At 37.3% G+C, this 107938-nt stretch overlaps 1 protein-coding gene, 1 long non-coding RNA gene and 1 other non-coding gene across 9 annotated transcripts; all 3 read left to right on the top strand.

Moving 5' to 3' along the window:
* Positions 1-3820: 3820 nt before the first annotated feature.
* GKAP1 (G kinase anchoring protein 1) lies at positions 3821-75422 on the top strand. 7 transcript variants are annotated; one of them, XM_072836739.1, is made up of 13 exons: positions 4676-4787; positions 5193-5264; positions 17712-17964; positions 19198-19341; positions 28773-28850; positions 32589-32712; positions 34808-34830; positions 53061-53214; positions 65243-65340; positions 68819-68882; positions 72212-72282; positions 72813-72890; positions 75096-75422. In XM_072836739.1, exons 3-13 carry the CDS (start codon positions 17755-17757, stop codon positions 75141-75143), a joined length of 1092 nt encoding a protein of 363 aa, XP_072692840.1. In that variant the 5' UTR covers positions 4676-4787; positions 5193-5264; positions 17712-17754; the 3' UTR covers positions 75144-75422. The 7 variants fall into 7 exon arrangements, with proteins under 7 accessions (XP_072692869.1, XP_072692891.1, XP_072692851.1 ...); XM_072836759.1 differs by having other exon boundaries at positions 4706-4787; positions 5193-5326; XM_072836768.1 differs by lacking the exons at positions 4676-4787; positions 5193-5264 and adding an exon at positions 3821-4101.
* Positions 20270-25301, top strand: LOC140638819 (uncharacterized). The gene is made up of 3 exons (XR_012035773.1): positions 20270-20741; positions 22785-22825; positions 25151-25301. It is a non-coding gene; the product is annotated as an uncharacterized lncRNA (long non-coding RNA).
* Positions 41747-41819, top strand: TRNAR-CCU (transfer RNA arginine (anticodon CCU)). Its single transcript has one exon. It is a non-coding gene; the product is annotated as a tRNA-Arg (tRNA).
* Positions 75423-107938: the final 32516 nt, after the last annotated feature.

Consider the following 107938-nt stretch of genomic DNA (forward strand, 5'->3'; position numbering starts at 1 on the left):
ATTTTATTTTATTATTATGATTTTTTAGTGGGCTCCATACTGGGTGTGCTGGGCATGGAGCCCAATATGGGGCTCAGACTCACAACCATAAGATCAAGACCTGAGATGAGATTAAGAGTTGGATGCTCAACTGATGGAGCCACCCAGATGCCCCTCATTTTAGTTATTTTTTATTTTTAAAAGATTTTATTTTTAAGTAATCTCTACAACCAACATGGGGCTCAAACTTACAACCTGAGTTCAAGAGTTGCATGTTCTACTGACTGAGCTAGCCAAGGTGTCCCTGCTTCACTGTCATTTTAATGAGGTATCTAGAGTAAGTGGAGAAACCAGTGTGTTCAATGCACTACATTTAACCAGAAGTCTCCTTACCAATAGCTCTTAACATGTATAGATGTAATAAACATATTTTCTAATATTTTCTAGGTAGAAAAAGCTAAAATATTATTATAGGCAAGTCCATAAGAGTTATAGTACAAGAATAGAATAACTTTTATTGAGTGCTTATATGGGCTAAGCAGTCTTTTAAATGCTTATTTTATTGAATATATTACATATCTTATCCTCAAAATAACCCCATTAGATGGGTATTGTGATTCAACCCCCAGCAATGTGACTCCGGAGTCCCTATGGTTGTTAACGTGGTATGTCATTTTCTAAGCTACAGGCAATCTCTTCATTTCCAATTTGCCAGGTCTCTAGTCAATCCCTACTTATTAAGTTACACCTAAGGTTTTTCATGTATATTTTGAACATTTATAGCCCATTATATTCGATGTAGCATAGCTAGCATCACAGTTGATGTATCTATTTGAGGATACATGTTGGAGGTAGAACAGAGTAGTTTATGACAAATTTTAAAGCATAGTCATTTAAACTGGAAAGCCTGGCATGTGTTTGTTTTGTAATACAGACAGATGGGCATTTCCTCTTAAAGAAAGCAGTTACCATCTGTAATCTGAGAGGTCAAAGAGAAGCAATTACAAATCCCACATTAGTAACACAAAACTTAAAAAGCGCCTGTTTAAGTGAAACATGATCTCTACAAGAGTCTAACACACTGGCCTTAAACACCCTAGTTCAGAGAATTCAACCCCTCATTCTTTGAAGATGTTAGTACCAGGCTCATTATCACTCTTTCCAAGGCTGTTCACTACTCCAACATTATTAATAGTCCTTTGATAATTCTTCATGAGATAAATACACATATATATATTTCAAATATTCTCAATTCCCTGACCAGCTCTCTTTAAACGATCTTGTACCCTCTGCTTTCTCAGTAACCCACTCCCATGATCATTTCAAGGTGTAGACCTTGGCATTACTAACTACAGCCCCACCTCTCATTTTAATTTCAAGCTTCCAACTTTCAGATTATTCTCTATAGTACCAAAAATCCAACTATTCTTCAACTTGATCAGAAATACCAATCTATCTATTCACCCTACCATTTTTGCACTGTTCCCCATCTTTCCCATAGCCTTACCTCTTACGTCTTCTGAAATTATGGTGCCTCCTTTGCTTCTACCCTCAGCCACTTTGCCTGTCACTCCTCATCCTATTTGCCTGGCCAAATCTCAGTCCTGGTTAATCCCAAACTGCCTATTCAGTGTTTGCATGTAAGCAATGGAATATGGCTAGAGGAAAAATATGGGCCCTAGCCATGTTGACTGGTCTGACTATAAGTTCATGACCACTCTCTCAGGTAGGCCCTTAATAGTACCTGAAAACCCTACTATGCTTCCCTAGTCAATCTGTCTCCCACAGTCAAACTGCTTTTTCACCTTGCCTTCTCTCTCCCCTCTCTCCCAAGCTCCTCTTCAGTTATTGACTACATTAGCTAGAGTAGGCTAAACAGACCCCAAAACGTTAAAGCTCTAACTTGAGAAATTTATATCTTGCTCACATAATAATTGACAGTGGGTTTTCCAGGTCAGTGGGCAGCTCTCCATTCGAGCACCTTCCTTCATGTGGTTCTGTCAACCCCAGGGGCTTGTAGTCATCTGCATAATTCAGCTGGCAGAAAGGAAAAATGCATGGAGACACTCTGGCCTGGCAGGTGTAGACATCATTTCTGCTCACATTCCATTAGCGATAACTTAATACTTGACTATACTAATTGGGAGAAAAGCTGAGAGAAACAGTCTGTGTGCCCAGGAAGAAGGGGAGAAGAGATTGCAATGGACAATTAGCAGTCTGCCAAAATGATCTTGCTCCTTAGTTCACTCAGAAAATAGAAGCAACTAGGAAAGAATTTCTATCAAATCCACAAGCCTACTTCCATATGTCCCATATATGTGGGGGTGGGGTGGGGTTGGAAGGGGTAGATTATATTTCTAGGCTCTTCCCATCACAAAGTAGTTTCCAAGCTTTCAATTAGAACAACATGGTCATATGATCATACCACCCAATTACAAATTCAAACACATTTTCTTTCTTTGTGCTCTTTAAGCTTGGTGATATTAGTATCAATAAACACTACTTCTTGTCTCCGCTTTTGTGAAACTCCAATTTATTTACCTTGCTTTGGTGATTTTGCATTAGCCTGGTTCTCCTCTCACTTCCTTTTCCCTCTTTCCTTGCTGGTTTCTCTCATGTAGGTGAGATTCCTTCTTTATTTGCTGGCTTCTCTTAACTAGGTCAGAGTTTCTCAAACTGTGATGTAATACAAATCACTTAGGGTTCTTGTTAAATTGAGGATGCTGATTTAGCATGTTTGAGGGCAAGGGCACAGCGATTCTACCTTTCTAACCTCCTGGTGATGCCAGTGCTGCTGGGCCATTGGCCACACTTTTGAGTAGCAAAGTTCTAAGAAGATGTTCTCCAAGATTCTGCCCTTTGTTTTCTTCTTTTCCCTCACAGTGATATCACCACTGGGCAGCTAACTTACGAATGTCTTTTCTAGTTCACCCCTCTTTCCTATATTTCAAAGTTTTTATTTCTAACTTAATATCCACATCTATTTGGCTGACCCAACAATCTTTCAAATTCTTAAAATATCCAAATCTAAACTGATGTCTCAAGCAGTTCCTACTTGTTTCTTCTATAATTACCTACACACTTAGAACCTCCATTTTTTTTGCATCCACCTTTCTATATGTTCTCATGTTATCCCTTCTTCCTGTAAAACCAATTAATCAATCCCCAGATTTTGTAGATTCTGCTTCCACATCACCTTCCTGCCCCTATCTTTAGTCCAGACTCATCCTTACCTTTCACCTGGCCTATCTGGTGGTTTTCCCACCTCTGATTTTCGTATCCATTGATAGAGAGGTTTTTTTTTTTTTTCCTTCCCCAAAAAGACTTTTAAACCACGAAAACTCAAAGTACCGAGTTAAATACAAATTCTCCCACTTGGCATAGGGCCCCATTCCCCTTTGTCTGTGCCACTTCTCAACTTGCTCTGGAATTTAACCATGTACTTTTTCCTGACCGTGACTTTCATTGATTGATCTTCATATATGTTCTCATGCTATCCCTTCTGGCTGTAAAAATCCTCCCTTTCTCCTTCAGAGTTCATCCCAAATGCCTCCTCCCTCCAGGCTGCCTTTCTTTCCTGATCCCCCAGACAGATAGAAGCAGTTTTTTGACCTTCAATACTCTTTGTGTTTTTCAGACGACACCTATCATGGTTTGTCTTTTATTAGAACTGCTTTATCTTTATTTTGTTCGTCACTCTCTTAAGGTAAGGGTAACATCCTTATCGTCCGTAACCCTGCAGACGTTACTATGGGAGCTTATGGGTCCACCATCAGTTAAAGTGATTTGGGGAGATGCTGGGATCAACGGGAAGCGGTAGGGATCTGAAGTCAGTTGCAGCTGGGTTCCGGCTCTGACACTTACCAGCTGTGAGGCTTGGGCGAGCTACTTGGCTGGTACAGGAGAATCCTACTACCTGACGGAGCACCAAGGGGCAGAACGCTGAAGTGCTGTGTAACTCTCCAGAGAACTGACTGAGCCCTGTTGGTTATTTTCCTTACGGGGAGCCGATGCAGGCTTGCTGCTGAAATCCCGATTTGCAGGACCAGCCGTACTTCACGAATGGGCGGTCCCCCGGCCGTCTTCCTCCCGGTCACCCCCAGACTGCTCTCCGCCACGCAGGTGAGGCCGCCGAGCCGTGGCGGAACGGCCTGGAGCCCCGTTCTCTCGGGAGGCCTCCTCCTTGCGCCCGCCCAGGGAAAGCCCTTCCCTTCCCGGTAACCCCGAGGACCGCGGCGCCGCCGCCTACGCGAGCCGTTTGGACCCTGCCCGGCCCCCGTAGCTCCCCTTCTCCGGCAGGTGGTTCCGAGCCTCTCCCCCGGCCCGGGGCGCTCACGTCACCGGCGAACCTCTCCCCACGCGCCAGCGCCGCAACCAACCGGGGAAATAAACAAACCCCGGCGCGCGGCGGCGGCGGGCGCGCCCGGCCCCGCCCCCGGCCCGCCCCGCGGCTCTCACGCCGCCCCCTCCGCCGGGACTTCCCTCCCGCCCTCGCTCGCAGCCGCGCTCTCCCCGCCCCTCCCCGCAGCTGCCGCCGCGCTCCCCGCCGCGGGCCGCTCCGCCCGCCCCGCCCGCCCAGCCCGCCCAGCCCGGCGCCCGCTCGCGGGGCCCGTTAGTGCCCGGCGCCCGCCCGCTGGCCCGCGGCGCGAGCCCCGCCGCGCGAGCCCGCCCCCGCCCCCGCCCCCGCCCCCGCCCCTTGACCCAGCCTAGTCCCAACGCCCAGCGCGGCCGCCCCGGAGCCGCGGGAGCGGCGGCGGCGGCGGGGGGAGGAGGGACAGGAGGGCCGAGCCGGCGGCCGGGGAGGCCCGGTGAGTACGCGGAGGGCGGGCCCGCCTCGTGGGGGGCAGCGCCGGCGCCCCCGGGGCGGGGGTGGCGCCTCGGCCGCGCCGCTGCGTGCGCCTCGGGCGAGGCGGTCGGGGACTCGGCCGGAGCCGCCGGGCACAGGGCGCGGGAGGGCCGCTCCTCGGGAAGGGCCGCGGCGCCGCGCTCGGGGCGGCCGGCGGGGACCCGCGCCTCCTCAGGCCCCGGCGCCCGGGCCGTGGCCGAGCCGCCCGGGACCTCGCGGGGCGCGGGCCGGGGGCTGCGGGGCGGCGGGGCCGCGAGTGACAGGTGCCGCCGCCCCCTCCCCGGCGGGCCCCGCGCCCGCTCGCCCGCAGCCGGGCGCTCGGAAATTTCTGGAGCCGCGACCCGACCCGCTGTTTTCTCCCTTCCAGGTTTGGAAGCCGCTTCTGTGCCCGAGTTAGGTCTCGCCCAGCCCCATTTCTTTCTCAGCGTACTTTGTGCGAGTAAGTTTTGGAGCATCGGTTGACAGCCTATGGGTGAAATTTGGCTTTCATTCATGAACGAGGTAGAGCGGCTTACTTTTTGAATAAAGTGCTCCTCCTCCCCGCTAGCAGTTGGAAAGTAGACGAGCAGGGCTTTGGATTTTGTTTCTTGCCGTTATTCTTTGGAACAGCAGTCTTTCAGAATTTTGGTCGCATCTCCCGTTCTTAGGGTGCTTAGTTGATACTGAGCAGGAATGACAAAAATGGCTCATTAAATGGTCTTTTCTCTCCAGCTTTTAGATTTTTCATTCTCACCTTAGATTTTACCGTTGAGTGGGTGCTGTGGCTTTCACCCAAGGCGCTGATAAAAGATCATCTCTCCTTTAATAAGAAGCCAGTGAAATTTCGTCTAAATCGTTCAGGGTTGCCTATTCCTTCGAGTGGTAACAGTGCTTGTGATTGTCACCTGAATCATCAGCTTAATGAATTTGGCTTGCACCTGTAAGAGTAGCAGAGAAAGTTTATGGGAAATTGAAAAATTAGAAATACTTAATCAGTGGAAATAGTGATTTTGTTTCTCAACAGGTTTGAAACTATACTTGGTATTAGTCAAATCCTAATTAATGAGAGATAGAATCTTTTTTTTTTTTTTAAAGATTTTATTAATTCATGAGAGGCAGAGACACAGGCAGAGGGTTCAGAAGCAGGCTCCCTGCGGGGAGCCCCATGCGGGACTCTCCATCCAGGCACCCCAGGATCACGACCTGAGCGGAAGGCAGATAGATGCTCAACCACTGAGCCACCTACGCATCCCTCCCTCAGAGATATTCTTAATTGTCACGAATGGTTACAACAAACTTACTTGTAAGATACCAATCTAGCAGCTTCATTCTGTGGACTAAGCAAGATCTGGGAAGTTGACCAGAAGAACATTGGGGCAAATGAAAATACAGGTGTTTTATCCATGGGCGATTCCTTTAGCTCCTCACTCAGTACCTGCTAGTACATTTTGCTTAGATTTTTCAGTCCCCAGAAATTAGGTGCAGATTGCATTAGGGAAGCAGTACCTAACTATGAAGAAAAAAATTTAGGACATACCCATTAAATGTATGTGGTTTGGGGATCCCTGGGTGGCACAGCGGTTTGGTGCCTGCCTTTGGCCCAGGGAGCGATCCTGGAGATCCAGGATCGAATCCCACGTCGGGCTCCCGGTGCATGGAGCCTGCTTCTCTCTCTCTCTCTCTCTCTCTCTGTGGCTATCATAAAAAACATTAAAAAAATCTATTTTCCTTTAAAAAAATAAATGTATGTGGTTTGTTCACAGCAAGTGTGTTGAGAACAAGGTTTTGGTAAGCACTTGGCAGGTGCTGGTTGTGAACTTTTTAAGAAGCCAAAATGAGGGATCCCTGGGTGGCGCAGCGGTTTGGCGCCTGCCTTTGGCCCGGGGCACGATCCTGGAGACCCGGGATCGAATCCCACGTCGGGCTCCCGGTGCATGGAGCCTGCTTCTCCCTCTGCCTGTGTCTCTGCCTCTCTGTCTCTCTCTGTGTGACTATCATGAATAAATAAATAAAATCTTTAAAAAAAAAAAAAGCCAAAATGAAAGATATTGTTTAGTTGTGTTACTTGAGTAACAGAACATGAAATATTTGTTAAAATTTCACCAGGTACTAAATAACTGATACTCAGTGTCATTTCATTTAATGTTCAGTCGTCCTTTTATATTTATTTTATTTTTTATTTTTTTGAGGTTTTATTTATTCATGAGAGACAGAGAGAGAGAAAGGCAGAGACACAGGCAGATGCAGAAGCAGGCTCCATGCAGGGAGCCCAATGTGGGACGACTTGATCCCGGGACTCCAGGATTATGCCTTGAGCCAAAGGCAGACACTTAACCGCTGGGCCACCTAGGTGTCCCCAATCTGTCTTTTTAAATCTAAGTTACATTTCAAGGAGACCACACTAATTATACCTATGTTGTATTAATTTCTTATTTTGTTTAGGCTAAACTGGTTGATGATGTTAATGGAAGATGACTATCATTTTATTAAAGGAATGTATCTAGTTGTTCTTGACTGAGGTATGGACACTGCTACCATTTTTCTTGACCCTTAAGAGGTCATAGTCTGGAAGGATGAGGTCATAGTGGCAGTGGTCCTCAGAACCTTGGTAGGAGAGCCCAAGAGTACCAGCCATTTAGAAGTCTTGCTGTTTACTGCTTAGGCTGTTCACTTTTAGAGTTTACTTAAGTACCTGATATACCTTAATTCTTTTTAATCAACACTTTAAAACCAGTTATGTTTCTTGAGCAAATCTGTTTCCTCAACAAAGTTAGTTGTGATGGTCACTTAGTAGAATGGCACTTCTAATGAAACAAATTGGAACTGCTAATAATCATTGTTAATTCACATTTGCATTATGGGAGTTAGGGATTATCTATAATACACTTTGCATTTTCTTTTGCTGTGCATTCTACTTTACAGCATATATTTCAATGCATAGATAGCTGTGTACTTGGGGAATATATTTTTTAAAAATTCAATAAATTTATCTTTTCTGTGCCCAATCCTGTGGTTCTGTTAGAGATTGACTTTCAGGATGTTGAAATCATGGTTGTAGGTGGCTAGGCACAAGAGTAAAGAGATGATTTTAATAGAATCCACTTAATACAATAAAATACAATAAAATAAATACGATAAATAAAATAAATAAATAAATAAATACAATAAAATAAAGAATTATTACAGAGAAAGGAAAGATTAATTTGAAGGGGAGGTCACAGAAAGCTTCCTGGGGATGCTCGCCCTTGAGCAGGATTTTGAAGACAATGAATAGAAGTTTTAAATGAATGAGAGGGAGGGCATTTTAGGCAAAGACAACAGAAGATATGAACAAGTAAAACTAAATATGTGTTTAGGAAATTTTAAGTAGTTTATTTTGCTATAGTATAACATCTGAGGAAGGACAGGGCTATAGGAAGCCCTAACATACACTATAATATTTAATAAGTCAAATAAATAATTGGCTTTTTGAGTGTTGAATATGTGTTAAAATGGGTTTCACTATAATTTGATATTGCTGCGATCTCAAGCATAGAGGAATTAATGGTGGTAGTCACTAACAAATTCTAGAATATTGTACTTCTATGTTATGAACCATCTACATATTTACATTTGTAAACTTATGTGTTTCTTATGCATTTTGACCTGCAAAACAGGTTGTTTTTACATTTTTTAAAAATTTTAAATTTTTTTAGAGAAAGAACACAAGTGGTGGTGGGGGGGGAGCAGACGAAGAGGGAGAGAGAAAATCTCCAGCATACTCCCCACTGTACATGGAGCCTGACACTGGGCTCCATCCACGACCCTGAGATCATGACCTTAACTGAAACCAGGAGTTGGATGCTTAACTGACTGAGCCGCACAGGAGCCCCTGAAACAGTTGTTTTTAAATTATCTTGAAAATTTTCTTTTGTCTTCAACTATTTAAATTAGCTTATAAGCTATTTTAAAAATTTTGTTATTTTTAAGAGATTTTATTTATTTCCTTGAGAGAGCGAGTGAGCATACAAGCAAGGTGAGCGGCAGAGGGAGAGCAGGCTCTCCTCTGAGCAGGGAGCCTGATGCGGGGCTCCATCCTAGGACCTGACCTGACCTGAGCTGAGCTGAGGGGAGACGGTTAACCAACTCAGCCACCCAGGCACCCTGCTATTTTTATTTTTTGATTGAGGTGAAATTGGTATATAACATATTAGTTTCAGGTGTGTAACATAATTTTATATTTTCCTTTACTAAAAAGTGATCATCATACCGAGTCTAGTTAATTTGTCACCATACAATTGATCCCTTTTACTGTTTTCACCTATCCTTCAACCCCTTTCCCTTCTGATAATTGCCAGTCTGTTCTCTGTATCTATGAGTTTTATTTATTCATTTGTTTCGCTTTTTAGATTTCACATAATGGTGTTTATCTTCGTTTTTTTGTGGATTATTTCACTTAGCATAATACCCTCAAGGTCCATCCATGTTGTCACAAACCTTGTCACATGGCAAGGTTTCCTTTTATGTGGCTGAGTAGTATTCCGTTATGTATATATATCACATTTTCTTAATTTATTCAAACATCAGTGGACACTTAGATTGTTTCCTTATCTTGGCTATTATAAATAATGCTGCAGTGAACATAGGGGTGCAAATTAGTGTTTTTGTTTTCTTTGGATAAATACCGATCAGTGGAATTGCTAGATTGTGTAGTAGTTGTACTTTTAATTTTTTGAGGACCTCCATATGTTTTTTTATAGTGGCTACCTCAATTTACATTACCACCAGCAGTGCAAAAGGATTCCCTTTATCGCACAACCTCTCCAACACTTGTTATTTCTTGTCATTTTTGATAGTGAGCATTCTGACAGGTGTGAGATAACATTTTTTAAAAGATGTTATTTATTTAGGGGCGCTGGAGTGGCTCAGTGGGTTAGGCTTCTGCCTTCAGCTCAGGTCATGAGTTCAGAGTCCTGGGATCGAGCCTCACGTTGGGCTCCCGGCTCAGCGGGAAGCCTGCTTCTCCCTCTCCACCCCTGCTTGTGTCCCCTCTCACTATCTCTCCCTCTCTCTCTCTTTGTGCCTCAAGTGAATAAATAAAATCTTTTTTTTTTTTTTATGATAGAGAGAGAGAGAGAGGCAGAGACACAGGAGGAGGGAGAAGCAGGCTCCATGCCAGGAGCCCGACATGGGACTCGATCCCAGGACTCCAGGATCGCGCCCTGGGCCAAAGGCAGGCGCTAAACCGCTAAGCCACCCAGGGATCCCCAGTAAAGTCTCTCTCTCTTTTTTTTTTAAGATTTTATTTATTTATTCATGAGAGACAGAGAGAGACAGAGACATAGGCAGAGGGAGGAGAGAGAGAGAGAGAGGCAGAGACATAGGCAGAGGGAGAAGCAGGCTCCCCCATGGGAGACTGATGCAGAACTCCATCCCAGAAACCTGGGATCACAACCTGAGCCAAAGGCAGATGCTCAACCACTGAGCCACCCAGGTGCCCCTGGATATCATCTTATTATGGTTTTGATTTGCATTTCCCTGATGATTTGTGATGTTGAGCACCTTTTCATGTGCCTGTTGCCATCTGTACGTCTTTGGAAAAGTGTCATTCAGATCCTCTAACCATTTTTTAATTGGAATTTTTTTTGTCACTGAATTATATGAGTTCTTTATATATTTTGGATAGTAGCTGCTTATCAGATATATGATTTGCAGATCTCTTCTTCTAATCAGTAGGTTACCTTTTTGTTTGATGATGATTTCCTTTACTGTGCAAAAGCTTGTTAATTTGATGTAGTCCCGTTTATTTTTGCTTTTGTTGCCCTTGTCTTTAGAAAGAGATCCAAAACTACCACCAAGAATGATGTCAAGTAGCTTACCGCCTGTGTTTTCTTATAAGAGTTTAATCATTTTTGGTCTCACATTTAGATGTTTATTTTGTTAATTTTTGTGTATAGTATAGCATGGTGGTCCAGTTTCATTGTTTTGCATATGGCTGGCCAGTTTTCCCAGCACTATTTGTTGAAGGGAATGTCCTTTACCCATTGTATATCTTTTTCTCCTTTGTTGCAAGTTATTTAACTATGTGTGGGTTTTCTGGGCTCTATTCTATTCTGTTGGTTTATGTGTCTGTTTTTATCTCAGTCCATACTGTTTTGATTATTATAGCTTTGCAATATGGTTTGAAATCAGAAACATGATACCTCCAGCTTTGTACTTTCTCAAGATGCTTTGACTATTCACTGTCTTCTGTGGGTCTGTACAAATTTTAGTTATTTGTTCTAGTTCTGTGAAAAATGACATTGTAATTTTTTTTAAAATTTTTATTTATTTATTCATGATAGACACAGAGAGAGAGAGGCAGAGACACAGGCAGAGAGAGAAGCAGGCTCCATGCACCGGGAGCCCGACGTGGGATTCGATCCCGGGTCTCCAGGATCGCGCCCTGGGTCAAAGGCAGGCGCTAAACCGCTGCGCCACCCAGGGATCCCGTCATTGTAATTTTGTATAGGGATTGCATTGAATCTGTGGATTGCTTTGGGTAGTATCGACATTTTAACAATATTAATTTTTCCAGTCCATGATGCAAAGTATCTTTCCATTTATTTGTGTCTTCCTTGATTTCTTTAATCATTGCGTTATAGTTGTCAGTATACAGGTCTTTTCAACTGCTTGGTTAAGTTTATTCCTAGATATTCTTTTTGATGCAATTATAAATGGAATTGTTTTCTTAATTTCTTTTTCTGATAGCCTTTAAGTTTTTTTTTTTTTTTAAGATTTTATTTTTCAGTAATCTCTACACCCAACATGGAGCTCAAACCTAAAACCCAAGATCAAGGGTCGCACATTTCACCGACTAAGCCAGCCAGGCACCTTACCTCTAAGTTATTTTTAAAAGGATACTCAAGAGGAAGTGGGGAAATGTACAGAGTAATCATTATATTTCTGGACTAAAATCCTGATTTGTATAGTATCTTAATAATATGTAAATTTTATTTATAGCTCTAACCACCACATTCATAGACTGCCCAATGCTGATAGCTTACAAGGTGTCAGCTATGTAGTTTTTGCTTTGTGTCCATATCACTTAAGCTCATATAAACTTCTGAGCATTTGAGTATTTGGATTTTAAAGATCATGTGAGACAGAAAAGGAAAATAGTAGGGCGGGGGAGAGAAGAGCACTTTTGAACCTACTTACCTTAATATCTCTTAGCTATGACTAGAGATGGAGATGCAGAAGTTTAGGACACAAGACCAAAGGAATAGTGTTCTGGAGGAATATTAGCCCTAACCATTCTTGAAATTAGGGTCTTTAAAAAGCCTGATGTTTTCCATGGTCTGCCTATTTATCTAACCTTTTCAAGGTTTATAAAAGAAAAGTTTCAGATAAATCCCTGGATTATATAACATGACTATCTTTTTGCAAATTCTGAAAAATTTGTTAATGAAGGTTATATTCTCTTAAAAGCATGCCAATGAGCAGTCTTTGACAGTTGTTCTCTCTCTTTGTCTTCTGCATCACTAACAGGAAGGACCAGAGCATCTCTAGGGCAATCTAACCAGTAGCTGCCAGTAGAGGTTTTGACACAGGGCAAAAAAATCAATATTGTATTGAGTACATTATGTTTACCTTTTTGAATTTAGGTATAGATAACCTTTTTGACTTTCCAAAATGAAATTTTTTTTCTTATAGAAGAAAAATGATCATTATAGAATATTTGGGGAAAGAGTGAAAAACTCCAGAAAAGGAAATAAGTATAATGCATAGTCCCGTGAATTTCCTTCTTTTTGGTATGTATGGGAATAATACACATACTTACAAATTTGGGATTATTTTTATATTTTTATTTCCTTTTTTCATTTAAAATTTACCCTCCCTCCCACTCCACTTCTGAAATACTGGTTAGTATACCTTTTGACATGCTGCATAGATTTTTTTTCCTGGCTATTGAGGTAGGTGATGTGTTAGTTATTACATTTTTTAAAAAGATTTATTTATTTTATAGAGTGTCTGCACATCTGCATGCAAGTTGGGGGAGGGGCAAGAGAGAATCTTTCAAGCAGATTCCACACTAAGCATGGAGCTCTGTGTGCGACTCCATCCCAGGACCCATGAAATCACGACCTGAGCCAAAACCAAGAGTGTTGGACGCTTAAGCAACTGAGTTGCCCAGAAGCCCTCCCCCCTTTTATAAAGTACAGCATGTAGCACAGATGCTGGAACCCTTCCAGTTGTCCCATTTCCTTACCCCTCCAACTACTAGGTATGGTGCAAGTGGTAGCTGCTATTCTGTTCTGTTTCAGACCCCTGCCCCTGAACAAATAAGGGATCATTATAGGTGAGCTTTTCCCTCTTCCTGTCTACTCTTTCTTGAGTTAAAGTATTTTAACACAGGTTGCTGAGATGTATCCTCCGTAGCTGCCTCAGAAAAATTTTATGTCTTTTCACTGTTTGTCAGTTAACGCTATTTGTTCTAATGCTTTCTTTTCACATTATCATTCTCTTTTATTATTTTCATTCAGGAATTGTTTATTATCTATCTGCTTTGTGCCCATTGTTTAAGACATAGTCCCTTCTGTGATTCTTGGGTTTCAGATAGATTGGTGTTTCCCTCTGCAGTTTGTTAGGTGTAATCTTCAGGTGTTTCACTCTCTTCAGTGGCTGACTGCTTGACCACTACTTCTCAGGGCCTAAAAACTTTTTTTCATTTCGTAGATTAAAGTCTTAACTTTGAGAAGGGCTAGATGTTGATTTAACTCTCAAACACTTTTTGCGACGGAGTCAGATATGCTTAGCCAAATTTTTAAATAACTTGTGCCAGTTCACCTGTGCCGCTAGGACCCCAAGACATACTTCAGTTAGTAATCATAGTATAAGAACACCAGCATGTTTATATTTGAGTGTTTCTGCTGTTCTGGCAACTGTTCTAAGCACTTCACATAAAGTATTTAATCTTTACAATAACACAGTGAGCTATGCACTCTTGTCCCTATTTCACAGATGAGGAAACTGAGAGATCCGGTGAATTGCTCAAGAGCTTTCAACAGGTAGCAGGTTGACCAGATTTTGACTAGGCATTCTTGTTCCAGGTCAGCACTCATAGGCTAGTGCTCTTCTGCCATTTGACTTCTGCATTACAAACATAAAAGACCAGAGCATCTTGTTGCCTTCAAACGGAGAAGAGACTTACAGCGCTTATGTAGAGCTGGGTGGAAAAAATGTGTTACATTTTCTTTGTTGTATATGATTAGGATAAATAAAACAATATAAAGTATTAGGAAAGATATGAAATGCTGAATTTGTGTGAAACTTCAAAATCTTTTCAGGGTTTCTAATGAGAAAATTGTGCTTGCTTCCCTGAACAGAAGTTTTTAAATTACACGTTTGTTCATGAAATAAGAATATACAATTCTCAATCCAGACTTTTATTTTATTTTTATTTTTTAAAAAGATTTTATTTATTTGTTAATGAGAGATACAGAAAGAGAGGCAGAGACACAAGCAGAGAGAGAGAGAGAGAGAGAGAGAGAGAGAGAGAGAAACAGGTTCCATGCAGGGAGCCTGATGTGGGACTCGATCCTGGGTCTCCAGGATCACGCCCTGGGCTGAAGGCAGGCGCCAAACCGCTGAGTCACCCAGGCGTCCTCCTCCATCTAGACTTTTAGATGATGCTTTCTTCAGATTGAGTTCCCACTGAAATTTTGTTTGGATGAATAGATAATAAAAACAAACCATTTTTGTTGTACAACTATTCAATAATTTATAACAATTGGAATTATTTTTAAAGAATCTCATAGCTCTTCTCATAGAAAAAGAATTTCTTGTGATAAAATGAACTCCAAGATGACATAAAATGACAAAGCTCTTATTTTCAGACAGCATATGTATTGTTTGAGCAGTCACCTTAGAGCTAGACTTTACGCCATTAAAAAGGCATAACACTGGCATGTGGGAAGAAATATCTGCTCCCTGTGAATATAGAGCTATCAGCTCATTACTTGGAACCTTGCTCACAAGGAGACTTTGTGCTTTCCCACTCCTAGTAGCAGCTGCTGCTCCCTGTATTGCATGTGTTGCATTTGGAGTACCTAAAGCAAACTCTTGCAGTAGTTCCCTGGGCCTGCCTACCCTAAGGGGCAGTAGTGCATTGTACACTGATCTGATGAAGTAGATTTTCAGGCCTTACATACTTCCCAGTTGACAAATAACCACAGAGCAGCATTTGTGGGTACTGTCTGTCCTCTGCAAAGCACCAGATGAGGCTGCTTGCATCTGGTAGTGACCTGCCCAGCATCTCAGAATTCTCCTGGGTTTTCTTAGGTGCCCTGAGAACTCAGAGACACTTTATTTGAGGACACATTGGTAAGGAAGCTTTGCCCTATGCCACAGAAAGAAAATTTCTGTGAGCTTTGTGGAGATGTGTTGGACATTTGTGAACATTTAACTCATGCAGAACCATCTAAATGTGGAATTCATGGTTTTGATATCAGTCCTAGAATGGAAAATAAATTTATTTGTGTAAGATATCAATCATGCTAAGGCTAGGTTATACTGTAACAACAAGCTGAAAATCTCCACAGCTTAAAGCAGTAAAGTTGCTTTTTTGCTCAAGCTACATATCCATTAACAGGTTAGTGAGAGACTTTATTCATTGTTATTTCAGACCCAACAGACCTGACCCCCTCTCAACATAGGCTTGAATAGAAGCAGGAACCATGTTCTGGCTTTTAAAGCCTTTTAAATCTTATGTTTTACTGGCCAGAATAAGTCACATGGTCATGCCTCTGTTCAGTAGGAGAGTGGTGCATGATTCTCCTTCAGGGAGGGGCAATGAGTATTTGTGAATGGCTAACCCATGCAATTTATAGTCCCAACAGTTAAAATTAAATGTAATAATAATTGTTGAATGACTGTGTAGGATCACTGTATCTCAAGTACTCAGAGCAACTAAAACTTAAAGGATTTTTAACATGACATGTTGAAGTTGGAGCAGAATTAATGCTTTCCAAAAATGTTTTTGAATCTTGAACTTCTTTTTCATTTTGTAATATATTCTCCCTTGTAGTAACTTAACAAAGCCTTAATTCTCATGCTTACAGCAGAAATTTAAGCCTAAAAATGTGTCGTAATTTATCAGTTAGATGTCATTCTTTTTTGTCATGGTATTTTATCTTGATTTGCGTTTGTGTTTTTTTTTTTTTTTAAGATTTAATTATTTGTGAGAGAAAGAGAGCACAAACCAGTGGGAGAGGCAGAGGAAGAAGCAGGGGGCCTGACTGAGGCTGAGCAGGAGCAGGGAACCTGACTCAGGGCACCATCCCAGGCCCTTAGGATCATGACCTGAGCTGAAGGCAGATGCTTAACTGACCAAGCCACCCAGGCACTCCTGATTTGCATATTTTTGAGTGTAGGAGCAATATATCTTAATGTGGTATTTGTAATAAAAATACTTTTATTTAATAACTTCTAGATGGCATCTCAAAATATCAGCTCTTATTTTGATTTTTCTTTATTTTTAACAAAAAATTCAAAGATTTCCAAATAATTTTCTGGGTTTTTAGATTAAGATGGAAGATTTAACACATGCTTCTCATTTTTGTTCCCTCCTAAAACATACAAACTGTATTGTGTGGTTAGCTTTCAAAATGGACCTCAATGATTTTCACTTCTGGTATTTGTACTTTTGCATAATCCCATATCACATTGAATAGACGAGATTGGTGGCAATAGGATATTGTGGAAGTGACAGTGGCTAGTTCAGATATGAGTACTGTGGCTCAAGATAGATATGTTAAAACTATAAAGAAAAGCAAATGACTTACAGAAAAATCAGAATAATCCTTATATATCACCATGGGGAGTTGGGATGCTATTGGGGAGAGGCACAGGGGGGTTAAAGTTCTCTTAATCTTAGTGCTGAGTACTTGGAGTGTTCATTTATTTACAAAAATTTTTTTACTCAATTGTGTATCTGATACATTTAAAAATAAAAATCAGCAAATTTCTGAGTTTCACAATCTGTTTATTTATTTATTTATTTGTTTGTTTATTTATTTTTTTGTGAATTGAAAGAGTACGAGTCTTCTAGTAGTGACAGAGCTTCTTATTTTGACCTTGGTCAGCAAGGCTCAGCAAACCTAGATTCAGGTTGTGACTCTGCCACTAACTTGCAGAATGACCTGAGGCAAGTCACTTACCCAATTCAAGTGCCAGTTGCCTCCTCTGTAAAACTAAATGATTCATGAGTTGGGTTAGATACTACTGTAGGACCCTTAATATCACAAGTCTACAAGGCATCTCGGTGCACTGAGACTAGTGAAGCAGAAGATAATGTGGAAGGTGATTTTGAAAGGTTGCCTTTGGTTGAAGAAATTTAAGTTCTCTATTTTGCTGTCAGTTCTGTGACTTAGTAGCAATCTCCAGAATCAAACTGGAGGCAGTATTTTGTGTATGAAAAGTGTCTTCCTTTTCTACCTCTTTTTTTCTGTCTTGAAAGTTGGAGATTAACATGGACTTATGTGTGGTGGAAGATGTTCCCACTACTCCATATTGATTCAAGATGTTCTTTGTAAATATGTATATATTATGGCAGTATATTTAAAAGAGAGAAGAAAATAATTTTTGAAAACCACATAGGGAAAAATGAATACATTTTATTGGTGTCAATCATGCAGTAGTTGTCCATGAAATCTCAATCTACTTTTTTCTTTTTTAAAGTACACAATTTTATATTGCTTACTCAAGTTAAAAAAGAATGTTATTGCATTCTATAGAACTGTGGGTATGAATCCCAATATGACTAAAACCAATGTCAGGAGAAGAGAGAAAGAGAGAGTGTGTGTGTGTGTATAAGATTGTTCTAGAATCTAGAACAGATTTTACTGATTATGTTTACTCATCTACCCCCTCTTCTCCCTCCCTACAGGAATTATTCTTGACAGACATATTTTAAAATAGCAATCTTTACAATGGCCTCGGCAGTACTTAGTTCTGTTCCCACTACTGCTTCTCGTTTTGCCCTATTGCAAGTAGATAGTGGCAGTGGTTCTGATTCTGAGCCAGGAAAAGGCAAAGGTCGGAATACTGGAAAGTCTCAAACAAACAAATCAACTACAAATGAGAAAAAGAGAGAAAAAAGAAGAAAAAAGAAGGAACAGCAACAGAGTGAAGCAAATGAGGTAACAGTTATGACTATTTGTGTCTACTCTCCCACTGGACTGTAAGCAGGAGTCCAAACCAAGGAGTCCACAAGGGCCAGGCTCTTCTTAGCTCCTTGTGGCTGTCAGTCCTCAGTATTCCTTGGCTTGTGGCTGTGTCACTTCAGTCTTTGTCTCTGCTCTTACTTGGCATTCTTTGTGTATCTCTGTCTTCACCTCTTCTTGGGGACAACAGTCGTATTGGATTAGATTAGGATCCCCTCTCATTCAGTGTTACCCTATCTCACAAGCTATCTTGATTATATCTGTGAGATTTTATTTTCCAAGTAAGGTCACATTCACAGATACCCGAGGGTTTCAGGCCTATGACATATGTATTGGGGGTTTACAGTTCAATCCATAATAACCTCTATTTTTCTTTCTTGTTTCAACTACTGCATCTCAGATGATGATGATCATACTGTTGTTGGGAGGGGTTTGGCCAGTCCAATTTTAGCTCATCATGTTACTTTGTGATCTAGGCTCTGTATTTTTAAGGACTAGCAAAGTAGTTGCTAGAGTTGTAAGCCATTAAATTTTAATGTTTTTGAATCCCATTGCTTTGTTTTTTTTTTTAAATTTATTGACCTGTAAGGTCATAGATATATTTTTTAAATTTATGATGTTAATTATAAGAAAGGCACTGTTTTAAGTATTCTACATCAATTGACGCATTTATTCCTCACAACAACTCTATAAAGGCAATTAGTAATGGTAAATTGTATTATCATAAACCCTATTAATTTTTTTTCTTTTATTTGGGGGCATTTGACACACAATGCTACATTAATTTCAGGTGTACAACAAAGTGATTTGACAAGTTTATCCATTATACTATGCTTCACCACAAGTCCTACAATGTCATATTAGTTTCAGATGTACAACATAGTCAAAAGCATACTTATCCTGTTTTCTGCTCCTATAAATTTCTTCATTTAAGTGAATCAGAATCATTAAAATGATGGTATAATAGAATACAGTCCATTTTCACCTATTAAATTGTTAGAAACTCACCAACATTATCTATATACTGGTGAAATTAACATTTTACAGAGATTAAGAAAAACACAGATAGTGACTCTGTGAGTTGGAATAATGAATGGTATAGTATTTAGAAATAGAAAAATACTACTGATTATTTAACTTAACAAAAAAACTGTGAGAATTCCAGTATTAGTAAACTGAATATAATGTTTTTGTTCATTTGTCTCATAGCTCAGGAATCTTGCTTTTAAGAAAATTCCCCAGAAATCCTCCCATGCCATTTGTAATGCTCAACATGAGCTTTCATTACCAAACCCAGTGCAGAAGGATTCACGAGAAGAAAATTGGCAAGAGTGGAGGCAAAGAGATGAGCAGGTACAGTTAAGTAAATCAAATTATTTTGCTTTGTATTTCTATGAGTTTATGGATTTTTTTAAATGGCAGTGCATCTGAGTCCATGACACCACTATTTGTGGTGCATTTTCTATTAGATTAACTCACACATCTTTGTGCTTTTATTTTTATTTTTTATCTTTGTGCTTTAAATAAGAGATTCTATTTTTCATCTACTAGGAAAAGATTGATATACTTGTTATTTTGTTAGCTTTGGCAATTCAAAGCAGTTATTTTGTGAGTTTTCAATTCATCTGTCTTTTTACAAGTGAGGGAGAGATAGGAAAGGTAGAATAACAGGATTAAATTATATTTCAAGTTAAAAAAATCAATATTTGTAGGGTTAGATGTCTCTTGTTAAAAATACTCAGACACTGTTTTTGCTTTGAAAAGAAAGACTTTGAAGGGAAATAATTCCTTTTCAACTTTGATGTAAAACAGTTTATGACATCTGTTAGTTTCTTTAACCTATTTATGTGATACATTGTGCCTCTGTTAAATAAATATTAATAACCAAATCATATAGATAATTTTTAAGACCAATCACTTTTTTTGGTGTATGTGCTATTCAGGAAAATAACATCCTAAGCCTGGAATGTACTATTCAGGAAAATAGCATACTAAGCCTGGAATGTACTCTAGGAGATGCTGTATGTATGAGAAATGAATAGTTACTTATTTGCTTACCTGTTAAACTGGCAGTTAATCTATTGGGAAGAGGTATTATTTTAGCAGGTCTTTGGCTTAGTAGAGTGCCATACCATGCTTTGGTTACCAGTTTTAAAAGAATTAGAGTATTCTAAACCACTCTTAACACTATATTAGTATATATAGTAATATAGTACTATATATAGTAATAATATAATAAGTATGTGTAATATATAAGTATATTATACACTTATATAATAATATAAGTATAGTATATATAGTAATATATAACTATATTAGTTATAACATTTTTGTTAGGATTTTGTAGTGCCTTAGGCCCATCATCACAAGGATAAGTTACTACACAAGAGCTGTGCACAAATGCCACTTAAAATATATCTCCAGGCAGTGGTATACTGGATAAATTATCTTGTGTTAAACCCCCTAGTTGATATTTGATTATTTCTTTTTTTCCTTCTGCAGCATTCATTATGACAGATTCTTCTGGTTTACAGATATAAATGTAATGATCTACTTGTTTAGACAGTAATAGAATTGACCAGTGTCTTCACCAGAGAGAATTTCTCCCAGTAGCCCAAAGGGCACTGGAAAATTAATGAGGAAAAACTACTCAGATTTGCACCAAAATAGATTTTGTGTAATGTGGGGAACTTGAGCACAGAAACTTGATTGCCTTTCTTCCTGTTCCCACCGATTGCTGCCAAAATGACCAGGTAATTGTGAAAAGAAAATAGTTGACTTAGCCCTGACCCTGTACAAGAATGTCATCCCAGGCTCAGGACTTTGAAGCACTTCTGCTGGATATACTATTGATGGATCACTTAGGAAAACCTGGTACTGTATTTGGCATTCTCACTTGCAGGAAAATAATCAAGGTCATGGGAAAAAGAGTAGATCCTCGGATAATCATACTGGTAACTGAAGAGGAGATAAGGACAGGCCTTGGAACAGTTGGACTGTAAACCATTTGGAATCTATTTTACTGTGTGGCACAACAAAATTTAAAAGTAGGGACCAGCTAGTGACTAAACTAGGCAGAAAGCATATAGGATGGTCGGTGTTCTCCCTGACACAGTAAAGGAACAACACACTGAGAAAGTCCAGTGTTGAGGGAGACAAGACAAAAAGATGGCTATAGAAAGCTTGCCTGGTATGTGGCTACTTATTTCCAACACAAAAGATAAATTTTGCTAAGACAAACCTTCCTACTCCTAAATCACTAAGGCGATAATGTAAGTTTACATCAACTAAGCCTCAATATAAAATCTGAGAGCTGGCATTTTACGACAACTAGATAGACAGTAAAGAAGCATCCACTCCATTTCTGTATGAGCAAACACATGGTGTCGTGTCAACTGAAAAAGTTTGTGCCCCACGAAAAGAACATTATACTTAGTGTCCAAAGTGAAAGCATATTTTGAAAAAGATTTATTACAGGAAACAGAAGGTGATTGTAGACAGCATCTGTTCTTTCCCTTAATGAAGACCCAGTGCCTAGAACATTTTGTAAGTCAAGGAGATTAGTAGTGTTATATAATAAGGTGAGGTGGTAGTCTGAGATGAAAAAGTGGTCAAGAGAAATTGAAAGAGATCTAGACAAAATACAAAATTGGAGAGGTGAAATCATAGCAGAATTTAAACTTTCATTAGACTAAAGAACAGAGTATACACTGAGGAAAATTGAGTCAGTTGTATGAAGGAAAATTTGAGATATATTTTGCCAACAAAATCAGTATGATAAACTGGAACACAATTGAAATCCAACAGAGGTATATTTAGTGTCACTACAACAAGGAGAATAGAGACAGTCATTAAAGGTAATATTGTTAAAAATTTTCCTAAGCTAGGTACTCGAATCTGAGCTTGAAAGGACTTAAGCCTTTTTTAAAGACTTTTTTGGGAAAACTTAAAAAAAATTTTTTAATACTAAGAATGAGAGATAAGGAATATTCTTGAGTGTGTGTGTGTGTGTGTGTGTGTGTGTGTGTGTATACATACATATATATGGGAAAACAGGATGAAAAATCAGGGCAGCTACTTTAAATGCCAGAATTGAAATTCTAGGACCAAGAATCCCATATCTAGGCAATACGTCATTTTTGTGAAAGTTAAAGAAATTCATTCCTAGACATGCAAGGGCTAAGGAAGCATACTGCCATTATCATTTCTGCAACTTTTTCTGAGATATGCTCCTGCTGATTAAAAGGCAAATCTAAATAGAGAGCACAACAATTGGAAAGCACCAGTGGCAAGCAATGAAGCTAGTTCACTGCAGAATTAACTCTAAATAGTGATTACAAGCGATTATTAAAGAGAACCTGACTCACATGAAGAATTTGTCTAAAGTGAAATCCCTGGTTTTGAATACAAAAATTTGGAAGGAAATAGGTTGGAAAAGCCGGTAGGTATTTTTAAAATTTTTCATATTGATAACAAAGATACATACTTCCAAGTGTGATTCTTTTTAATCTAAAGAGAACAATTTATACATGAGACTTTTCAATCTTTTAAATCAGTTGAAGAAAAAAAAATTAAACCTGGTCCATATAAGCAAAAGTTACAAAGTAAAGGAAGATGCAAGAAAGCCTTTCAAAGAAGGTATAAAAAAGGATAATAGACATTTTGTTTTATATGTAAATATAAATAGTTGATCTTACCTATTGAAGACCAATAGGGATAAACTGCCTGGATCACATTTTGATCTTAATTCTTACCTTTTTCTTACATTAAAAATTGTGACACATTGACCCTGAAAGGATGGATTCAGGCTATTCAAGCTGCTGTGTGTTTTGCTGAGGTATGCTTAAAAGCTTCTAGAAATTGTAGAGATCATCTTTAATGCACTATTAGTATCTTAAGAAATGTTTGTATCTCATTTTCCAATTCATAGACTTGTATCTGTCCCAGAATATTTCAGAGTGGAGGTAGTCTTATATTTTCTATTTCTTTGCAGAGTTGTGTAGAGTTGTTCTCCTTTATTTATGATACATTGATAGTGCTGTTTCCATGTATCTTTATGTAAGTCCATATCATGGCTTAAAAATAATTAACTGAATAGAAAATTTCTTAGGGGTTTTTAGTGACTGATGAAATTTAGGTGTATATTTCTTCCTCTTATTGATTCAAACTCCATACATTACTGGTTTTGTCCAGCTCAGAAGTGAAATATCTGCTAGCATGTGCACAATAGTAATTGTTTCTTCATATCACATCTTCCAGTCCATCGGATAAAGGTGTTTTGCCAACAGATTGTTCTGTTTCTTGTTTGTTTTTGAGTGTGACATGTGTCATTAACCTCATGGCTGGTATAATAAGTCCCTTGGCAGTTGTTTGACTTGCACCGGTTTCCCTAGAAGGAGTGCAAATTCAAATAAGTGCTCTGTAGTTCTTAGCTCTTTCTTTAGCAACAGAATTCATCACTTTTGCTATGGAAAAAGCATTATGTGGGACTTGTTCTGAAAAGACTCATACAAGTCATTGTGCTTTGAAAGTGAAACAAAAACTATGGTGTCTTCAGCCCACTGGTCTAACCATGTTTCATAGCAGGCAGCAAGGAACAAATAAATTGACTCAGTAAATAAAATTTCAAATGCTCACTATCTTAATTTTCTATTTATGATTTTCCTCTTCAGCTGCTTATGTGATATCACTCGTATCTTAAGACATACAGATTTATATTCTGTATTCACTGTATTAGAGTTCTGTTCATTTAACAATTCATGGTGTTTTTATAAGTAGCATTATTTACAGCTCTCTTTTAATCCTTCAGTAAATCATTAAACCATTTTTGTTATTTGGGAGATATAATAAAGCATACAACAAAAATGTAGACTTAAAAAATATAAACAACACTCAGAAAACATAAAGATACATTAACTGAAATGAACAGAAATTAACTGAACCTGACAATTAGTGTGTACACATACATAGACCCAATGTTTTTAAATTTTTAAAAATTTTTATTGTATTTTTTTAATTTTAATTTTAATTTTTTCTTCACCCCCCACCCCGATCCAATTTTTTAGAACACTGACAACCTTTAAAATCCTAGTGTTCAATAAAAGTATTAGAAGATTTCTGGAAAAATAATTCTATTTTCCAAATTAGTGAAAGATACAGGGTCCATACTCTGAATATCATGGAGTTAGAGGACCACAGGGCACTGCTGCTGTTGTGGCTGCAAGCATTAGATGTTCAGAATGATGTTGTGTGTTGTGATACAAAATCCTGTTCCCATGATGCCTGTGGAAAATGAGGAGTAACTCTTCATTTGGAATTTGTTTTGCTTAGATTTAAAGTGGGTAAAATCATTACTGTACTTAGACTTACAAATTAATTTTTAAAAATCTAGTTCCAGAAGATTAACTGGCCTTCCTGTTTTTCATTGGTTCTTCATACTCTTTAACTGATCGTAAACCCTTGAGCTAAAGGTTTGTTTAAATAGAAAAAAAAATGTTTTACTACTAGATGGGAGGAGTAGGAGGCAATGAAGGAAGCCAAGTGGAAGGGGGTCTGAAGTACTCCCTTTTGGGCACATGTAAGTATCTTCTTCAATCCTGTAGGCATTGTAGTCCCTACTATTTCCTCTTTGTCTTCCTTTCCTCCTTCTCCTGTAAATGATGAACAAATCTCAATTTGCAGACTTAATAGAAGTTATTTTTTAAAAATCATGATGGTTTTTGCATTCTCTTGCCCAGTACCTGTCTTTTAGGCTCACACTTCACCCCTACTCCCCAGCTCTGCCTGTACATGTACTGATGAATTAGGTCCACAACTATATTTATAGTAGTCTAATGATTAATTAATGCTGTGAGATATGTTTAGAGAATTTAGAATCATGTTTTCTTTCTCTTTCTTGTTTTAGTCTTGTGCTGCCATTTTCCCTGTTATCTATAATTAAAAATCTTATTTTTGATTCATTTTTCTTTCATATTTCATATTCAGTCAGTGTTCCAAAACTTGGTCATTCTTTTCTAAGATAGAACCTTCTTTATTTTCTATACTTTTATGTTCTGGTTCAGATTTCTATATGCTGAGATTATAGAGGTTTAGCCAAACACATTGACTCTAAGCCTTCGTTTCACTAATGTTCCGGTTTATTTCTTTAAAATTACTCTTATAGGGATCCCTGGGTGGCGCAGCGGTTTGGCGCCTGCCTTTGGCCCAGGGCGTGATCCTGGAGACCGGGGATCGAATCCCACGTCGGGTTCCCGGTGCATGGAGCCTGCATCTCCCTCTGCCTGTGTCTCTGCCTCTCTCTCTCTCTCTCTCTCTCTGTGACTATCATAAATAAATAAAAATTTAAAAAATTACTCTTATAAGTATTTCTCTTTCTTCTGCCCCAAGTCCCTAATTTTTTAGGGATTGCTGGGAATCTAATTCTACCCCACCTAAGCAAACTCACTTTCCACTATTCTCCAACACAGAGGAGAGGAATTCTGATTTACTAGATGTAAGTCTTGTACCAGGCAGGCACTGTGTTAGGCACTTTACATGTATTAATTAGTTTTAAGTCTTTAAAACTACCCTATAAGGTTGATGTTTCTACTTCCTTTTTATATATGAAGAAACTGAAATCTATAGAAGTCATGTAATTTGCCCAAGGTCCTAACATAAATGGAATTGGAATTTAAATTATCTACCTGTGTGATCTCCCAAAGCCTAGGTTTTGTCTACATCTCTCTTATATTGAATTCACACTTTATTTAGGTATCCCCTTTCTTTGATGTATCCCATAATATATCTATTTTTAATACTGTTCACTTGACTCTTTCCTCCTGAAATTCTTCTATTTCTTTTTCTACCTCTCTCAATTGTATCTACCATTTAAGGACAAACTTAAATTAACATCTTTTCTGTATGCTTCTCTGAATTTTATTTGTTGTATACGTTTTTTTCTCTCCACTTTTGTAACACTTTCAATGTCTTATTCTATTTCTTGTACTTCATTTGTGTCAGTCTTCTGTCTGCAACTGGACTAGAAAATTTTAAAAATATTTATTTGACACAGAAAGGGAGCACAACAGGGAGGCAGAAGAAGAGGAAAAGCAGGATCCCTACTGAGCAGGGAGCCCGATGCAAAACTCAGTCCCAGGACCCTGGGATTAAGACCTGAACCAGAGGCAGACACTTAATGGACTGAACTAGGCATCCTTGGAGTAGGAATTCTTAGAGGGCAAAAGCCAAATATATGCTGCTGCTTTGAAACACTACAGACAAAGCACATAGAAGGTTGTCTATTATCTTATTGGCATTGACATTTTTAGAAGATTTGTTCTAGTTTTTAAAGACTTAAATTGAAACTTAAATCATTTTTGCTTTTTTTGTGGTTCCTTGTATACTAGTTTGTGTTAATAATTAAAAGCTCTCAACTGCTGCATTTAGAGTCAAATGCAGAGGAGAGCCATATTTTTTACTTTAAAAGTTCCATTTCATTCTGTTTTTATCATATTAGAACCAACTACTTTAATATTTAAGTTCTGTGAATTAATAGGAAAAAGGATAATGACATCTAGCAAGACTCCTAACTCTCTAAACTGTTCTCCTGCCTATTAACTTATTTTTGGAATATTGGTCAGAATATGTAACATATTGGAAATAATGTTAAATGCCATTAATATGGATTAAAAACTTAGTGATAACTTGAACTGGCTTTGTTTAGAATGAACTTAAGTAGTTTTGTTACTTTTTCTGCATTGGGATGACTTCTTGACTTATAAAGAAATACTTTGTACTCAGTTTGCTTTGAGTTGAGGTGGAGAAACTAATGTAAATTATTTTTTAAAGATTTATTTATTTATTTTAAAGAGAGAGTGCAGGAGTCGGGGGAGGAGCAGAGGGAGAGAGAGACAGTCCTAAGCAAACCCTGCACTGAGTGTGGAGTCTGACATGGGCTCTGTGGGTGCCACAACCCTGAGATCATGTCCTGAGCCAAAACCGAGTCTGATGCTCAACCAACTGTGCCACCCAGACGCTCTTCATGTAAACTTTTTTGCATAATGCTAACATGAATCCAGTTCTTTTTTAATTTATAATTGTATATTATTTTTGAATATCCTTTTGTATTATATATTATTTAAAAGATTATTTTTTCTGATTATTACTAATTTGGATTAATTCTTCAATTTGTTTTAGTTACTTTATAGAAGTATGTACAGTTTACTCTGCATTTAACCATATTTTCTAGTGCTAAATACTTTTACCATTTTAATTCTAACTGCATTTTTGTCTAAGATTATTTTTTTTCTATGATAAACCTAATCTTTTACTGCCTCTTTTTATTATCTTAGTGTAGGTTTAGATGAGATGCTTTCAAAGAGATAAATTGGTTATGAATGAAAGCTTTATTAGTTCATGGTGTCCAGTGTTAACATCTTTCTAATTTTTGAGTTACCCCTTGGAAATAAAACACTCCTCTTTGGAGTTGATTTCTGTTCTAGGTCAGATTTTTTTTGTCATTAAGCAATAGAAATAATTCTAATTAACAGTGGCAAAAGTCATTTGTTGAAACAATTCACAGATTTGAATTAAGAACTAAACAAGTATGCCTTGGGGGAGATGGAAACTAACAATTCTGGAGTGCTTAGAGATGTAAACTGGTAGAACTAGTATGCTCCTTTGTGGAAGGCTGTCATGTCAGATGACCAAACCTACTTCCTTTGTGTTTGTTCCCAAAATTTAATTCCTAGGAGATCAAAAAAGAGTTGGATCCCTTGCCACCACCCTGTCATTGATGATGGTAGCTTGGATGTTTGTGTGGATTTGCTGGTGGGTGGTTTATAGGATTATATATTTGGGTATCCTGTTAGAATCATAGGACCCTGAGATGAAGTGTAGTTATTCACAGGAATAAAGGAAGGGATTCTGGACAAACACAAGAGATGGCTACCAAACTTGTACTTTTATTATCTACTCCACATAGATTGACACATGCTTGTATACAAATCCAGGAAATTTACTCCTGTCATGTTGCAACTCTCCTGTATTCAGCTGCAGACATAACTTTATCTCCAATGGTAGAAACATAAAGTCTCATCCACCTACTGTAACAATTCTGTGTGGCAATTAAGAAAAGTAATTCGTAGAGAGTAATTTGATTAGAGAGTAGTAGAAACTAGATTATAAGAAGTTAAGATGAGATTGAGTGGTGGGAAAGAGGAACAAAAAGATAGAGATCACAAATTAAAGAATCACTTTTTTTGTAGTATTAGATGACCTTAAAGGTAGGGCAACCAAATAAAAGGATAGGAGTACAAAGATGCACTATAAATAATTGTTCTGTAACATCAGAGATAGATGAGAACATTTACTCACATTATTTAAAGTTTCCATACCTGTGGATTACTTTATATTAAGGGAATGAATGGTATGTTTTTATGTCTATTGATTTATTTTTCAGGATTACATTTTTGAGTAGTAATCACTGTTATAATTTTGTGTCCTAAACTGAATACTGTCATTGACCTCTAATACAGTGTCAGTTTCCTTGTAAGATTTTTTTTTATGAAAGAAAAGAATTATGTGATATACAATATATAATTGACAGTGGATAGAGAAATAGAAACCTCAAAATTGGAAGTTTTTTGCTTTGGTATCTTCTGTAAAATACAGAGTTCCCTACTTTAGCATGGATGGATAACTTTGGAGAACCCATATTGTTTTTTTAACGTATTCGTTTTCCTTTCATGCATATATTGTCATAATATTGTATGTGGCATAATTGTGAAACTTTCCTTTTGTTTTAGTTGACATCTGAAATGTTTGAAGCAGATCTTGAGAAGGCATTGTTGCTAAGTAAATTAGAATATGAAGAACACAAAACGGTATTTACACATTTATTGATTTAGATATTTTAGAAGTTTAAATGGTCAGAAGTTAGGACCAGCCTTCCTGAATTTTGTATAAAAGTTTTCCATTAAAGCTTGTCCTAGGAATTCATCTTTGTAACAAAATATTATGAAGTTGTTTTTTTTTAATAATTTTTAAAAAGATTTATTTATTTAAGAGAAGGGGAGAGAGAGCAGAGTTGGTGGGGAGAGGAGCAGAGGGAGAGTCCCAAGCAGACGTTGCACTGAGTGTGGAGCTCAACATGGGGTTCAATCCCATGACTCTGAGACCATGACCTGAGCAGAAACCAAGAATTGGGCACTGAACCTGCTGTGCTACTCAGGCACTCCTGTTAGGTTTTTATAACAAAATTACTCCTCAGGATTTGAGAGGCAACAGACTGAACTTTGGTGATTTGAGATGTTTCCTTAAGAAATCTGTCCACCCCAGGTGAAGGGAAAAGAGAAAATGAAATTAACAGCAGATGATTAATTTTAATTAATTAGTTAATTTTTAATTTATTTTAATTTATTTTAAATAAACACAGGAAATAAGTAGATTTCCAAATTTAAGTAAGTATGAGTATGGGGCATCCATTAAGAGACCCTCTGCTAGAGATATGCACCAATTAACTAAAGTAAATGGAAGGCCATTTCTGAGGTTTTGTCCTTGTGGATTCTGAATTTTATCTAAACTGTGATATTGGGCTATGTGCTGAATTGCATTGTACAGCTTGAAACTATAGGAACATTTAAGTAAAAGGTAGTTTTGGCTTCCAGTTTCTTTCTTTCTTTTTTTTTTTAAGATTTTATTTATTTATTCATGAGAGACACAGAGAGAGAGGCAGGCATAGGCAGAGGAAGAAGCAGGCTCCCTGCAAGGAGCCTGATGGCGGGATTTGATCCTAGAACCCCGGGATCATGACCTGAGCCAAAGGTAGATGCTCAACTACTGAGTCACCCAGGCATCTCTGGCTTCCGATTCTGTATTCAAATTGGGTATTTATTATTTTCATATAATTTGGCATTTTAGTCCTTTACATGTATTGGGAAGTTTTGGGGTCTATAAAATGTATTTAGTTTGTGTTTGTAGTTGATTATAAAATACCCTAGTCATGCTTAAGGGACTTTAGACTATGTCATTGTACACTAGCTCCTTCACCTAAGATGAAGGGGAGAGAGGAATTAAAATTTAGAGCAGATATTTTTTTTGCTTTTTACTTGTAGTTCAAGGGAAAAGGATGAAAGTTGCTAATAAAGTGCACATGTACATTTTATGTGTACATTTTCCATGTCCCTATTCCTGTTACCCTGAGTAATCAAGAATTACTATAATTCTTATTGTTAGTTGCCTGTTTAAACACATAGCTAGCAATTAGAAAAATGGATACAGCTAGCTTTACTATGATTTAATCATTTAAATGGACTTTCAAGTTACACTGGAAAAGTATAAAAAATAGAATATTATCCTATAATAATGATTTATTGTTGTGATATATATATCTAGATTCTAAAGCCAAAAGAATTAGCTATATCTATTGAGGAGGCATGGAGTAAATGATACTGATAAAATATCATGCACACAAGCCAGTTTTCTTGGCATAGTCATAGCCTGCTACTCAAAAGCATTGGTTCTATCAGACAGTAATGACTTTCAGAAAAGGGAGAAACTCCTGTTGTATGTAATGGTTAGTTTGATGTGATTGCATTAATGTTGTCATTGAGTTTTAAGTCAATATTTTTTAAGTTTTTTTTTTAGTAACTAAAGTTTGGAATGACATTTTCTTTCTTTCCTTTTCTTTTCTTTCTTTTCTTTTCTCTTCTCTTCTCTTCTTTCTTTCTTTCTTTCTTTTCTTTCTTTCTTTCTTTCTTTCTTTCTTTCTTTCCTTCTTTCCTTCTTTCCTTCTTTCCTTCTTTCCTTCTTTCCTTCTTTCTTTCTTATTTTAGAGAGAGAGCAGGGGGGTAGGGTAGGTGCAGAGGGAAAGAATCTCAAGCAGACTTCCCACTGAGTATGGAGCCCCACATGGGGCTTGATCTCATGACCTTGAGATCATGACCTGAGCCAAAAATCAAGAGTTGGAGGCTTAACTGACTGAGCTACACAGGTACCTCTGGGATGGCATTTTCTATTCTGTTTTATTACTTGTTTGCCAAATATTTTTTTGAATAGCCAAAAATGTGCAAAGTGCACAATACAAAGGTAAGGATATGGTCCCAGCCCTTGAGTTTAGTGGAGGGAGACATGCATATAATTACTGTGTATAGCACTGAAAGATGAATGTTCTGTGTAGTGGGAATTCAGAAAGATGGAAGAACTTTCTTTGCCTTTGATCGGTATGGGTTTTAGAAAAGAATTCTTAAAGAGGAGATTTAATGGGTTTATTAAAAGGTGACAGTTTAGGCAAGAGAAAAAAATAGGCTTTGTCAGGAAAGGAGTGGCAAGTATATAGGATATGTGCAGGTAAAAGAGTGTAGCCTATTTGATTTGGAGTTGGTAGAGACACTTTCTGAAGGATAGGATATGGACCAGGCTAAGGAGATTGGGCTTTTATAAATCTGTTGGTGGAGAACTATTGAACTATTTTTAACTTTTAGATTTCAGGTTTTCATTTTAGAAACTCATGCTGTAGCCATGTAGAAGATGGATTGAGGGGCTAAAATTAGAGGGTGTTGCAGTGTCCAGCAGAAGAAGATAGGGAAATAACAGAAGGTCTGAAGGGAAGAGAACAGATGTAAGAGATCTTTAGCAGATAAACTCAACAAGACCTTGTGACTACTTTGTATATAAAGTCTGCAGGAGGAGCAGACAGTGGTGACACAGGTTTCTAGTCTGCGCAGTTATGTAGGTGATGGTGACATTATACAGGGTACTTACTGGAGGATCCAGTAGGGAAGGGCAGGGTGAACATATATATATAGTTTGGTGGTGCTTACTGAGCATTCCATTTGAGTTGTCTGTACATACAAAAAATCATCAGTGTATAGGTAGAACTTTAAACTTTGGGTATAAAGCAAAAGACTTCCTCAAGAATGGAATAATGGTGAGAAAAGTTTGGATATAGGAAGCCAGTGAAGGAGACTGAACAGTAGTCAGAGTGTATTGAGAAAACCAAGAGGTGTTTGAAAAAGCAATGTCTTTGGATATGGCATTGTGGGGGAGGTTGACCTTAATTTTAGCAGAAGAGAACAGGGGAAGCCAGATTTGGTGGAGGTGGTGAGAAAGGAAATTGACTAGAGATGATTGTCTTAAGTTTGGTCCTGAAATAAAGAAGAAGAGGTGGCATCTAGGAGAGGTTATAAACCACAAGGAATAGCTTTTTGTTTTTATTTTAATGTTTAAGAGGCAAGAGATTGAGCATATAAAAAGAAAGCAACTTATGCTGGGGCACCTGGGTGGCTCAGTCAGTTGTGTCCTACTTTTGATTTCAGCTCAGGTCATGCTCTCAGGGTGGTGGGATCCAGGCCTGCATCAGGCTCTGTGTTGAGAATGGAGCCTGCTTAAGGTCCTCTCTCTCCTTCTGCCCCTCCTTGTGTGTGCGCTCTTTCTCTCTCTCTCTCTCTCTCTCTCAAAAAAAAACTGTCCTTTTATACAATTTGACTAGCTTCAAGTATTGATTTTTAAAATTTGTAGTTTACCTTTAAAAAAATAAAACTTTAATATATTACCTAATGGTATGTTGATTTTTTTTTTACCAGCGTAAACCAAGTTTAATTATTGTTGGTAATTCTTCTTAGGAGTATGAAAATGCTGAAAATGCTTCAACTCAGTCAAAAGTTGTGAATAAAAAAGATAAAAGGAAGAATCATCAGGGAAAAGACAAACCTCTCACAGTATCACTCAAAGATTTTCAATCTGAAGGTAATATATGTACGAAATCTATTATGCTAGACTATTTTAAGTCTTTATATATTTTTAAGTTCCTTGCTATTTTTTAAAATAAGTAAGAATTGTTTTGTTAATGTGTTACTGAGATTATAAAAAATGTAAACCTGTTTGGAAATACACAATTTGGGGGATAGTTTAAAAGCAGTCATTAAATCTCCATAAAAATTAAATACAAATTTGTCTTTTTGTATCTGAATTTGTCCATATTATAAAACTCACTAAAAATAAAATTTGTAGTTTTTGAGTCATCTTGAAACATAATTATTGTCTTTATACATAAAGTAATTGGACTTACACCAGGCCAGGAATAGTATCATCAGATTTCATCCATTATTGGTCAGCCTCTTCAAATTATCTGGAACTACACTGTAGAAAATTAAAATACAAATTTTTAGAATGAGACTTATCACCACAAAACTTTGTAATATCATTTGTATTTTTTTTTATTGAACAGAGAAGGCAAGGAAACTACATTATCCACCAAACTTTTGAAGATAGACCATAAAGCGCACTGTTTTTGATGTGGGAAGTTGTGAAAACCCTAAGTCTGTGCTATAAAATATGGTAGCCTCTATTCATGTGTGATGTTTTAAATATAAATTAATTAAAATGAACTAAAGTTAAAATTCATTAGTTGTATTAGCCACATTTCAAATGCTCAGTACCTTCATGTGATTAGTAGCTTCCCCTTCATGTGGTTAGAAGCTACTAATGTGGCTAATACATCTAATGAATTTTTACTATAGTTCATTTTAATTAATTTATATTTAAATTAAGTTTCTGTAAAGTTATCCTTACAGAAAATTTTTTCTGGACAGTGTTGTGTTTATGCCAGTCAGAATAGTTGCTGACAAAATGAACAGCAGTTTGTTCATTGACAGTGATCTATTTGATTCATATGAATTTAGCCTTAATACTTGGGTGTTTGTTCTGTGAGGATTAATAATACTACAGCAATAATCTGAAAAAAAAAACGCAATGAAATAAAATACTCCAGCATTTTCAAAAGCAGGCCTATCTGTTAAATTAGGAATAAATTGAGAGCATTATATTGCTTTGGTTTAAGGATCAGGACAGTTTTTCCTGTAGTCTGCTTCTTTTATTAAGCTAAGTAGGATTTTGTAGCTTGAGCTGAAACTTGTGATTTTGACATATATTATACTTCTAGACCCTATTCTGATCAACAGATGCCTTAAAAAGCTGGACCAGCTTTTAAATTCTCAGTTGTAAGAATGCTATTCTATTAAATTATTGTTAGTCGCTGAGAATAGAAAATTTCTACTATGCACAATAAGCCATGTAAAATATTAGCTATCCCAATCATCTCTAATTTAAATAAGAACATTTTCTTCCTCCTCTTGGTACTTTAGTTTCAGCCTTGTGTCTGTGTGGATTTCCTTATGTCTTCTTTTTTCCTCCTTCTGTAATCCCTTTCCAGAAATGCTGTGTTGTTACTAAGTCAATGATTTGTTTAATCTGAATGTATTTTTATTGCCTTCTTTCTATTCATTTTATAAATATACATCAATTTGTAGTATTTCTTATAGTATTATCAAAGCACTATGATGTATATTTTTAAAATAAAGAAACTAGGAAAAAAAAGAAACTAGGAGTTTAAAAGACACAAATTATTATTCGTTTTTTTCCCCCACAAGGGCAGTGATCTGTACAATTTTGCAGTTATGGTATCCTGTGATTTGATTTTAGGCATATTTGTTCCCCTTTATGCTCCCCTAAAATTGTGTGAAACAGAAAACCTAAATTATTTGGAATTCAGCTGTTCAAATTTAATAATACCCTGTTGTATGAGCGGCATTGACTAGGATGTAAGACATAGTCCCTAAACTGAACAAATTAATGATTATATGTTGAAATTTAACATCTTCCACCTAGAGAGGTCAGTCTAATATCTCAGACAACCCTCAAATGACTTCTGTAACTCTTATTATAACTTTTAAATTCTTCTCAATTACTTCAAATATTTTTACATATTGGGTATTAATGATTATTAATACTAATAAAATTAATATTTTCTTCAATGAAATTTCACCCTTTTTTTCATTTTCAGATCACATTAGTAAAAAGACCGAGGTAAGTGTTATTGTAACTATCTTTATTCTAGAAAACACTTTATTATTTTAAGAATAATACTTCAGTGTTTGGCAGTAAGTCTTTTTTGAGACCTAGCCACTTAAAGGACAACTCATAGGTTTGTTCTAAATGAATTAGGTCATGTTTCTGGCTATTATAAGGATATAAAATATATTACAGTAGAATAAAATATTATTTGCATGAAGAAACTATAATATTATTTGGCTTTATTATCCTAAATTGTGTGGCTGTGCTTGCACGTGTGTGCTCACATATGCACACCCACCTACACCTAAAAGGTTACCACATGTAAGCTTAAAATTTTAGGGAAAAGTGGTATAATACTTCAGTCTTTATTAAAAATGTCTTGAAACAAAGTCTCAAGATATTTTGGAATTATGGAAATTGTGAAGTAAGCTGTGATTCTGTGGTTTATACCTATGCATCATCTACTACTCTTAATATTCACCATTAGAGGGTAGTACACCCTACACATAACTTCCTGGGGTTATTGGTCACTTTTATTTTTTTTTTAAGATCCAGTACCAGATTCTTCAAACCTTTTAAAATTGGGAGGTACTACTATAAAATATCTTCTAATTTTGAGGAAGATACTAATAAAATGTTAGGAGTTATTTTGAATTCTTTAGGTACTAACTTGAAAGTTTCACTATTTTATTGTGTATGTATTCTTGTTAGTAATTCCAGTAGTCAGTTGTTTGAATGGTCAGAGATATTCCTGGATTTCACTTTATAATACATATATAGTTTTTGTCCATTTTTTTATATTGTTTTAAGTATTTGCTTGACAAGTCAGAGAAATGAAATCATCTCTAGAAACCACATCTAAATAACTGTGACTGTATTAAAAATATAGTCTTTATGCACACAAGCACAAAATCGATTTGTTAAGGTGGATGGTGGAAATTCTTTTTATATAAAAACCACTGTCACCATTTTTTAGATTAAAAATTAAATGACGCAAATATAGTCTTGAGTATTCCTTTTATGTTTGAAAGCAGAAAACATGTACATTTGGACTGATTCCATTTTTTTAAATCCATTGACTGACTTGGAGGATAGCTTTATGCAAATGAAAAAGTAGATACAAATGGTACACGCTATTCCTAAGGGACCAGCAACTGTTAATGGTGAGAAAAATAATTTTTATAAACTATTCCATGCTTTACTTTCTTTCCTGATTTGAAAGGGGGAAAAAATTTCAGACTGATAGGGTCTCATGTATTTAATATATTCAATCTGAGTTGTATTTAAACAGGCATAGATGTGTGACTCAGCATATATTTTGGCTTTCATTATAGTTTTAGAGCTGAGTTCTGATTGTCTGCTGTTGATAAATAATTTTATATGTAATAAAATTCACTTTAAATAATTTTAATGATAAAGACATTTTCTATCTTTGTAAATACAGTCTAATTATAATTTATTTCTTACATAACTATTTTAGGAAATTGGTCAAAAGAACATGTAATTCACATTATCCTTTGACACTTGTTAAAAATATACCAAAGTTATGTTCTATTTCCATTAGAAGTGTTACTCATTTTCTTGGAACTTGAATATTTAAGTGTTGTAGTGGTTATGCCATTGCTCTAGGAATCTAGAACTTTTTGAGAGTTCAAAAATAAGCCTGAAAAAAATTCTGATTTTAAGTCTAAAATGAGATATGCTTTCTACTAAAAATATATGTATGAGTCTTCTGTTACAGATATGCTCAATAATTGACTTGTTTTTTCCATATTTAATTTGTTACTTATGCCAAGAAAAATTTTTCCCCATAGGAACTTTAAAATTTCTAACCTCTGTTGAGAACAATATACATCTCATCCATTCCTTCTTAAAGCAGGTATTTTCTGGATAAAGTTCAAAAGAGAAAAGATTTATTTTACTTCATTGCTAGGTGATGAGAAATACTTGAACTTCCTGTATGTTCCTCTAACTGCCAACTAAACTTCTTCTCGGGTTGATTTCATCATTCCCCTTTTTCTTTCTCCATCTATCTTGATTATGTTATTAATCTCATTGCTTTCTTTGTAATCTCTTTTACTCTGAAATGATTAGAAAAAAAATGACATTTGCAGTAGTAAAGAATGGGAACAATTAATTTTTCTTCCTTAAATGTCTAGGAAATGTTAGCTGCCACTCACTGCTACAACAGTCCCCTTATCCATTCTTCACTACAGTATAGTCAAGAACATCCCATAAGAATTCTAGACAAGCAGAATGAATAATAGAATGTGTGTTTGTACATACCTCTTAGAAACCTTAACTAATCATGCCTTTTAAGGAGCATTATTTGACCCTTAAAGTTTTTATTTTTTATTTTTATTTTTTTTATTTTTTTTTTAATTTTTTTAAAAATTTTTATTTATTTATGATAGTCACAGAGAGAGAGAGAGAGAGAGAGAGAGGCAGAGGGAGAAGCAGGCTCCATGCACCGGGAGCCCGACGTGGGATTCGATCCCGGGTCTCCAGGATCGCACCCTGGGCCAAAGGCAGGCGCCAAACCGCTGCGCCACCCAGAGATCCCTTAAAGTTGTTTTTAATTTTCACATGTTGCCTTTTTAAACACCGGTGCTGCAGGGTAGAGTATCACACAGCTACTACTTTCTCTTTAGCTCCACTTTCTTTTTTTATTTAGCTCCACTTTCATCTTGCCTTCACAACCCCAGTCCTTCCAGTACTATTCAATAGCTTTAAATTTTTTATTTTTATTATTTTTAAAAATTTTTAAAGATTTATTTTATTTATTTATTCATTCATTCATTCATTCGAGACAGTCAGAGACACAGGCAGAGGGAGGAAGGCTTATTGGGACAGGAATGGGAGAAAGGTTACTTTTCACAAGATACATTTTTTAAAAGTTTTTTTTAAAAGAGATCTTATTTATTCATGATAGACATAGAGAGATAGAGAGAGAGAGAGGCAGAGACACACACAGGCAGAGGGAGAAGCAGGCTCCATACCAGGAGCCCGACGTGGGACTCGATCCCAGGACTCCAGGATCACGCCCTGGGCGGAAGGCAGGCGCTAAACCGCTGAGCCACCCAGTGATCCCCCACAAGATACATTTTTGAGGTTTTCTGTTATGTTTATGTACTATGTATTTAAAAATTATATAAAGAATAAAAAGCACTGGGTGAGAGAAGGAACTGGGGGAACAAACCTGGTCTTATTTGGCTCCATACCCTATTTCCTTTTTGTTGCACAATGCTTCATGCATGTGTACCTTAGATATATGAACTTGGATGAATTCATTTTAGGTCCTAATTATATTAGCTGAAAATTAAGGTTGACTTTGTTGATTTCTAAAATTATGATAAATGCTCAGTGTGTGATTAAATATTATATGCTAAAAATTGAACCCTATAGTTAACACTACTATCAAAACACAGGAGAACAGCAACAATGGCCCATTAGATTTTATTTTATTGTTTTTTTTTATTTTTATTTTTTTAAAATTTTTATTTATTTATGATAGTCACACACAGAGAGAGAGAGAGAGAGGCAGAGAGAGAAGCAGGCTCCGTGTACCAGGAGCCCGACGTGGGATTCGATCCTGGGTCTCCAGGATCGCGCCCTGGGCCAAAGGCAGGCGCTAAACTGCTGCGCCACCCAGGGATCCCCCCATTAAATTTTAAAAGCAAATAAATTCTACCTAATTTTTAAAAATCTCACCTAAAATTTGGCTTTACCTAAGCAACTCAACCTGTTTCCTACTCCTCAATGTCTTGAACTCTTGTGACTTTGTTCCATGGCTTTCCTTATTTGTGTTTATTATATTTGTTAGCTCTCTCTTGGTATAAGTAAGAGAAACCCAACTCAATCCAACATAAGAAAGAGATGCTTATTTGGTTGGTATATCCTGGAAGGATAGGGAAAGAGTTTGGCCTTAGAGTTGACTGGATCCCTGGATAGGTTTAGGATTCTTCATTTTTCTCACAAGTCTCAATTGCTATCTATGGCTTTACCTCCTGGCAGATCACATGGTTATTGGAGGATCTTGGGGCTACATCTTTACAGGATTTCCTACAAACTGTTAATTAGCTTTTGAGTCTTGATAGGTTAAAAATCAGTTTTTCTTTGAGGAGATGAGGAAGCAAGAAAATTCCCTATGTGGTATGATACGCTTTTTATCATATCACATTAGGGGATATAGAATGTTTATTTTTATGATGATAAAATTGATCTTCTTGAAGAAATGACTATTACTAACATAAATAAGTGATCAAATCTCCCATACAGATAATTCCAAATAATTTATGCAGGTATTCCACTTCCAGAGAGGGAGTTTAACTCCTTCCACTCTTGAGTATGGAGTGTGCTTAGTGACTTGCTTCCAAAGAGTAGAGTACAGAAGCAGGAAGGGAAATTAGTTTTATACTGTAGAAATCTGGCAGACACCACCTTGACCAGGTGATTAATATTAATATTATTAGTGATAGGTTGATAGCACATAGCCTTGATATGATGTGATAAGAATGGCCTATACTTCTGCAGTTTTCCTCACAAAAATCACATAAACCCAGTAAAATCATGATTAAAAAATATCAGGCAAATCGAAATCAAGGAACATTTTACAAAATACCTGGCCTGAATGACCAGTATTCCTCAAAACTATCAAAAGCAAAGTCTGAGAAGTTGTCATGGACAGAGAAGGCTAAGGAGACATGATAAATGTAATACATCCTGAATGGAATCTTGGTATATGTGGTGCCAAAGCAAGCAGTGAATGGAATCTTGGAACAGAAAAATAACATTAGGGGAAAACTAGTGTAATCCGAATAAAGTATGGAGTCTAGGTTGGTCCTGTAGTGGTATAACGTACTATGATAATGTAACATGTTACCAACAGGGAAAGCTGGGTGAGTGATTTATGGAAACTGTACTCTTCAAAACGTTTCTGTAAATCTAAGAGTATTCTAAAATTAAAAGTTTATTTCAAAACTTCAGCAGTGGATTCAGATGTCAACCGTTATAAAATTTCCCTTCAGAGTTGCACTCAGTGCCTTTTGTAGCTGTTAATGATTATTTCCTTTATCCATTAATTTTTTTACTGTGTTCTTCATTAAATTTAAATTTTTACTTTAAGATTACATGCATATAATAATAATTGAATGGCAGAGGAGAGTTTATGAAACCAGTAGTCTCCCAGCTATTGGCCCTTCCTTTACTACTTTTTAAAAGTCTTTCTCATATTTCACAATTGACCTGCATCAGGCCATGCAAAAGAATTTAGAGTTTTTGGAACACACTAGTTTTTCATGCTACCTTGTTGACCTGCATATTCTTCTGTTCTATCTTTCTCAGTGGTATCTTGTGCATGAATAGTTGTTAGTTCCTCTGGGAGAGGGAGTGAAGTCAGAGCAACCTAAGTCACCATCTTGGTGATGTCACTCTCTTGCTATCTTTCTTTATTTGCCTAACATGTTTCAGAACTTGGCTAAAGAGTTATATTTTCCTGGTTTCATTTAGATGCACAGAATATTTTGTATATACTTCATAGCACGCAACACTATTATTGTTGTTTTGCTTCTTCTCTAGAATTTTAGTTCCTGGAGTTCTGGGACCATATGTTGATTTAGTTTTCCTGGTAGTCCTAATTTCTGTCACATAGCGGGTAATGGAAGTGGAAGTTGGTTGATGAATGAATGAATGAATATTCTGCCTTTTCACTAAAACTTCCTCTAGCCTTTTTGGATCTATTTCTCTCATGTATTTTTACAACAAAACAGAGGCACATAGATCTTATTTTTTGTCAATTCAAGCACATTGTTCAAGCCTTCTGCTTAATGCAGTATTGCATCAAGTAGAATTCTGAAACTGCATCCTTACTCAGCAAGAAAAAATTCCATGATTGATTAATTATATTTGCCATTTATAAAAGAGGAAGAAGTGGCTACATGTCTTACAGGTACTTGCCATTTCTGACGTGTATGGAAGAGTCTATTGTATCTGTTATTATGTGTTAGTTTTTGTCTTTTTCAGTAGATTTGAGTTCCATGAGAGTAGCCTATGTGTTGCATAAGAAGGGCTTAATAAATATTTCAACTTCAAGACTTGAGTCCACCAGGGTCTGTCGTAGTGGGGAGAAGAAAGTAGACTTACCCCATATATAATGTTATCTTTAATATAAGAGCACTTTTAAGAATGCTGTTATTTAGATTTTCCCTTGAAATAAGTTCAAAGCACTCAACTGTAGCAAAAGAGAAATTGCACATATAGAGCATTTGATGTTTGCATATTACTATATATTAATGTATCTTAAAACTGTAAAGCTGGGAGGTTGTTCTAAAGGTGGCTTACAGACCCTGGAAGTATGAAAGGAATTGTTGATCAAGCATTAACATTTGTCAGTTTACTCTATAAATGATGTATTCTTCATTTGGAAATAGGAAGTCAGTGGGAAGCAAGGTTTGTTTGTTTTTTTAATCAAAGTATAATTTACACACAAAAGAATGCACAGGTCATAAGTGTGCAGTTTGATGAGGTTTGACAGAAATATATGACCTACATCCCTAACAAGGTAACATTATCATTACACCAGAAAGTTCCCTTCTCCCTGAAGCCAATCCCTTTCTTATGTCCTCCCCTGCCTACCACAGGCAACCACTGTTGTGATTTCTATCATCATAGATTAAATTTGCCTCTTTATTTAAAGTAAAGCGTACAGTATGTTATTTGGTCTGGCTCTTTCCCTCCCAAATGTTGAAGGTTTGTCCATGTTCTTATGTGTATCAGTGGTTTTTTTCCTTTTCATTGTTAAATTGTATTCCATGGTATGAATATATCATAATGTGTTTATTCTGTTGATGGACATTTAGTTTGTTTCCTTTTTTTGACCATTATGAATTAGGCTGTTAGAACATTTTTAAAAAATAGTTTGTTTAGGAGCACCTGGCTGGCTTAGTTGGTAGAGCATGTGACTCCTGATCTTGGGGTCATGAGTTCAAGCCCCATGTTGGGTGTGAAGATTGCTTAATTAAAATAAAATATTTTTAAAAACCAGCTTTATTTCAGTATAATTTACATACTATAAAGTTAGCCGTTTTAAGTAGATTTTAAATTCAGCTGATTTTAGTATATATACAGAGTTGTACAGCCATTACTGTAATTAATTTTAGAACATTTCTGTCATCCCCATAAGAAACCTCATGCCCATTACCAGCTATTCCCCATACCCTTTCTGCTCTAACCCCTCTCCCCCAGCTTAGGTAACTGCTATATCATTTGTATAGATTTGCCTGTTTTGTACACTTAGTATAAATGGAATCACACACAATGTGGTTTTGAGATTTCTTACACTTAGCATGATGTTTTTAAAGTTCATTCGTGTTGTAACATCTATCAGTATTTTATTCCTTTTTATCACAAAGTATTGTATTTTATTTTAGTTACACATTAATCACTTGGACATATGGGGTGTTTTCACCTTTTTTTTTTTTAATAAAGAAAAAGCCTAATGCAGGGCTTGAACTCCCCCAACCCTGAGCTGAAATCAAGAGTCCTATGCTTAACCAACTGAGCCACCCAGGTGCCCTGGTTGTTTCCACTTTTTAAATTATGAATCATGCTACTATGAACATTCATGTACAAGTCCTTATATGTTTAATTTCTCTTAGGTAAAATCCTAAGAATAAAATTGCTGTGTCATGGGGTAGATGTTTGTTTATTTATTTTTCTTTTATTTTTTAAAGATTTGTGTATAGTTGACACACAGTGTTCTATTAGTTTCAGGTATATAACATAGTGATTTGACAAGTTTATATGTTATGCTATGTTAACTTCAAGTGTAGCTATAAAATGCTGTTACAATATCATTGGCTATATTCCTTATGCCCTACCTTTTATTACTTTGATGTATGTTTAACTGTAAGAAACTGCTGAAGAGTTTTCCAAAGTGAATATGCTCTTTTAGACTTGTTAGAGGCATAGGTATTTGTGAAGTAAGGAAAGTTGTTTTTGCATTCCTGGTAGGAAGACTGACAAAAGTTTTTTTATAATGCTAGTAACTTTAGTTCCTTTCACTATAAATGAAGAAGTAGTTTCAATAATTATTTGTATTTCTGTATGCCAGTAACAGTGTAATTAAAATCAAAATGCTTTTTATCATAATATAATAATACCTAGGAATAAATATAATAAAGATATATAAGGCCTATATTGGGAAAATTACAAAACTTTATTGCAAGAAAGTAAAGACTCAAATAGAAGAATATTCCTTGACTTATTAACACAAAGATAATCACTTTTTCTCAAATTAATCTGTAAAATCTGTACAGTCTCAGCCAAAATCACAATTTAGTTTTTTTATTAACTGAAGTAAAGTTGACCTGCAATATTATATTAGTTTCAGGTGTATAGCATAATGATTCAACATTTATATGCATTATGAAATGTTCACTACCATTAAGTATAGTTATAATCTGTCACCACACAAAGTTATTACAGTATTATTAAGAATGTTCCCTATGCCATAGTTGAAAATCCCTATGACTTATGTATTTTATAACTGAAAGCTTATACATCTTAATCTCTTCTTCTATTTAACCCACCCACCCCTAACAACCACCAGTTTGTTCACCTTATTTGTCTGTTTTGTTTTGACAATTTAATTTTTAAACTAAAAACTAAAGCACTTCTAAAAAATTAATAGGGAAATGAAAAAGACCAAAATAACCAAAACATTCTTGAAGAAAAATAATTTGTCCAATCAGATATCAAGATTTTTTATAAAATTAATAATTAATACAGTAAAGAATAGAGGCAGAATGATAGATAAAAAGAACATTAGAACAAAACAGCACAGAAACAGGCCAACTATGAATATAACCTTGATCTGCAACAGAGTGAAGTAAAATAGTACTAGGTAGAGGATGAACTCTTTTTTAAATAAATGATTTTGGGCAATTGAGTATGTTTATGGAAAAAAGATTAGATTATTTCAAATCATGCATAAAAATTCATGCACAGAGAATCAAAGGCATAAAAGTCAAAGGCTATGTTATGAAGCTTATGGGTGCTAATACAGGAATATTTTTATGACTTTAGGGTAGGAAAGACACAAAACCCACTAGCTTTAAATTTATACATTAAGGAATTATTTCCATCAAAATATATTACAAAAGTGAAAGGACGATCTTCAGAGTAGGAAAAGATTTCTTCCAAAATAGAACTCATTGATGAATCTATGAAAAAGCAAGTACTCACAAAAGGGGATATTTATATGTCTTAAAAACATGAAAAGATGTTCAACTTCATTAGCGGTCATGGAAATGCAAATTAAAACCACATATTAATCTCCAGTTTAGCAAAAATCAAAGAATCTCATGATTTGTGTGTGTGTGTGTCTGTATACATATATATATATTTTTTAAGATTTTATTTTTAAGTAATCTCTACATCAACATGGAGTTTCAGATCAAAAGTTACATGCTCTACCACTGAGCCAGCCAGGCCACCCCCAAAGCCTTCGATGATTTGAATTGTTGGTGAGGATATGAAATAATATATTACTGCTTAAGAAGAGATAACTTGTTACAAACAATTTTGTTCAACATAGTACTAGAAGTCCTAGCCAGGGCAACTAGGCAAGAAAAAGAAATAAAAGGCATCCAAATCAGAAAGGAAGAAGTAAAAGTGTCCTTGTTTGTAGGTGACATGATATTATGTATAGAAAAGGCCCAATAAAGACTCCATCAAAAAACCGTTAGAACTAATAAATGAATTTAGCGAAGTTGTCAGATACTAAATCAATATACAAAAATCTGTTGCATTTCTATACACTAATAATAACAACTTACCAGAAAATTTAAGAGAACAATCCCATTTACAGTTGCATCAAAAAAAAAAAAAACCCAGGAATAAATTTAACTAAGGAGTTGGAAGACTTGTAGACTGAAAACTATGACATTAATGAAAGAAATTGAGGAAGGCACAAATAAATGGAAAGGTATCCCATGCTCATGGATTGTAAGAATATTGTTAAAATGTCCATACTACCCAAAGCAGTCTACAGATTCAGCTCAAACTCTATCAAGATTCCAGTAGGATTTTTCACAGAACTAGAATAAACAATCCTTAATTTGTATGGAACCACAAAAGACCCTGAATTACCAAAGTAATCTTGAGAAAGAAGAACAAAACTGGAGGTATGATGCTCCCTGATTTCAAGCTGCACTACAGAGCTATAGTTAAAAGAAAAAAAGTATGGTTATTGGCATAAAAACAGACACAGAACAATGGAATAGAATAGAGAAGCTCAGAAATAAGTACACACTATACATGGTCCATGAATTTATGACAAAGGAAGCAAGAATATACAGCGAGGAAAGGACAGCCTCTTCAATAAATGGTATTGAGAAAACTGGACCACTATCTTATACTACACACAAAAATTCACTTAAAATGAATTAAAGACTCAAATATAAGACATAAATCCCTAAAACTTATCCTAGAAGAGTTAGCCAAAAAAAAAAAAAAGAAGAAGAAAAAGAAAGAAAGAAAGAAAGAAAGAAAGAAAGAAAGAAAGAAAGAAAAGAAAAGAAAAGAAAGAAAGAACCTTGCTAAGTGTGAAAACATGGTGAACCTAGTGGATGTTACGCTAAGTAAAATGAGACAGAAAGACAAATACCATATGATTTCACTTATATGTGGAACCTAAAAATATGAGCAAAAAAACTAAAAAAAAATAGGCTCAAATAGAGAACAATTTGCTGGTTTCCTGAGGGGAGAGTGGTAGAGGAAAGGGCAAAATTGAAGGAGATCAAGAAGTACAAACTTTGAGTTCTAAAATAAGTCATAGAGATGAAAAGTACAGCATAGGGAAAATAGGTAGTAATATTATAACATTGAATGGTGACACATGGTGACTTACTGTGGTGAGCACTATGTAACAGAATTGCTAAGTCACACTGTTATACAGTGAAATGAATGTATCATTGTATGTCAACTATGTTTCAATTAGAATGCTCCAGTAAGAAAACATGGGTGGTAAGCTTGACGTTGCAGTTGGCGATGATTTTTTTGGATTTGATCCCAAAAGCAGAGGCAACAAAAGCAAAAGTGAACAAGTGGGACTACATCAAACTAAAAAGCTTCTGCACTCCAAAAGAAACCATAATCAAAATGAAAAGGTAACCTACTGAATGGAAGAAAATATTTGCAAATCATATATCTAATAAGGAGTTAATATTCAAAATATGTAAAGAAGTTGTACAAGTTAATAGCAAAAAACTAAACAATTCACTAAAAAATAGGGAGAGAATATGAGCAGACATTTTTCCAAAGAAGACATATAGATTGGGGATCCCTGGGTGATTCAGCGGTTTAGCGCCTGCCTTTGGTCCAGGGCGTGATCTTGGGGTCCTGGGATCGAGTCCCACGTCGGGCTCCCTGCATGGAGCCTCCTTCTCCCTCTGCCTGTGTCTCTGCCTCTCTCTCTCTGTGTCTCTCATGAATAAATAAATAAAATATTTAAAAAAGACATATAGATGCCCAACAGGCCCATGAAAAGATGTTCAACATTACTAACCATGGGGAAAATGCAAATCAAAACCACAATGAGATTCACCTCAAACCTATTAGAAGAGCTATTATCAAAAGGACAAGAAATAACAAATGTTGGCAAGGATGTGGAGAAAAGGGAACCCTCATGCATTGTTGGTGGGAATGTCAATTGGTGCAGCACCTATGGAAAACAGCATGGAGGTTCCTCAAAAAGTTGAAAATAGAGCTACCCTATGACCCAGAAACTGCACTACTAGGTATTTATATTACTTAGCCATTAAAGAAATGAAATCTTGCCATTTGCAACAATGTGGGTGGAACTAGAGGGTGGTATACTGAGCAGAGTAAGTCAATCAGAGAAAGACAATTATATGATTTCACTCATGTGGAATTTAAGAAACAAAACAGAAGATCATAGGGAAAGGGAGGGAAAAAATAAAACAAGATGAAATCAGGAAGATAAACATGAGAGACTCTTGACTCTAGGAAACAAACTGAGGGTTGCTGGAAGGAAGGTGGATGGAGGGAGGGGTAACTGGGTGATGGGTGTTAAGGAGGGCACGTGATGTGATGAGTAATGGGCATTATATGCAACTGATGAATCACTGAACTCTACCTGTGAAACTAATTGAAACTAATAATATATTATATGTTAGTTGAATTTAAATTAAAAAAATGCATCTGTACCGTTAACATCTAAATCTACAAGGGTAGGCTTACTAGAAAAATACAAGCACCGCAGAGAACTCCTTAAGTTGAAAATGTTCATGAACCCCTTCAACCTCTTCAACTCTAAACCATATGAGGAAAAGGATGGATTCTTGGGTCCAGAGTGGGCAAGATCTGGGTCATTAGTTAGGATACCACGTTTAAAAGGTGTGGATCCTAACTGCAACAACAGTGATAGATCCATCCAAGAAACAGAACTGAAATATGAGCTGCCACTTTGAGGGGGCAAAAGAAGCAGAACCCAGAATCCCAAGATCATGACCTAAACCAAAGGCAGATGCTTAACCAACTGAGCCACCCAGATGCCCCAGCTAAGAGTCTTTGAGGTTTTCCTAAAAAAACATATCTTTTTTAAGATTTTATTTATTTATTGGTAGAGAGTGTGAGCAGGGGGAGAGACAGAAGGAGAGAGAGAATTTCAGGCAGACTCCACACTGAGTACAGAGCCTGATGTGGGGCTTGATCCCACATAATCTCAGGTCACACCCTGAGATTATGACCTGAGTGGAAACCAAGAGTCGGATGCTTAACTGATTGAGCCACTTAGGTGACCCTCTATTTTTATCTTATTTTTCCTTCCATTCTATATTCATCTGTTTTGTTTCTTAAATTCCACGATTGAAATAATATGGCATTTATCTTTCCCTGACTGACTTATTTTGCATAGCATAATACACTCTAGTTCCATCCATGATGTTGCAAATGGGAAGATTTCATTCTTTTTGATGGCTTAGTAGTATCCCATTATATATAAATACCACATCTTTATTGATTCATCAGTCGAACATTTGGGCTCTTTCCATAATTTGGCTATTGTTGATAATGCTGCTATCATTAGGGGTCCATGTACCCATTCAAATCAGCATTTTTGTATCCTTTGGATAAATACCTTGCAATTGCTAGGTTATAGGGTAATTCTATTTTTAACCTTTTAAGGAACCTACATACTGTTTTCCAGAATGGCTGTACCAGTTTGCATTCCCAGCAGTGTAAGAGAGTTCCCTATTTCTCTGCATCCTTTCCAAGATCCATTCTTTCCTGAGTTTTAATTTTAGTCATTGTGACAAGTGTGAAGTGATATTTCATGTGGTTTTGATTCGTATTTTCCTGATGATGAGTGATGTTGAGCATTTTTGCATGTGTCTCTTAGTCATGTGTATGTCTTCTTTGGCAAAATGTCTGTTCATGCCTTCTGTCCATTTCTAAATTTTTTGGGAGTAGAATTTGATGAGTTCTTTATTATGGATTCTGGGTACTAGCCCTTTATCTGATAGGTCATTTGCAAATATCTTCTCCCATTCTGAGGGTTGTCTTTTAGTTTTGTTGATTGTTTTCTTTGCTGTTCAGAAGCTTTTTTATCTTGATGATATCTCAATATTTCATTTTTGCTTTTGTTTCCCTTGCCTCTGGATATATGTCTAGTAAGAAGTTGCTGTGGCCAAGGTCAAAGAAGTCTCTACTTGTGTTCTCCTTTAGGATTTTGATGATTTTTTATCTCACATTTAGGTCTCTCATCCATTTTAAATTTATTTTTGTGGATAATGTAAGAAAGTTCAGCACTATTTCTTAAAATATTCTCTGTTCCTATCTATTTTCTCCTTCTGAGATTCCCACAATGGATATTTTGGCCTACTTCGTAGTACCCTATAGATACCTCAGGCTCTATTTCCTTTTCTTCAATTATTTTTCTTTCTATTCTTTGTTCCTACGTAATTTCCATCGTCCTATCTTTAAGCTCACTGATTTTTCCTTTTGCTTGCTCAATTCTGCCTTTAATTTGTCATTTCAGTTGTACTTTTCAGCTCTAGGATTTTTTTTTTTTGGGAGGGGGTATCTTTTTAGGTTTTCTGTCTCTATTGATATTTACATTTTGTTCACACATTGTTTTCTTGATTTTCCCCACAACTCCTTTAGTTCTTTGAGCAGTCTTTGACAATTGTTTTGAAGTCTTTGTTTCATGTAACTGCCATAGGTCTTTTTCAGGGACAATTTCTGTTGGTTAATTTTTTGCCTTTCAGTGGGTCATATTTCCCTATTTCTTGAATACATTGTGATTTTTTTGTTAAATGATAGACATTTAATAATATGGCAACTCTGGAAATCAGATTCTCCTCCTTCCTTGGAGAGTGGTGTTTTTTTAATTTTTGTTTTTTTGATTGTTTAGGCTCTCTCTGTTCCAAATATAAACATAAGGTGTAAGCTTTAGGCCTTTTCCTGAGGCTTTTTCCTTGGGCCTGTACAGTCACTTTCTAATTTTCCCCTTATAGGCATTTGTTTCTAAATGTCCTAATTTTTAATGTCTGGCTCCCAAAAGTGAAAAAGCAAAAAATGAAGGGAGGAAGAATGGGCACCAGCCCTTTAAATCTAGTAGAAGTCACTTCAGCTGGAGGGAGAGGGGCTTACAACAATTTGAGGAGGTACAACTACAATGGTTGCCTGTCTCCTTGTCTGGACTGTGATCAGAGCAGCAGTCAGTAACCAAAGCAGGTTCCTATTATTTGGAGGACAGGGTACTTTTTGTCCACCTTAGTTCCCATAAACTGTGCATGCTGCTCCACAAGCCTGCCTGCCAGCCACATGGCTGAGGTTGGGGGATGAGTAACTACTACTGTACTAAAAGCTAAAATTAACCAAAATTAACTTACCTTCCATGTCTTGCCCTGGAAGTTGCAAGCCCTTGATAGATTCCAAAATTCTAAAACAGTTACATCAGATAGATTCTGACAGTGCAGTTGTTGTCCAGGTGAGGAGACAGATTCCTTGTGCTTCTTCATCTTCTCAGGATCCTCTCTGATTGATTTTTGAGTTAGTTTTTGTGTATGCTGTGAAAAAAGAGGCCAAATTCACTTTTTGGCATGTGTGTATCCAGTTGTTCCAGCTCCACTTGTTGAAAACACTCTTGTTTCCTTAATGAAGCAACTTACTACTTTTTAAAAAGTAAACTGACTGGGGCGCCTGGGTGGCTCAGTCAGTTAAGTGTCTGCCTTTGGCTTAGGTGGTGATCCCAGGGTCCTAAAATCAAGCCCCTGCTGAGCAGGGAGCCTGATGACTCTCCCTCTCTCTTGCCCCTCTCCCCCCACTCATGTTCTTTCTCTCTTTCTCAAATAAAATCTTTGAAAAAAAAAAACTGACCATGAATGTGAAGGCTTATGTCTATATTCTATTATGTTTCAATGATCTATAAGGCTAAAATTACACAAACATCATACTGTCTTTCTCATTATATATTTGGCACATAATAGATGTTCAGTATTTGAGTTAAATTGAAATGGAATTGCTCAACTTATTAAAGAATGTGTGTTCTTACATTTGACATATTTTTGTCTTTTTTCTTTTGGGGTATGTGTATGTGGTGGGGGGAGTTGTGGGTGATTTATTTTTGCTTCTTTTCTCCCTAGTTTCTTATCAGACTGTCTTTATAAAAATTCCTTTCTTACTCTGTGAAGAAGTTTTCTGCCTCACTGATAAATACTCAAGGTCAGAGTACCTTTGGGATAGGCATGCTGGTAATGATAGTAGCCATCAAAAAACAGAACTGGAATTGCACTTTTTAGAGAAGTGAAATCCAGAGGCCAATTAGTTGCTTTCGTATCATTCCTTTCTTAGAAGTTTAGCACTGTTTTAAGCATTGTTGTATTTATTATTTAAAGTGAAATCTTACCAGAATATACTGGACATATTTTGTGAAGCAGTAGACTTATATTTGTACCACTTAGCAATAGAATAACTGATAGGCAAGTTATTTAACTTTAGTGAGGCCTTGATTACTTTGTGGCAAAATAATTCTTGCTCTCTCAATCTCCTGTGTTGTTAATAAGAATCAAAGTGATGTTTATGTAAGAGTTTTACAAAATACAATGTGCTACACAAGTATTTTTAATGTCATTTATTTATTAAGCAGTGATAACACATTTTTGTTTCTTTCAAACACTTTCTAAGATAATATATAGGGAAAGGAATTTGAACTTTTGGGTCATTTGCTTACAAATACAGTCGAAATGGGTAAAATTTGAGTGTTATAGCTCAAGAATATGGGACATATGTGAAACTAATGAGAGTGAGAGGAATATTTTCTTCAGTCTCTTTTTAAAAAATTTTTTAAATTTATTTGAGAAAGAGAGAAGCTCAAGCAGACTCCATGCTGAGTGCAGAGACTGACACAGGGCTGGATCTCACAACCCTGAGATCATGACCTAAGCTGAAACCAAGAATTGGACACTTCACTGCACCACCCAGGCGCCCCTTCAGAGGTCTCTGTCTTTATAACAGGAAGTGGAGAGGAAATACCACTTTGATTGAAGAACATGTAAAATTTCTCATTTAGTGTAATTGGTAGATTGTGATAAAATCTTGTCTCTTTATCACAAATATGTAGAATTTATGTAAAAATTATTTTTAAAATGTAATAGACAAGATGGAGCAATACATAGCTATAAGAATCAAGGCAGTGTGGCATGGCATAAGGGTAGACATACAAGTTGACAGAATAGAATTAAATCCAGAAGGAAACTCTTAAATTTGTGGTCAGTTGATTTTGTACAGGAATGCCAACACAATCTAGTGGGGAAAGGAATAATCTTCTCAACAAATAATGCTGGATATCCACATGCAGAAGAATGAGTTTGGGCCCTTTGTTCACTCCATACACACACAAAAAAAAAATTACTCAAAATGGATTATAGACCTAAATGTAAGAGCTAAAATGGTAAAGCTCTTAGAAGAAGGAATTATAGGAGTACATCTTCATAACTGAGTCGTTTCTTGCATAAGTTGGATGCTGTCAAAAGGAATTTCGTAATACAAAGGACACTATCAAGAATGTGAAAGGAAAACCTGCAGAGTGGGAGAAAATATTTCCAGATCATATATTTGACAATAGGCTTGTATCTAGACTATATAAAGAACTCTTACACTCAAAAGTAAAAAGCAATCCAGTTAAAAAGCAGGCAAAGGATCTCAGTAGACATTTTTCCAAAAAGATATACGAATGTCCAATAAGCATATGAAAAGATGCTTAGCACCACTAGCCATCAGGAAAATGCAGCTGAAAGCCATAGTATGATACCATTTCATACTCAATTGGGTGTCTGTGATCAATAAAGACAGATAATGGCAAATGTTGGTGAGAATGTGAAGAAATTAGAACTCTCATTCTGATGGGATTATAAAATGGTGCAGCTGCTTTGGAAAACTATCTGGCAATTCCTCAAAAAGTTAAACATTGAGTTACCATATGTCTCAGAAGTTCTACTCATAGATACATATATACATAAGAGAATTAAAAACATAGCCACAAAATACCTGTTCTTGAATGTAATAGTAGTAGTATTCATAATAACCCAAAAGTCGAAACCACACAAATGTCTATTAACCACAGCATGGAGAAATAAAACGTAGTTATTATTTGGTAATGAGAAATGAAGTGCTGATACATGCTATAATAATATAGGTGAACTTTGAAATCATTGTACTAAGTGAAAGAAGCCTGTCACATAAGACCACATATTATATGGTTTCATTTATATTGAATGTCCAGAAAAGGCAGGTGTATCTGGACAGTAGATTAGTGTTATGCAGGGGACAACTGAGTAGGGAGAAGTAGGGAATGACTGCTAAAAGTTCAAAGTTTGTTTGGGAGGTGATGAAACTTATTAACTTAATTATAATTATGGTTGCACAATTCTGGATATATTAAAAACCATTGAAATGTGCATTTTAAATGGGTGAATTGTATATGCTATATGGATAATTTTTTTTAAATTAAGCAGTACCCAACTCAAAGTATGAAGGAAAGGTCATCTAAGAATGCGTCTCTACTGTTTACCTCTTGGAGATAGAGAAGAATCAGATGGTTGATTGTCTCTTAGTTACCATTTTTCTTTCATTCTCCAGCCTTCTGGTGGCTGACTAGGTTTATTAAGTGCATACACTTTCGTGTTGAATGATAGTAAATCATAATTCATTTTTGACAGGAATTGAGTTCTCAGACTTTATCACATGATGGAGGATTCTTCAATAGACTGGAAGATGATGTTCATAAAATTCTTATTAGAGAAAAAAGAAGAGAACAGCTTACAGAATATAATGGAACAGATAATTGCGCAGCTCATGAACACAACCAGGCATGTAAAATAGAAAATTCTCTTAAAATCACAGTGAAATTAAAATGCAATTTTCCTTTCTTAAAAAACAGTAGAATCCAGTTATAATATGACGTTACAGTCTTAGGATATTATCTTAGTCATTATCATGCATAGATACTTACATTAACATGTATCAGGTACTCCATTTATTGAATATTTACTGAGTGTGTGCTATGTGCTAGATACTCTTAGGCACCAGTATAGGAAAGTGGGAATACCAAGGTGGGTGGGACTGTCCTTCACTTAGATACTCAGAGTAGTGGGGGTAAGAGGAGGCAAACCTATAGAGTATCATTCAGCATGATGAAGGCTTTGAGAGAGAGATGAACAATACAAATGAGGTTTTGAATAGAGAAGGTATTAGCTCCCTCCTTGGGTGAGTTGTGAAAGGTGTCTGAAGAATTGACATTTGGGATGGACACTGAATGATGAATAAACTATAAGAGAAATGGAGGGGCCCTACGGGAAGTGCAATAGCAGAGGTCCAGAGCTGCATAAGCTTTAGACTGAGTATTCAGGAAATAAAAGGTTCTGTACTGAGAAGCACAGTGTGTGTGAGGCTAGGGTAACAGGGCCAGGGAAATAGCTTGGGTTTTAGATTATGAAAGTCTTTTTATGGGGAAATAAGTTGGAATTTTAACCTGTAGACAGGAGTTGCAAACTATTGCCCTAAGAATGGCACTCACATTTTAAATATATTACTCAACAAACAAAAAAGAAAGAAAACTTCATCATATAGAGACCTATAAATGCATCTTTCTTTCTTTCTTTCTTTCTTTCTTTCTTTCTTTCTTTCTTTCTTTCTTTCTTTCTTTCTTTCTTTCTTCTTTTTATTTATTATTTATTTATTTATTTATTTATTTATTTATTTATTTATTTATTTATTTATGATAGACGCAGAGAGAAAGAGGCAGAGACACAGGCAGAGGGAGAAGCAGGCTCCATGCAGGGAGCCTGACGTGGGACTCGATCCCAGATCTCCAGGATCCTGTCCTGGGGCAAAGGCAGGCGCTAAACCGCTGAGCCACCCAGGGATCCCCTGCATTTGTTTTTCTTACACAGTTGCTAGTCTTCTGCTTTATTTATTCCTTTTATGGGAGGGTCTTAGGTATTCTTAAACTTGCGCCTATTCTTTACCTTATGTTGACCTCCAATCCATTAATAACTGTTCTCAGTCTCAAACTTGTAGTAATTTCAGTTGCGTTTCCACAAACACTTTCCTTTTACCTACTTGATTTTCTCTTCTTCCCTTGGTGCACAGTATTGGTTTTCACAGTATTGCCTACTCTCTCTAGTCTGATTTAATGTCTAGGCTGCCAGGTGTTGCTGGAAAATACATATTTTTTTAAGATAATGCTAATGTTCCATTCTGAAAATCAGTGCTTGTGTAACTTTTGCCACATCTTCATTTCAACATTAACAGTCCTTTGGTTCATCTCTCTCTCTCTGCCTGTGTAATAAACATACAGTATTATATTAGTTTCGGGTATACAATATAATGATTCAATAATTCTGTACAATTTGACTTTGACAGATTCCTACAGTGGCTATTCCAAAGTCTAAAAGCCCATTTCCCATCATCCTTTTACTCTTGTGTGGACATTATCTCTTTGTTGTTTCATTAAGATTGGTAAATTCGATCAACAAATTAAACACCTAAGTTGTGTTACATAGGACACAAAGGAAGTCAGACCCTTGAGAACTTTTTATTCTGATGCAGCAGTAAGATGGGTTTATAAATAACACTAACATAATTCCACATGAAAATCTATTTTCAACTTAATAACAGGGAATCCTTGCCTGTCCAGAACTACTTGTGAGCTTCTTCCTTTCTGGCATTGAATTAAATTTAATATTTTCCTGTCTTGCTTTGTCTGTCAAATTTTATGTATAGTCTGTGCAACCATGTTAATATTTATGGTAAGCATATATGCTTCCTCTTGGCTGTGATTCTCCCCTTTGTGATCCATATCTTCTTATTTTCTGAAACCCATCTGAGATCATTTTTGGATAGAAAGAATAATATTAGTATATTTCAGCAAATAGGTGTCTCAAACCCTTTGTAGAACAAATTTGGCCATATAAAAGTTCATTAAATGATTAAGTTATATTAGTGATCTAATAAAACCAAAGCAACAGAGCAATATAGAACAACAATCTTTGAAATCAACCAAGCCAAATAATACAAAATACAGTTTCTGTAGCTTATCAGCAGTGCTACACTGGGATTACGTGCCTCTCATGTATTTTTATTAAGAGTTGCAATTAATTAGCAGGTAAGATTTAAAGTTTTTATCAGAGCATGTTGTATATTGTACCCATTTAATATATAATTATTTTTGTACAGGGTAGGAAAAGGTGTGTCCAAAAAAGGATATACTGGTAAAGTGCCATAGTAATTTTCAGGAATGGAGATCAGAGATGTTTTAGGAAAAAATGGCTTTTGAACTGGAATGTAAAAAACAGTAGAATTTGAATATGCACAGGTGAAGGAGAAGAAACTATAATGCCAGGAATAAAAGTATGGAGGCAGGGAAGTATAAACCAGTTTAATTAAACAGAAGGATCTTTGAGGAGTGTAGTTTAGATGTGGTAAGGTGGGTCAGAAAAGATTGTGGAGGATTTAAAGACCTGGTTTACGGTTTAGTCAGTAGCCAGTAAGGAATTCTTTAGGGTTTTTGAGCAGAGAACAAAATTTTGTGTAATAATTTCACTGCAGTGCCTAGAAGAAAACTGAATGAAGTTAAAGACTAGTGTTAGGAACTAGCCAGTGCTCACTTATTAAGGGTATAGAACAACAGAAGCATGCCACTAGTGGTATAGGATAAATTCGTATAACCATTTTGGAAAACAATTTGGTATTAATTTTTATTTATTTATTTGTTTATTTTTGTGGTAAAGATGCAACATTATTTTTTCAGCTTTATTAAGGTATAATTGAGATATAAAATTGTAAGATATTTAAAATGCACATCATAAAAAGTAAATAAAAAGCACATCATGATGATTTGATATACATTAACATTGTGAAATGTTTCTTCCCATCTAGTTAATTAATGCATTTATCACCTCACATATTTATCTTTTTCTTTTTAGAACATTTAAGTTCTAGCATCTTAAAACATCAATTATACAATACAGTGTTATCAACTATAGTTACCATGTTCTATGTTAGATTCTCCGACCTTATTCAACTTAGAGTGAAAGTTTAGACCATTTTACCAGACTCTCCTTTGTTCCTCTTTCCCCCAGACCCTAGCAAACAGTATTAACTTTTCAAGTTGAAAATGATGGACAGACCATATGTTCTAGAAATTCTATACTAGGGGATCCCTGGGTGGCTCAGTGGTTTAGCGCCTGCCTTCGGCCCACGGCGTGATCCTGGAGTCCCAGGATCAAGTCCCACATCAGCTTCCCTGCATGGAGCTGCTCCTCCCTCTACCTGTGTCTGCCTCTCTCTCTCTTTCATGAATAAATAAATAAAATCTTAAAAAAAAATTCTACACTAGATTAAACCCTGGAGACATGTTCAAGAAGAATATTCAAAACTCAATTCATAATAAAATCAATAGGAGAAATGAAAACTACACTTACATGTAGCAACATGGATGAATATCAAAAACATAATATTTAATTAAAAAAGCAAGTCACCAAATAATAGTTTGATGCCATTTATATATATTTCAAAAAAACAGTAAATTTAAGGTATATATATGCAGTAAAAGACTAACAAAGGAAGAGAAGACAATACAAAATTCATAATAGGGGATATCCTCATGTGGGAAGGGAAGGGATAGGATTGGGAAAAGGCACAGGGAAGATGCCAAAATTTTGGTATTTTTCAAATTCTTTTTTTTTTTTTTTTTATTTATGATAGTCACAGAGAGAGAAAGAGAGAGAGGCAGAGACATAGGCAGAGGGAGAAGCAGGCTCCATGCACCGGGAGCCCGATGTGGGATTCCATCCCGGGTCTCCAGGATCGCGCCCTGGGCCAAAGGCAGGCGCCAAACCGCTGCGCCACCCAGGGATCCCCCCCGGTATTTTTCAAATTCTTAATCTATTGGGTTATTTTCTTTTTACCTCATGTGTGTCATTATATATTTCTATTGCATATGCAAAATTTTTCATAATTAAAAAAATTAACGATTTTCTCATAGTGTATCATTGAGTATAATAGGGAAAAGAAAAAATTGAGACCATTTAAAAAAAAATACTTCTCTCTTCCCTCTCTCCATAGTACTCCTTCCTCAAGGAAAAAAAGCTCTTCTTTTGCCAGTGTTAAAATCCTCTTTTACTGCACATTAATACACCCAGGAATTTTTAAAGGTGAAAAATAAATCAACTCTAATTCACCCATTCTTAACATGTGGTTTCATTTTTGAATATTGCTTTTCTGGGAAAATACCATGTGCATGGGTATTTAAAAATAATTGTAACAAAAAAAATAATTGTCACAATAAGGAATACAGTTTTATAGCCCCTTTTGTAAACCATGCATTATATTGTCAAATCAATACAGTGTTATTCACTTGGTCATTCATTGCCTATTATTGAATATTTAGATTGTTTAGAATTGGTCACTTGATACTCATGGAACTTCTTCCTATGTTTAATATTTTTGATAAATTATTTTCTTGAAATTCTTTTTTTTTTTATTTTGTTTTTTTAAAGCAATTTCTATCCAACTTAGGACTTGAACCCATAACCCTGACATCAAGATTTGCATGCTCCATCAACTGAGCCAGCCAGGTACCCCTCCTTGAAATAAAATTATTTATTTATTTTTATTTTTTTTAAAAGATTTTATTTATTTATTCCTGAAAGACAGAAACAGAGGCAGAGACATAGGCAGAGGGAGAAGCAGACTCCCTGCAGGGAGCCTGATGTGGGATGCAATCCCAGGACCCTGGGATCACAGTCTGAGCCAAAGGCAGACGCTCAACTGGAGCCACCCAGGTGCCCCGAAATAAAATTTTTTCAAAGATTTATTTATTTGAGAGAGAGAACAAGTGGGGGGAGGAGCAGCAGAAGAGAGAAGAGAGAATCTAAACAGACTCCCTGCTGAATGCAGAGCCTGACATGGGCCTTGATCCCAGAACCTCAAGATCATGACCTGAGCCACTATCAAGAGTCATACACTTAACTGGCTAAGCCATCCAAGTATGCCTTGAAAAAATTCTTACAGTAATTGAATCAAAGGATATAAACATCTTCATATCAACATTGTCTTTTAGAAGCAGGGTATGAGCTTACTCAATTGTCCACAACCTCACTGGCATTGGATAGATCAGCCACTCCTGATTTTGCAGACTTCGTTGTCCTTGTGTATCTTTCTCTTTTGCTCTATTCTCACCTAGTCCAAACTCCTGCGCATCATGTACTCCAAACCAAGCATTTGCCTTGACTTTCGTCATTTCGGTTTTTGGTTCTGTCATTTTATCCAGATATCCAAACTCTCAACTTCCTTTTTCACTTTTCTGTTTTTGAAGGTTTGGGAGTTTTTAATTGTTGAAATAGTTCTTAAATCTATCTTCTCTTCCATTTTCATGAGCACTTTTCTAATTGAGAACCTCATTATCTTCTAATGGTATTATTTCAGTAATTTTTAACAATTCTTTTTGCCTCCTGCCTTCTAATACTAGTACTAATTTCTCCTATACAGGGCTACCAGATGACTTTTTAAAAAGTATGACTTCCACCATGCCACCCTAATACTTTAAACTTCAGTGTCTGTTGAATCAAGTACAATACCTTGGACCTGATATGTAAAATCTTCAGGCTGTGCTTTTCAAACTGAGAGTTCCACCGCATTTAACTGGTCCATAAATTAATTTAGTAGATTTATAGATAGATAGTAGAAAAATACAGTAGATAATAGAAAAAAAAGATGTCAAGAGTATATGACCTCTACCTATTCATATTTTACGAAATTTGTTTCCATGTGTATATATATATACACATACACGACATATACAACATAAGTACATACATGTACACTGATGTGTGTGTTCTGAGTCATGATCTAAAACATTCCTTAATGTAGATGACTGTCAAATAAGTATGGTTTTTTCGCAACGGGTCTGCCGCCAGAACACAGGTGTCGTGAAAACCACCGCTAAACCTAAACCAAAATGGGAAAGGAAAAGACTCACATCAACATCGTCGTCATTGGACACGTATATTCAGGCAAGTCTACCACTACTAGACATCTGATCTACAAATGTGGTGGGATCGACAAAAGAACTATTGAAAAATTTGAGAAGGAGGCTGCTAGGATGGGAAAAGGCTCCTTCAAGTATGCCTGGCTCTTGGATAAACTGAAAGCTGAACATGAACGTGGTATCACCATTGATATCTCCCTGTGGAAATTCGAGATCAGCAAGTATTATGTGACCATCATTGATGCCCCAGGACACAGAGACTTTATCAAAAACATGATTACAGGCACATCTCAGGCTGACTGTGCTGTCCTGATTGTTGCTGCTGGTGTTGGTGAATTTGAAGCAGGTATCTCTAAGAATGGGCAGACCCGTGAGCATGCCCTTCTGGCTTACACACTGGGTGTAAAACAACGAATTGTTGGTGTTAACAAAATGGATTCCACTGAACCACCCTACATCCAGAAGAGATACGAGGAAATCGTTAAGGAAGTCAGCACCTACATTAAGAAAATTGGCTACAACCCTGACACAGTAGCATTTGTGCCAATTTCTGGTTGAAATGGTGACAATGTGCTGGAGCCGAGTGCTAACATGCCTTGGTTCAAGGGATGGAAAGTCACCCGTAAAGATGGGAATGCCAGTGGAACCACACTGCTTGAAGCTCTGGATTGCATTCTGCCACCAACTCATCCAACTGATAAGCCCTTGTGTCTGCCTCTCCAGGACGTCTACAAAATTGGTGGTATTGGTACTGTCCCAGCAGGTCGAGTGGAGACTGGTATTCTTAAGCCTGGCATGGTGGTCACCTTTGCTCCAGTCAATGTTACAACTGAAGTAAAGTGTGTTAAAATGCACCATGAAGCTTTGAGTGAGGCTCTTCCTGGGGACAACGTGGGCTTCAATGTCAAGAACGTATCAAAGATGTTTGTCGTGGTAACGTGGCTGGTGACAGCAAAAATGACCCACCAATGGAAGCAGCTGGCTTCACGGCTCAGGTGATTATCCTGAACCATCCAGGCCAAATCAGTGCTGGATATGCACCTGTGCTGGATTGTCACACAGCTCACATTGCTTGCAAGTTTGCTGAGCTGAAGGAAAAGATAGATCGTCGTTCTGGAAAAAAGCTGGAAGATGGTCCCAAGTTCTTGAAATCTGGGGATGCTGCCTTTGTTGATATGGTTCCTGGCAAACCTATGTGTGTTGAGAGCTTCTCTATCCTCCTCTGGGCCATTTTGGGTGTTGTGGGTGTCATCAAAGCAGTAGACAAGAAGGCAGCTGGAGCTGGCAAAGTCACCAAGTCTGCCCAGAACGCTCAGAAGGCTAAATTAATATTATTCCTAATACCTGCCACCCATGTCTTAATCAATGGTGGAAGGACGGTCTCAGAACTGTTTGTGTCAATTGGCCATTTAAGTTTAATAGTAAAAGACTGGTTAATGATAACAATGCATCGTAAAACCTTCAGAAGGAAAGGAGAATGTTTTGTGGACCATTTGTTTTGTTTTGTTTGTGTGTGTGGCAGTTTTAAGTTATTAGTTTTTAAAAGCAGTACTTTTTAATGGAAACAACTTGACCAAAAATCTGTCACAGAATTTTGAGACCCATTAAAACAAAAGTTTAATGAGAAAAAAAAAACAAGTATGAAAACATTGTTCTATGGTGTAGTTTCAGCCTAATTAACTTCAGCTATATTTTCCCAGATTTTCTCATAGCTAGAGCAAAGCCCTACTATCACCGAAAGCTTGGTCCTCCCTGGCTTTGCCCAAGGTTCATGTCACTTGCCATCTTCTCCCTGAAGCTTTCTCTCACTACCCCCACCCCAAACACCAAACACAGAAAATCTGGATATGATCTTTCCTTTTTTTTACCCCACAGCAATTTTTTCTTTTCCTTTTTTTTTTAAGATTTTATTTATTTGACAGAGAATAAGCAGAGGGCATGCAAATGGAGAGGGAGAGGCAGGCGCTCTGCTGAGCAGGGAGCCTGATGCAGGGCCCGATACTGGGACTCCAGGATCATGACCTGAGCCAAAGGCAGGCACTTAACCAAATGAGCCACCCAGACACTTTGCATTTTGTTTTTCTTATGGCACATTTTATGCGGCACATTTTTATTATCATTCTTAACAGACTACAGATCCTTTGTGGACATGGACTTTATCTTGTACATCCTTGTATCCTTATTTTAGTATAATATTTTCTACTTAGAAGATAATTTTAAAATTTATTAATTGAAATGTAAAACCTTATAAAAATGAATGCACATTAAAACTATGATTTTCTGTCTTTAAAAAAGTGATCTTTGTTGGTTTTTAAAAAATGATTGCTTTAGAGAGAGAGAGAGAGTGGATGAGCTGGGGGGAAGAACAGAAAGAGAGAGAGAATCTCCAGCAGACTCGCTACTGCAGGTGGAAGCCAACCCAGGGCTCAATCTCAGGACCTGGGGATCATGACCTGAGCTGAAACCAAGAGTTGGACACTTAACCAACTGAGACGAGTCATCTTTTTAAAGAAATTTTAGAAACTACTGATAAATGGATTAATGATAAGGCAAAAATTAATATTTGAGGGCTTTACTATATATTTGCCAGATACTATGTTAAGTACTTAAAATGGTTATTTCATTTAATTTGCACAATTAACTATGAAGTTGGTAGATATCCCCAGTTTGTAGATGCAGCGGGGGGAAAAAATGACCTTAATTTTATTCACCTGGAGAAAACTAGTGATAGTTTGTTTTGGTCCAACTTTTCTATGGATGTATACTTTTTTTTTTTCCTCTCTAAAAATGTAGAAACTGTTATATGGACCACACCACTTTTTACTTAAATAGAGATGGTCACCATTTTGGGTTATTAAGTAATAATTCTTATACATTAAATAATTGAATTTTTAATAACTCAATTGCTTTCAGTTATCCCACACTGAGAAAAAATATTTTATTTTTATTTATTTATTTTTTTTAAATTTTTATTTATTTATGATAGTTACAGAGAGAGAGAGAGGCAGAGACACAGGCAGAGAGAGGGAGAAGCAAGCTCCATGCACCGGGAGCCCGACGTGGGACTCGATCCCGGGTCTCCGGGATCACACCCTGGGCCAAAGGCAGGCGCCAAACCGCTGCGCCACCCAGGGATCCCGAAAAAAAATATTTTAAATGTGCCAGTTTGAGATTACATTTCTTTGCTTACTACTAAGATTGTATACTTTCTCATGTTTATTGGTTATATGCCTGTCATATGATTGTGACTGTTTTTTTCAGTCGTATTAAATAAGATAAAAACAGAGAGGGAGGCAAACGATAAGAGTCTCATTTACCTTTCAATTCTCTTAGGGTATTTTTGGAGATTTTTCATCAAGTTAAATGTATCAGTCTTTTCCTTTTAGTTTCCTCCATTTAGTATTATGTTCAGAAGGGCTTTCTTACTCAAAAGATGATATGATACTCTTCTTCATCTAGATTTTATTTTAATGCTTCTTTTTCCATTTTTTTTCAAAATTAGAATAGTATGTTATTCAATGATTCTATACTTAGTACAAAACAATTTTGATAAAAGGAAATTTTTAAACAATAAAGTGAAATTTCCGTCTCACAAAAATAAATCTTCTAAGAGTAAATTCTTAGTCTATGTTCTTCCAGAATTTTTTTTGCATATAGTGTCATAATATTGAGACCTTGTGAATATATTTTATAGTTCTGTATCATTTTTAGTAATTTCAGAGTTTTCAGTTTTATAAACTTACTATACATTTAGGCTATATTCTATTGGTGGGCATTTAAATTTGATGTCTAGTTTTTTGTAATAAATCTGCAATGAATACTTCTAGATATTCCTCCCTACCTGACTTATCTAGGTAAGGTAGATTCCTAGAAGTGAAATTCTTGGGCCTAATATTATGTATATTTCTAATCTGGATCCACCCCCCTATTTGCTTAAACTAGAATCTTGAAAGTGCCCATCATCCTCACCTGCCACATTCAACTGCTAATAAAATACTGTAGATTCTGCTCCCAAATAATTTCTTATACATTTCTCTCCATCTGCACTGCTTCTGATCTCAGTCATAATCTTCTCTGATGTGGGCTTGCAGTAGCAGTTAAAGATTTTGCACTTCTGTTACCCACTCTGATCCATTTTCCACAGCAGCCAAAGTGATCTCTTAAAAACATAAATGTAACATAAGCAGAAATCTGATAGTCCTGCTCAAATTCCTTCACTGGTTCACGAAGCCCTTCAGGATCAGGCCTCTGTCTTATATTATCTACCCCCTCACTGAATTCCAACCATGTTGGCTTCTTTTTTCCTTCAGATTCTCTAGGCTCCTTCCTGCCTTGAGGTCTTTAAATATACTGTTCTGTCTACTTGGAAATCTCTTACCTCCACTTTTTGCTTAACCAGTTCTTTCTCATCACTCAAAGTTCATCATAAAAGTCACTACCTTAGAGAGAGTTTCCCTGATCCACAAGGGAACAATCCACATTATTCCCCTTATAACACTATGCTTCTTTTCTTCGTAGCTTAAACTGCACTTTCTTATTGCAGCATTTATGTTTCTATCTGCCTCCTCTCCCAGACAAGTCCCAGGAGAGCAGGAGTCTTTTTAGTTTTCTTCATTGTAGTACCTGTAGCACCTGGTAGGTAGGTACGTGCTCAGAGAATATCTTTAGAATAAGTTAATGTTGCCACATCACTCATTAGATAAAGGGAACCGATTTATACTCTTACATAACTTTGAGATTTTTTTGCATTTAAATTTGTCTGGGTAGGTGGTGCAAGAAGGCAGGGATTTTCTTAACTTGATTTTTTTCTCCCAGTTAGCCACTTATCCAGTAACCTACATTTATTCTATAATTCAGCCTTTTCTCACTTCTTTAAAAATACCATAATTATATTACAATAAATTTGTATATCTGGACTTTCTTTTCTGGTACACTGCACTGTCAGACCAGGTGTTGTAGTTATTTTTGTTGTGTGGTGTGCCGTTATTTGGTAGGCAAATTCTTCTTTATTGCATTAACTTTTTGTTTCTGTCCTTTGTTCTCCCAGATGACGTTTTGACTGGAATTTCAATGGAATTTTATTGAAATAATATTTAGTCTTCCCATCTACATCCTTTGTCCCATGTCCTTTTCAATATTTTATAATTTTCTTTGTAGATCCTAAACATTTCTGAATTTTATTTTTAGGGATATTTTTTATAACTACTGGGGGAAATGGTTTTTCTAGTTCTATTTTCTACCTGCAAATGCTGTACAGAGAAAATTTATTTTTGGGTTTTGTTATTATTTATTATATTTTATAATTATAAAACAATTTTAAATTATAAAATAATTATAAATTATAAAATAAATGTGAAATGATTTATTTTTTCTAAGTTTTCAGTTCTTTTGGGTTTCAAAGATAGACTAATAACTTGTAACAGAGCACTTTTAATGTGTTTATTTCAGTATAGAAAAATTTCAAAGCTCTGATATTATTCTGTTGTGTTTGTAGTTTGAGATTAATCATAAATATCTTACTTTTACTGTAATAATTACAATTATATAATTGAGTAGAGTTGGAAATGTAATAAACAGTTTAAGGTTGCTTTAGAAAATGGATTAAAATCAGGAAAATCAGGATTTTTTTCCTCTTAAGCTTTTCACAAAGGAATATTATAAACCAGAATTGTTAGAAATTGGTTTTTCTTTTTTTTTTTTTTAAGATTTTTATTTTTAAGTAATCACTACACCCAACGTGAGGCTCACACTCACAACCCTGAGATCAAGGGTCGCATGCTGTACTGACTGAGCCAGCCAGGCGTCCCAGGATATCTTAGTTCTAAAATAGTGTTTTTCTCCCACAGGAAGTAGTTCTGAAAGATGGAAGAATTGAAAGACTAAAGTTGGAACTTGAAAGGAAAGATGCTGAAATCCAGAAGCTGAAAAATGTGATCACTCAGTGGGAGGTTTGTAATTATTTACTGTTGTAAACTAAAATAATCCTATAAAATTATACTTTTCTGTTGTTCTTATATGTAAATATGTATAATATTTGATTAATAGAAATAGTATTTCTGCTGTTAGGTTTTTAGACTTTCATTAATGATAAATAATCTGACAATATGATTTTTTATCGTGAAATATGTATAACATTAAATTTGCCATTTTAATCATTTTTAAGTTATAATTAATTGGTATTAATTACCTTCAGTGTTGTGTAGTTATCACCACTATTTCCAGAACTTTTTTTATCATCCCAAATTCTGTACCCATTAAATAACTTCTATTTCCCTTTTCTTGCAGCCGCTCATAATCTCTAATCCCAGTGAATTTGCTTTATTCTAGATACTTCATATAAGTGGAATCACATAATATTTGTCTTTGTGTGTCTGGTTTATTTCACTTAGCATAACGTTTTCAAGTTTCATCCATGTTTTTGCATGTATCAGAATTTCTTTTTATGGCTGAGTAATAGTCCATTGTGTGTGTTATATATATATATATATATACACACACACACCATGTTTTGTTTGTTCTGTTCTGTTTATGGACACTTGTGTTGTTTCCCCTATATCCCTGTTGTGAATATTGCTGCCATGAACATTAGTGTACAAGTATCTGAGTCCCTGCTTTCAGTTCTTTTGGATATATACCTAAGAGTGGAATTGCTAGATCATATTTGACTTCTGGAGAAACTGCCATACTGTTTTCCATAGCACCTGCACCATTTTCCATTCCCATCATCATTACACAAGTATTCCAGTTTCTTTCCATTGTCGCCAACATTTGTTATTTATACTTTTTTTAAGCCACAAACCTGTGTTACTTTTTTACTTACTTCCTGCTAAAACCTGTTTGGACTGTATCCACCCATCTCCCTTAGTTTTATTTTGTGATTTATATTTTCCTTTTCTTTCATTGGGCACAACAAAGATAAAGAAGATGATGTTGCATGTGTGTGTGCGTGTGTGTGTGTGTGTGTATGATGGAATATTATTCAGCCATAAAAAGAATGAAGTCTTGCCATTTGCAACAACATGGATGGAACTAGAGAGTATTATGCTAAGTGAAAAAAGTCAGAGAAAGACAAACATCATATGATCTCACTCATGAGTGGAATTTAAGAAACAAAACAGAGAAACAAACAAAAAAAAGAAACCGAGAGACAAACTCTTTAACTATAGAGAAAAAACTGATTGTTACCAGAGAGAGGAGATTGTGGGGGGTGGGAGAGTAGATGATGGGGATTAAAGAACACACTTATCATGATAAAAAAAAAATAGAATTAAATAAATGCAAAGCTTCATAAACTATAGGCAGAAAAACCACTGGATTGATGCTAAATGAATATACATTTCAATTCCTATCTAAAAACTCAGCCTAAGTAATATTTATAAGATAATATGTGTATATATATACATATATACAAATATATATATATATGCACGCATGAGGCGTGGAGTGAAGATAGTGTAGTAAAACAAGGGACAGGTATTAAATGTAAGAGTAATAAAAAAAAAACAAAAAAACAAAAAAAAATAAATGTAAGAGTAAGAGCACATTTTGAACAGGTCTGGGCAGTGGGGACTAATATCCCATTTTGTATTTACTGAGTTTGAAATGGCTGTAGATACAGGCATAGATATTCAGGATGCAGCTGAACTCACAACATACATATCATTTAAGTGCTCTCTTTTTTGTGAAATTAAAAATACTAATAAGGGAACTGTAATGTTTCATTTATGCTCTTATAAATTACATGGCATTGGGGATCCCTGGATGGCTCAGCGATTTAGCGCCTGCCTTTGGCCCAGGGCGTGATCCTGGAGTCCCCAGATCGAGTCCCGCATCCGGCTCCCTGCATGGAGCCTGCTTCTCCCTCTGCCTGTGTTTCTGCCCCTCTCTCTCTCTGTCTATCATGAATAAATAAATTTTTTAAAAAATCTTTAAAAAATAAAAAAAAATTACATGGCCTTAGTATGTTATACATTTTGTTTTTATAGATAAATTTACTGTTCAGGGTTGTATATATAAAACTACTATTTTTATGGGCAACATAATGATTTTTTGTGGATAATTTTGCTCATTTGCAATTTTTGCATTATGAGCTGACTTTAGACCCAAAGGTTGCTATTAAAGGTGTGTCTGTGTACACTGATCTGTACCTTGGACAAAAGACTTGAACTGGAGAAAGTTTGACAAGATAATAACATTGATTGAGGCCCTGAGAGAAAATTTAGATATCATAGTGGAGATATTTCTGTATTCATAGTGAATATACTTGTAATTGACTGTGTGTGTTTTTCTGCCTCATATTTTTGTGTCCATCTGACTTACCTTTCTCATTCATTCTTAAGCTGCTCAGAAGTTCTGTTCCCTTTACATTTACGTGGTGCTTGCTTCTTTTCAGGGTATTGTCTGCAGTATTACCAAATATCATTACTAATTTATTATCAGCAATTTACTGGATAGAGTATTTAGTAAAAGCCATATTTATTGGACTTCATTTAAAATACATTAAATATGTTATACAAGAAAGAATTTTGAATCAGTAAATTTGGTACTTATCAGCGTAAATGTTAGGAGTAGAAATGACAAGTTTGTTATAGTGATCGATTTCCTCTGTTCTTTTGTTTTTCCACAATGTATTAAGTGTATTGTTTTCTCCAATGTATTAATATATTAAATATTTATAAATAATTAAGTCTGTTTAAGATATGTTGAAGGGAAAATTCCTTGGAATAAAGACGTTAATGCAGAACATAATTTCTCTTGTTCATAAGTATATAATTGTGTCATTTATGTAGTAGAAAAAGCTAAGTCATTTGGAAAAAGAAATTGAGAAAAATGAAAGATACTCTAGTAAATAATTAATTCATATCAACTAAAAGTTACTTTAATAACATATAGTTAATGAAATAATGAGAGGTTAATAAAGTCTTAAATGAGCAGACATAGTACTGTGCTATATAGTTCTGTAACTACAGTGTGTATGTACCTAGGCACTGTCAGTAGTTAGTAGCCTACAGTTGGACAATGGCAGATAAAGAACAGATACAGAAAGTTCTAGTATAGTACAGGATGGTCTTGGTCTAGAGCTGTGAATTACCATTCTTTGTTTTCATCTAATTGTTTTGAATTGTGTAAGGGTTTTGTTTAAGGAAAAAAAAAAGAGAAAAACTTAAAGAAATTTTAGTATTATCCTGAATTTTCTCCAGTTTTATCCCTTATTTTTCAGTTACCTATAATATTAATTTCTGTTATTGTATCAGGGAATTAATTTAGGAGTAGACAGTTCTGAATACATTGTCCTCCATTCTGTTTCTTTCAAAAGTAATTTCTGTCTTTTAGCAAGCCTAGAATTCATAGCTCCATAAATTCTTAGTAAATTGTTAATTATATCATTTACTTTAAAAAACTAAATCTTTTTTCTTTGACTACTAGGCAAAGTATAAAGAAGTAAAGGCAAGAAATGCACAGTTACTGAAAATGCTTCAGGAAGGTGAAAGTAAGTGATTTGTGTGTTTTTAGAATTAAGAGTTAAACTTAAAAATATCTGAAGATAATTTTTCAAGATATGTGAATAACTCAACAACATAAAGAATTTTCCCAGAGTGATTCAAGTTGAATTTTTGCTGATAATTTTATTATTATAAGTCATTCTTATAGCACCTTAGCATAATAATACAAGTTTCCAACTATTCAGGTAAGAGGAAATTTGAAATTTCAATTCTTATAAAGTATTGGACTACATTTAGCAGGAAAACAATAGACCTTGCTTTAAGATTCTCTTTTTAAAAATTAGAGTAGAATGCCTGTCATCATTTTAGGTTTTCTTTTTTCCCTTTCCCCCCCAATCTTTTTTAAAAATCTCATTTATTTATTTTAAAGCGAGAGAGAGAGTGTGTGTATGCACCTGCGAACAGGAGGAAGAGCAGAGGGAGAGAGACAGGCAGACTTTGTGCTGAGCACGGAGCTGGACATGGGGCTCAGTCTCACAACCCTGAGATGATGAGCTGAACTGAAACCAAGAGTTAGATGCTTAACTGACTGAACCACCCAGGCACCCCTCTCCAACTCTTTATACTTTTGTGGCCACTCTAAACTTTGGCAGTAGTTCACCAGCAGGAAGCTAAGAAAATCCATCAAAAATGATTAGAGATAATCAGATTAGTAAAGTAGATGTTGAATGAAGACCCTCCACAACATCAGTTGCATTCCTGATTATGCGTGAAGCTCATGGAAAGGAAACTATAAATCATAAAAGACACATAGGAAGACCTGAATAAGAGAAAATCTTCTGAATAGACAAAATTAAGTTTAATAAACAGTTTTCTGTTAATAAGTATCAATGATATCCCAAATAGCTCTCTTGTGAGTACTCTAGTGTTCAAGAAGTTGTGAAACTCACCTTAAAGAATAAACAAGAAACCAAAATTGAAGATACTGAGAGTGGAATTGTCCAATCAAAACTTAAACTATATTTAAAAAGTTACCAAAACAATATGAATAAAACCAGGAGTCATGTTCAGTTGAACAGAATATACAGTGTTGAAATAGATTTAAACTTACTGTTTTAAAACTTCACTATTTTTTATAATTAACTTACACAGCTTAACTATGATGAAATAGAAGTTAAAAAATAATGGAGAAAGGCATTATTTGGACAATTAGATATGAACATTCTGAGATTAATTTAGATCTGTGCATGTTACTGAGTTCCACGTGGATTATTTAATGAACAAAAGTATAAAAATAAAATAATTATTTACAAGCTACACTTCTAAAAGAAGAAATTAGAAGTATCATTGGACATTGGATGCATGATTTTTAAATATTTAAAAACAAAGTAATATTCCTATTTTGGGAAACATTTGTGAAAAATGAGAAAGTTAACTGATAAATGTTTTCTCTCAAAAATACATTTTAAAATGGCTACCATTAACATTAAATAACATCAGTTATTTAATTAAATAACATCAGTTTCCATACTCTATACTATTAAAAAATGCAAGTAGGGGTGCCTGGCTGGCTCAGTTGGTAGAGCATGTGACTCTTGATTTTGGAATTGTGAGTTCAAGCCCCATGTTGGGTGTAGAGATTGCTTTAAAAAAATCCAAATAAAAGAATTTTATATAGAACCATCACATGAAAAATGCAGTATGTTAGAGCATATATACTCTTAACATTTATGAGTGAAAATAGCTCCATTATAACATAACACATGTTCCTAAAAATCACCAATTTCTGCAAAAGCACAATTGAAACCACGAGGATTATGGGGAAATGGGGTTAGGAGGATGCAACACTTAAAAATACCATCACAGACACATTAAAAAAAAAGTTGGGACCTAATAAAACAGTAGCACAGTTTCATACATGTTAAAATGGTTGAACACAAATACTGTAATAAATATGGTACTTCATCTAAAAGACAGCCTTAAGTTTGCTTGTGGAAATAGGCTTTAGAGGGTCTACAGGTTGTGCGTTACTGTGAAGTAATGGAAGGATGGAAAGTTGGTGTGGTTCCTAACACTGAACAGAGAGATAGCTGGTAGGTATTTGAGGTAAGTGCATAGGTCCTGTTTTCTGTGTTTGTGAAATTATGCTCAAGCAAATGCAAAATCCGTGTTATGTTCAAGTTTTCCGGTAAAACAGTAATCTCAAATTCATGTTTTCAAAACAAGTATGTTTTTGGAAAACGGACTATAATCGAAATGTTACATAATTACTAAGAATCACTAGTTCTCAGTAGGTGTGCCTAATTCTGGGGAGGAGGATGTAAAAGTTCCCAACTTGAATCTTGAGAGACTATGATTTGATTCTTAACTCAGTGTCTCACCTTACTGCATTAAACTATGAAAGATAAATTTGAATTACAGTGTTCTATTGCTAGAGCTGTGATGATATCATTACTCATATATTTGATCTTTTCCTCCTTCACTAAATTTATTACAATTTTACCTCTTCAGTCTCTCCTACTTTGTTTTCAAAGTTGAGGAGTTAGTTTTTCATGCATTAGCCATTTACCATGGGTTAAAGAAGTTGTTAACCATGTGGAGATTTTTAAAGCTTAGGAGGCCTTGGGGCTGAAATGTAGATAGATCTCTTGCTTCCCTAGAGGGAAAACCTCTAGACAAAGGAACAGTTCTGAAAGACCACAGGTGTATATAATCTTTTATGATCATATGAGCTACATTTATTTGACAGTGCTTTTTTGGTATGAACAGTCAGATAAAAATCTGAATTTTTTGTAGACCTTACAGTACTGCTCACCCTGACAATATAACAAAACAAAACATTCTGCATTGTTTTTAAAATCTTGCTTTAGATTTGCCAAGGTAGGGGTGCCTGGGTGGCTCCATTGGTTAAGCATCTACCTTTGTCTCAGATCAAGATCTCAGGGTCCTGGGGTTGAGCTCAGCGGGGAGTCTACTTCTCCTCACTTTCCCTCTCTGTGCCTGTGCGCTTTCTCTCCCTCTTTCAAATAAATAAAAACATTTTTAAAAAAGCATTAGTCAAAGTATTGGTTTATCCCAATGAGAAATTATATCTTCGTCCTCTTTAGAATAGCTGGAAAAAAATTATCTTTCAAAGTATCTATACAATTAATATTTTAACGCCACAGAAAATGTAAAATTTCCAAGAAAAACTGCTGTAGTAATAATCAGAATTTACCAGTGAAAAAATAAGAGTTATATAGAATTAAGAAACACATGCATTCAGTATAAGGATAATTAATCTGCCCGAATGTACTACTATCTTGGTTCACTAAAATATTGTTCCAGAATTTGAGTGATTGGAAAGATTATACTGCTGTTTTTCCTTTCTTGTCAGTGAAAGATAAAGCAGAAATACTTCTGCAAGTTGATGAATCACAGAGTATCAAGAATGAGCTAACTATACAGGTAAGAAAAACTAGAATATGCAGGACTGGTTTTCTTAAGGTATTATTCTCTGGTCCTAAAACATGAAACTTGATTAAACAAAAATATAGCTCATCAACACTGCGGTAAAGTGAAATAAATTATACATCATTATTATCATGTAATTGCAAATGAATGAAGATTCTGTTAACTGTGCTGAGGGAGGTAGATATGTCCTGAAGAGTAAGGGAAGATGAAATTGTATTTCAGTTGATGCAGACTATGAATATAAAAATAGGAAGGACAGATAGAACTTATCCTATTCAGGGACTTGACTTTCTTCTTCCCATCCTTACTCTGCGTTTTATCTGTCTTTAATATACAACTGAGTAAAATGCCTAACTGAAGTTGTGTGTGTGCTTAGCTGGGGGGGTGGGGGGGTGGGGAGGTGGTTCTTCTCTGATGCCTATTCATCTAGTAGTCACATTCATCATTCTGAGTAAGTGTTAAGAATTAAAAATATTTTTGCCTGAAGAGACAAAGTCTTTTTTAAATTGAATGTTTGGTTTTAGGTGACTTCACTTCATGCTGCATTAGAACAAGAAAGATCTAAAGTGAAAGTATTACAAGCAGAACTAGCCAAATACCAGGTATGCTTTTATAATTTTGAAAGTGTTCTCCTCACAAATAATACATTTCAGAATCGATACTATGTGAGAATAAAGAACTATTTTCTTCAGTCCAAATCTATTCACCAAACATATAATTTTGTTTTTGGTCATATAATTTACACTTTAGAAAATGTTAGGGTTATTCTAAATATTGGTACATACAGCAATAACTAAAGTAAAATCCTTGGTACATGATGTGGCATATGTGCCAGTGAATCATATCGAGGGAAGGTACATAATAGCATTTGTCCTAGTATATAAATTTGATCACTTGGACACAGCAGTTTCTCCCAGATATCTCCATTGTAAAGATATCTTTTCCTCTTTATAATTAATAAATAATGTGAAGTGATACTTTGAGATTGTGTGAATGTTCTTTTCTTTTTACCCAATGGTTTTAGCATCCATTGATGATATTTGTATCGGTTATTATTTTGGTGGTTGCAAAATAGTGATTTTTCTAATTCTATTATTTCTTCTGCATTTACAAGCTGGCATTCAGCATTTTTTTCTGGACGAAGCAGTAAAAAAAAATCAATTCTTTGTTTCAATATATGTGTTTATGTATATGTGTGTACACACACACACACATATATTTGTATGTATGTATGTGTGTCTAAGTCATGATATAAAATGTGTTAATTAATGTGGGGGGTCAGAGTAAAAAACAATTTGAAAGCTACTGCCACTGGTCTGAAGAACATAGAAGTTGTAACAGCCCCAGGTTTGACCTCATCAGTCTAAGAAGGAGAATTCTCTTTGCCTGGGAGACTTTGAAAAGGATTCTTGAATTTTGTGGAGGGTAATTTTTTGTTTGTTTGTTTTTGTTTTTAATCTTGTTGAAAAACAAGGTAAGAGTTCTAAGCTGTGTAACACTGGTACTTATGCATAGTGGGTATCTACTTTGTAGGAAAGTTTTTTTAGTAAATGTATTCGTATTTTCCTGCTACAGGAAATAAATTTTGATTTTAACATATGGCATTACACATCTCAGGTCCCATAAGTATATGAATCTGTGCAAAACTTTTATTTGGTAGGAATGAATAATGGCATTCTTATACTTGATTTTTTTTATAAAAAAGCTTTATGTAGAAATGTTTATAACCACCAAGAGGGATATCAGAAGAAGGATGAAAGCAGCGAAGAGTAGCTGCCAACACTAGTAAATGGGTCTGGATGCCACATGCCCCTTGATAGAACCACCACTTTAAGAAATGTACTTCAACAGACAAATACTAGTTCCCAAACTTGTCTTGACCACAAAAGTGACCAAGAATCACTTGGGAATTTTTTGAGTTACAGATTGTTCAGCCCACTTCTGGTGATCATAAATAGATCCAGGGCAAAGTCTCAACATCAGAATTTTAAAAATATTACCACTTAGGTGATTCTGTTGATCAACTAAGTTTGGGTATCATTGCCATATTTTATAAAAATGGATGAGAAACTATAAAATTACATCAAACCATTATTTATGGTTAAAATGGGAAGTAGAATAGTTAAGGATGATTTTAATTTTATTTTTTGTACCTTTGTATTTTCTGTATTTCTACAATAAGTATTTGCTTTTTAAATCAGAGTCAGGCAGAAAATGTTTTGTTAAAAGTAATAAATGTAAAATACTTATCTTTTAAGCTCCTACCTCTTTCCTTGGCTCAAATCAAATACCATAGATGGAGTTTCATTTGGAGCAAATTAGAGATTCATATATGTATGTCACTGAGCAATATGAAAAGTATACCCTAATTTTCAACCCACTGATGAACAAAATCAGGTTTCTAATGCCATCTAATATGAACAAGACTAACTTGAATTAGAAATAGAATTATTCTAAAAGATAATGAACTGAATTAGCAAATTTGCCAATTATATGAAGTAAATTGTTTTAGTATTGATCGAAAATTATATTTTTTAAAATAGGGAACAGTCCAAATGAGCTCTAAAAAAATACAATATTGATAATCTTACTAACTCTAAATTAATACAACCTGCTTTAACCATTTGTAAAAAAAGAAATAATAACCATGTAAAAATAATTCAGGGGTATGCACATTCAAATTTGCAACAAACTAAAAAAAATTGCTTCTTATTCATATTTAAAAATACTTTGTCTCATTTATTCTTAAAATGAAAATGCCCCCAAAATGGTACTTCCTAAATAATTTGCCTTATTTTTCTTTACAGGGTGGCAGAAAAGGGAAAAGAAACTCTGAATCCGACCAGTGTAGGTGATTCCGTTAGCCTATGAGGTCAACACAAAAATTAAAACTTTCAGGGTTTTGCAAAAATGTATATATTTAATGCTGTGCAACTGCTAAACTATGCAGTTTTTGTTGGAGAAAGTTAAAATGATGAGCTCACTAACAGTCTATAATTTTATGACCTTTTGGCTTAAAGTGGAAAGAAGAAAAATAGAATTCCAGCAGAACTCAATGATTATTGTTTACTATCCATACTTCTTATCACTTTAGTTTTTCATCAGTCAATAAAATTAATTTACTCTTCCATTAATATGTTTGATTTTCTAAAATTTCAGTAGCAGTGTGAAAGTATGATTAATTAATTGGATTGTTTACATACAGTGAATATTTACTCAGCACTTTCTGCATGCTAAACCCTACAGGACCTGCAAAATGAATGAACACTGGTGGATACCCTCAAGTAGCTTACGCTCAGAGGACTTAGAAATGGAGGTGTAAAGACAACAGCAAAAATAATTACCATGCATATTAGAGTGTGATAGCATATTGTTTGGAAATTGAGAAAACTTGCATGAAATAGTTTTTGGAAGGTAGATACCTCTGCTGTAAATTTGTTGAGAGGCAGCAAAATCTGTGCTAAAACACTTGATTAAAGAATATTTTGTCTTGAGGACAGAAACATGACACACTGAGAAAAAGTGTTGAAGTAGGAGGAATGAATGAGAAATTTTTCATTGGTTTTATCAATTGCTAAAATAATTAGTAGTATATGGGATTGATTTTGTTTTTAGGGTAGTCAGCAAAATACACCTATGATTCATTAAAATACAGAGGGTATTTTGGTTTTACAACAAAAATGAATACATAAATACTGATCTTGGCCTCTAAACCAGCATTATATGAAAAATTCTATTTCATGTAAGTGTTTGAAGAAAAAATACTTAAAGTCATCATTGCTTTTATCTTTGGGTTCTTCCATGAGGTTACATGAACCTTGCAAAAAAATTGTGACTTATTTTTCCCCACATTCCTGACACATATAGTCCTTTGTGTGGCACAGAATAGATACTGAAAAATTATTTAGTAAAATGATAAAGCTGTTTTAGATAGTTTCCCCTAATTTTACCTTTAAGAATAGATGCCATCAGAACCTAATTAATTCATTAAATATATATGATAATATTCCATGATACCACATTTTTCTTTTTTTTTTTTTTTTTATTGGTGTTCAATTTACTAACATACAGAATAATACCCAGTGCCCGTCACCCATTCACTCCCACCCCCCGCCCTCCTCCCCTTCTACCACCCCTAGTTCGTTTCCCAGAGTTAGCAGTCTTTACGTTCTGTCTCCCTTTCTGATATTTCCCACACATTTCTTCTCCCTTCCCTTATTTTCCCTTTCACTATTATTTATATTCCCCAAATGAATGAGAACATATAATGTTTGTCCTTCTCCGACTGACTTACTTCACTCAGCATAATACCCTCCAGGATACCACATTTTTCAATTCAGTGATGAACAAAATCAAATTTCTAATGTTGTCCTATATGAACAAGCTAGACAGAACTTGAATAGTTTGTGATAACTGAATTACCCATGTAGTTTTTATGAAGTACCAAAGCACACTGTATCATCATCTGCTTTTGATTATCTACCTGCACATTATCCATTTAGTACATTATCTAGCATCTAGCACAGTGCCTGGCACATGGTAGATGCTAAACAGATATGCCATTTTCTAATGGTGTATATTGATTTAAATCACCTGGGCACCTTGATCATCCTCTTTTGAGTTGAGTATTCTCTGGAGTACTGTATTCATAGCTCTGTTTTCCTCCCTGAATTTTTCCTTGACTGATATATCCACTTCTATTGTTTAATCTATCATGTTTAGGCTGATACTTTAATTTCATCAGGGGAAGCTTTATCTAGTAATAGAGAGGAAAGACAATCAGTGGTCAAATGGTGGTTTTCCTTTAAATTGATTTCTCGGGCATTCTCTTTTAATAAATATTATTTTTTTATAATAAATTTATTTTTTATTGGTGTTCAGTTTACCAACATATAGAATAACACCCAGTGCTCATCCCGTCAGGTGCCCACCTCAGTGCCCGTCACCCATTCACCCCCACCCCCCGCCCTCCTCCCCTTCCACCACCCCTAGTTCATTTCCCAGAGTTAGGAGTCTTTATGTTCTGTCTCCCTTTCTGACTTTTCCCACACGTTTCCTCTCCCTTCCCTTCTATTCCCTTTCACTATTTTTTATATTCCCCAAATGAATGAGACCATATAATGTTTGTCCTTCTCCGATTGACTTATTTCACTCAGCATAATACCCTCCAGTTCCATCCATGTCGAAGCAAATGGTGGGTATTTGTCGTTTCTAATGGCTGAGTAATATTCCATTGTATAGATAAACCACATCTTCTTTATCCATTCATCTTTCGATGGACACCGAGGCTCCTTCCACAGTTTGGCTACTGTGGACATTGCTGCTAGAAACATCGGGGTGCAGGTGTCCCGGTGTTTCATTGCATCTGTACCTTTGAGGTAAATCCCCAACAGTGCAATTGCTGGGTCATAGGGCAGGTCTATTTTTTTTTTTAAAGTTGTTCTTTTTTTTTTTAAATTTTATTTTATTTATTTATAATAGTCATACAGAGGGAGAGAGAGAGAGAGAGAGAGGCAGAAACATAGGCAGGGGGAGAAACAGGCTCCATGCACCGGGAGCCCGACGTGGGATTCGATCCCGGGTCTCCAGGATCGCGCCCTGGGCCAAAGGCAGACGCCAAACCGCTGCGCCACCCAGGGATCCCCGGGCAGGTCTATTTTTAACTCTTTGAGGAACCTCCAAATAAATATTATTATTTAGATTATTTTCCATTTCCCAGAAGTTCATTGAGATTATTGATAGTTTATCTTGTGCCAGGTGTTGTGCTAAGTACTAGAGATGCAAATATATCCACAGTCAATTGGAAGAAAACAGAAATGTAAAGAAATACTCATAAAATATTCCAATAAATAATACTGATATATTTGAATTCTGTTGGAGTACAGAAGAAAATGTATCTTCCATTTTAGAGGGGTATCTTAGATAATTTAAATATGTCAAACTCCATTAATAAGGTCTTACTTAAAGTATGAATGATTATGGCAATATAGCTGGCTAATTAAATTCAAATATTTTTGACATTTGTGGGATTTTTGAAATTTTCTGTAGTATGTAAGTAAAGCCAGAGGAACTAGAGTATTTGAAGTCCCTTCTCTATTACATATTAGTTATATTTGTTGTATGACCTTATAGTTATATTAGTTATAGACCTTCGCTCCTAGTAAATATTCAATAAATGATTGAACAGAGTAAAATTGAACAGAGTAAAATTAGAACAGCTAGGGAAAGTAATGGGTTTTTAAAAACTAAATAAGATTCAATCTCTTCCATCAAATTATTTTCAGTCTAATAGGAATAAAAGAGCATAGCACATAAGTAACTTAAATTCAACATAGTGGATTCCATAAGGAAAGTATATTGTTAGGAAAGTCCGACGTTACTTATAAAAAAAAGTAATATTCTTTAACTGCTTCCTGAAGGACAGGCAGCTTTTAGGGGTATAGGTCATATAATAAGAAAATTTTTAAAAAGTGGAAAAAGGGGAAAAGAATGAATGTGTTTAGGGAACAGAAAGATAAAGAATGTGTTGGGGAAAGAGATTGCCTTCATTTTACCTGGAGTACAGAACAGTAATAAGGCAACCAGAGAGGTGGTTTGGGATAGCTATCATTCATCTTAAATTTCAGGTTAAGAAGTCTATACATAATCTGGTAGGCATGGGAAAGTTGATAGACAAAGGACTGATGGAATCCAAATTGCCATTTAAGAAGATTGAAATGACAGTGCTGTGATAGCAAATTAGAGAAGAAATGAATTTGGAAAACAGTGTCAAGGAAGCTTCTATAATAGAAATGGGGGGTAAAGAGGATCTGAACTAGAGAGGTAGTAGTAGGATTCAGAAAATGGAGTAAAAAATGTTTCCAGGGAGGAATCTAGCAAACTTGTGTAGAGTGAAAAAATGAACAAGGGTGTCAGAGATGAAAACAAGATCTCATACCTAATTGAGAGTGAGAATGATACTGCCATTAGCAGAGTCTGCTGATGGAGAAATGAATGTAGGGCAACGGACAGAATGGGCTTTGACTTGTTAAATTGGATATGCCCACAGAGCATCTAAAAGTCGAGTCCATTAAGTTAGGATTACAGTTCTGGTCCTTTGAGGAAAAGCTAGAGTTAACAGTATAAATTGTAATTCATACAATTAAGTTGTATAAATAGCTGACACACTCAAAGGAAAATGTTTTTGAAGAGTGGTATTGCTGAGGACAGACTTTGGGAATGGTAGGAAATAGTAATCAGGAAGGTAGGAGGCGTGGTCATGAATGTTGTGGTAGAGAAGTCTCAGGTTATAAGCCCAAGGAAAAACTATAGGACAGCTAAAGGACACATTGATGACCTTCAGAATAGCTTTCTCAGTGGCACAGAGCAAGGCATTGAGGAAAAAGTTAAACTCTTTAACACTTTTGGCAATTAAAGGGGCTCCATGGGACGCCTGGGTGGCTCGGTGGTTTAGCGCCTGCCTTTGGCCCAGGGTGTGATCCTGGAGACCCAGGATCAAGTCCCACATCAGGCTCCCTGCATGGAGCCTGCTTCTCTCTCTCTGCCTGTGTCTCTGCCTCTCTCTTTGTATCTCATGAATAAATAAATAAATAAAATATTTAAAAAGGGGGGAGGGGACTCCAATGTAAACAGAGTAAAATGAAGGGGCCACAGGGTTGAATGAGGATTGGCTTGTTTTTATGTGGGACTGAGGAAGCCTTTCCAGTGTTCACGAACACAAAAGAGATTGGGGGTGGGGTGAGGAATGGTCTTGTGAGCCCACCAACCAGGTGTTTTCTTGCCATTACACAATCTGGTTGCCTTATCAACCCTCTGTAATTTGTAGCTGTTCTCTGTTAGTGAAAATTATAATAATCCTTTCCACTATAACAATTTAAGAGCAGAATTGAAGGACTTAAAAAAGAAACACAAGATGATTTAATGAAACAGACATTAATAAACTTCATTGACTTAGCTTTTATACACTATGGGAATGAAAACTTACTGAAGCAACAAGCAAGATGGTAAGTGAAAGTCTAGATTCTCCAGAATCTGTCATTGAGGAGTTTTCCGGGGGTAAATTTTTTATTGAATTCTAAGTTACCTAACATGAATGCCCACTGCTAGTGGGGTGGTTATGAAGTGGATGCCCATATATGTACTACTAGCAATCTTGTACTTTGGTTTTTGCCTTTAGGAAAAGCACTATGGTGATTTTTCAAGAGCCACAAAAATATACCCACTAATTACCAATATTGGATAATTTACCCTTAGAAAATAATTTGAGAGGTGAATAAGTTTTAGAAAGTCTATACAGGTGTAACAGTATGTGTAGTAGGAAGCCATGGAGGAACCCAAATGTCCAACCTCAACCCAACCCAGTGTCCAACTTGAATGACTAAATCATATAACACATCAATGGGGATTGTTATTGTTATTATGCAGCCTTTAAAAAGGTATAATTAGGATGACTGTAAAAACATGGACTATGTTGAACAAAGTTTAAATATAAAAACAAAATAAAAACTTGTACAGTGATTATAGCTGTGTGAAAATATATGTGCACAAGGACAAACTGAAAAGTAGTAATTCTGAAATAAAACTGCTTATGTGGGGATAGGGGGATTATAGGGAATATTGGGTTAATTGTTTTTTCTTCAAAAAAAATTTTTTTCCTCAAAAAATTTAATGTACTTTTTTTGTGTGTGATTAAGAAAAAGGGAAAACACTACTACCTGTTAAGTAATTTGCTGCTATGGGAGTAGGTGTTAACTTACCCATTTTATTGACATGTTCAATTGAATTATGTTGATTATTAGGAGACATCTCCTGGATGTGGAAGTTTTATTTTGCTTTTCAGTCCAGAACCCTTCATTATAATAGAACTGCTGCAGAGAAGATAGCATTGAGAATCATATGACTGTAGGCTGCAAGAAAACCTGTAAAATTTAATTAACCAGCTTGATGCTTCCCTTGTTTTACTTCCCATTTAAAAAATTTTAGAAGGGGGATCCCTGGGTGGCGCAGCGGTTTGGCGCCTACTTTTGGCCCAGGGCGCTATCCTGGAGACCCGGGATCGAGTCCCACATCGGGCTCCCGGTGCATGGAGCCTGCTTCTCCCTCTCCCTCTGCCTATGTCTCTGCCTCTCTCTCTCTCTCTCTCTCTCTGTGACTATCATAAATAAATAAAAATTGAAAAAAAAATTTAGAAGTTTTACTGCCATTAACCATGTCTTATTGTTCTGGAGACATTTTCAATATTAACTTTTTTGATATTTATATTACAAAATAAGATCTGAATTATTTTATAAAAAATACCGTATGCTCCTCATTGTGAATTTGTTAAGGAAGCAATAATTTTCTTCTCCATACCTCATATATATAGAGTACTGATTGTATCATCTTGTATAAAATTAGTTTTTTAAAACACAACTTTATTGAGATATAATTCACATAAAACTGCACATAATAAATGGTATAAGCGAACCAAACATGCTTTTAATATTTGTTAAGATTTGCCTTAGGCACCAGTATATGAACTACCTAAGAAGTGTTATGTGTGGGCTTAAAAAGAACGTGTATTCTGTAGTTGTTGGGTGCCGTATCCTCTATGTGCCCAGTTAGATTGAGGTTCTTGAAATCTAATGTATCCTTAATGATTCTGCCCTCTGTTCTGTCCATTACTGAGAGAAATGTTAAAATCTTGACTGTGATAGTGGATTTGTCTATTTTTCTTTATTTTTGCCAGTTCTGCTCTTGAGGTACATACAAATTTGAGTTTTTCCTATTTTCCAGGTGATTTTATTTTTACAAAGTGACTCACTATTTTATTTTAAAAGTGTCTCATCCAATATTATTATAGCTAAATTAGTTTCCTTGCACTTAGTGTATCTGCAGGTATATTTGGTACCAATCTTTCAGTGTCCTTATATTTTATTTATTTTAAAACATACATTTATTTATTTATTAAAGATTTTATTTATTTATTCATGAGAGACAGAGAGAGAGAGAGAGAGATGCAGAGATAGGCAGAGGGAGAAGCAGGCTCCTTGCAGGAAGCCCAATGTGAGACTCGATCCTGGGAATCTGGGATCACAACCTGAGCCAAAGGCAGACACTCAACCGCTAAGCGACACAGGTCCCAGTGTCCTTATATTTAAAATAACTCTCTTCTGAACAGTATTTTACACCTTTTAAAATCCCAGTCTGACAAAGTTTCTATATTTATGCTTACCTCTTTTCCTCATTTTCTTTGAGTAATTAACTTGGTGGCCTCCTCCTTTGTCAGGCCTTCAATGCTTTTAAGAAATTATTCCACATTTTAGCTTTTTTAAACTGGAGAGTTTGTCTGAGCAAGGTTGTTTGTCATATCCCTGGAAAAGAAGGAACTAAAAATTCTGTTAGTTCTGTTTTTCCCTTTAATGGATCTATACCCACCACTTTATTGTACAAAGTTTTATTGCAGAGACTGGGTTGTCGTTTTGAAATAACTGTTTCAGGGCCCTATCATGAAGCTAGCTATTGCCGGAGGAAAACAGCTGACAATTAGAGTTTTAGTTACGCTTTTGAGCCAGTAATTTTAATCTTACCAGATATAACATGTATGTCTAGTTCCCCTGTCAGTAACACCTGTGTATAATAAGAAATAATACATACATTAAGGTACCCTTTTTGGTCTCTATAATGGAAAATGCTAGTCATACTATTAACATCTAGACTTATTAGCAAAGTAATTGGTCAGGTCTTTTATTTCTAAATATCATCAGCCTTTTGTGCTTATAAGATCGCAAACGGTTATTGTGGTATTATGATGAATCAGTTCTCCAGATGATTTAAAAACGGCAGCCAGCCAGGTTGAAAACCACTGTGCTAAAAGGCAAAAACAAATTCAGGGAAAGAGTGTGTGTGCATGTACCTGTGTGTATGAAATTCATCACACACAAATATTCTGACCTGCTGTTTCATCTAATTTGACCGTGAATTATTTGACCTGTCTTCTTTCAAGAAGTGGCATTTATGGTTCCTTCTCTTGAATCTGAATGGGTTCTGTGACTGTTTTTAGCCAATAGAATATGTATGGCAAAAATGACACTATACCTGTTCTTAAACCTGGGCCTAAGACACTGGGAACTTCCACATCTACTTAGCTCTTGGAGTGTTCCCTGTATGGAAAGCCAGCTACAATGTGTAACTATTTTGAGACCTCTTCTATAAAAAATTCAAATCACGTGGAAGACCACCTATACTCTGGTTGATGACCACAGCCTAGCCAATAGCCAGCAGCAATGGTAGGCCACGTGAGCTAGCCATTTTGGCCATCTCTCCCAGTCAAGTCTGCATTATGACCCCAGCCTGAGCTGCATTTGCCTGCAACTGCATGAGAGGTGTCAAGTGAGAACTGTCCAGATAGCCCACAGCACAGTGAGAGATAATAACAAATTGTTGATTTAAGGTACTAAGTTTGAGAATAGTTTGTTATATGCCAATAAATAACCAAAGCAAAATTTGTTACTTTGAAGAACGGTAATATTGTACTAAAACTCAGTACATATGATAATGGTGTTGGCACCAGGTGGCAGGCAAAAGGTGGAAAGACCCTAAGGGGCTTATTAATGAGTGCAGAAGGGACTTGAGACTTCTGGTAGGAGCTTATAAGACAGGGAGACAAAGGTTATTGGAAGCTGGAGAAAAGGGGGCCTTCTTGTTTTGAAATGACAGATTGGCAACATTGCCTATAGTAGGAGGGAAAACGGAAAATCTCACGAAGGTAAGTCTGGCTGGGAAGGTTTTTCAACAATATGGAGAGTTGCAATGACTTGTGCTGCAATACAGGAAGAAATGAACTAAAGGAACACGTTCTTCAGCAGATTTTTTTTTTTAAGGTTTTCTTATTTATTTGACAGCACAAGCAGGCAGAGCTGCAAGCAGAGGCAGTGGAAGAAGGAGGCTCCTGATGTGGGGCTCCATCCTAAGACTCCGGGATTATGACCTAGCCAAAGGCAGAGGCTTAACCAACTGAGCCACCCAGGCACTCTCTTGAGCACAATTTAAAGAAAACATAAAGGAACCAGGAATTGTTGGATTCAAAAATAAAAAACTCGGGGATCCCTGGGTGGCGCAGCGGTTTGGCGTCTGCCTTTGGCCCAGGGCGCGATCCTGGAGAACCGGGATCGAATCCCACGTCGGTCTCCCTGCATGGAGCCTGCTTCTCCCTCTGCCTGTGTCTCTGCCTCTCTCTCTCTCTCTCTCTGTGTGTGACTATCATAAATAAATAAAATTAAAAAAAAACAAAAATAAACTCAGGCTTTCTCTGCCAGAGATTTTCAAAATAATAAATGGCTTCAGGGCAAAGATCAAATCCAGAGGAATAACAATAAAAGATCTCAAGATAAAGATCTCAAAGGTATACTTGTTTAAGACCCTAGGTTAAGATTTCAAAGACTTAGGGAGCCCTGGCAGAGCTATAAAAAGAATCCTAAGGGCATTATGCTACAGCCTTATGGGCAGCACAGAGTAGAGAATTTTTTCTCTGAAATAAATACAGGTATGTTTTTTGTCTAATGAAGCTGATTACAAGAAATGCACAAAAAATTTATAGGCACTGTACCAGCTTGAACTGGAAGGGATAAGAACAATACAAAAGAGAGAGCTTTGGATCATCAAACTTCTGGCAGGAAGCAGTCTGAGGAAGCTACCCAGATGTAAATAAGGGCTATTTTTTTAAGAAAAAAGGGTGACTCAGAGAGGAGCCAAGAACAGAGCTGAATTAGGCCCTAATCAAGGGATTGGCAATGTGTGCCTTGTTAGAGTTCAGATTTGCTAAGTAGACCAGTAACAACACGTTGAGTTTCTCATAATTTTCTCCTTTCTCAGTAGGAGTGTCTGTTGTGGTTATCCCGTTTATCGGCAGGTGGCAGATGACTTGTCTCTTGATTGGAATTGAGAGGAACTAACACCTGGGCCTGATTCAGATGCTGACATCCTGGACTGAGGCTGCAATAACATTAAACCTTGGGAATCAGGGTAGTGAATGAGTATATTTGCTTGTTGGAGGAATATAAATGATATATGGTCAGAGGGCAGACTATAGAAGACTAGAGATGCCTACAGATTGTTTCATGTTTTTCTCATGGAAAGGTGAGGGGTTTGTGTCCCTGTCCCTCGAATCTGGGTGGTTCAGGGTATTCTTTGATCGACAGAATATAGCAGAATGACCCCAGGCCTTAGGAGACTGACAATTTCTACCTTTACCTTTTGAAGAGAGTGAGAAATAGGTACTGATCACAAATTGACAATATCCAGCCATAATGGCTTGAATTACACACCCTCTTCTCCCCTCCCCCCAAAAAAGTTCTGTTCAAGTCCTAACCCTCAATACCTATGAATGTGACCTTATTTGGGCTAAGGGTCTTTGCAGATGAAATCAAGTTAAGATGAGGTCATACTATATTAGAGTGGGTCCTAGTCCAATAATTTCTCTTCGTAAGAGAGCAGAGGTGAGGGAGGGTTGGGACACATAAACACGGAGAAAACGGCCAGGATACCACAGAGGCAGATATTGGAGTGATGCAGGTGTCAGCCAAGGGATACCAAAGGTTGCCAGGAGCAAACAGAAGCTGGAAAAGGCCCAGAAGGATTCTTCCCAAGATCATTCAGTGGAGTCATGACCCTGCCAACGCTTTGATTTCAGACTTCTAACCTCCAGAACTAGAGAGAATAAGTTTGTTATTTTAAGCCACCAAGTTTGTGGTAATTTGTTATGGCAATCCTAGGAAATACATCAGCACAACATCTACCTCCTCAAATTTTCATTTTCTTCCTTCCTTGCTTGCTATGCCTTATGGCCTCCTCTGCGAGGTCTTCCTTGGCTGACTTCTTGATACTATGGTGCTCCATGACTTAGTTCTGAAGGTTTACCTTCCTCAGTCTGCTTAATGAGTTCACCCATTAATGTTCTTTAGATACTAGCAATATATTCATGCTTCTCAAATTTATATTTCCATACCTGACTTCTCAAAAATAGCTTGGCTACGGATGACATATTCAATTACAATTGACCCTTAAACAACTCACGGATTGGGGCACTGACTTCATGCACAGTCAAAAATTTGCGTTATGATTTTGACTCCCCAGAAACTTAACTACTAATAACTAACCTACCGTTGACTGGAAACCTTACCGTTAATATGGTCAATTAACACATATTTTGTTTGTTAAATGTATTAATCTAGTGTATTCTTACAATAATCTAGTGAAAATGCTATTAAAATCATGTAGAGGGATCCCTGGGTGGCGCAGCGGTTTGGCGCCTGCCTTTGGCCCAGGGCGCGATCCTGGAGACCCAGGATCGAATCCCACACGTCGGGCTCCCGGTGCATGGAGCCTGCTTCTCCCTCTGCCTATGTCTCTGCGTCTCTCTCTCTCTCTCTGTGTGACTATCATAAATAAATAAAAAAATTTTAAAAAAATCATGTAGAAAAAATACATTTATAGTACTATGTTGAAAAAAAGCCACATATGTGTGGACCCATGCAGTTCAAACTTGTGTTGTTCAAGGGTCACCTGTATTTATCCTCACCTGGATATTTTTTTAAATTTTTATTTATTTATGATAGTCACACACACACACACACACACAGAGGCAGAGACACAGGCAGAGGGAGAAGCAGGCTCCATGCACCGGGAGCCCGACGTGGGATTCCATCCCGGGTCTCCAGGATCGCGCCCTGGGCCAAAGGCAGGCGCCAAACTGCTGCGCCACCCAGGGATCCCTCACCTGGATATTTTTAAGAGAGAAATTATTTTATCACCCTTCCAACTTTTCCTCTCCCAGTAAATGATGCAAATATCCATCCACATGCTTCTGTTGTCATTGATCTTTGCCTCTCCTCACATCATCTCTTAGCAAGCCCTGTCAAGTTTTCCTCCAAATCTATCTCAAATCCACCCATATCTCTCCAGCCCCATTGCTAACACCCTGTTCCCAGTCATCATCATCTCTGTTTTGGACTAGTGCTGTAGCCTCCTAATTGGTCTTCCTGCTTCCCACACTATTCATTCACATACAGCCATGTCAACTTTTCAAAACTATAAATCAGACCGTGTCATTCCCCTCATTAGTTTTGCAATGCACAGAAAATAAAATTCAAACTGGCCTCTGTGGCATACAAGACCCTATATGCAGGAGACGTTCTCTGTCCGCTTCTCAAATCTCCTGGACTATAAATGTTCCAGCCATACTGCTTCCTTCTTTGATCCCTGGATACACTCAACTATTTCCTACTTCAGTCAGGGCTTTGTACTTTGCAGTGGACTGCATGTCAATGTCCCCCTGCCCCAAATTCTTATGTTGAAACCTAATTTCCAACGTGATGTTATTTGGAGATGGAACCTTTGGGAGATGTCATGAGGGTAGAGCCTCATGAATAGGATTGGTGTCCTTATAAGAATTGCAAGAGCGTTTGCTGCCTTGGGGGACAGTGAAGAAGGGGGCCATCTATGAACCAGAAGGTGGGTCTCACCAGACACCAAACTACTTGCACCTTGATCTAGGACTTCTCGTTTCCAGAACTGTGAGAAACAAGTATCTGTTGTTTAAGCCTCCCAGTCTATGGTATTTTTGCTAGGGCGGCCCAAATGAGACTAAAACACATGTTCTCTACCTACAGTGCTCTTTCCTCAACTCTTTAATTTTTTATTTGTTAAGATTTTATTTATTTGATAAAGTGAGAGAGAGCACAAGCAGTGGGGCAAGGAAGAGAGGGAGAGAAGCAGACTCCTCACTGACCGGGGAGCCGGACAACATGGGGCTCCATCCCAGGACCCTGGCATTATGACCTGCGCCGAAGGCAGTCACTTAACTGACTGAGCCACCCAGGTGCCCCTGGCATGTAGCGGATTCTTAACAAAAATATCTTAATGAATGATGAATGAATCCATCAGTCTTTAGGTCATGCAATGTTCTAGATGTTTATAGTGAGATATGAGTCAACTTTGAGGCTAATTTAAAAATCTGTGTCATAGGGACGCCTGGGTGGCTCAGTCAGTTAAGCGGCTCAGTTGAGTGTCTGCCTTTGGCTCAGAGCATGATCCCAGAGTTCTGGGATTGAGTTCCACGTTGGACTTCCTGCATGGAGCCCGCTTCTCCTTCTACCTATGTCTCTGCCTCTCTCTCTGTGTCTCTCATGAATAAGTAAAATCTTTTTAAAAATCTGTGTCATATATAAAAACAAAACAAACACCTCAACAGCCAAGTCATAATCTAGCAACCACTAAAACTAGAGAATTTTAAAGGTTGAATTAGTCTTAACAAATGTATCCACTCAATTTCTAGATGAGGAAACTGAAATCCAGAGTTACAGGAATTTTATTAGTAGAAAATACCTAGAATATTCTTCTTTGGGGCACCTCTTTCTGCACAAATGCCACTTTGTAACAAAGACTTTCTCACTCTTTGCTCACTAGATTAGCCTATAAATTGGTCGAAAGCTATATGCTTTGGTAATAAGGTGATGCAAATTGGTTACACTGCAGTGGTTTGAATTCAGAAAAACATGCTATCATAGAAACATACAAGTTGAGTGACTTAACTACACAGGGAGAGTCAAGCCACAAATATAGTAGCTCTCACAAAGAGCTAGTAGTACATCCAGTTAGCCTAAAATAGAGGGCCCTGTGGTCCTCTTCTGGGCAGCTAGAATTAAGAAGGCCACATACCTTAGTATGCATTAAATATGCCATAACTCTGAAAATAAACTGTTCCTCCTTGACTTCCTTAGAGGCATGCCTCCCACCCCAAAGTGATGGAACAATAACTCTTCTTCAGTACTTCCCACCATCAGGGACTAGTATCTGCCTGGAATGGCAAGAACCTCTCTTCTCTTTATCCTTGGCTAGGGAGCTTCATCTAGACTTCCCTTTGAGAACACAGAAGGCAACAATATTTCCTGTGGACAAGTTTATACTCTCTACGAAATGGATCACTAGAAGAATAAAAGGGAGCCTGCTTTCATGTGTGGAAGCAGGATATTATTAGCTTTTAATTAAATAATGATTTACACAAGGTCACCTAGTGACCAAATCATGGGGCCAGGTACTAGAACTCTGAATGCAGTTCCATTCCACTATAACTATTTCTCAAACTGGTCTGCAAATTATCTGCATTATTTACCTAGTGGTAAACATGTAATTTTGGTCTTTACTCCAGTTATGGTGAATCAATATTTCTGGAAGCAGGCCTAGGTATCTAAAATCCTAACAAACTCTCCCAGGAAAAGCTTACACATGTTACAATTTGATAATCACCACATTACCTTTGCTTTTTCTGATATACATATTAGAGTTTACTGGCAACTTTCTATTGGCAACTTTCAAAATACTTCTCAAGTATTTTAAGTTCACAAAACTTCAATTTCACCTGTAAAATTCACCTTTGTAAAATGATTTCTTTGTAAAATGAAAATTTTCGTAGATAATATCTGAAACCATGAGGGTGCCTGGGTGGTTCTGTCAGTTAAGTGTCTGCTCAGGTTATGATCCCAGGGTCCTCCAATCGAACACCACATTGGACTCAGTGGGAAGGTGACCGTGAATGATGTTTTTAATGTATTGTCTTATGCAATTTGCTAAAGAAATTTTCCTAAATAAAGAAAACCGGGCATTAAAGATTACATACTGATTTAATTTATATGAAACTCTAGAAAAGACTATATAATGACAGACGAGAGATGAATAGTTTTTTAGGGACCATCGTCAGGGGTAAAGATTAATTGGGAAAGGGCTCAGGGAATTTTTCACAGTAATAGAAATGTTCTATATCTTGGTTGTGGTAGTCGTTACACAGATGTACATATATTAAGACTCTGAAACATGCACTTAAAATTAAGTGTGCTTTATAGTGTATAAATGATATTTTAAAACGAGTAGATTTAAAAATTCCTTTTTGTATATGCTCCATGTTTAAAAAAAAAACCTATGCAGGGACGCCGGGGTGGCTCAATGGTTGAGCATCTGCCTTTGGCTCAGGTCATGATCCAGGGGTCCTGGGATTCAGTCTCACATCAGGCTCCCCAAAGGGAGATGGCATCTCCCTCTGCCTTGTCTCTGCCTCTCTCTGTGTGTCTCTCATGAATAAATAAATAAATCTTAAAAAATAATCTATGCAAGCAAAGAGAACTAAAAGTCATCTTTAGCCAAACACACATACACAAAATAATTGTATTTTATTTCTACATATCCCATTAAATAATTTAAAATAAAAAGTTTAAGAGAGATCATTTAAGATAACAAAAAAAAGTATAGCATGAATCCAAAAAGAGATGTGCAAGACTGCTAAAAAGAAAAGTATGAAAGTTTATTGGGAGGCAATAAAAATCTAAATAAATACATGTATCTATGTTCTTGGAGTTGAAGTTCTATACATTAAAGATTTTGGGCAGCCCGGGTGGCTCAGCAGTTTAGCGTCGCCTTCAGCTCAGGGTGTGATCCTGGAGACCCGGGATTGAGTCCCACGTCAGGCTCCCTGCATGGAGCCTGCTTCTCCCTCTGCCTGTGTCTGTGCCTCTTTCTCTCTCGGTGTCTCTCATGAATAAATAAAATCTTCAAAAAAAATAGATTTTAATTATCTTCAAATGGATTTATAGACTTAAAATAACCTCAATTATTCTCAACAGAATATTTATTTTGTTTTGTGGTACTTGGCTTACTGAAGGAAAGGGCCAAGGAAAGCCAAGACATCCTTGAAGGTGAAAAATTATTTGAGGATTTGTTCCACCAGCTACCAAGAATTTTTATAACATCACGGTATCTATAACTGTGGGATTGCCTCAGGAACAGAAAAATAGATTGAATAGAGAGTTATTTAGAGCACAGCTGTATCAGGACTTGGTTTCTGAGAATGGTACTGCAGATCATTTCTTACAGGAAAGGATGGTCTTTTCAATATGTGGTCTTGGAACAACTGGACAAAAAACGTTTACCTCGGGGGTGCCTGGATGGGTCAATTGGTTAAGTTTCTGCCTCTTGATTTTGGCTCAGGTCATGCTCTCAGGGCCATGAGAGAGAGCCCTGTGTTGGGCTTCATGCTCAGTGGTGGGGAGTCTGCTTGAGATTCTCTCTCTCCCTCTGCCCCTCCCCTCTCTCTAAAATAATAAATAAATAAATATTCATTAGTTTAATAAAACCTTCTTAACTCATACCATATACATAGAAATACACTAATTATGGATGGATTGAAGAGCTATATGTAAATAGTGAAACCCTAAACTTTTAGGATATAATTGTAGTAGCTTAAATAAGATGTTCATCTGGAACCTCAAATGTGACCTATTTGGTATAAAGAGTCTTTGCAGATGTAATTAAGTAAGTAAGATGTAATCACGAGATGAGATTATTCTAGATTAAGGTGGACGCTAAATCCAAGCATGAGTGTCTTTATACGAGAAAGAAAAGATGCACAGGAGAAACACAAGGGAGAAGGCCATGTGAACATGAGGCAGAGACAGGACTTCTGCAACTATAAGCCAAAGGACTCCCGAGAGTTCCTTACAGCAAGTAGAGTGCTTGCCAGGATAGAAGCATGGAACAGATTCTCTTTTCAGAGCCTCCAGAAGGAATCAACATTACCAAAACCTTAATTTCAGCCTTCTGGCCTCCAGAACTGTTAGAAAATGAATTTCTGTTTAAAGCTACCCAGCTTGTGGTCATTTGTTATGGCAATTCTAGGAAATAATAACATAGGAGAATATTTTCATGACCCTAGAATCTGAAAAAGTACAAAAACACTAGCCACTAGCCACTAACATTAACACTTCTTTTAAAGAAAAGATTAACTATCCTAAATAAAATTAGAGATACCTCTTTTCAGGAACAGATACTATGAAAACCAAAAGAGCAAGCAACAGAGTGGGGAAAGCTATTTGCAATATATATAACTGATGAAAGACCAGAATTCCAAAATAGGCAAAAGACTTGAACAGGCACTTTATAGAAGAGGAGAGAAATCCAAATGACCAGTAAACATATAAAAAGGTGATCAGCTTTATTAATAATAAGGGAAGGACACCTGGGTGGCTCAGCGGTTTGGCGCCTGCCTTCCGCCTGGGGTGTGATCCTGGAGACCAGGGATCGAGTCCCATGTTGGGCTCCCTGCATGGAGCCTGCTTCTCCCTCTGCCTGTGTCTCTGCCTCTCTCTCTCTGTATCTCTCATTAATAAATAAATAAAATCTTTAAAAATAATAAGGGAAATAAAAATGGAAATCACAGTTATGTACCTGGAAGATTGTTAAAACCAAACAGGAAAAAATAGGCACAAGAATATCAGGCTGTATACATAAACAGAAATCCAAATGGCCAATATAATATGAAAATGTGCCCAAATTAATTTAAATTCCAACTATAAGAAAATCCATTCAGGACAGCTCTGATGGTGCAGCGGTTTAGCGCCGGGGTGTGATCCTGGAGACCTGGGATCGAGTCCCATGTCAGGCTCCCTGCATGGAGTCTGCCTGTGTCTCTGCCTCTTCTCTCTCTCTCTCTCTCTCTCTGTCTCTATGAATAAATAAATAAATAAATAAATAAATAAATAAATAAACAAACTTAAAAAAAAAAGAGAAAAGCCACTCATTCCACTAAATGGCAAAAGTGTAAAGGTCGATAATACAATAGTTGGTGAAATTTGGGGTCAATTGAAGTTCTCATACAGAGCTGGTAGGGGTGTAAATTGTTACGACCCCTTTGGAAAATCTTTTGGCATTAGTTGGCAAAGCTGAAGATTCAGAGACCCCATAACCCAACAGTTCCACCCATATTTATATATACCCTGGGATAATGTATAAAGATATTGACAATAGCACTGTTTGTAATAGGAAAAAACTGGGGGGGAAATGTCCATCTTTTTTTTTTTTTTTTTTCATTTTATTTATCATGAGAGATACAGAGCGAAAGAAAGGCAGAGACACAGGCAGAGGGAGAAGCAGGCTCCATGCAGGGAGCCCCAGGTGGGACTCGATCCTGGGACTCCAGGATCATGCCCTGGGCTGCAGGCGGCGCTAAACCGCTGAGCTACCCGGGCTGCCCCATCTTTTTTTTTTTTTTTTTTTTAAAGATTTTATCTATTTATTTATGAAAGACACACACAGAGAGAGGCAGAGACATAGGCAAAGGGAGAAGCAGGCTTCCTGCAGGTAACCCGGGGAACCAATGGGGGACCCCTGGGGTCATGACCTGAGCCGAAGGCAGACGCTTAACCACTGAACCACCCAGGCATCCCTGATGGATGGATCTTACAAACATAATAGTAAGTGAAAGAAGGAAGACAGAAAAAAATACAAATAGTATGAGTTTATGCAAAGGAAATTTGAAAGCAGGCAAAATTAACTTCATTGCATATTTTAGGTGATAAAACTCAAAATCAAATATATGATTATTCTGAAAGTCATTTTATTATCTCTAGCAGATGGAAGAAGATTATGATAGGAAAACACACAGTTAATAGGGTCTTCAGGGGTGCTGAGAATATTCTATTTACTGATCTTGGATATAATTCTATCTCTACATAAATATGTCTAAAATGTATATATATAATGCATTTTCCATCTGCACTGTCCATTATATATCACAAAATTAATTAGTAAAAAAGGGAAGGTGTTTGCAAGTATCTCTTGTTTTAATACTCTCCTTAAGGCAGTTCTATGGTATGTTAGAAAATGAAAAGGATCCTAGATCTCAGTCCCTGAGGTAAAAAAACAACTATTTAAATCCTTCCAGGAAAAACTAGGTATCTCTCTCTCTCTTTCTCTGACTTATGAATGTGACTGAGTGTCTTGAAGATTCTAAATGTCCATTGCTCATTTTTGTGATTTAAAAAATACTATCAGGGAATTTTTTTTAAAGATTTTATTTTTTATTAATGAGAGATACAGAGAGGCAGAGACACAGGCAGAGAGAGAGAGAGAAGCAGGCTCCATGCAGGGAGCCCGATGCAGAACTCGATCCCAGGACTCCAGGATCACGCCCTGGGCTTAAGGCAGGTGCCAAATCGCTGAGCCACCCAGGCGTCCCCACTATCAGGGAATTTTTGAACACCACATAAGTTTTAAAAGTACCCTTTAAAAAGTATAAAGGCTGAAATGGGAATACTCTATGTTGAGTAGTAATCTGTGACTTAAGATCATAGTGATGTGTTGGTTGTGACTTTTACTGGCTGCTGAGAGTTGATTGTGTGCCTTTCTTCCCAACCCCAAAATCGGTGATATTGCAATCACATTGATAGCTCGAAATTGGCCAAGAAGGGAATATTTACAGCATGGATACTGGCAACTGATAAATGCTACAAATCAACAGCCCCACCTCCACCCCACCCAGCTCATCAGCAGGCTTCTGCTTGAAGACTACAAGTGCTGAATATAAACTTTTCTTTAGAGAAATCGAATGTGTTTACAAACGATTTTGTCAACAGCCTAGTGCCTCCTGAGCCTTAAACAAGAAAGCAGCTCAAGGAAGAGAAGTTAACTGAAGGAAATCTCAGAAAATAAGCAATTGAAGAGTGGAAAATAAAATAGAACAAACAAGATGGCACACATTACACCAAGCCCCTGCCACTTTCCAATAGTGTTGCTAAAGAAAAAAGAAAAATCATTGCAATAATACCCCCTTCTTCAGGATGCCTGGGTGGCTCAGTGGTTGAGCATCTGCCTTTGGTTCAGGTTGTGATCCCGGGGTCCCAGGATGGAGTCCCACATTGGACTCCTCACAGGGAACCTGCTTTTCCCTCTGCCTATGTCTCTGCCTCCCTCTCTCTCTCTGTCTCTCATGAATAAATAAAGAAAAATCTAAAAACAAAACAAAACAAAACAAAACAAACCCTCTTCCCTTTTGTTTGGTCAACAGTTGATTTCCACATCCAACTGCTCACTCAGGAGAGAATAAAACAGTCCTCTGATCTTGGGGGTAAAACCATGGGGGCAGTTTCCCCTATTTCAAATATCAGGCAATTTGGGGCTAATGTGTTCAATATTTAATATAAAGTCTTTTTTCTTTGTCCTGGCTCCCTCAAGCTGTTTAATAAAGGTCCCTACAGTTTTATTGCTGTTATATTAATCAGAGATTCAGAAGTATTACTTATCCAGTCTTTTAACTGGATGGAAAATTCTCTAACTTTTCTGAAGTGAGTTGCAGATGATTGTGGGATGCAGCACCTTCAGCGAGCAAGTATCTGTCTACTAGGAACTCAGTAAACCCAGACTGTGCATTTTGGCTGTGTTAATGGTGTACCTGACGATAGTCATTTAGTTGTGCATTGCCTTAGTCTCTGCAAAGTCTTAGGTCTTAAATACTGATGATACTACGATTCAGAAGGTTTGGATTTATCCTTTGGAGCCCTTTGGAATGAATGCAGTGTTGAAGAACAATGTAGTAAAATAGATTTAGTAGTCCAATTTCAAATGACAAAAACACCTTTTACAGGTCAGTGATGTCTATGTTCTCTTCCCTTTCACTGGGACACAATCTCTTTCTCTTCTCATGTGTACTTAGTACTGATCCCAATAGATCTAGTTTCCACTTTGAACAGAAGCGACCCCTTTTGAAATATTTGTTTTACCTCCCAGTGGCTGGCCAGCAGCTCCCAAAGCATGCTCCCCCCTCCTCCCTTCTCTCTCCCTTTCTGTTTCTCCTCCCCCTCTCTCCTCACTCTTATGGTAGCTGGAACAGCAGTGAATTTAAAGGCATAGCATTCTTAAAAAAACAGCTGGTCGTTATGTAAGTTATTTTACAGAGTCTAAACTCCTACAAAAAATAGGTCTAGGCCCAATCTACCTATCCTGTAAAGTTTTCATTGAATTATCAAATCCAGCCTGTATTTACAATAAAGATCTAATGACACTTAAGTTCCCTAAAAGATGTATTTTTTTACACTTAAAAAAAATTCAGATACTGCCCAATACTAGGAATAGATACTACACCAGTACTAGGGCACAACTCAGCTTCTTTGGAGGTTGAAAAACAGTATTTGTGCTGAACATTTTTAGCTGTGTTTTCTCCATTGATTTTTTTTTTAAGATTTTATTTATTTATTAGAGAGAGAGAGCATGAGCAGGGGGGAGGTGCAGAGAGGGAAAAGCCGACTCCCGCTGAGTAGGAAGTTGATGCAAGACTCCCAAGACCCTGACCTTAGCCAAAGGAGGATGCCTAATGGCTTCACCCACTGAGCCACCCAGGTGCCCCCTCTCCATTGAACTTTAAAGTGAGGAGTATATTGGAGGTTACCAGGCCCAGCCACTGCATGAATCCTCTGTAACATCTGTAATGTCAACTTTTTGTTTGGCTTTTACGTGAACATTCACACAAGTCCATTTGGCCGATCGTTAAGGACCTCTAATTATTAAAGGCTTTTCCTTTAGGATGTACTGAATCTGCCTCCTTGTCATTTCCACGCATTGGTCTTCATTCTGTGCTCAGAAACCACATGACTACTCATCACGTATTTGAAAGCAACTTCTATGTTCACACTCAGACTTTTTCTCATCCAAGTTGGACTCTCCCAGCTCACCCAAGGTAGTGGACTAGAGCGCGTAGGGGCACAGGCTCACCTGGCTTACGTCCTGGGCCGCGGCGACTTGGATCCTCTACCTCTGGCTCTCACGGAAGGGACCGGAGTCCTTCGTCTCTGACCTGGGAGTCTGTGTCTTCTGCGCATGTCTCCCCACGAAGCTGTGACAGACCCACGTGGCAGCTTGCAAGTTGGCAAGGAGAGGCTATTAGATCACCCTCAGCTTCACGCCTTTGTGACAACTAGTACTAAGTTTAGTCCTCCTTCAGAAAGCAGTGACAGAGACATGAGCCACATGGGACACGAAGGGGAAATTCACAACTGCTAGGGGCATAAACTTGGCAGATTTTTAGATCTTTGGCTGCTGGCTTGGGAGATGAGGGAGCAGGCGTAGGAGCCTGTTCAGAATGGCACCAGCTGGGCGCCCGGCCGGTTCAGCTGGAAGAGCGAGCGACTCTTGATCTTGGGGTCGTGAGTTGGAACCCCATGTTGAGGGTAGAGATTACTAAATAAATAAACTAAAAAAAAAAAAAAAAAAAAAAGGAATTGCAACAGCTGAGCTGTCTTTCCCTTAAGTCTATCATGCTAATCTTAGATCCACCCAGAGATGACAGTAGAGTCTCAGAAGTTTTTTTGTCGTTGTTGTGTGTTTGTTTGTTTGTTTACTATTCATCCAAACTGCCATAAGGAGCTTTGGTCTTCTCCAGTTTTTCTGAGGCAGACTGATTCTTATGGGAAACCATAAGTGTGGCATTTTAGATTAGTATTAAGGCTCTTACCGCCCCAGACTGGGTTTACAATGCTGATGAGGTGACCCGCTGAAGATTGAGAAACAGACCAAAAGAAATATAGATTAAATTCTTACAGTCTGCCCTTCCATCATGGAGAACTTTCCCCTACTACTTACGTTGAATTTAAGCGATGTTATTTTGATAACGGGCAGGTGATGCCTCAGATTAAGCCGGACTTCTCAAAAAAGGTCATCAGCCAAAAGGCAGACCCCCCTCTTCCTCCAACCCAACCTGGGAACTCTGGCTGTGGCCTGCCACAGTTCCTGAAGCTGGAACAGTGTGAGCAATGATGACTCTGCTTCTTAATACAGGGCTGGGTGGATTGAAAACTTTGAAGTCTGAAGCTACTGTCAGTCAACCACTGCACGAATTCGAACAAAGTCAAGGCACCTTGCTTCCTGCACGTAGTCACCCTCCTTAGGTGTCAGAGGAGATTCTCCTGACTGTAGAGAGCTATCACGTAGAGACAGGCTGGTAACTTTGAGGCTCAACAATTTGAGCGAGTCAATAGGACTGATGATTTTGCCCATCAGAGGTGCCAGTTTGGGGTTTGGGACCCAGCCTCTCTAACCCGGCTACTGCATACACGCCTCTTGAAAAGCAGAAACGCAGCTCTTGGCTTTGCTGCTGAGCTCTTGTTGCAAATGTAGGCCTACTTGGCAGAGGCCTTGCAACTCTCAGCATGCTACTTTCATTTTGGGGTGGGTCACCTTGGCCTGAATGACTGTCCGAGTGAGAAGGGCTCCATAAGCCGTGCTTATCAAATGGAAATGGCATATCTAAGAATGATCCTGTTCTGGCCCCAGTGGCATCTTGGCCATGTACAAACAAGTGGGATCCCCCCGGCCCCCGGCAGCAGGACAAACTTTATCCTTGCCTACTGCTCCCTGACTTTTCTGTTGGGAACAAAGCCACTGGCTCAATGGAGCTGTTGAATCACAGTTTCCCCTAAATGCCTGGGTTTGACTCACGGATGGTTTGGCTACACCAAAGTCTGGTAGGTTTCAGAACTGTAACAGCTGGGGGCACCTGGGTGGCTCAGTGGTTGAGCCTTTGGCTCAGGGCGTGATCCTGGGGTCCTGAGATCAAGTCCCGCATCAGGCTCCTCACAGGGAACCTGTTTCTCCCTCTGTCTTTGTCTCTGCCTCTCTCTCTGTCTCACATAAATAAATAAATAAAATCTTAAAAAAAAAAAAAAAGAACTGTAACAGCTTTTCAAGCTCAGTGTCAACGTGTAGAAGCCAAAATGGGATACTCAGTGGGCAAAATTCAAGGCCACTCTCTTTACCTCTGCCCAATAGTGCTCTTGTCATATTTGTATTGACTCTTGGGCTGTTGCCAATGGCCTGGCTCTTTGGTCTAAACTTGGAAAACGACAGACTGGCAGATGGAAAATAGCCCTCTTCTTTGGGGACATGAACTATGGAAACCAATCACGGCTGCAGAGCCAGTCACACGGGTGTCTCTTGTACATGTCCCTGGAAGTGGCCATTCTGAGGACACCGACTAGAGTCCAGCAGCCAGCAGAGTCTTGTGCTGCCCTAAGCACCACCACTGCCGTCTATGTCTGTCATTATGTTGGACACAGTCCACACCAACCACAGAGCGGGCGCAGAGTATAGGAATTAATGTTTCTTATGCACAGGCTACTACTGCCTGCCAGATGTGGCCTCCTGACAAAAGGTGACACATTTGTTTCACAGCGAATGAGGCCACGCTGCATGAGTGCAGCCCCCACCTACTCCTGGATTACATTAGTCTTTTGATCCTCCCTCAGGGCTCTTGGTGGTGCCTCACTGTTGTTGACACTTTTTTAGCTTTTGGGGTTAGTGCTCCAGTCCAGTTAACTGACTCTAGTCACACTGCGTGGCTCTTGAAATTAATCTGTGTCATGTGTTAGGCTTTCTGGACCATTTGTGGTCTGACAATGGTGTACTTTTTGTTGCAAAAGCCATTCAACGATGGGCTAATGGCCAAGTTACTTCATGGACTTTCCATGCTTTCTACTATTGACAGGCATCTGGTAGCATTGAGTGTTGGAACAGTTCACTTCAGAAATCAAGTCAAAAAGATTTCTTACTATAAGATTTCTTTCTATATCCCTCACCTCCTCCTGGATAATATACTTTAGTTGGGATATTTTGGTCACTGAATGTGGCTGTCCCCGGAAAGGAATCATGTTCTCTTGGCCACTTCCTAGACTATGATAAGGACAAATGGGTGAGGTGGGGACTTTACACCCCTACTTTACACCCCTACTTTGAAAATCCGGAAATCTACCCTGGGCATTCCTGGGCATGATGTTTCTTTCTTTCCCCTAATGGCAATTGCAGGCCTGCATGGTACACCCTCTTGGTGGCAGTCCTGCCAAAAGGGGGCCTAAGAGATTTGAATTTAATTCTAGGTCAGCTACTTGGATTCTCCAGTTGGACTGACATGGGCTAGAGCATGAGGATAATAACTACATAGCTGAGCACAGTGCCCTCGAGTTCCCTTATAGTGGCCTATGAGGGCCCAAATGGAGGACATAATGGGTCTCCGTAAGTTTTAGAAAAATCTCTTCATCCCTTTTGCACCTTACCTTCTGGACAAAAGGTCTGGGTGTAAGTGGGAGATGATTAGGAAAAAGGTGAAAGGGAAAACACGCCAGTAGTAAGCCTTCCCAGCACCAAGGAAGGGAACATCTTGGACCTTGGGAGGCACTGGAGAGGGAGAGACATTAGTAATCTACCATATTTCCAAGCTATCCCTGGACCTTTCTTCATAAAGGAAAGCACTCAGGTTAGGGTCTCCTGAACTAATACTAAATTTACTGCTGAGTCTGCTATACTTCGCCAGATGGCTCTGACCACACCTGATCACCATTCTCCATAGATTTAACAAGAAACCCATTGAAAATGGCAGGGAATAGCCCAGCTCCTGCACCTTTCATGCAAAATCTGTCAACTCCTCTAGGTATCTTTCCCACTCCTATTCCTTGTTGCTTTCACTAGTCCTGTGGACTGGATGAATGCCACCTGAACAAACAGGACAGTTTCAACTAGACTCCATAAATAAGGACTAGACTCATTTCAAACAGACTGAAGAACCCAGAGGCCTACCAACAGCTGAGAGGCCATAGTGAAGATGTGTCAACCTGTGCCCCCTAATTGCTTGTAGATCACCCTTGAAGGGTTCTGAGAATCAGAAACAACATTTTCTTCACAGGTGCACCATGTGAGCTCCCAGGACTGGGCTTCTTATGTAGAAGTCAGGAGTTAACTTGCTTCCACTCGAAAACCATAGTGGTTTACTCCTTTGGGGTGGTCATTAAAGACCTTTGAGTGTTTAAGAAAATACCATTAGTAGATCACAGAGGCCTCAGATGACCAGGAGAACTATCCAAAATGATGCTGCCCTTGATTACTTGGAGGAGTTCCTCAGAGGGATGACTTATTTGCTGTGTGTGTGCATCTCATGTGCAGTTATTCTTATGATGAGAACCACCTAATTAGAAGTGATGGAACAAAATGTGTCCTGATTTTAGCTGAAGAGATCAATGCATCGCATTGGCACTGGAAGGCATTCAAGTGAGCTTCAACTCACTGCTCAGGGTTGTTATCATGGATATAATTGCCCCAGATTTCCTTCTTGCAGGCCATGGCGAAGTATGGACAATTGCTAATGCATCCTCTTGCGCCTAGATTAATACCGTGGGGCCAAGGAGAAAAGTCAACACAGAACAATTCCTAGGAGGCAGCCAAAGTAGACCTTGATGGTTTATGGGATTCATTCAGCTGATTGGGTCTGGACCCTGAGGAGTTCAATTATGAATTCTAAAGGTTGGCCTCATCCTGCTACTTAGCATCCTGTTGATATTGGCCTTCTTACAGGCTATAGGAAACAAGTCGAATGGGTTTTGCCCCAGCCTCTGGTGGGGAGTTTAATCAGAATGATGAACAGAGTGGCATACTCACGGGCAGGTTTGTCAGAAGCCAAGAAAGTGTAGAAATGGGTAGACATTACTGGGAGACAATTCTTCATGGGTCTCTCCTAATTCTGCACATCTTGTGAATACAGGCACTGACTGCCTGGGGTGGGCACAATAATGGCTCTCCCAGGAGGTCCACATCCTAATCCCCAGAAGCTGTGATTCTATCACCTGAAATACAAAAGGCATTCTGCAGCTGTGATTAAAGATCCCGAGACAGGGAGATTATCCTGGATTACCTAGGAGGGCCCAGTGTCATCACAAGGGTCCTTGTAAGTGAAGAGAGGAAGGTAGGAAACTCAGAGATTGACAATGGAAGCAGAGGTTGGAGTAACTTGTCCCCAAGCCAAGGAATGTGGGCAGACTCTACAAGTTGAAAATGGCAAGAAACAGATTCTCCTCTAGAGCCTCCAGAAGGAATACAGCCTCTGATTTTTGCCTTTTAAGATCCATTTTGGGGGATGCCTGGGGGCTCAGCAGTTGAGTGTCAGCCTTCAGCTCAGGTCGTGATTGAGTCCTGCATTGGGCTCCCTGCGGGGAGCCTGCTTCTCCCTCTGCCTGTGTCTCTGCCTCTCTCTGTGTGTCTTTCATGAATAAATAAATAAAATCTTAAAAAATATATATATATATGTATATATAATCCATTTTGGAGGAGAGAGGGATGGAGGGATGGGTAATTGAGTGATGGGCATTAAGGAGGGCATGTGATGTAATGAGCCCTGGGAGTTATATACAACTGATGAATCACTAAATTCTACCCTGAAATTAATAATACACTATATGTTAACTAACGTGAATTTGAATAGAACAATGACGAAAAATGAAAACAAAAAGGCACAAACTTCCAAGGGTAAGATAAATAAGCTCTAGGGATGTAATGTACAGCATCATGACTATAGTTAACAATACCATATTGAATACTTGAAAGTTATTAAGAGTATATCTTAAAAGTTCTAATCATAGAGAAAAAAAATCGTAACTATGTGAGATGATGGATGTTAATTCATCTTACCATGGTAATCATTTTGCAATATATCCATACATCAAATGTGTTGTACACCTAAAATTTATACTATGTGATATGTCAGTTAATAAAAATAAGGAGAAAAAGAAAAAAAAATATCCATTTTGGACTTCTGACGTCCAAAATTATAAAATAATAAATTTCTGTTGTTTCAAGCCACCGAAATTTGTCATTATTTGTCACAGCTGCAACAGAAAACTAATATACTGCCTTTGTTCTGAACTTATTTTTCAAGGATATTTATATAATGAACAGTCTTTGAAGATAGTCCCCCCCCCCCCCCCCCCCCCCCCGCAAAGGGCTGCAGGTTCACTGCCCACTTAAAAAATCCAAGGTTCCCATGCTGGGATTCCTCTCTTAGAATGCGACCCACTGCATGTGCAGGTGTCACGGGCCCTCGGCATCACTCTGCAGAAGTTAGAGCTTGGGAAACCTGCAAGAAAATGCTGATACCGGGGCCACTGCTATTGTAACAAAGTACTGTGTTTCTGACCTGGGAGTCTTGTATCTTTTGCCAGCATTCATGAAACTGTTAGCTTGTAAATAGGGAAAAATCTCAGACTGTTCACAATTCTTGATAGATTTATAGAACAACTCAGATAACTCAGTGTTGTTCTGTCTTCCCTTTTAACTTATTTGGGAACTAAGTTTGTAAGAATTATTTGGATGAAATAGAACTATATACTTTTTTTTCTAACACCTCTAAGCTTCCTCTGTAACATATCTAAATAGGTTAATTTCTCTTTTTTTAAGATTTTATTTATTTATATACTTGAAAGAGCAAGAGAGAGAGCCGGAGTGGGGGTAGGGAGGGGAGGGGCAAAGGGCAAGGGAGAAGCAGACTCCTTGCTGAGCAGGAAGCCTTGATGAGGGGCTTGATCCCTGGACTCTGGGATCATGACCTGACCTGAAGGCAGGCGCTTAACCAACTGAACGACCCAGGTGCCCTCAACAGGCTAACTTCTTGAGTGCTACAAAACTCCCTAACATCCAGAAGCATTTTTGTTCCCCAAAAGCATCTTATCTTCTGGAATTCCTAAATGATTTGCTTCATACAATAGATTTTGCACACTTTAACCTACTTCTCTCTACCCTCAGAGAACACCTAAAATTTCCCCATGGCTCCTTCACTTAGTTTACACAACACAATAAGCAGACTCTTTGTGTAGTGTAACCTCCTAAGATCAGGAAACACATTCAAAATATGTATGTGTTGAATAAATTTGTCTTCTGAAAAGAGATCACCGCGGTTGGAACTCTATGCAAAATAAAACCAAGCTTGAGCTAATTATAAAAATATTTACGGTTGTATTCATATGTTTCCAGGAGAACCAGTCTTACCACTTCTGTAAGATATTCAATGCTTTGCCCTGGGGACTGTGACTCAAGATATCACTCAAGATATCAGCAGTACCTGTTCATAAGAGAGGTCAAAGCAGAATAGTCCTGGAATATTTTTAGGCATTTTCAGAAGGCCTGGGGAAATTCCAGACTCACGGTAAGAGGTGAGTAGGTGAAATGCAACAGCTGAAGTTAAATGCAAGTTCATAATGGAATCCTGGAAATATTTACAATACTGGGGAAAATATATCAGGTTTGTCATGTTATTAAGGTGACTCAGAATTAAAGAGACTTTGTAGTGAAATATGATTCTTTGTGCAGCAGTGGTTCCCAACCAGGGGCAATTTGCCTCCTGGAGACATTAGGCAGTGCCTAGAGTCATTTGAATATCATCCTAGGGGTGGGCTGGGCTGGGCTGGGGGTGCTACTGGCATCTAATGAGTAGATCTCAGGGATCCTGCTAAATGCACAAAAAAGCCCCCATAACAAAGAATTATCTGGCCCTAAATGTTGGTGGTGTCAAGGTTGAGAAACCCTGCTGTACAGGAAGGATAAGAAATAGGGAGACTGGAGTGCCTGGCTGGCTCAGGCAGTAGAGCATGCAACTCTTGATCTCAGAGTCGTGAGTTCGAGCCTCACATTGGGTATAGAGAGTACTTAAAAAAAAAAAAGTTAAAGTAAAAAAAATAGTGAGACTAGCGGTAGAATCACTTTGACTTGGGGATCCCTGGGTGGGCTCAGTGGTTTCGCGCCTGCCTTCGGCCCAGGGCGCGATCCTGGAGTTCCGGGATCCAGTCCCATGTCGGGGTCCCTGCATGGAGCCTGCTTCTCCCTCTGCCTGCGTCTCTGCCTCTCTCTCTCTCTGTGTCTCTCATGAATAAATAAGTAAAATCTTAAAAAAACAAAAAAAGAATCACTCTGTCTTGACTGTGATTTTGGTTACCTAAATCTGTATGTTGGCTAAAACGGCATAGAACCACACAAACACACACGTATGCAAATGAAAACAGGTTAAAAAATATGGTGCAAACTGCATAAGGCACGCAGTCTAGTTGACGTCAATTTCCTATTTGATATTATGCAACAATATACCAAAATAAGGTATATTCTTCAGAGGTTTGCCATATGTCCTTCTCTGGTGTGCTGCTGGACCTCTCTCTGCTTCTGTGTTTTATGCAGTGCCTGGCACAGCTCTGGGATCCTACTTAGCAGTCTTGATTCAAAGCTTGTGGTGACTGCATTCCGCCCAGTGGTCTACAGCTTTGGTTGGCCAATTAATAAAGTAAGTACTTCTCTTCACTACCACCTCTTCCTTGGCCCTAAGGCTCAGAAACTTATTGAATGTTTTACTCGATTCTCTTTGATTTTGACATAGCCCTAAAGGTAGTTGTGGACTGTCCATAGGCTGTGGACCACACTTCGAGATCTGCGCGCTAGCAGAATTTCTATTTCTCACCACTGCATCATGATGTTGCCTCTGTTAACACTTAACAAAACCATACCCATTCCTTAATGCCTGGCTCAAATCATTTCTTTCAAAGTTCTTCTCTGACTCACCCGCCTTCCCCTCCCATACCCCAAGCAGGAATAAATACTGTTTCCTTCCTTTGAATCTATTGCAAAGCAAATAAGTTTCAAGGTGCATGTGTACATATCTATTATCTTTCTATCTGTATGTCACTATGCCATAAACCTTGGGAGAGACAAAAGAGTATAAATGATCTATTGATTCAAATGAATTTCCTCTCTAGTAGAAACATGACAGTTCAACACTTCAGTTCAACAGTGAATGCTTTCATGCCAAGGATTAGTTTGGGCAAGGTGGTATATATAATGACTAAGACTTGACCCCTGTTTTCAAGGAACTTGTCTAACAAAGGAGATAATGCACACAATTAAGTGTAGTACAAGGCATGACACCACAAAGGGTAATAAAACTGGATGGAAATAGAGAGTATTTAGAGAAAATTTCTCATCAAGAAAAGATTATCAGGGAAAAATTGCTAGGGAAAGTCACATTTCAGGTGAAGCTTGAAGGGTGGGTCAAACAATGAAGTCAACATGAGAGGGAAGAATTTCTACTTGCAGTGCCAATGTTGTGTCGAAGTCTTGAGGCAGGAGGGCAGCCCAGATGGCGCAGCGGTTTAGCACCACCTTCAGCCCAGGGCGTGATCCTGGAGTCCTGGGATCGAGTCCCACATCGAGCTCTCTGCATGGAGCCTGCTTCTCCCTCTGCCTGTGTCCCTGCCTCTCTCTCTGTGTCTCTCATGAATAAATAAATAAAATCTTAAAAAAAAAAAAGTCTTGAGGCAGGAAAGTGCAGGACAAGCGTGGAGAGCTTAGGGGACCCGTTTGGTTAGGGGGTCAGTTATGAAGGAGAAGCAAGATCTTTTGTGGAGACTTTACACTGAGGCAGAACCTCTGTAGGAGGCTATTGTTGTAATCTAGGCCAGAACTTATAAGAGTGTGAACTAGATTGGTAGCAGAAGAATAGTTTTAGATAATAGAAGCTATGTTACGAGTGATGAATTGTTATGTGAATTGTTCTAATAATTATGATGAAGGATCAGAGAAAAAAATGATTTTGTAGATGTAGGTGTTCAAGGTAGGTATTACAGAGGAGGCAGCAATAATGGGTACAATGTGAGGGGGATGTAATCACTTGAAGGAATGATCGGAGGTGAGGAGAGTATATAATGTACAAGTGCTTCTACAGATGGTGATAAATATGCATGACTATGGTTGAGTGTATCTACAGGGTAATGGGAATGAAACCTGAAAGACAGATTGAGAGTTAGTGGAAGGCCTTGAATTTCTAATTAAGAAGTTTAGGCTTGGGGATCCCTGGGTGGCGCAGCAGTTTGGCGCCTGCCTTTCGCCCAGGGTGCGATCCTGGAGACCCGGGATCGAATCCCACGTCGGGCTCCCGGTGCATGGAGCCTGCTTCTCCCTCTGCCTATGTCTCTGTCTCTCTCTCTCTCTGTGTGACTATCATAAAAAAAAAAAAAAAAAAAAAAAAAAGAGTCTGTTTTTTTTTTTTTTTTAAAAGAAAAAAAGAAGTTTAGGCTTTGGGACATCTGAGTGGTTCCGTGGTTGAGTGTTAGCCTTTGGCTCAGGGTGTGATCCTGGGGTCCTGGGATCGAGTCCTTCATCTGGCTCCCTAGAGGGAGCCTACTTCTCCCTCTGCCTATGTCTCTCTGCCTCTCTCTCTCATGAATAAATAAAATCTTTTTTTTTTTAAAAGAAATTTAGACTTTATTTTCCAAGCAGCATGGAACTTACGATGGATTTTGAGTAGGGGAGTAACATGATGAATGCATGTTATTTACACTACTTATTTGACATGACATGTATATTACCTTGTGTTGAAGCTATGTAAGTTCTCAGACACAGTATTAAAATGTGCTCAATAAATTCATGTTGACTGAATTAATTGACTCATTTTGCCAAGGAAGAATCCTTCTACTATGTGAACAATAACCTTTTATCATTATACTTGAAGTTTGGCTCAGATTAGTTTGTGAGAACTGAACTGACTGGTAAAATTTCAGGAATTTTGTGAGCAAGTTGACCTCAAGTCGGTAGACTGAGACTGGCCATTTTGCAAATATTTACATCAAGGAAATTAGCAAATGCTATAAATCAAAGCTTGTTTTCTGGAGAATTGGTCATTAAACGTTTACCAGCATGTCCTTGCTCTCTCCCTCACTTTTCCTATTCCCCATTCAACTAGCATCGGTTTTCTGGGGGGCAGAGGCCGTGTCTTATTTGTCCTGTATTCTCAACATATTTGGACATTGGTCATGCTCAATTAATGTTTATAGAATGAATGAGATACGCTCTTGTAATTTTTCTCCAGACTGACCATTAAGTAAAAAAATTCATCAAGTAGACACATAGACCCTTTGGTTCCAATCAGATCCTATGCTGCATAGTTCAAATTGGATCCCATGCCTCTTTTCTTTCTTCTTTAAATTTTATTCTTTCATGAGACACA

Source organism: Canis lupus, chromosome 1 (assembly GCF_048164855.1).
Source record: "Canis lupus baileyi chromosome 1, mCanLup2.hap1, whole genome shotgun sequence".
Classification (NCBI taxonomy): Eukaryota; Metazoa; Chordata; class Mammalia; order Carnivora; family Canidae; genus Canis; species Canis lupus.

Coding starts and splice junctions, on each gene's coding strand:
- GKAP1 (XM_072836768.1), top strand. CDS start 17,755: ATGGCCTCGGCAGTACTTAGTTCTGTTCCCACTACTGCTTCTCGTTTT. Junction 17,965..19,197: donor AACAGAGTGAAGCAAATGAG/GTAACAGTTATG, acceptor TTTGTCTCATAG/CTCAGGAATCTTGCTTTTAA. Junction 32,713..34,807: donor CAAAGATTTTCAATCTGAAG/GTAATATATGTA, acceptor TTTCATTTTCAG/ATCACATTAGTAAAAAGACC.